Source organism: Pocillopora damicornis, chromosome 10, assembly GCF_964200805.1.
Source record: "Pocillopora damicornis chromosome 10, jaPocDami1.2, whole genome shotgun sequence".
NCBI classification, from domain to species: Eukaryota; Metazoa; Cnidaria; class Anthozoa; order Scleractinia; family Pocilloporidae; genus Pocillopora; species Pocillopora damicornis.
Window position 1 is genome coordinate 1,191,825 of NC_142679.1, and position 140,511 is coordinate 1,332,335.

Sequence of the window (140,511 nt, forward strand, 5' to 3'; positions counted from 1 at the left end):
TATTTTGAAGTTTATCGACAAATTAAAGGGAAAATAGTTACCAACATTAATATCTCCATCACAAAACAACTATTACCAAGTTTCCTTGGTGATACCTAAATACAATTGGGATTAATTTTAAAAAAACGTGGGGTGTTGTAAATATCGATCGGTTGACCCCATAATTTTTACCTGCGGCTTTTGTATTTTTTTTTTGTTAGTTTCTCTTTGCCTTTGATATCATTTCGTTTGCGATATTTTTGATAATTATTTGACCAGTTTGGCTTGTATCTACCACTTTTTTATTAAAAAATTAAGACTTTTCAGGAAAATGAGGGAACTAGTCAACAGACACTGAATGAAGGCGCGCGAACAAAAATATTTCGATGCCCTCTTTACTGTTCTACGGTTGTCACGTTGTCACCTTTTCAAGCGATTTACTTTCGTCAATCAACATGGATGATAATGCAGGTTACACACTTGGTATTGTGTGAGTAGAGCAGTAGACTTTGTTTCCAGATGTTCCTAATGCCGTTCATAGGTCAGTCTCTCTAAGCTAGGCACCAGGTATGATAGGTCTGAGTAAGAAAAACGTGTTTCGCTTTACGAAAAAGTCGCTGCTGTGTTTGCACCAATCTGACTGCGATTTGAGCCAAGAAGCAAACCCTGTTTCCGAGTAATAAGCTTTTCACAAGCACGTCGCAACGACTTGCACCTTGTCAAATAAGCTGAACATCAAAGTTTTGTCAGGGTACTCTCAATTAACGATTGTTAATTACATAATCCTGCAATGCTTGAAATTTTCAGCTCTATTAATTGAGGCAATTTTTCCTCAATGGTTATCTTAGACCGCTTTGCGAGAGAGTCAGCGCTGTCTTTCCGTTCCACTTCTCTGCAAGGTTAGAGCAGTAGGAAAATATTTTCACTTAACAAAGGAGGCTGGGGCGAACTTGTAATGAAGCGACACCTCCAGATACCGGCCACTAGATGACGAAAACACATTAAGTTTATGGCTTCAGATCTCGACTGATGTCTACCAATGATGAGAGTCATTTCATGCTGATTTGTGTACTGTTTGTTCGTCAGACATCTCTCTCGTACATTTATCGTCTAAATTTAAATTTTATTGCTCCAGATAAATCCCGTGCAGTAATACAAGACGGCAACCTTTCATCTATTTAACATTTCTTGGATGGGCTGTGACGACCTTTTTATTCAGTGGGTCCTCGACGGTCGTAAATTCTACAGTGCTCTCCCCCAACCCTAGGCCTTTAACTTTGCAGACACAGTCTATTGTTCCCCCTCCTGCCGCACGTCCACTCAATACACAAGTAGTAAACATGGCCAAATCAAATGCTGGGCTGGTTCCGACGAACATGCTGCTGGTGCTGCCCTGTGGTGCTTTGTTCGCCCCTCTCCATGTAAATGTTAGTCCACGAAGAAAATATGGCTGTAAATAAGAATGTCAGAGAGAAACTTAGTATTTACCGCTTTGTATTTGAAATTCAGCGATGGGCTGTCAAGGGCACACAAATGTTCATGGTGTCAATTAATTCGAAGCACTTTTCTCTTAGGGCCTTTTTCTTGTCGTTTAGCACACACACTTGTAAAAACATTTTTTTATCGAGAAGTATCAGAGTAGCGTGACATGAACATTCAAGCAGAATAGTGTGGTCGACACTGTACGCTTGTCCCCACACCGCCTTCCTTTAACGCCGGTATAAATGAATGAATCAATCAATCAATATTGCAGTTACAAACACAGTTAGAGTACCAATCGGAATGAAATTTAAGGTTCGCAGGAAGGTTATAGCTTTACAACCTTTTTGGTTACTTCTACTAACCAGTCTCTTGTCCACGAAAGGTCGCAGATGGTTGAAAGCGATATTCGTCGTCTGAGTTGGGTTTCTCTCTTGTTCAAGCAAGAACTGGTACCAGTTGTGAAATCCAGTGAAAGTGTTGGCGTTGGCGTTTAAATCGCCTGTTAAACAGAAACGTGAACACAGAATCTGGTATGGATGACTGCAGGAATATTTTTTTGCATTTATCGAAGAATGCTGGGTAGCTTAGTTCTATCGGGGACTGTTTGAAAAGACCCTATTACCAAGGCCTTTCATGGCGGATAATCTGCACATAACCCTTGAGAGACTTTCCATTTATTTATTTATTTTATTTTCCGTACTTACCAACAAACACATGTTTAAATCCATTGCTGTTTTGGAACCATAAATCGTTCAAAACACCTTTAAACTGTTGTAGGGTTGTCTAAAAGTAAAGTTCATAGCGATAGAGGGGTTCAACGAACAGCAATGGAATAGAGGATACGTGATACGAAAATAGATGGAATGTAATCTATGAAGTTAGAGGAGCGAACAGGGGACTAACCCTCAGCAAAAAAATTTATTCGATCAATTGCTCCTTACACTTTTGAATGCAGGGGACGGTGACCATGCAAAATGATGTCAAGTCATCGTCATCAACTTCTCATGAGCCCTCACGTTTAGTTACCTTAATTAGGGAACGGTCATTATTTAGCCCCCGGGTGGTGGTGTGGGGCAATCTGGTTGTTTTACCATAAAATTTATTTGATACCCCCCCCCCCCCAGGCTCTCCATGATTCCCCCCCCCCTTCCCCTCGGAAGCTAATTGGCAGGCAATTTTCTAAAGTCCCTCTTCATGGCGATAACTGATCTCCTCACCGTTCCCTTGCATACCATGTGATCTCCACCTACCCCACCCTTCGTTGTCCCTTACCTTATTGGTTCATAAACGAATTCTCTGTTGTTCATTGGAAGGGCGTCGTAAGGTAAAATCAGAAGTTTTAAAGTTCGACTCTTCTTGAAGGACTCACATGTTTAGGGCACATGGATAAAATATTTCTTCATAACAAGAACTGGTCTACACATACCACGCTTGGAGGCAATGACCCCTGCTGCTTTAAATAATCGAATGCCGCCTCCATAGGTCCGCTTGGTTGGGTTATCGCAGTTATGAAGTCATCTATATGTTGCTGAGTGGGAGCAGGATATGCAGCTTGGTAATCAACCATCAAGTCTGTTTGGAATTATAGAAAACATTTACAATTTTCCACCTGACCCAATCGCGTTTTTTCAAAACATCAAAATCTAAGGGATTTTCCATTTTTTTTAGATTGAGACTTCTTTTTCTCTGAAAGCGTACGTGATCTCGATTTTAAGCTAAGAAGCAGGAAACGTAATAATTGCTGTAAATCTTTCTCATAATACTACAGAAACCTGAGTTACCTTGATAAATTATAACATTCCCGGCCCAACTTTGCACTGCCAATTAATTTCTCGGCTATTTTGGCCTATAGATAAGATTTTTCTGTAAAATGTTTTTTTTTAAGTCGTAATTTCATAAAAATGGAAAAACGTTTACAATTGATTCCTTTTTTTGGCCCACACAGTCCATCCTTGAGTTTCATTTCTGCTGTAGAAATAAATTACTTACAATAGGTTGGTTATTGAGCAGAGCGATATTGTAGACCAACTATGTCTTCAGTAGATGCATAGATTTTGCGATCATTCTTTCACTTCCTCACAGGAAGTAGATTACCACGACTAATTAAAGGCCCTGATGTGTACTGTATCTTAGATTTTTATGGGGAGCCATTTGTGCCAAAAATATCGATCGCTAGCAATAAAACTCAATCGTTAGTGCTAAAATATCAATCGCTAGTGATAAAACTAAATCGTTATTGCTAATATCGATTTCTTATTGATTCTAACTTGAACCAGTCTCCCGCTTGTCAAGCAGAGATGTATCGATCAAATCTTACTTACTTTCTTGATTAGGAACATTGAAATGACAATAAAGACAAAGACCGACCGGCACGGACTTCCCATGTGGCGTTTGTGGTCGTGTCGCATTATCGCCTTTAAATTATATTTTTGCTCTCACAAGCGTGTCTTTATGAGATTTTCCCTTTTTATAAGAGACAAACAGCGATCGATATTTTTGGCACAAATGGCTCCCCATAGATTTTCACCTGTCACTGGAAAGTCGCTTTGAAACAAAAGATACCAAAGACACCTTAAATACCTCGGAATCGCTGAAATACAGCAGATCTGACTTTTACAGCTCCTTTTCCTGGAAGCACCTTAAACAACTGCTTTGTGTTGGCCACCGCATCAACCTTTAATTCTGTAGGAACGATCAAGTTATTTCCGGCGTTTTTCCACATATTTTGGCAAGCGGGTCCGAGATCTACTGATCTGAAGTTTAAAAGACAAACTCTTTGACTGAAGTGCCGAAAAGAATATTTTTCACCAACTTTCTAGAAATTGTTCCTATCAGTTATATTGAATATTGAACGCTTAGGCAACACATTTGACGAGTTCTTCTAAAAAGACGGTAGACTAAGTTACCTCGCGAAAAATGGGAAGGTGAGTAAGAAATAGACGAAGACTTCGATATCGGCTCTCATTTCCTTGGCACTCCAGATATACGCGAGTGAGAACTGTCCTTGCCTTTCCTGACTCCTATGAAAATTAAATTCCTACTCAGCTGCTTGCAATGTTATAGTCTCGTCATTTTATTAATATTTAAATGGTTTGGTGCGTTGTAAAACGAAAAGTCACTGAGAAATGACATAAAATAACAAGCCTTTACTTGTACCTTTTAGTCTACAATTCCAATACAGGTAGCTTTCATCCTTGGTAAAATAACCATATATATCGATTGACTTTTACCAACTATCCATTTCTCCCATAAACCGTAATGACCCTTTTTTTCCCTCGTTTGTCTTGAAGTAACTACCAAAGCAGCTATGATATCGAGAGGGAATACGCAGCCTTTCGTTGATCATGAACTAAAACGAGCGCTATTACGTATTGATTAACTGGATGGATATGACAACTTCGATAAATTCAGTCACATTTCTCCCCATAAAGACACGGTTTAAACGGAAAACAAAGTACGGATAATATGATCTACTTACCATCCAGGGATTTTATTTCAGTTACACTATCTAGCTTGTGCAGGTATTCCATATTTTTTTAACAGTGTTACATGGTGGTTTAGTAGTCACCCACTGACTGTGATCAAAAAAGTGAAGTTTCGATGTCAAAAAAATGTCACATTGTTACACCCATACAACAGTGTTAGGACTGGTTAATATTTAAATGGTTTGGCGCGTTGTAAAATGAAAAGTCACTGAGAAATGAAATGAATTCGAAATAATAAGCCTTTCATAAGTTACCCTACGATTCAAATATGGGTAACTTTCACCCTTGGTAAAATAACCAACCATAGATATCGATTGACTATAAACCTAGGACCTTTCATCAAAACTAGTATTTTAAATCGGACTTTAGAGTCTTAAATAAGATACCAGCGTTTAAAATCAGACGCTATAACTAAAATCAGATATAACCGTCTAAAAACGGACATTAGCGTTTGATTCCGGACAATACCGTCCGATTTTTTACTCTATTGTCAGATTTTTTACACCAATTACTGATTTTTCACGCTGACGGTGTCCTAGCCATGATTTTGAACCTGGGGTCTTTTTGTATACACAGGGTGGATGTTAAACTTTAGAGTTTAATGTTGGACACTAGGTACCCTTATAGTGACAGAGTGACACTAAACTTTTTATTTAAGAAAGAATGGCACATAACATTGTAGTTTTCAGTCAACTTTACTTATTTTTACAACGGACAGGTAGTTCATTGGGAAATTGGTGGTGAAAATATCGTACTTGGTATGGTTCATTTTTTACGAATATCACAAATCAATATCCAGAAAGATGGGTCATGTTTTCGTCGCTGCTCACTCAAAGGATTGTTGAATTTCTCTTTATAAAATAGAGGAACTCACACATTTTATCGGACTGGCCTATTCCATGATTTCATTCTCCAGAAATTGGTTGCACATTTCCCTGGTGCTAGATCTAAAATCTTACCTGTTAAATTTTGTATTTACATGTAAGAAAATAGGACACTTCGTGATAACTATCGTAGCTAAAAGTATTGTAATATAAATATTAGATAATAACTAAAAGTATTGTCAAATGATCATGAATATGAGTAAATATTTTTGCTAAATCTTTTAAATTTCTTTGAAGTATTTCAAATACCAGCTCAAATTTAATTTATTCATACATATAATTCTATAAAATTTTATAGTTGGCATTTATTCGGGTGATGTAAACCAATCTTTAACAACAGCTATCCCAAGCTTGATGTATAAAGAAAATCACATTTCACATGTGTTCAGCTCAGGGCCAATCGTTGCGTCCACAAACCATTATTTGCTTTGGTAATGCTCAATGAGAGAGCTCCAAAAATCACAGACCTCTAGTAAGTTTCTGTTATCTGAGAAATAAGAAAAAAATGAGAGAAGTGTAAAAAATCTCTGTGACCAGAGAAATGCTTAGGCCCCTATGTTATAGATAACTGTCACTGGGGGGCAACTCCTCGAGTTGAAATGATACTCACTTTTTACTAGAGCCTTAAGATCAGTTCAATTACGATGTTTAGATTCTTTCAAACGACTCGCGAAAAAAAACAAGAACAGGGAAGGGAGGATAAAAGACAGGAAGTTCTAGCAATCACATTATTTTTCAAAGGTCTATGGTACGACAATTTAATCGTAATTAATAATCAGCTGAACGAGGAAGCCTTCTGTGGTCATCCTTCTTCCTTTGAGCTTCCCTTTTGTCTGTTTGTCGTTCCTGATGGCCAAGTGTCCCTATAAACTTTTTCGGCGGACATTCTAGTCCGGAAATGAAAACTATTCTGAGAAAGAAACTGAAAAAGAAACTGTATACCACAGTCATCTCTTTACAATTTTATATTTAAGTGTTTTACAATCAATTAAGGTTAATCAACGTGTCAGAGAGTATTCTGTTCGTAGAAGGTGCGACAGTTTTCTCTAAATAATCGATTCGTGTGCACTACTTTGTTTTTAAGTTGATACAACTAATTTTCTCGTTGTTTTCATCGCATCAGTTTAGATAGTCTACAGGCGGTTTTAGAAAATGAGCTTAATATCTTACTTTTTCACCAGGCCCCGGTTGTTCGAAGGTTGGATAAAGCTATCCGCTGAATAAAACTCTATCCGGTGGAAAACGCCATACGTTTTGTTATTACTTATCCGCTGGATAGCGATTTATCCGTTGCATAGCGTGATCTGCCCTTTATACAACTTGGCCCAGGTGATTAGATGAAGACCAAAATTTGTCAGTTAACAATTGGTTCATGCTTTAGCGTGCACTATTGAGTTATGGAGCACGTGGGAAGTTTGGAGAGCACGAAAGAAGCGTAAGAGTTGCCCGAGGCAATAGCCGAGGGCAACTCTAGCTTCTTGATTTGTTTCTTGTTTTATAACATAGCCGGTGGAATTGTGCATCAAATCCGACGCGAAAAGCGGACAACAATATCTGAAGTGATTGTTCGCGGTAAGCGAGATACCAAGTGAAGTGAAGCGAATCGTGACGGCGCTGATGCCGAGTCTCCTTTTCCGTTGTTTTTTTCTCTTTTTCTGCCTCATTTAAGAACTCTAGCCCAAGGGAAAAGGTTGGAAAATTGTCTTCGTCTTGGGACTGGTGGGCCAAGTCTCTGTTTGCACCATAATTGTCGCGAAATATATTATTTTTTCCCGCGCTAACAATGGCCGCTCGCGCGAAAAAAACAATTTCTGGCGAAGTGATTTGCTCACGCTATCAGCGTGTACTATCGGGATTTTGAGCACGGTTACGTATACTGAATTTGATTGCGCGGCTCTGCTAGCTATGTTTTAATAATACTTTACAGCTACAAGTATTTTTTAATTTAATAGATGGATTTACCATGTAATCACTTTTCATGCAGGGAAAATTGGAAATCGAGGTTTTTTTCTTACCCAGGGGATTAAATAGACACACAAAAAGACTTCTTAACTGGTCAGGAGCCAAATATTTAATTATTTTATCACTGGTTTGAGGTCATAAATTATTTATTAGTTTTGTTAGCAGCCCATATGTAGTGGGTTCTTGGTTTTGTGCAGCTGATGCCAGGCTCACGGTCAGCAGCAGCAAGAGAAGCAGGCGGGTAAGGAATGGCGGTGTGCAACCACCAAGGGATATTTTCCTATTATTTCGCTCGTATCTGCTGAACGAGATTCCGGAACAGACTACCAGTTTTCTGATATTTAGTGTTCATAATAAATCGGAAATCTTTGCCAAGGGTTTCGGCTGTCATCTTTGTGTGCCGTTTATCTTAAAAATAAGAAGTCGTAAGTTATTTTAACTAAAATACACGAAATGACAAGTTGTTACTGGTATTGGTTTCCGAGAATTACATTGTTCTCAATTTGCACTTGTCCAGCTTGATACAGCTAGAGGGCTTGTGCGGAACAGAATGCAGGAACATGACTTCCAACTCATCTTCATTATCGGACATTATACGCTTTGGAATATTACATTGCGTGATAAGAGAGGCGATGCACACCGTAATCGATTGACAACGAAAACGATATCCTTCATCCCAAGGGATACTGCAAGGGGAAACTTCAACCCTCACAAATTGCTCCTGATTATATTAAGAGTTCTTACTAAACCACTAGTTATAGCACTGAACGGTAATCTTACTTCTAATGGACATTTGTAGGGGCAGCTGCAACGACCTCGCCATTCTGGTTCTCGACGGTCCTAACTTCTACTCTACTGACCCCATTATCGTTAATGGTGCAATCACAGTTGGTTATCCTGTTCGGTCCCGGAGGTGGATTTGCTCCTCCAGCATTTCCGCGTCCTTTAAGGAAGCAAGTGGTGAATAAGGCCAATTCGAACGATGGGCTGGTTCCAACGAACATGCTGCTGCTACTGCCCGCTGGTGCTTTGGTCGCCCCTCTCCACGTGAATGAGAGGTCACGTAAAAATTGCGGCTGTAGATGAAAAGGTAAAAGAGAAACTAAGTGTTCTTCCCTTTACAATGTGGAAATTAAGGCTATTGGCAGCAATGAGGATCACGTCAGTGTAATGCAAAACCATGTCAGGTAAACAGCCGTACGCTTTTGAATTCCACTCCTCCGTGAAATAGTTTGAACAACTGACTTCAAATTGTACTTCCTGAACAATTACTTTACCCTTCTTTCTTTTTTAAATTGTAAAGGCAACGAACCATAAACTAAGCTAGGAAGCTATTAAATCTAAATTTAGGAGGAGGCACTTTTGTGTCTTGTTTAGCCAGCCCAGAAATGAACTTGCTTGTAGAGTAACTGAGCACATTATCAGCTTAACCTATGGGTTTCACAGGTAGAGTTTTTTTGCTCTAAATGAAATAACTGACGCGTTTGTTTCCAACGAAAGCCGGCAGTTCCGGAGGCTGTTTGAAACAGATGTTCGTCGTCTGAGTTGGGTTTCTCCCTTGTTCTAGGAAAAACTGGTACCAGTTGTGAAATCCATTGTAATCGTTGGCGTTTACTTTATGACCTGATAAACAAAATTGTGAACACAGAAGTTGGTGAATATGGATGCACGTAACTCTGTATCATGTTAATTAAATCCGTCGAGGAATAAACGAGATTGTCAGGTAGCTAAGTGCTTTCGGAGACTGCTTAGGACCCACTGCCCTTCTTTGGCGGGTAATGTGCCGATAAACCACTTAAGACTATTTATTTATCTGTATTATTTTCCGCACTTACCAACAAAGACATCTCTAAAGCCATTGGTGTTTCTAAACCATAAATCTTCCAAGACGCATCTGAACTGAGGTAAGGTTGTCTGAAAGGGTATGAACTATTAGGGGTATCATTCAGTGAACGATCAAGGCAACTGAGTTAACTACAAGTGATACGAAAAGAGGTAGAAATGATCCTGAAATGTGTCTTCCAATTTCTCATGGGCCCTCAGTTTTTAATTTTTTCCTTTTTGTCGTGACAAGACTAATGACATCTTCCTTTATGCTGAGTCAATTCGAAATTTTAATACACCGTCAAGAAGAGAGGTACACTTAGTAAGGAGTTAGATCATCCTTTCGGTTTGGGGTTGTTTGTGCTTTGGTATATTTAAGGGCCACTGAAACAGTTGAGGAAGTATTTCAGATCATTGAAGGAACATTTGTTTTTGATAGATATTAGACGAGTGAACAACTTGGGTTTTATTATCGACTCCGCTCTCCTCAGAATAGTTTCGTGATTTTCTTTGCGAAATTCAGTGGCGAGGGAGTAATTTAACCTTTGAAATAAGTATTCGAGAAAAATCTGAGATCTCGTGTGGAATGGAACACCAATTATCTCGTTAGCTCACAATTGAGTTCTTTGTTGCTCAGTGGAAGAGCATCATACAGTAAGATCCATAGGGCTGAAGTAGGAATCGTCTTAAAGGACTCACATTACTCCTTACTCCTTTAAAAAAGAATAGTTCTACAATGCAAAGACATACCACGCCTGCAGGCAATGATCCCGCCGGCTGAGTTAATAAATAATTGAGTGCAGCCTCCATAGGTCCTCCTGGTTGGGTTACTTCAGTTATAAAGTTATTTATATGTTGCTGATTGAGAACAAACTGCACAGCTTGGTAATCAACCAATATCTCTGTTTGCAATCATAATATACGTGATCAGTTAGGAATTGACCACCATTCAAACGTTTACTAACAGCAACCAAAAGAAATACTGGTATGAACTGAACCCGTTTTAAACGTTCACAAAGATGAGAGAATACTTTCATCAAATAATGCACTGCAATGCTGCTTGCACTGCATTGCTGCTTGCACTTTAAAGACTGATTTACAATCTTACGGTGTTTAATACCTCGAGATGCATCCTGATCTAAAAATGGAGTTTTTTTAAAGATAAGGAAAGGAAAGAAGACTTACAATACAAAACTACTCCACTTAGATTAAGTCACATTGTATATGAAGGAGAGGAGAGGGGCAGGTCCAGATAAACTAATATCGTTCCCCATAAGTTACGTCAATATAACAAAAGACTTGTAATTTTTTGGTAAAAGAAGTTAAGGAAAACATATAAAAATAGCTCAGTAAATTGCCAAAGAGTTGATATTTCATTAGTATTGAGCGAGGTACTAGCGTAAAAGTGCTTTTCTAAACATCTTTTTAGATGGTTTGTCTCTGGTTAATTGCGGAATACTGTTCCAAAATAATCTTTTAATAACGCTCGGGCAGAATCTTTTGAGATTAGTTTGAAATGAGAGTATGACTATTTGATTAAAAACAAACTAAAAACTACAACAAATCCACAAACTAACATTCTTGTTGTGGTAACTTGTATCGAAAGAGAAAAGTAACAATAAACATGATAAAAGCAAGTCGATCAGTTTCTCTTCCCCTTCCGAAACCGAGTACTTATGTCAGGTTACTACTCGTGATCATCTGGTTAAACATATTGTAGATTAATCATGTTGACGGTGAATGAATAGATATCCATCGCTATTTCCTCTCACGTAGATTTCAAAGGCTTGTTAAGAGGCAGTCTCCTTTAAAGCGGTCCTGTGTTTAACAACACCGATTATCAAAAGTAGCACAAATTGCCGAGCTCGTCTTTTCACAAAATTCAGTTTGAGGGTTTTGTTTCGTTTCGCATATTTAGATCAACTCTTCATAAGAACAAAGCACATAAGATTTGTTTTTTTAACGGTTTTTTTCACTGAAATTTTTTTTGTTTGACACTTACTTTGAAGCCACCGCCATGACCAGAAATATGCAACTTTTTATCTCGGCTCAGCGCAAAATTCCGACTTCTCCCCCACGATATTTTTATTCAGACTGGCGAAAAAAATGGGTAGAGTAGCATGGAAACATAAAAACTTGTTGTAATTTCTGCAAACTTTTAGAATAGCCGGTCAACAAATTGCGCGCAGTTTTCGAAAATTTGAACTAACAATGCACATGGAGCGGTCTCAAAGGTAAACGAAATTTATACGGCCAACTTATGATTGACACGCAATTCGAGTCCATAAAAGCTTTTTTATGACTTGCAATAAGATAAAACATCATTTAGTAAAGAAAAATCTTCACCTTGATCTAGAAAAAGAGAGCCGCCGAAAGTTCTAGGTGACCTATTGTTTTGTTTATCAGCCTGAATTAATGAGAAAGGGGAAAAAACTTCAGAGGCCAGGATAGCTATGACAAGATTTAGGTTTATTCAGAATATTTCATGTCGTTCATTTAGAAACTGTTCATCTTCACAGCACTTAAAGTGCAGTCCTTTCAATTCAACCCTAAGAACCCCACGAGAACTGCTTTATTGAAAGGTCCCTTCTATTGTGTTTATAAACTATAAGTTAGCCTAAAATCGTCGGAAAAAGATATTCTTTAGAAAAAAACAAATAAACCAGATGGATTATTGATTTGCTCAAAAAAACTAGTAGCTAACTAGACAAAAAAAACACAAGTAGCTAACGATATGTGCAAAGCTCGCAACACCGATGGCACATGAATGTTTAATAGAATGGAATGACTTTCAAACCTTCAAATCCAGGGATTTTTTTTTCGCCTCTCGCAGCGAAGAGAAAGCAAACAGATGGCAAGAAACCCTCCAGCGATGACGCTTAGCCTGACGATAGTGAAGAGCTAGCTGTAGAGTATGCCACGCTAACAGATGAACAACTGCTCAAGAAAGCCAGTGTAACCGTACACATTACTAGCAACAATCAAAGATAAAATGGCGGATATCCTCATTATTCAAGCTTTTCGGGCCCTTTAAAAATGGTTGCCGCCTAGTAAGGCTTGTGTGCGATCATAACATTTAAGTTAGGTAGCAGCGTTCATGATAACTTTGTGAAAAAGGCGGTGTTCTAATTATGATAATCGAACCTCAATACACTTACCATTACCAAAATGTAAGACACCTTTCGAGGTTTCATGCGGGGAAATACAACCCCTGATAACTACAATAATCTCCCATATATTGTCTGGAAATTGCCATTCAGTGCCACTACAAATCCTTCGATCTCTGCTTGAGTAACAAACGAGTCCAAAAAGTGGTCCTCGCATTCTCTCCTTCAGAGGTTGTCCTTTCGTAATAGCCTGTTTTTGGATCAATTTCTCTTGGTTTGAAGCGGGGAATTTTTCTCCAAAAGCTGACTAGTTTTCCTCTTTTAAGTATGAGCAGGGGAGCCAAATATTAAGTTCTAAAGACGGCGAAAACCTCGCGCAAATCCAAGCAAAAGAACTCCCAAAAAAAGGAAATCTGTTCGCCATTTTGAAGAAAGCAATCAGGTGTGCCATCAGTGTAAGATGGGTAGGGAAAAAGCAGAAAAGTAATTTGTAACTTTTATATAATTTTTTGGAAAGTAAAAACGTATTTGTAACGACATTTCGTTCCAAACATGAAAAGTAAGTAAGCTGAATGCCGCATATGGAAAAAAGAAAAACGAAGAAATGTCTATATTCAATGTCAGCAGAAGAAAATGTATTTAATTGGACATTATCGATTACGTCCGGTGAACGTTTGATACTACGGCCCGTCATTTTGGATACATCTGAACATGCGCCTGCGAGTTTATTGGCCGGCTATTCTGAAAGTCCGCCGAAACCACAACATGTTTTTATATTTCCATGCTCTCCTACTCTACTGTAGCCAGTCGAAATAAAAATATCGTGAGGAAGAAGTTGAAATTTTGGGCTGAGCCGAGATAAAAAAAAAAACTACATATTTAGTGAAAAAAAGTTAAAGAAACAAAACTTATGTGCTTTGTTCTTACAAAGGGTTGATCTAAATATGCGAAACGAAACAAAACCCTCAAACTAGAATTTTGATAATTGGTGTTGTTTAAAGTGGGCGTTCAAGCGCTGAAGCGATTTTCGCTCAGGGAAAAAAATAATTTTGCTATATTTGAAATCGATTACTTGTAGACTAAGATAGATTCCTTAGCAAAGTTTGAAAGAAATCGATTTTTCGACCCGAAACACACCAGACAGCTTTTGGAGAGACCACGTCTTAAAGCTCTGACTTGAATCGTAGTGCTTTTTTCTGTCAATGGTAAGTATCTTTGAAGCAAAACACAGAGAGACACCTTATTCTATAATTACCTCGGAATCGGGTAAACTCATTAGAAGCGAGTTTTGCAGCTCCTCCTCCTCCGTGTACCACGGTGAACAACTGGTTTCCGTTGGCGACCTGGTTAACAGTTAATTCTCCAGGAACAATCAAGTTATTTACAGCATTGTTCCACATATTTTGGCAAGCGGCTCCAAGATTTACTGATCTAGAATGTAAAGGCAAATTCCTTGATAGAGGTGTCTTATAAGAAAGTCTTTACGTAAAGTTAAGTTAAACCCGGTAAATAGTCAATTCAAGAGAACCTCATGAACCTCTCTCTCTTCTTACACATTTGTAGAATGTTACCTTCCGACAAATGGGAAAGTGAGTAAGAAAAAGATGAAGATTTTGATATTGGCGCTCATTTCTTGGTACACCAGATATAAGTTTGTGACTGGCCTTGCCTTTACTGACTTCGTTTAACTAATATCCTTTCTCTCCTGGTTGCATCATCTTATCAATATTTTAATGTTTTAGATTTTGATTTTTGAGAGAGCCACCTGAACACTCTACGAGCGGTCCTCTTGACTTCTCGTCGGAAAAAAAAAGTTTTCTTTTTTTTTTTTGCCCACGAAAAGGGTTTAGAGCACATGTTTGACAAATTGTTTATTTTTTCCATTTCGAAGCCAAAACGACTGGACCAAAACAAGTTTAACCGCACTCAAGGATTTTGCTGGATAGCTGGTAGTACTTCAAAGGACCCGATACGTCGACCCGGCATTCCATGACAGAAATCAGGGCTGAAATACCCGCAGCCACAACAATCTTTGCTTTCCATAAAACAAATAACCAATTTCAAAGAGGAAAATTCTCATTAAAGTGTAAAATTCTTCACTCCATTCTAATAATTTTCGATTCTAATATGTCACAATAACTTGTGGTTATACCCGCGAAACAAAGTCGTATGACGTGGGAACAATTTAGCAAAATCTCGTCACACAATACATCAAGCTAGGTTTGTCCAGCTGATGGTGCCAGAGAAATGTTGAGTTTGTCGCTCAAAACCGTTGTGGTCCATAACAGCGTAAAATAATTAATGATGGAAACAAATTTGCCGAAAGAATGGCTAGTTCATCGCGTTCTGTGTGCTAAATCTCGGAGAAACTGCAAGAATTCTTTTTGAGCGTAGGCTCGTTGTTTTGTAAATAACATTGTAACGTATTTCAACTTATTTGTGTGTCCTTTTAAGTTACGCAATGTCTGCAATGATCAGAGTGTCAAATTTTATTCTTTAATTTTGATCTTCTCCACACTCTGCGTAGTTCATGACCTAATATTTCCACGAAAATTATTTAGAAGGCACCTTCCGATCACCTTTGTTTACTCTGTAAATCACGCAAGCGCACAAGCGTTGCGACCGATCACGTTTACGCAACATTTTAAGACAACTCGGCATCTATTTTCCATTCAGTTGTTATGAAAACCGAAAATCCTCAACGTAGAAGATAAACAGTTTTCAGAGTTATGCAAATGATTTTTGACACAGCGCAATTGAGTAAGTACATGGATTTGCGTTGTTTTTAAGATGTTGGTGGATGAAATTTAAAGATATATTCGCGGGTTGGAGGCAATTGGTGACTTCATTGATGTATAAACTATGCACTTACATGCATGCTTTTTTAACCCGATGAACGCCTGCATTTTGATAATTCTGTCGTACAAGTTGGTGAATTTTCTATATGCAAATTTAAGTTGAGGGAGAAGGGTCTCCTCTGATCACGATGGTATGAAAAATATTTCAAGTGAAGTTTCCATATTTTGTCTATGAACTAACTGATGAATACGTCTTATAACTTGTAACAAGATATAATTCCGTGAGCTACATTATTGGAGTTTCGCCGCACTGGACAAAATCTGTGAAATTTGCACTTTTGATCGCTGTCCACACGGGTGGTCTGGCCAAAAATCATTTTTGACTTGTGGCGACGCAAAGAAAGAAAAGTGGAGAACAACTAAACTATTTTTGAGACATATGTCTTAAACCTTTTCGTGGGCAAAAAATGAAAGAAAACCTGTTTTCGAGAGGACTGCTCATAATGAGAGTGGCACTTAAAATCAATTTTTTTTTCAACTCAACTGAGTTCAGAATGTGGCTTAATTTGCATTGCACAAAAGAAAAAAGTCAGTTGTAAAGGGACGGTGGTATCACCGTAAACAACATTATTCACTGACATGCATGTGTTTGTGTAAAAGTTCCCAAATGGGGCGTAATGAATTCCATTCTAACCATTTTGTAGCTAACCCGCCCAAATACAAAATGAAAGAAAAAAAATCTACCTCGCGACGTAAGGTAAAGTCAGCAAAATGAAAACGAAGATTTTCAAGTCCATGAAAACTCTCTTCGTACACCAGATACAGAGCTCTATGAATTGCTCGTTGATCCACCGACTATTTGGAGGTTAAATTCCTTCGCTCGGCTTAGTACCATTTTTTATGTCATCATTTCATGAATATTTAATTGCTTTGGTCCATAGCGGGAAGGCTTTAGGGACTGACAAGAAACAATATTAATGCAATCCATGCAGTCGCAAGAAGTAAGGTGGTCTCCGTCCTTTTTTAGTTTTTTTTTTTCCTTTTTTTTTTTTCTGATACCAACACAAGTACGAGAGTATTACATAGTTAAGATTTTCTTTCTTTATGTAATCCAAGCGTGAAAAGACTTGTCCTTTTTGCTTTAAAATATCAACCATGAAGCCATTAAGATATCGATTACTCTTACAGTTATAGGGTTTCGCAGGTCGGTATCGCATGTCACATTTTGGTATTTTAAAATTCCTCGACAAGGGGCAAATGCATGGTTGTCAACTGAACTATCTGCATAAAAAGGAATTATTATGGCTTTAAAAAAATTACTTGAAAACAAATTGGATCAACCTGAAAAAAATTGGCCTGCGTAAATTTTGATCATTTGATCTCGTCCTGCTTAGGAGGGGCTCAAGTTTTTATATGTTCCGTTAGTTTCTCTTCGGGTTTTAAGTCTTTTTTTTTTTTAGCGATATAATTAATAATGATTTCACTAGTTCGCCAGTCTAATCTATAATTTTCTGGCCGGTGCCCAATTCACACTCGTTCATTTCTTCAAAATGTAGCATGTTCATGCATGGCAGCTTTTGTGGAATTTAGCTTAATTAATTTAAAATATTGCAATTATTCTTTAGCTCTGTCTGCCTTCCGCCTTCCTTTTGCTTAACTACAATTTTTATTTCTCGCATCGAAAAGATGTCAGAACAAAATGGAGAAATTTTTACCTTTCCTTAATGAGATTTTTGAAGTCAACGTATTTTAATTTATCGTGTAGTTTTGTTCATAGACGGGTACCAATACCTGACTGGAAGAAGAATTTGTCATTCGAGGTTTGATCGAGAGCTAAGCGTGGTCGTCAGAAGGGGTAGGTGGTGGTATCCTTTAAGAAAATGTCAAGTCTCAAGCCCACGGGAAATGCGACTTTTGACGCCCGTAAGCCAAGTAAACTGGTGAAATGCCCCCACTCCATTACTGGTTTATCATTTTGAATGAAAATATTTCCCAGATACATTGAAACAATTGCTAGTTACAGTTTCGTGCTCAATGCTTGAGGTTTTCAGTTCTACTGATTACTTGAAGCAATTCCTAGTTTATAATTATCCTAATGAACAAAAGGGGGTAAGTTTCTGAAGAAACTATGGTGCTGCGTCGGTGGGAGAGTATAACAGGGTAATTAATTATTACCAACTGTGTTGATTACGTAAATTGGCCCCCTTTAAGATCTAGAGTTTCAAAGCTGAAGTTTCGAGCGTTAGCCTTTCGTCAGGAAAGAGTTCGTAATCGATCTATATCGACGTTTATTATCTACCCACAACATGGAGAATCATGCTTCGCGGTAGGGAAAAAGAAAAAGAGTTGCATGTTGATCGAATTGTGTCATGATTTCCACTGAAACAAGGAAAACGTTCTAACTTAAATTAAGGAAACGAGTTAAATGATTTTGGTGCGAACTGGTAGAGGTTTGAGAGGTGGGACTTATTCTACTTCAAGGAGTGAACTCGCAAAGGAAGTTGGTTAACTTGCAAGGGAGCAAGACCTTCAGATACGGGCCAATAGATGAAGAAAACACATCGCAGTTCTGTGGCCGTTAATGACTTCAGGTTACGACTAGTTTATACCAGGATGAGTATCATTTAATACTTGATTGTGTACCATTTATAACTAAGGCATCTCTCTAACACAGATATCGTGTAGATTAAAATTTTTCAAGTGGAACAAAACGCTAATTTCATCTATTGGACATTCAGTGGATAGGCGGTGACAACCCACTCATTATGCGGGTCTTCAACGGTCTTAAATTATACCAGGCTCTGCGGTAACCATCCGTCGGAGTGAAAGTTTCATTCACAGTCTATGTCTTTATTGCCATTTCCTCCTATTGCTCCTCCTCCGGGTGCACGTCCCCTCACTGAACAAGCAGTAAACATGGCCAGATCAAATGCTGGGCTGGTTCATCTATTGGACGTTTCTTGGATAGGCGGTGACAACCCATTCATTCTGTGGGTCCTCGACGGTCCTAAATCGTACCAGGCTCTGCGGTAGCCCTCCGGCTGGTACGTGGATATTGCATTCACAGTCTGTTACTCTATTGCCGTTTCCTCCTCCTCCTGCCGCACGTCCCTTCAATACACAAGTCGTAAACATGGCCAAATCAAATGCTGGGCTGGTTCCAACGAACATGCTGCTGCTGCTGCCCGGTGGTACTTTGGTCGCCCCTCTCCATCTGAATGATAGCCGACGCAAAAATTTTGGCTGAAATAAAAAGGTCAAAGAGACTCTAAGTGTTTCTCTCTTTATAATTTAAAAATAAGTTACTAAGGCCAACGACAATGACAACAGTGTCATGGAGAACCATCTGAAGAAAAAAGCCATATGCTTGTGAATTCCACTCGTCCGTGAATTAAAAGAAAACTAACTTCATGTATACTTCCTTAAGTTTCTTGTAAAGAAAACGAACTGTAGATTAAGGTAGGATGCTGATACGTCTGATTGCTCTCTAAATTTCACAGGTGCAACCGTGGTGTCTTGTTTAAACAATCCTGAGCACAGGATTGGTAGGCTCGTGCTCGTATTATCTCAGGGAGATTTTCCGCTATTGCCTCTTTTCGCTACCTTTCGTTAGCTCCGCTTAAGGAGACACATACAGAAGCATTTTTGCAGGAACATTTTCCTCTGAAATATTCGAGAGGAATTTGTTCGAAACTGATTTGAAGATTTGCTCGTAAAGTCACCGAGCACATTGTATAGCTGAGCCAATGGGCTTCGCTTGAAATTACTGACCAGTCTGTTTCCCACGAAAGCCGGCTGATTGAAAAGCGGCTGATTGAAAGCGATGTGCGTCGTCTGGGCAGGGTTTCTTCGTTGCTCAAGGAAGAACTGGTACCAGTTGTGAAATCCATTGTAATTGTTGCCGGGCATTTGATTTCCTGATAAATAAAAACGGACGCACAGAATTTGATGCGTATGGATACGCGTGTCCAACTTTGTACCATATTAATAAAAACGGAAGCACAGAATTTGATGAGTATGGATACGCGTGTCCAACTTTGTACTATATTAATTGTAGCGAGGAATGCAAGAGAGTGTAAAGTAGCTTAGTTCTTTCGTGGATTATCTAAGACCTCCAATCAGCTTCTCTGGCTTATGTATACGATCCATTTATCTATTTTATTTGCCGCACTTACCAACAAAAACATGTTTAAAGCCATTGCTGTTTCGAAACCATAATTTCTCTATGACGCATCTGAACTGTTCTAGGGTTGTCTGAAAGTGAAGTTAATAAACATAAAAGATATGAACGATCCAGGCAACTGATTTTAGAACAAGTGATGAAAAAGAGGTGGAGGTGATCCAACAAATTTGTCAAGTCTTCAACTTTATGGGCCTTCTCGGATTTTCTTTTTTCGTCGACTCACGCTCGTGAAAAGGTGAATAACATCTTCCTTTGCGCAAATTCAACTTGACATTTTTAGTACAGAGTCAAGAAGAGAGGTAGTAAGAAGTAAGATTAGGCGTTGTTTATTGCTTCGATATATTTAAAGGCCAAAAAAGGTCATCAGGTGCCTGCTCTTGCTACTGAAACGGTACCGTTGAGAAAATACACACGAATAATTTTGGATCATTGCAAGATCATTTGTATTTGGTAGATCTGAGCAATGAAAGATGTGGTCCCTTTTTTGCAGGGACAAAGAGGAAAATCTGAGATCTCGTGTGGAATGGAACACCAATTATCTTGCTAGATCACAATTGAGTTCTCTGTTACTCAGTGGAAGAGCATCATACGGTAAGATCCATAGGGCTGAAGTTTGAATCGTCTTGAATGACTCACATGTTCAGGACATCTGGATAGCTTACTCCTTCAAAAAAGGAATAGTTCTATAAGTTATAGACATACCACGCCTTGAGGCAATGATCCTGGCTGACCTAATAAATAATTGAGTGCAGCCTCCATAGGTCCTCCTGGTTGGGTTACCGCAGTTATGAAGTCATTTACATGTTGCTGATTGAGAACAAACTGCACTGCTTGGTAATCGACCAATATGTCTGTTTGGAATCATAATATACATGATCAGTTATGAATCAAAAATTGGCAATTTAAAAGTCTTTTTGCTAATATCAATCTTATTTCTCGGCTGTTTTTGCCTGGTTCTTCCTACTCTACAAACTAGTCACTACTCATGAACATCTTTTTAAAGAGCAGGGCGATATCGTAGATGAACTATGTCGACAGTGGATGAATATATATCCATCGTTTTTTCCCCTCTGGACGTAGATTTCCAAGGCTTACTAAAGCTCTGAATTGAATCAAATCACAGCTGACAGACACCTTATTCTTTAATTACCTTCAAATCGGGTAAACACGTCAGAAGCGAGTTTTGCAGCTCCTCCTCCTCCTTGAACCACGGTGAACAACGGGTTTGCATTGTTGACCGCATTAACCGTTAATTCTGCAGGAATATCCAAGTTATTTCCAGCATTGTTCCACATATTTTGGCAAGCGTCTCCAAGATTTACTGATCTGCAATGTGAAAAGGCAAATTCTTACATAGACGTGTCCCAGAGGAAATTCTTCACGAACATTTAAAGTAACACTTATAAATAGTAAATTTACGGTATACTAAATGCCAAGAGAGAATGTTTTATAAACCTCTCTCTTCTACAAAATTTGTAGAATAAGCGATCTTGCGATGAATGGGAAAGTGAGTAGGAAAAAGAAGAAGACTTGGATATTGGCACTTATTCCTTGGTACAATACGCCCTTAAGAACTGGCCGTGACTTTACTGACTTTCCTAAAACTGAAATTCTTACTCTCTTTGTCGCAATGAATTTTTACTGAGGCCACTTATTAGCTGAAAACGTGTTTTACTTTATACTGCATTAAGAAGAAAGATATCACCTTAAACAACATGAGGAAGTATAAGAAAACCACGACAGCAGTGGCAACGGGAACGCCACTAAGCAAAAGGTTTAATGAGTAGAAAGATGGCTGTGCACGTGCGTTAGAAATATTTGTAAATTTCTTTGCGTATTCTGCAAAACAACAAGGTGAAAGGATCAATTTTGCGTTTTCCAGAGAACGTGAACGACAATGGCAACTAATTGAAATATCTATTTCTAATTAAACGCTGTATTCCACATTCAGTTTCGAGATAGTTTTGACAGTGAAAAACAAACGAATTGACTTTAAAGTATCGCGAGATTCGAAGGCAAAAAACGAGTCTATCTTTTAACCGACGTTGTTCACGGCATCGCTGTCGTCGTTTATTAAACTCCCTATCATTATTTACCTTGAGACATGAGGAAAAGTCAGCAAAAAGATGACAAAGATTTTCATGTTCATGAAAACTCTCTTCATACACCAAGTATACATCTTTGGGATATGTTCGTCGACCCAGTGTTTTTTAATTGGAGGTTAAATTCCTACGCTCTTAACACTTTTTATGTGGTCATTTCATGACTATTTAAACGCTTCGGTCCATAGCAGGAGGTCTTCAGGGAATGACCTGAAAGCATTTAAAATTAATCCAATGTCAGCCACTAAAGTATCATTTACTTAGAAATATATAGACACACCCGTTTTCAAAATCGTTTCAATTTGAAAATATATTTTAAACAATATTTATTTATAGTAATTTTTTGTTTTCTTGTTAAGAAGTGTATCTTTTTGATGAAAAAATGAAAAGTTATTGTATATGGAAGTGATACATACATTTTCGAGTTTGCAACGGAATAACTTTGCATAAACATTTATTGAAATAAACTCTCGTCCAAAAACATCAACCCAGAGGCAATAAAGATATCGATTGACTTGAAGCGCTTAAATTTGGATCCTCTCAACAATCCAAGGGTGAAAAGACTTGTCTTTTAGTTTTAAATATCAACGATAATTATAGCCATTAGATATCGATTACTTTCACAGTCATTGGGTTTCACATGTCCTTATCGCGTGTCATTTTATCGATCCAATGGTATTTTGAGGTTCATCGACAAAGGAAAAATAGTTACTTACATGAACATGTCCAAAAAAAAAAAAATCATTCCCAGGCGTCTTAGGTGATACCTAAATACACTTGGGATCAACTTTAAAAAAAACGTGGAATGCTGTAAATATCGATCTTTTGACCCCATGACGTTTACCTGCGGCTTTTGTATTTTTCTCGTTAGTTTCTATTCGGCCTTGAAGTCATTTCGTTTTGCGACATTCTTGATAGTTATTTGACCAGTTTGGCCAGTAACTACCACCATTTTACTGAAAAATTAAGACTCTTCAAGAAAATAAAGTGAATAAATGAAGGAACAAGTCAACAGACACTGAATGAAGGCACGAGAACAAAAATAATTCAATGCCCTCTTTACTGTTCTACAGTTGTCGCGTTGTCACCTTTCTGGTGCGATTTACTTTCGTCAAGCAACATGGATGAAAATGCAGGTTACACGCTTGGTACTGTGTGAGTAAAGCAGTAGACCCTACTTTGAGATGTTCCTTATGCCGTCCTTAAGGTCACTCTCTCTACGCTAAGCAACAGGTATGGCAGGTCTTAGCGAAAAATCAGTTTTGTGTGTTGCTTCACGAAAAAAAAAAGCTTCTGTATTTGCACTAATTTTACTACGATTGGTGCTGAGAACCAAACCCTGTTTTCGGGCAATAAGCTTTTCACAAGCACGTCGCAACGACTTACACCCTGTGACTCGAAGGATAGTTTCATACAGTTATAAGTTGTGATAGTTTCAACATTTTTTTAATGAAATGTCAGAGCCACTAGAATATCATATAGTGAGGAATGTACGTACAGTGTAACCTCTGCATAGCCATTTATTGAAATAAACTTTAAACAGAATTTACTCAGGAACAAAATATAAACCCTGGTGATGCATTGAGGTTGACTAAGAACAAGCACTTAAAGTTTCTTTCTTTTAGCAATCCAAGCGTGAAAAGACTTGTCCTTTTAGTTTCAAATATCAACGATAATTATAGCCATTAAGATATCGATTACTTTCACAGTCATTGGGTTTCACGTGTCCTTATCGCGTGTCATTTTATCGATCCAATGGTATTTTGAAGTTTATCGACAAAGGGAAAACAGTTTCCAACATTAATATCTCCATCACAAAACAACTATTTCCAAGTTTCCTTGGTGATACCCAAATGCAATTGGGATCGATTAAAAAAAAAAGGTGGGTGTTGCAAATATCGATCGTCTGACCCCATAATGTTTACCTGCGGCTTTTGTATTTTTTGCGTTAGTTTCTCTTCGCCTTTGAAATTATTTCGTTTTGCAATATTCTTGATAGTTTTCAAGAAAATAAAGGAACTAGTCAATGGACGATGAATGAAGGCGCGAGAACATAAATATTTCAATGTCCTCTTTACTGTTCTACAGTTGTCACTTTGTCACTCTCGATGATTTACTTTTGTCAATCAGCATGGATGATAATGCAGGTTACACACTTGGTACTGTGTGAGTAGAGCAGTACACTGTATTTTCAGATGTTCCTTATGCCGTCTTTAAGGTCAGTCTCTCTACGCTAAGCAACAGGTATGACAGGTCTTGGCGAAAAAACCGTTTGGTGTGTTGCTTCACGTAAAAAAAAAATCGCTGCTGTATTTGCACCAATCTGACTACGATTTGTGCCGAGAACCAAACCCTGTTTCCGGGTAATAACTTTTCACAACACGTCGCAACGACTTACGCCCCGTGACTCGAGGGAAAGTGAAATACAGTTATAAGTTGTAATAGTTTCAATGTTCTTTTTTTATGAAATGTCAGCCACTAGAATATCATACAGCGAGGAATGTGTGTACAATGTAGCCTTTGTATAGCCATTTATTGAAATAAACTTTAAACAGAATTTACTCAAGAACAAAATATAAACCCTTGTGATGCACTGAGACATCGATTGACTAAGAACATGCACTTACATTTTCTTTCTCTTAACAATCCAAGCGTGAAAAGACTTGTCCTTTTAGTTTTAAATATCAACGATAATTATAGCCATTAAGATATCGATTACTTTCACAGTCATTGGGTTTCACGTGTCCTTATCGCGTGTCATTTTATCGATCCAATGGTATTTTGAAGTTTATCGACAAAGGGAAAATAGTTACCAACATAAATATCTTCACCACAAAACAATTATTCCCAGGCTTTCTTGGTGAGACCTAAACACAATTTAGGATCAACTTAAAAAAAACGTGGTATGTTGTAAATATCGACCGTTTGACCCCATTATGTTTACCTGCAGCTTTTGTATTTTTTTGCGATATTCTTGATAATTATTTGACTAGTTTGGCTGGTATCTACACACTTGGTACTGGGTGAGTATAGCAGTATACCGTATTTTGAGATGTTCCTTATGCCGTCCCGAAGGTCGCTCTCTACACTAAGCAACAGGTATGAACAAGAAACACGTGTTTTGCTTTAAGAAAAAGTCGCTGCTGTATTTGCACCAATCTGACTACGATTTGAGCCGCGAAGCAAACCCTTTTTCCAAATACGACCTGCAACGACTTGCACCCAGTCAAATGAGCTGAACACTGATAAAAATTTTGCCAGGATAGTATTACTCTGTAACGATTATGAATGACATATTCTGCAATGCTTGGAGTTTTTAGCTCTATTTCTTAGGGCAGCTTTTCCTTAATGATTATCTTAGACCACTTTGCGAGAGAGTCAGCGCTGTCTTTCCGTTCCACTCCTCTGCAAGGTTAGAGCAGTAGGAAAATATTTTCACTTAACTAATGCATGGCATAACATATAGATAGGAGACTAATGAGTAAATGTATCACGCACTCGTGTATACACACGCAGCCATCTTGTTAATTCAAGAAATCTGATTGGTCGGCAGACTGGATAGTAAGTGGGAGGATATCTTCTCCGCTGTAAAATATGATTTACACGTTTTCTGCAAATTTGGAATCACATCCCTCATAACGAAAGATACAAACTTATACATATTTACTCTCTCAGTGGATTTCGGTGGAGCATCGGTTTTTTCACAGGAAAAATGGCTCTTAAGCTTAAAGAGAACAGTTTATAGGACAAGGGGTTAGAGTAAGGTTTCTCCCAGTTGTAAGTTTGCCCTCAACTTCTTTTGCAGGTTCGTAATCGATCTGTTTTGAGATTTATTATCTTAAATTATTATCTATCAACGGCATGGAAAAATCATGCCTCGCGGTGCGGCGTTAGACTTAGATTTGCGTTTTGATTTTGACCGAAAAAGGAAAGCTGTTTTCTTTAAATTCAGGAAACGAGTAGAAAAATTTGGGTGCGAAATGGTAGAGGTTTGGGGGTGAGACTTGGTTTACTTCAAGGAGTGAACTTGCAAAGGAGGCTGGGGCGACACCTCCAGATAGCGGCCATTAGATGACGAAAACACATTAAGTTTATGGCTTCAGATCTCGACCGATGTATACAAATGATTAGAGTCATTTCATGCTGATTTGTGTAACGTTTGTTCATAAGACATCTCTTTCACACATTTATCGTCTGAATTAAAATTTTAATGTTGCAGATAAATCCTGTGCAGTAATACAAGACGGTAGCCTTTCATGATTTGACATTTCTTGGATAGGCTGTGACGACCTTCCTCTGTGAGTTCTCGATGGTCCTAAATTCTGCAGTGCTCTTCCCTAACCTTGGGTCTTGAATTTCACACACACAATCTGTTGTTCCTCCTCCTGCCGCACGTCCCTTCAATACACAAGTAGTAAACATGGTCAAATCAAATGCTGGGCTGGTTCCGACGAACATGCTGCTGGTGCTGCCCTGTGGTACTTTGTTCGCCCCTCTCCATCTAAATGTTAGTCCACGCAGAAAATATGGCTGTAAATAAGAACGTTAGAGAGAAACTCAGTATTTCCCTTTTTGTATTTGAAATTCAGCAATGGGCTGTCAAGGGCACACAAATGTTTATGGTGTCAATTAGGATTACAGCAGTGCACACCCAACAGAGGTATGCAGCCGAACGCCACTCCTCGGTGAAATAATAATGATTAACAGACTTTTAATTGCAGAACGCGAACAGTATCTCGGGCTGTGGGCTAAGATTACGTTACGGCATCTTGTTTAGCCAGCGCTGAGCTTAGGATTTATAGGGCTTGGCTGAAAGCCTGCTCAGCCCTGACTATTTCGAAGCACTTCTCTCTTAGGGCCTTGTCGTTTAGCACGCACACTTGTAAAAACTTCTTTTTTATCGAGAAGTATCAGAGTAACGTGACATGAACATTCAAGCAGAATAGTGTGGTTGACACTGCAAGCTTGTACCCCACACCACCTTCCTTTAAAGCCGGTAGAAATGAATGAATCAATCAATCAATATTGCAGTTACGAACACAGATAGGGTACCAATCGAAACTAAATATAAGATTTGCAGGACGCTATGGCTTTAGAACATTCTTGGTAGATATTTCCGCTCTGAATGAAATGACTAACCAGTTTATTGCCCACGAAAGGTTGCGGTGTTTGAAGAGGATATTGGTCATCTGAGTACGAATCGAAATTAAATTTAAGGTTTGCAGGAGGTTATGGCTTCACAGCTTTTTCAGTAGATATTTCCACTCTGAATGAAATAACTAACCAGTCTATTCCCCACGAAGGGCGGCAGATGTGCGGGTGGTCTGAAAAAGATATTTGTCGTCTGAGTTGGGTTTCTCTCTTGTTCAAGCAAGAACTGGTACCAGTTGTGAAATCCAGTGAAAGTGTTGGCGTTGGCGTTTAAATCGCCTGTTAAACAGAAAGGTGAACACAGAATTTAGTAAGGATGACTGCAGGAATATTTTTTTGCATTCCCGAAGAATGCCAGGTAGCTTAGTTCTCTCAGGGTCTGTTTGAAAAGATCCTATTACCAAGGCCTTTCATGGCGGATAATCTAGACATAAACCTTGAGAGACTTTCCGTTTGTTTATTTATTTTATTTTCCTTACTTACCAACAAATACATGTTTGAATCCATTGCTGTTTCGGAACCATAAATCGTTCAAAACACCTTTAAACTGTTGTAAGGTTGTCTAAAAGTGAAGTTCATAACGATAGAGGGGGTCAAAGAACAGCAATTTTACAGGGGATATGTGACACGAAAATAGATGGAATGTAATCTATGAAGTTAGAGGAGCGAACAGAGGACTAACCCTCAGCAAAAAAACTTATTTGATCAATTGCTCCTTACGCTTTTGAATGCAAGGGACGGTGACCATGCAAAATGATATCAAGTTATCTTCATCAACTTCTCATGAGCCCTCACGTTTAGTTACCTTAAATAGGGAACGGTCATTATTTAGCCCCCGGGTGGCGGTGGGGGAAATTTGGTTGTTTCACGATAAAATTTACCTGTCCCCCCCCCCCCGTCTATGACTCACTTTCCCCTTGGTGGCTAATCGGTAGTCAATTTTCTAAAGTCCCTCTTTATGGCGACAACTGACTCCCCATAGTTCCCTTGGATACCATGTGATCTCCACGCACCCCACCCCACCCCTTGTGGTCTTTTACCTCATTGGTTCATAAACGAATTCTCTGTTGTCCATTGGAAGGGCGTCAAGATCAAAAGTTCTAAAGTTCGACTCTTCTTGAAGGACTAACATGTTCAGGACACATGAATAACATATTTCTCTATTACAAGAAGTGGTCTACACATACCACGCCTGGGGGCAATAATCCCTTCTGCTTTAAATAATCGAATGCCGCCTGCATAGGTCCACCTGGTTGGGTTACCGCAGTTATGAAGGCATCTATATGTTGCTGAGTGGGAGCAGGCCGCACAGCTCGGTAATCGCCCATCAACACTGTTTAGAATTATAGAAAACATTTACAATTTTCCACCTGACTCAACGGCGTTTTTTCAAAACATCAAAATCTAGGGGATTTTTCATTTTTTTTAGATTGAGACTTCTTTTTCTCTGAAAGCGTACGTGATCTCGATTTTAAGCTATGAAGCAGGAAACGTAATAATTGCTGTAAATCTTTGTCATAATACTACACAAACCTGAGTTACCTTGATGAATTATAACAATCCCGGCGCAACTTTGCACTGCCAATCAATTTCCCGGTTATTTTAGCCTGTAGACAAGATTTCTCTGTAAAGTGTTTTTTTTTTAAGTCGTAATTTTATAAAATAAAAAAAAAAGGGAAAAACGTTTACAATTGATGCATTTTGGCCCACACAGTCCATCCTTGAGTTTTATTTCCGCTGTAGAAATAAATTACTTACAATAGGTTGGTTATTAAGCAGAGCGATATTGTAGACCAACAATGTCTTCAGTAGATGCATAGATTTTGCGATCATTCTTTTACTTCCTCACAGGAAGTAGATTACCACGACTGATTAAAGGCCCTGATGTGTACTGTATCGTGGATTTTTATGGAGAGCCATTTGTGCCAAAATATCAATCGCTAGTGATAAAACTCAATCGTTAGTGCCAAAGTATCAATCGCTAGTGATAAAACTTAATCGTTAGTGCTAGTGTCGATTTTTTATCGATTGTAACTTGAACCAGTCTCCGCTTGTTTAGCAGAGATAAACCGATCGAATCTTACTTACTTTCTTGAAATCTGATAAGGAACATCGAAATGACAATAAAGGCAAAGACAGACCGGCACGGACTACCCATGTGGCTTTTGTGGTCGCGTCGCATAATCGCCTTTAAATTATATCTGTGCCCTCCCTTTTTATAAGAGACAAATAGCGATTGATATTTTTGGCACAAATAGCTCCCCATAGATTTTCACCTGTCAGTGGTAAGTGGCTTTGAAACAAAAGATACCAAAGACACCTTAAATACCTTTGAATCGTTGAAATTCAGGAGATCCGACTTTTCCAGCTCCCGCTGAAAGCACCTTAAACAACGGATTTGCGTTGTTCACCGCATCAACTCTTAATTCGTGAGGAACCACCAAGTTATTTCCTGCGTTGTCCCACATATTTTGGCAGGCGGGATGAATATTTTCTGATCTGAAGTATAAAAGACAAATTCTTTGGATGAAGTGCCGAAAAAAATATTTTTAACCAACTTTCAGGAATAGAACGTCTAGAAATTGTTAAATCCGTTAAATTGAATATTGAACTCTAAGGCAACGCATATGATGAGTTCTTCTTGAGAGATGTTAGATTAAGTTACCCGTTGGCAAATGAGAAGGTGAGCAAGATACAGATGAAGACTTCGATGTCGGCTTTCATTTCCTTGGCACTCCAGATACACGCGAGAAAGAACTGTCCTTGCCTTCACTGACTCTTATGAAAATGAAATTCCTACTCTGCTGTTTGCAATGTTATAGTCTCGTCATTTTATTAATATTTAAATGATTTAGTGCCCTGTAAAATGGAAGGTCACTGTCAAATGACATAAAATAAACAGCCTTTAATAAGTTACCCTGCAATTCAAATACATGTAGCTTTCACCCCTGGTAAAATAACCAACCATAGATATCGATTGTCTATAGACATAGGACCCTTCATCAACTATGCATTTCTCCCACAGACCGCAATGACCCCTTTGTTCGTTTGTTTGTCTTGAAGTAACTGCCAAAGCAGCTATAATATCGAGATGGAATACGCAGCCTTTCGTTAGCCATGAACTAAAACGAGCACCACTGCATATTGATTAAATGGAAGGATATAACAACTTTTGCATGTTCAAAGTCACATTTTTCTCATATAAACACGTTTAAAGGAAAACAAAGTACGGATAATACGATCTACTTACCATCTAGGTATTTTATTTTAGTGTCATACTCTAGCTTGGGCAGGTATTCCTTATTTTTTTTGACAGCGTTACAGGGTAGTTGGTAGTCACCCACTAACTGTGATCGAAAAGTGAAGTTTCCATGTTAAAAAAATGTCACATTTCTATGACCCATACAACAGTGCTAGGACTGGTTACACGATGTAAATTCAAGTTCGTTGTTCATTACTTTTCGTTTATCTTACTCTTGTTAAGTCGAATGAAAACGAAAGACGGCGATCAGTGCGGCACAAATGTACATCCTTATGATTACTGAAGGGCTCAGCAGTCTCTGAATATTTTTGAACAGATTATTTATCCCCCTTCATAACCTTTCAACTTTATTCATTAATATTCAAGTAAGTAGCTTTTGGCAAATTTTGATCTGATTTTCAAGATTTCGCTAGTGGGCAAAATTACGAAATTGATTCAAACTCTTTGGTTTAAGTCACATAATCCATGTAAAAGTTGACCGTGAAGTCATGCTACAGGCTCGCTCTTTCTAGTGTGAAAATGTACACACTAGTGTCCGAATTATAGACAATAGTGTCTTAGTTTAAACATAGGAAGCCTATTTTACGACAATGATTTCCGAATTTAGAACCCTAGTCTCTAAAATCCAATACAGGTGTCTAATTCACATACTAGTGTTTCAAATCGGTCGCTAAGGTCTAAAATCGTACACTCTGTGAAAATTCGGGTATTAGTTTCTAACATCGGACTCAAGTGAAAACGGACACACTTCGTAACAAATGGAAAGGTGATTAAGAAACAGAAGTAGACTTCGATATCGGCTCTTATTTCCTTGGCACACGAGATATACGCGAGTGAGAACTGTCCTTGCCTTCACTGACTCTTATGAAAATAAAATTCCTACTCTGCTGTTTGAGATGTTAGTCTCGTCATTTTATTAATATTTAAATGGTTTGGTGCGCTGTAAAATGAAAAGTCACCGAGAAATGACATAAAATAATAAGCCTTTAATAAGTTACCCTACAATTCAAATACATGTAGCTTTTACCCTTAGTAAAATAACCAACCATAGATATCGATTGACTATAAACATAGGTCCTTTCATCAACTATGCATTTCTACCATAGACTGTAATGACCCCTTGTTCGTTCGTTTGTCTTGAAGTAACTGCTAAAGCAGCTATGATATCGAGAGGGAATAAGGAGCCTTTCGTTAACCATAAACTAAAACGAGCACTACTACATATTGATTAAATGGAAGGATATGACAACTTTGGTATATTCAGTCACATTTTCCCACATAGACACGCTTTTAACGGAAAACGAAGTACGGATAATACGATTTACTTATCATCTGGGGGTTTTATTTTAGTTTCACACTCTAGCACTCTAGCTTGTGCAGGTATTCTACATTTTTTTTTAACAGTGTCACAAGACAGTTGGTAGTCACCCACTGACTGTGACCGAAAAGCAAAGTTTCCATGTCAAAAAAATGTCACATTACAGGACTGGTTGCATGGTGTAAATTCAAGTTCCTCGTTAATTACTTTTCGTTTATCTTACTCCTTTTAATTCGAATGAAAACGAAAGAGGCGATCAGTGCGGCACAAATGTACATCCTTATGATTATTACAGGGCTCAGCAGTCTCTGAATATTTTTCAATAGATTGTTTATCCCCTTTCATAACCTTTCAACTTTATTCACTAATATTCGAGGAAGTAGCTTTTGGCTGAATTTTGATCAGATTTTATCATTTCCGTTTCTTAATCACCTTTCCATTTGTTACGAAGTGTGTCCGTTTTCACTTGAGTCCAATTTTAGAAATTAATACCCGAATTTTCACAGAGTGTACGATTTTAGACCTTAGCGACCGATTTGAAACACTAGTATGTGAATTAGACACCTGTATTGGATTTTAGAGACTAGGGTTCTAAATTCGGAAATTATTGTCGTAAAAATAGGCTTCCTATGTTTAAACTAAGACACTAGTGTCTAAAATCCGGACACTAGTGTATATACATTTACACATTAGAAAGAGCGGGCCTGTAGCGTGACTTCACGGTCAACTTTTACATGGATTATGTGACTTAAACCAAAGAGTTTGAATCAATTTCGTAATTTTGCCAACCAGCGAAATCTTTGAAATCTGATCAAAATTCAGATGATATGATTATTGCAGGGCTCAGCAGTCTCTGAATATTTTTTAAAAGATGTTTATCCTCCTTCGTAACCTTTCAATTTTGTTCCTCAATATATGAGTAAGTTGCTTTTGGCTGAAGTTTGGTCAGATTTTCACGATTTCGTTCGTTGGAAAAATTGCGAAATTGATTCAAACTCTTCGGTTTAGGTCCTATCCGTGTTAAAGTTGACTGTGAAGTCACGCGACAGGATCACTCTTTCTAGTGTCAGAATTTTAGACACTAGTGTATAAGTTAAAACATAGGTAGCCTTTTTTTGAGACAATAAATACCGAATTTGCACCCTAGTCTCTGAAATCAGACACTTGGGTCTGAAATCGAACACTCTGTGTAAATTCGAGTACTAGTTTCTAAAATCGGACTCAAGTGAAACGGACAATAGGGTATAAAATCAGACACTGGCGTCTTAAATCGGACTTTAGAGTCTAAAATCAGACACTAGCGTTTAAAATCAGACGCTATGACTAAAATCGGATCCAACTGTCTAAAATCGGACGTCTTTATTTAATTTCGGACTGTACTGCCCGATTTTTAACACTATTGTCAGATTTTTTACACCAGTTACTGATTTTTCACGCTCCCGGTGTCCCAGTTTTGAATCTAGAGTCTTTTTGTAACCAAAAGGGGGATATTAAATACTAGAGTTTGATGTTGAACAATATGTATCCCTTATAGTGGCAGAGTTTAGCCAACCACACAAAACTGAAAGACCCGACAATTTATTCAACTATTACACCAGACTTTTTATTTAAGAAAGGATGACACGTAACATTTTAGTTTTCATTGAATTTCACTTGGTGAAAATATCGTACTTGTTATGGTTCATTTTTTTCCGAATATCACATATCAATAAACAGAGAGATCGGCAATGACATGTTTTCATCGCAGCCAACTCAAAGGATTGTTGAATTTTTCTCTATAAAATAAAGGAACTCACAAAAGTTTTTTGAACTGAGCTATTCCATGATGTCATTCTCAAAAATTTGTTACACATTTCCCTGGCGCTAAATCTAAAATCTTACGTGTTAAATTTTGTATCTACAAATAAGAAAACATGACAATTTGTGATAACTATCTTAGCTAAAAGTATTGTAATATGAATACGAGATAAAAACTAAAATTAATGTTAAATGATTATGAATATGAGATAAATACTTTTGTTAAATCTTTTGAATTTCTTTGAGGTATTTCAAATACTAGCTCAAAGTGAATTTATTCATACACTACATAACATTAATTTACCTAAGACATTTTTAAAGCTACCTAACTATATAAGATTTTGTAGTTGACATTTATTCGGGTGATGTAAACCAATCTTTGAAAACAACCATCTCAAGCTTGATGTATAAAGGAAATTACACTTCACATACGTTCAGCTCAGGGCCAGTCACTGCCATTCACAAAGCATGATTTGCTTTGGTAATGCTCAATGAGAGAGCTCCACAAATCACAGACCTCTAGTAAGTTTTTGTTACCTGAGAAATACGAAAAAATGAGAGAAATGTAAAAAATCTTTGTGATCAGTGAAATACTTAGGTCCATGTGTGACAGACAACTGTCACTGGGTTACAACTCGTCAAGTTGAAATGATACACAATCGCAAAATTTGTGGTATTATATTTTTATTTTTTCGTGTCCAGATATTTTTATTTTTTCGTGTACAGATATTCATTTTTTTTACTAGAACCCAGTAAGGTCGGTTCAATCACGATGTTTAGATGCTTTTACACGACTCGCGAAAGGAACAAGAACAGGGAAAGGAGGATAAAAGAAAGGAAGTTCTAACAATCACACTACTACTCCAAGGTCTATGGTTCGAAAATTTCACAAAGACTACAATCAGCTGAACGTGTTCGTTAGTTTTAATCAGCAAAGCAAATCCGTTCCTTGCCACATCATATTGTCCACACATATTACGTAACCCAAGCTCCTTAAAAAGAAGATGTTTTTCTTATCCCACTCACCAATAATACACAGTCCTTGTTTCGCTCTAGTCAACGCAACATTCATCTGATGTTCGTCAGTGACAAAGCCCAAGTTCTCCCGTAGCCATCTCCCGGTGGGTTCGTAATCAATCTGGGAGTCTGGTAATGACCGGACAAGTGATATGATCACGAACTCATTTTCACTACCTGAAAATAGAGCAAAGTAGATCGCTAGAAAACTTTCACTTATAATCATTATCCTCTTCGTTGTTGTAGCTTTCATCGTCATCATCATTATTATTGCTATTATCACCATCACTATCATCAATAATCCACACTAGCGATATATTAGGAAAGCCTTTCTGATTGGTTGACCAGCTACTTAGTGGCTTGCGTGGATTCCACGATAAACGTCCTGACTGATGGTTTCCTAATTTTCATGCGCACTGTTTTTCCTGGGCTCTGTTTGATTGTTTTCAATGCGCCTTGCACTCTGTTAATTGTGTGCTCTATTTGATTGCTTTGTCACTCTTTACGGTGAACTGATGGCAGATTTCTCGTTGTAGTTAATTTAATTCCCTCAGCAGCCATTCATGCACTCTTCCCCATTACTTCTTACCCAGGTTTACCTTGGCTTTTAACAATTGAAGTTACGTTCACGTTGGTTAAACCCTCGTGTATGAGGTCTTGTCGAATAACATGGCACTGCGCGCGGTATGGGCTGAGAACAAGAACTTGATCTCCTCTGTCTCTCGACTCATCATTTTCTTTTCCTTTCACGGCAAGTTTAAGCAATTTTTTGACCACGGAGACCTAAAATGAAAACGTACACTCGTGTTCTCTACGTAAAATTCGACTCTTTTGCGATTTCCTTTTTAAAAATTTCTCATTCTTTTGGATTATTATTCAAAAGCTTTAGGTTACAATGGTAAAAGAACGGCTATATACAGTTAATTGGTTGGAGTGAAAGCGTGACAGAAGCAGCTGCATTCCATTTGAGGTATTCTGCGTCTCGAAAACGTCTGTGCTTACGTAAGAAACCATGAAATAATAGTTGGCTAATGTAATACAAATTTATAGAGATAAGAATAAACTGAAAAAGGAAAGAATATGGTTGAGAAGATAAATACGGATTATAACTATACGACTGTAACTTTACGACGCCAGGCCATGAAGATCATAGTCATCATCGTTATTAACATACCACTTTGTCTTTCTCCATCATGTTACTCTTTGATCGTTCATTGCCTTCTTCAGTTGTCACTACAAGCTCCTCCTCCTCGCCGACCACATGACAAAACACAAGGGGTGTGTAATTGTCACCTTTATGCGACGGCCAGAAATTTAAAAAACTCCTGCCGTATGTGGTCTGACTTAGTTTGTCTGTGACGCACTTTGACGTGACTAATTGTCCATCATAAAACTGCCTGGAAGGGAATTCACAAATATCTGGATGCTGAAAGACAAAAGTTGTTTGCAAGCAGCTTTATTAAAATTGTGTATTATGATGAGTTTAAGGCAAAATATTGATCGATGTTAAGGTTAGACCTCGATTGTGGTAAGGCTAATTTTCAACCAAAGAAGTGCATACCGGCTGGCCAAAAGTTAAGATGCATGATGATGACTCGCATCTAAGATCTCAAGAAGTTTTCAGCAAAGCTCTCCGTCTAAAAAACCCCCCACACCCCCCTCCCTATTGTGGGGTTTCTTTACGAGGATATACGGGTCTCTATGAAGCCCCTTCCAACAAAGTTTCGTCAAATATTAGTGACACTTACGCTTTCAACGTCTTACCATTCTGTACTGTTCCTTAAGCATGAGAGCCCGACTGGCATATCGCTCAAACATGGATGTACTCAGCCCAAGTGACTTCGCCAATCTGTTCTTTACAATTGGCTGAAGTTGCATATGGTCTCCGATTAGAACTACTTGTCTTGCCGATTCTGAACTCACAATTGGAATGAGAGTTTCTGGCTCCAGACACATTCCGCATTCGTCCACAATGCACTGAATGACGTTTTCGCAGACTTGCTCCATTCTTTTGCTTCCAGCCGCAGAACAGGTACAAAGGACAATGCGTCCAAATTTTTTAATTGCCCATTGCTCAGCTTTCTTTATCAGCTATGATTGAAGTAATCAAGAAGTATATTTATCGAGTACGCTCAACTTATTCCTCCCTTGCATGTTTCATAAGTGCAGAAATTTTTCTTGCTTATCAAAAACACTAATTTGTCGAATTCAGACGTCAGTTTCCGTACTGACTAGTCTAATTGCTTCAATTAACGTAATGTTCAACCCGAAAAAGATCTCTCTACTTGTCTGTATATAAAATCATAAAATGCAAGGAAACTTTTTCAAAACCAACGATAACTCAATAAAATCAATGACATCTCTTGCACTTGCTAGATCATAAAAACCCCGGAGTTATGGGAGTTAAATAAAATTGTACCCTTTGGTACCGTTATTGATTTTTTAAAATTGATTTCCTCAAACCTCGCGATATTCCGAGATTGTTGCTTCATCCACAACTTGCTTCTTTTTCTTCTTTTGGGCAAACATCTTTTCAAACTTTCTTAGGTCTTCGGCAAACGGCGATTTTTCCTTTTTCCTTCGTCTGATAACGTGATGCAATGCGATGCATCTCAATTTCTTGGGTACTCTCATTTCTTCTTTGCTGCCAATCGTTCGAGATGATTTCACTTCATTCGGTACTGGAAATCTTTTTTGCTCGATGACTTTACCGTATACCCGAAGGATCTTTGATTTAAGGCCTTTGATCTTTATCAGGTACTCTTCAAGAGAAAGCAGTATTTAAGTATATAAAGCGCTCAACAAAAAAAGCATGCATGTTTCAGTGAAAATTACTCATTAAAATTACATCCCTTAATTCACACATTCACACTGGACCTCTCGAAGAAGCTCAAATCCCATACGAATCGAAAACGACTCTGGTTCCCCTACTCTTTTTTTTACTTGGCATTAACACATCTTCAATCCTATGAACATAAAGGTATTCAGATAGAAGGAGTAGCCATTTCCATTATAGAATTCTCAAATCATTTATAACTTCCCTCCAGATTTAAGACTTAATTGATTTGGCGTATGCAGTACCCAAGTAGTGCGGTTTGAATTATTTCCATGCCTCTCCTCTTAAAGTGGAAAATATTTGCCAAAAAATTCTTAATGTCTAGCATCACATAACTTCACAATGGTGGTCTACAGGAGTCGGTAGATGACACTGTCACATAAGTGGGAAACTGTTCAATGTCTGTTACCTTCCGTCGTTCGATCTTCATCGGTCAAAAGATTATAAGACGGGGCTGCCCCATTTTTTGTGGGCGGTCAGGGAAGGGGGCATTGCTCCCTCCCTTACTTTGCCGTGCGTGCGCTACTTTCACATACTTTGTTCCTCTCACCTGCCACAACATCTACGGATCTGTTTGAGGGCCCACAGTAGAGGACAGTAGCATTCTCCTTTTCATATTTTTCATTTCCATCATTGAACCAATAGGCGATATGAACTCCCGTTATGGTCTTTCCAGTTCCTAGCGAATATTATAATTGTAGCACACCGCAGTTAAGTTAAAACCGTTTATTAACGTCCGTTACACTCTTACTCTTAACCGAAAAGAACACTCAGAATAAATTAAATACACACTTTATATATACATGCAAATCCGTAGGTCCCGAGCGTATTACATCACTTGCATTCATTTCCACAAGTGGGCATCACTATACACTACAACAATGTAGAAGGAAGGGAAAATAAGAAAATAAGAATGCTTTAGGACAAGAAACTACATAAAAGGCATAGGCTGTGTTATCATTCCTCGACATAGACCTCGATTTGTTGTCTTTCACGATGTAGATTTTATCCCAAGTTTTAGTCTCCAAATTTTTCTTCTTTTGGACATTTGATGGTTCCCCTGCTGTAATTAGTACTTTTAACAAACTATAGCTAAACTTTTGCCAAACATTGAATAGGTACCATGGGGCATATTTACCGGGAGGTCCTTGAATTAAAGTAAAGCGGCTTCGTAGAGCTCTTTTAACTGCCTGAAGTTGGTCCCTGTTTAGATCTGAAGCTTTTTCAGGTTGTTCTTTACTCATGCCAACGATAGATAGGTTTTCGCTTGGTGGTTGTTTTCTGGAAGTTTCTGCGTACAAACGATGTGAAAAAATGATCAGGTAATGATCTCTTAATAATTTACAGTTGTAAGTTAGAGACTTCTCTAGTTTAAATGGCTATTAACACACTTCGGCTGAGGTTTACATTGCAGTAAAATCTAATGTGTAATCATTCAATTATTCCCCTGAAATATGTTTCTGTATAAGGCTAATCCAATTAACGCAGGGAATCTGGATGTTTTTTACGCAAGGCGAAAGGCTCAGACAAATATTCTCGTCGAAGAATCTTAATAGGCACGCAGTAGGTATGTTTGCTTTGCCGCACGGACCTCCTATGGTCATGTTAGGATCGCACCCATGTCAGGGGCGAGAGGTAAGGGTAAAGCAAAGCGCAATCCACTGGTCCTCCAGGCTGGATGTTTTTCAAAGGTATGACGAGCTTTGCTCACCAAAAGAATTTATGCAAATGAGGCTGAGGCGGATCGGAGATCCGCCTGGCAATTATTAACTGTAAGAGAAGAACTGACTTCGCGCCCACAGAACGACCGAGGTGTTGCGGATGAATTTTCAGTAATTACTTTTTTGGCACTTTTCGGCGTCCAAATTGCATGGCGAGAGTAACCCAAAACCTTAAAGCAGACCCTTCTTGTCACAATACGAATGTTTTCCAGATAGGGACACGCGTTAATGCAGCTCCACTCGCGTGATTGCATTTTTCAAGGTTAAACCCTCGCGTGGATCTAACAACTCAAGTTTACTTTAAAGCGTACAATGTAAGCCAAAGTAATTTTATAATTTAACTCCATGATCGAAATTTTGTTTACAAAGGATAGTAACGGATCGACATCGACCTAGAGCGTCAGCTTCACTCGCGGGGAGTCAACCATTTTCTCTTGCCCCTTGCGCAACATAGAATGCAAATTTGCTGACCCACTCTATTGATACACACAACTCGACAGTCGTTAAGAGTTGAAAAAGATTAAGGTTTTTTACCAAAACCATGTATTTCCGATTTTTAAACGCTAACAAAAATGTAGTAATGGTATGTCCACTCCGGAAAATAATACCGCAAACAACAGCAAGCCCTAACCGCGATGAGAACAATCATGGATCACACAGCGCAACAGAACTCATTTTGTTTGTTTGTTTGGGTTTTTTCCGTTGTATCTCCAGAACATACTGCAGTCGAAATCTCTCTTGAAAACAAGGTCCTTACCGAGCGGCTCACCGGCTTCCATGTTGACTTAGGGTCAAAGGTCTGATCAGAGTGAAATATAAGTTGGCTAACACAATTTAATTTTGGTATTGTCGTGACAGAACAGATAATCGCTCTTTGCGTCACAAACCAATAAATCTGTAGATCACGAACAAAACATGCTGGGTACAATAACTGTTACTTGATAGTCATGCACGCACTACAACCAGGCTATCCTCAAATGCCATGACACACTACGGCTTAGCTAAGCCGTTCTTGTCGCTGAATCATTCTACAATTATGAAAATTGCCATTCACGCCATGAATGCGTAGTTATCTCCAAAGAGAAAATTGTGCAAAAGAGTCCTAAATTTACGTAGCTCTCCTAACGCGCAAGCCGCGCGGATCCTCGCGCCTGTTTACATTTTAATTGTTAACGTCAATTAATTTCACGCTCGAAGCCAAACACCTCGCTTTCACTTGCTAATTGAGCCCTCTCGCTTTACTTTGATAAGCCTATGGATCATTTTACGCATCCCTGGTGAGAATTCTTTTCTTGAGCAAAGCTCGTCATGTAACTCCCTTATTACTGAAACGACGACGTGCAACTTGGCAACTAAGCAAGGTGAACTTTCTTACACTCCCGACCGGAGGATTTGCATGAATGACAGTAATCAGGTTAAAGCTAAATGAAAGCAACCGTTATGATTGATGGAGAGAAAAACGGAGCCATCGTGGATCACTTATCGCAGTGACCGGGGAGAAGGAAACGAAGCAGGTGGCCAAGACCTGAAGAAGAATTCGAGTCATCGCGAGGAACCAGCGAATGTTTAGTTATTACGTTCAAATCCCCCACCCCCTAGTAAAGTAACTAATTGTGTAAGCTGTAGGTCCCTTTTGGATTTAGGACACTAAATTGGTAAATAAAACGTACCACCCAGCTGTTCTTTTTTTCCAAGGCAGAGGTCGTGAACTAGGTCTTCCTTTCCCTTTTTTTCAAGTTTTTTCAAAGCCTTCATCATTCGCCTGAAATAGAGCATAAGTGTTTTGATTAGTGACTAGTAGTTGTGATTTTCTAACCGTAAAGAAACCTAGGGTACCGTAGCATTCAAACTAAGAGATCTTCGACACTTTAACTCATTAGGAGAAAAATTCTACACTGGGAAACAAGGGCATCAGGGCACTTATCCAAAAACTTGTACTGGAGTAAAGTTTCCCTTAAGCTCGTGATAAATCTCATCCCAATAGTAAAAAAAAATTCGCTTTCGACAAGTTTTTCAATACATTCTCCTTCTCAAAAGCTGTCCAATTTTTGACAGGAGGACTAGTCAAGACAATAAATGTGATGTATTTTAATCTACCTTTCAAACATTCACCTGTGATTGATGGCCAGCTTTATTATTTCCAAGGTACAGATACACCCATCTCCATCTAGAAGCCCTGAGGGAATGTGTATGGACTGTTGTTTCAGGTGAAGCGTCACATGATTCTTCTTTTTCGTGATCGAACAGTGGCCAACCCAAACAAAGTTTTCCCCTTTTCCACCTTTAAACCTGGAACTTTCCAGTTCATCTTCTCCTTCACTTGCTGTATAGAAGCTTGAGTCATCATCACTATCAGAGAATTCTTCTTCTTCGACTTCTTTGTCAGTTTTCCAAAGGCTATTAGCTGCAATAGATTTTGAGGTGTCAGATCCCTCAGCTTGCAATGATACTGGGCACCAAACTTTTGCACAGGCGTAATCACCATCTGAAATGTTGATGCATCTTGTTGTACAAAACGACTTCTCAAGCAAAAACTCGCCGATAATTTCTTTGTCATCTTCTCTCCATTTCACCGTGAGATTTTGCAGAATGATAACATCGTCATTCGTTATTGCCTGAGTGGCGGCCTCCATTGCTAGTACGGGTTCCCAGGCTTTGATATACCTTCTAATATCCTTGTACTTTGGCTGTGATGAGTGATCTGAGGCAAGTTCTACAAAGCATCTATCTGGACGTTTTCTATGCTCGAGACAAATGTCCATTCCTGGGGCCAACTTGAAAAGCTGAATCTCTGGTGACACCAGATCTCTAACTTCGTTTACAGCCAGTTGTATGTTGACTGTGTCAGAAACCTTTAAAATCATGGACACCTTTTGAAAATGCATATCGTCATCATCATCGTCGTCGTCGTCATTATCTTTGTCATCGTCATTATCTTCGTCTTCGTCATTATCTTCGTCATCGTCATTATCTTCGTCATCGTCGTCGTCGTCATTATCTTCGTCATTGTCGTCGCCGTCATTATCTTCGTTATCGTCATTATCATCGTCGTCATCGTCATCGTCATCATTTTTTACCTCGTCAAAGTTTTCGTAATTAAAGTTTAGAGCTCTGTTCTGAGTTTCCATCTCTCTGATTGTTGCATCAACCTTTGCTAAGCACTTCTTTAACTTTCCTTTTTTGTTGTTTTTGACGGCGTGCGAGACGTCCCGCCAAAGTTGGCTCGGAATGCTGTAATTTAGAAGACTTGAACCATCTGAGCTTACGTCTAACGTAACCTTGGCTCTGTCTTTGCAAAAATGTTCCTCACGTTGCTCCTGAGTCTTACACTCCAGCGCTTGCTGGATAGTCTCAGATGAAGCATCATAAATTCTGAGTTTCCACTTGAGCTCAAGGCATTGCAATGACTCACCCATCTCTGGTTGTTTAATTGGTCCCAGGTGACTGATCTGAATTCTCCTCTGTCCTGAAGGCAGATAGCAATTAGCTCTAGATAGAAGCTGTAGCTGAAAAAAATCTCTCGAGACGACTTCTATGACAGCAGGCGTCTCGCAGCTCTCTTTCCTGAGACTCGCAGCAAATTGAACACGACTACATTCTTTCTCAAACTTACTTGCTCTCTCAGATAGAAACGAGCAACGGCGAAAAAGCAAAGAGATGCCTTCAGCCTCAGCGTTTTGGTCTGCTTTTCCTAGTAACAACCGATGAACCTCGATATCAAGGTAACGACGAATTGGGGAGGTGAATCGAGTGTATTCCTTTAGTTTTAAAGACCAGTGAACTCTGTTATTTGATGGAACCTCAGCTGCTTTTAAATCCTCTGCTCTTCGTTGAAGGCCTCTTAAAAATGAACGTGCGATTGCGAGTTGCGGATAGATGTGATCATTGCAAATTAGATGGATGAGTTTTCTGTCATCATGTTTTTGGCGTGCAGAACTAATTTCATTCCAAGTACACTTTGGTAGAATGAAGTTTTCCACACAAAGCGGATTTCGACTTGAGTATTCACTCAGAGAGGGTGACAGCTCGGCACAACCTCCAAACCGCTCTTTCCACTCATTCAGTTTGTGAGTCTTGGGGGGGAGTTGAATCCTCAAAGGTAATGACTCTCCACCTTTTTGATCGATAATGAGATATTTAGCTACAGACTCATTAGCCAGGATCATCATTTCCTCAACCAGCTCATGAGCCTCGAAGTCTTCAGCTCGGTTTGCATCGTCAAAACGATAGAAAGATCCGCCACGAAGACGCAGTTTTCTTCTCTTTTGGGCTAAGATGCTGAGCATGCGTATGCTTTCTTTGATCTTTGTTGTTACTTTCCCATCACTGTCAGGGTTGTTTGGAACTTTGTCTGGGCTCATAATGATTGCTTGTGCCTCGGTGTATGTCAAACGACATTGCGATTTTACAATTGTACGCGCAAAATTGAGCTCTCTCCTCTGCATGCGACCATCATGATCGAGGTCCTCCATCCCATGAACATTACCATCCTGGTTCAAATCTAGGTAAACTGACACAGCAAGTCGTTCTTCGTTTGGTAGCAGACTACAAAGATGGTGGCTTAGCTCTTTCGGGAGCATTAAAACATCTCCATGGCTACGACCAGGGAAGTAGGAGGTACCCCTCTTCTTTGCTTCAAGGTCGATGTTACTTCCTCTTCTCACAAAGTAGGACACATCAGCAATGTGTACTCCTACTCTGCACAAACCATTTTCAAGCTCTTCAATAGTCAAGGCATCATCAAGAGCTTCACTTCCGGGAGGGTCAATTGTGAATGCGTTTAACACCAGTTGGCGTTGCTGTTTTTCACGCTCAAGGACTGCCTGCCACTCATCTTGAAATCTTGCCGCCTCCCTGGAGATCTCCTCTTTAAATGATTTCTTTAACTGGTATTCGGCATCAAGTATATCGTAAGCACTTCGAAGATCACTTCCTTTTCTAATAGTCTTAGTGGCAATGCCGAGTGGGTATGGGAAATCTTTTCTCCACTGCAAATATTGAACCACAAAAAGAAATTTTCCACTGAGGGCGTCTTTTTTTGAAATCTCTTTTATCTGGACTGCTCTTTCTCCTTCTCCTGGCTGCCCTTTCTTGTAAATAGGAATTACTTCGCAAGAGCTTCCTTTTAAGTTTGCAATGGGTGTCATCGATTTATTGATGGGGAACATTAACCAAGGGTTTGTCCTGGAGATCGTGCACACAAATTGACGTTCACGAGGGTTCATCGGGCAATATAGTCTACCTTTTATTTTTCCCTTGATTCTCTCCAGCTGGAAAGGCGATTCGTCCGAGGACTCCTTCTTAAGTTCCACCACCACGATATCTCCATCAAATCTCTGACGAGTGCTTCTTCCCTCAATTAAGATATCCTCACTCTCGATATCATGAATCTCTCCATAGGATACTCTGGATTTCTCGAAGCTTATGCGTAGTCTGCATCGGCAGTACTTCTTGGGCTCCTTTTCCAGCAAACGTTCAAGACACTCAGCCTGGAGACTCTCATGATCGTTAAATTTGGCCGGACTGATAAGCCTTTTTGTTCGTTCACTATATTCAACCGTCGGATATCTCGAAACAATTTGCGTTTTGCCTTTTCTTTTTATGACTGTAAAGTATTCATGACGTATATCGGTTCTTGCGTTGTTAGATACAAAAGCCTGGTGAACACTTTCATCGTCAATATCTTCGGCAACTTTTTGGTTGGTTGAAGCGAAGAGCCTCATCTGTTCCCTTTCCAACTGTTGCATCTTTTCTTCTTTCAATTTTCGTTTCTTCTCATTTTCCACACATTTAACCTTTATGGCAAGAGTGATGTCATCCATGTACTTCGGGGGAACAGTTTCATCCGGCACAATTCCACATTCTACAACATCACCATTTTCATTATCGTCACTCCCTGTCAGTCTGTCGCACACATCTCCAGAGTCTGAAGTACTTTCAACTTCGCTGTCATCTTCTTCGTTTGGAGATGACGTTTTCAGTAGGTCATACTTAGAATCCTCGGCGCAATAGTCTAGAATCCTATCAGTACTAGTGGTGTGTACATTCTCATGCATCATTTCCTTGGGAGAAGAAGTTTCATTGTCAATTGTATGCTCTGATGCGTTTAGCTGTGGAGGTGAATGAGATGCATTGAATTTCACATCGTCTAAGGCTGCCATCTGGTGGTTTGGAGATTCATTATCAGGTTGGGGGATTGTGTGGCTGGCGAGTCGTGGGACAAATTCACTGGCGTTGACATTGAGTCCCGTTTGTGAAATACTTTCTTCAAGTTCACTGCGCTCTATTCCAAAGAGGTTTCCACTGACACTGCATCTCTTAATAAACTCTTCCCAAAGTCCCTGGCAATCTCCAATAGTCCTCAGTGAAAAAGGATCGCCAACCACCGCGATGAGAGATTGGGCACGGGTAAGTGCAGTGTTTAAAAGCTTAGGATCCGTGAGAAATGAAAGGTAAGGCCTGTCACTTTCATTATCCACCCACGCGTTGGACTCGTCACAAGAGTGATTGGTTCGCACTGTACTGACAAAGAGGGCACGGAACTGTTTTCCTGGAGGAACAATTCACGATATTTTTAAGGCTGAAGAATGATTGTCGACAATAGGAATTTAAAACGTTTGAAATTTTTATCTCTTTTAAATCACCTCTAAGAATTTGATGTTTTTCCAGGGCAGATTTTCTGTTTGACAATCTCCCCTTACCTGTCTGCCAGACAATTTAGAATTATTGCAAGAAAAAGCTTCGTACCAGTATTTTCCTGGAGTAAAATCTTAAGATAAAAAATAGTTTCAATTTCAAGACCTAAATCAATGGAATTTCTTCAAGTAATTTACGAACCTTGCACATTTTCAATGGTTTCTACGTCAACCTCACCAAGACCAATTTTTCTAAGGCCATCGCGAATCGTTTTTACCTACAGAAGAAAAATTATGTATTACTACATAACATTGGAGAAATAAATATTCATAGAACTTAACAAGTTACTGTTGATCGGGGAAAGCGAGAGGTGAATGTTTGTAAGAAATCAAAGATCTTGCGTGTTTGTGTGTCAAGGACTATTACCAACAAGAGAACTCCGAGTCTGATAGAGGAGGTTTGACAGTACAGTGTAGTTCCACGAATAGGTCTTGTTTTTTTTTTGTACCTGATAACGCTCTGATGAAACTACAGCTACTTGTTTAGGATCCGGTGTTGAACCCCATTGTTGAGGCCAGCTGTCCATGAGCTCTTTGACTCGCTTCACCACCTCGTTCACCTCAGCCAAATTGCGGTGGGACGAGTGGTTCTCCGCCATCTCCTCTTTTCCAAAAGCGGAATAAAACACCAATGGACCTAACCAAGGGTGAAGGGGCTGACTACTACCACAGGAAAGCTGGCCGTAAAACATGTCGGAGGAGAATTGAAGAATTTGCTCGTTTGAGCGGTAGTTCGTTGTCAAATAGATGACATTGGGATCTTGCTTTGCCTCCTTTTTTCGTCTGTCGTAGTCGTAGAAAAGCCTCTCTTGTAAGGACATCTGGAATCCCCATTTCTTTGCTTGAGGAGAGAGTACGTCAGGGCTCATCTAACGAGGAAGGTAATAGAGAACAGTTTTACGTCTCTAGATTTCAACTCAAATGGCTTACAACATTTCCTTTGATAAATGGGTACCCTCTCTCTACATAAATTGTGAAATACTATATCACAGTCGACATGTTTCTTCCCCCTTGGTACTCGGTGCTACACCATACCAGCTCTTTCATTACCTATTACATCCATAGAGAGTCCAGAAATGAGGACAGCTTCACGAACCTGCATGTGATCCCCAGTGAAAACCACTTTCGTATTGTAACCCGCTAGTGTAATTGGGGCTAACGTTTCCGTCTCCAGCGCCTGCGCCGCTTCATCGATTAAGATGTGAGAAAAAATTCCCCGATGTAGGTCCATATCAAACAGAGCTCGTGACATTCCCAAAGTTGTTATTATGACTCGGTGACGTAACACGTCATCACGAGTTGGGAGTCGAAAGACTCTGTCTGTTATGAGGCAGTACTCCTTCACCATGGCAGAGACAGTTGATAACTTCCGCAACGGTGTGTAAATCCTCAGGGGTCTGCAAGCCAGTATTCCATTATTACGGAGGTATTCGTCCAATAACTCTACGTGTATGTCTGCCGCACTGTTTGAATGGGTGCAGATGAGTACGCGGTTGTTGCAGTCTAAGGCAATTTGTCGAACAGCTTGATTCAGAGTGAAAGTTTTCCCTGTTCCAAATGGACCAAACACCACCAACGGAGGTGAATTGCTTGATGACGAAGCTATTTTCTTGATAACCTCTTTTTGATCATCGTTTAAGCTGGGATCGAGAATCCATGGCAAGATAGTAACCTGGAAAAAATCACACGAAACAAAAGTTTGGTCAGTGCACTTTTAAGTTTCCTAAACTTGGTAACTTTCAAAATATCAGTCGACCCCGAGTCACAATTTCACGAGCACTCAAATGACAAAGAGGCCTTCGCCGCGGGACATTTTTTTTTTTTTTTTCAAAGCACGATATAATTAGAAAAGGTTTGCTTCGGAGTGTTAATGCGTTGATAAAAATATTAACTTTCTGTTGACCCAGCGTGAGGGCCGCACAGGGGGAGAATGGCCTAGGTCGTGGCAGGACGGACCGAGCGCAGCAAGATAAGTACAGAAACGACCCGGGCCAATACTCCCCACGTCGAGCAAGTGAGATTAGTCAGTAGTTTATTATGTGGCAGTCGAACCAATCATGGTTATTTTAAATTTGGCGGCTTTCGCAAACGAAAATGCACAGCTTATGACAGTTTCCGTGGAAACGGTCAGTACAGCGCAAGTAAGAACTAATCAGAACGTTCTTATTTTCATAAAGACTACCTTGCCGTTTAATAAGGATAAAGGTTTTCTCACTGGTATTGAAAAGTGAAGCTACATTTGTATGGTGAATCAAACAGCGAATTAACCTTACGTTATTTTCCAAGGCGACCTCGCCAAAGGCGGGAAACACTATTCTGATGTGCTCTAGTCCCAGTCTGTCGATGTTGTCGTGCATCTCACAAAGTCGAAGTCGATTGATCCGGAACTGAACGTCCACAATGGTTTCACTGTTGTTTGTCAGCCCTAGATCTTCGCAACACCGTACAGATAGCTTTACTATGACACGACTTTCCTCCACCGAGTCCACTAAAGCTTCATAAACCATCGATTGAGAGCACTGGCTTTTTGCTATTAACACTGACCCGGCGCTCCCGAACAGATTCCTGAGTAGGAGTCGCCCATCCGCGTCATCGGGTGTTATAGGGCGCAACACGTGGAACGAACCGTACAGCCAACCTTCGTTGGCGCACAGGACTTCATCTTTCTTAACAATCAGTGATGCAGCGTGTAAATGGGCGCCTTCCATATTGAATCTGAAACAGTTTAATTGAAACAGCTCATTCTCATCGGTTGTGTCAGTGATCATTGAGCCCGTGGAGAAAAATTGAAAACATAAGAGAATGAAAATATCCAATATTGATGTAAAAGGGTAACATAGCATTCCCAGAACACTGCATTATTTCTAACAAATAACAGGGAAATTTGATCGGGACTTCATTTAAATTCATTCAGCCCGCATTTACGTAGGAATTCTAAAGTACAGCAATTGATAGTAATTGATTTATATCCAATTACAGATAGAGCAGATGATAATTTCACGTCACGAAAAAACTGTTAAAGCAGAATTTTTGACATCTAACCTGGCAACTTGTTTGCGAATATAAAACTCCTCTACAAATAACAACTGATGCATGATGTCTTTGTAATTTTTCTCGCTCAGACCTTGTGATTCGTCAAGAAGAGGACAGGGCACAACATCATCCACTCTATCTACTGGCAACTTGTACAAGTCTGTCAAATTATCATTCTTGAACACTGAAGAGGTTTTGCACTCAAAAGGGACAATTTTCCGGTAACTTTCATCCCACAGAGGCCCACCCAAAGCAAGCTTTGTCTTCTCCTCGCTCAGTTCTCTCAGGAATTCTTGACTGCCGATTTCGACACAAAATTCTAAGGCAAGGGGACGCTCTTGGCCAAAATCGAACACCAAATATTGTCTGAAGTTTCCGAAGACAAATGTAGAGAATGAGAGCGCTACTTCCACTTCACAGTTGCTGTCCAACGCACGTAGGTATGGTGGTACTTGATAATGACAGTCGTCAACCCTCTCTACAGCGTCCTCCACTGTAAGTGGGCCTTTCGAGTATTTAATTTTAACACTGGTGAAACTGTAACAACTGGGGAATTTCCATAATAGTGCAATATCCTGCAGATGCCCGGTCTCAGTGGACTAAATAAGAATTGAGAAAACATATGTGCTAAGAGACTAATTAAAAGCTGAGGAAAGCCCATGAGTAATCCTTTAAATCCAAAAAAAGCTAATTTTTCCAAATGTTGATTATGCATTTCTCAGCTCGCTATTCGTGAAAGTTTGGTGACTTATTACGACGATGTCATTTAGATTCTAAACTGATTTTATTGCCATAACCAATTTGGATAGACATGAATCAAACTGTAAGAATAATTGAGCAAAGGGTTTCGGAGGCAATCATACTCCTCCATCATTTCCAACAGCGACTACAATTTTTAGTCTCATTTATAGTTTTGGTTTTATTTTTTATTTTTGTCCTTGTTGTTCACCATGATTGTAATGAGGGCGATGATGTCACCACCTTTAGTCCTATGTCATAACTCATAAAGCTGCTCTTTTTTGTGTTATTTTTGCACCTGTGATACATTCCTGTCGCGTCTTGTTGGCCCTACTTGTGTTACGTTCCTTTGGTTCTCGAAATTTTATCTCAAATTCTAATACTTTCTCCAGGTTATTCAAAACAAATAAGTGATGAGTCCCTTAGAATATACCTCACGACCAAACTTCCCTCTCTCTTACCTCATAAGATAGTCGGACAGTCCAGCTAAAAGTTTTTTCTCCTTCACTGTCCAATGGAACTTGTAATGACACATTTTGAACACTTGGATCACACGCAACTGACACTCCTGAAAGACTGGTGACGAGATCCTTCAACTGAGAGATGAAGATGGATTATTTAGCTAAATCTGAACTGTCGTGAGGCTAACACGAAATATGACACAATACAGAGCTAACCTTGTAAGTGGGAACTGGTCGATCATCTTTTATCGGTGAACGGGTGATGGTTTTTATTGCATTTTCATTTTCGTCTTTTTTCTGTTCAGTTTCCTTTTCCTCCTCGTTCTTAGTTTCCATCTCCTTTTCCATCATTTTTACGTGTTTATTCCAAGCTTCGAGTTCCTGTGGGCCGTGTGCAAAAGTACATCCTTTTTTCAATTTGCAAACTCCTTTCGTCCACCTAAGAATTAAAAGTAAACCTAGTTTAAGAGCTTCTTTCTTTTTTTTGATTTATTAATATACGATCTGAAACGCATACACTATGACGACCGATAGCCTGTACCTTGAACAAACTGCATGACTCACCCAGCACATATTCTAAACCGTCCCCCTTTTGGTGGCATTCGTAGTGGTGCTCGAACCTGTCCCTTGAAAGCTTGGCGCCACTCATCGAGTGACATGTAAGGTTTTTTGGTCATCAATTCTTTGTGTTTCGTCGGGACTGCACAAATATCTGAAATACGATAAACTTAGTGGAAATAAGTTTATTTCACCTACAAATTTACCAAGAATGGCCAATTGTACATCCTACTCTCCTTAAAAGATCCTGATGAAAAATAATGCATCGTACACAATGACGTGATGATCCAGTATTCGCACCATCATAATATTTTCTTACCAGCGGTTCCCAATCTTCTTGAATCGTTGCAAGTGAATATTCAATTTTCGTCCTTACCGTTACATTACTAGCACTCCATAAATGATTGGCAAGGGCTCTGCGCCGATTATCATAAGATCACATTCATAGTATCCCGTAAGTAAGCAAAAAATGGGACGTGGCTGATTGGAATCCTTTAAATCGAGGAAGCAAAAGCCCTTTGTTTGCCATAATTAGTAGCCTACCTCTCTTCCTTTCTACTTCCCATGCTTTTCGTTCTTCTTCACTGTGTGCATAGGAACAGCGTTCCCCTTGAAAACAAGGCTGCTGAAGGCGGTAGTACTTGCAGAGGCGGTAGGCGCCAAAGACAAGACGTGGTCTTTTACGAATTCCGTAGCCTCTTACACTTGCACTTGCTCCAGCTTTCTCTCTAACGCCCTCAGTAAAGGGTTTAACTTTAGCAACTGGTTTTTTCGTTTGTGGAGACGTTGAACCAACAGGGGGCTGCTGTGCCCCAGGTGGTGGTTTCTGTTTCTGGTGTTTGCCTTTGGAAGTTGACTGGCCGATACTTGGCACCTTTGATGTAGATTTTACGGTACTCATCGTGTAGTCCAGTTTGTCAGGGCAAGTGCGGGTGCTACAGACACTGTCTGTGTCGGATTCATCATCACCATCAGCTAGTCGCGACATGGACGCAAAAGTTAAATGAATGCATATCTGCGTATACGTATGCGCTCATGATTTTCCATGAAAATTTCATTTAAAGCATGAAGAATATAATAACACTTCGTACTTGCGTATGCAGTCTTAAAGCTAAGACGGTGATTTATAACTTAACACAAACACACCCGCATTTTACAGCTTTTAAGGGACCAGAACTTATCGCCCGGGGGGGAATCGGAGTATAAAAGAGAAAACATAAAAAGTGACTGCTAATTGACTGCCAGTTTGGGGATCACCAGAATATTACAGAGCCTTATGGGGGAATCATGTAAATTCTTTTCGTGATACAACCAAAAACTTCTCTCCCCTCCCCCTCCCCCCCCCCCCTCGGCAATATATCTTTAAGCCTCCTTCTTAGCGTCTGCGTAATAACAAATTAATCAATTAGTTGCATGGGCATAAGAGGGGAATTCCTTATTTGATTGATCTTAGTTTCTAATTGTGATTATGAGATCTCTGCATGTGAATACTGAATAATTACTAAAGCGTAGATTAGTCGTAACCCGAGAGACGAGGAACTCCTTTATAATCCAAGTCCCTCAAGACTTTACTGATAAGGAAGCCATCAATAACTTGGATTTTTTTTTATCTATCACACAAGTAAGGGGAAAATCATGTTGCCGCACCCAATTACCTTCCCGTTTGGCTCTCAAGGTCTTGGTCTTTCTTCTTCCCTGCTTTTTCTTCGGTCTTACTGTAGGAGAAAAATCTGTATATATAGTCAGTTTCATGATTGGTCCTCATCAAAAGAACTGTAGGTGTTATTTTAGATACAAATTCAATGGTATTGATTGTGTTCAAAGTTTACCATGCCCCGTGATAGACATCTTACTTTTAAAACACAACGTTCCTATCCGTTACTATGATGAAAAATTTTTGTGGCTCGGAGGAGCTTCTTGAGCTTCACGAGCTCCACCAGAATGAAGTGCACGTCTAATGCAAGTTTAAAAGGTGCCTCACTTTAAAAGCTCACCATAAACCGTTCATGCTCCTCGAGGAAACCGAGTCAACTCTGTGAGAACAACATGTCTCACACAGAAATAATGAAATCTCAAGCTTTGTAATAACAATAATCGTGCCTAAACGCGCGAGGGATGATGGATAACAAAAAAACACATTTTTACGTACCGAGAAATTCCTCTTTAGTTGCACCTCGCTTTACTTGTGGATTAAAATCAGCTCTTGTCTGATTAAAAACAGGAAAACCAAATTGTTTAGTTTTTTTCCACAGACTGCTATAATGCTGAAAGATTTAGTGCTTCTGATTTTCGTCTTCACGTGACATACCGCTCTGTGTCTATTTTCATTTCCTTTCTTGGGCATTTCCTTCGTACAGGGCTGAGCTATTTCTTGCCGCTCCTGGAATTAAAAAAGACAATTATTGACAAATTTTCACCTAATAATCTATTTATTTCAATAACTTATTGATTTGAGTGCCCATGGAATATAGTATAGAAATTATTAAAGGCTGCAGTCGTTTTGTATCAATGAATAACAGAATTTACCTTCTCTCGGATCCATTCTTCTCGTTGCAGCTCTTTTTTGCCCTTTGTTGTCTGAGCGCGGAAAAACAATAGATAATGTAAATAACGAATATTACCATGCCATGTCAACAGCTTAATTTTCCGGATCTCGCTTGTTTGTCAAAGGGTTGATGTTACTTTCGTCAAGTGCTTACATCCTTATAAAAACCACAGATCTGGTCCATATTGGCACACACAGCATTCAAGAGTGTTTGGGATCTCTTTGGTCATTAATTCAGCCATTAAATGAAGTATTAATTCAACAAAGCACACACTTCACTGAAGCAGAACTTTTAGCTTACCTTGGCATGCTTGGAAGCTCGGAATTGGGGGCGTTTGTTTTCTTTGTAAGGCAGTAATCCTTGACTAGACGATATATCAAAGGACTTAGAGAAAAAAATCAGAAGAGTACTCTCAGCATCAATTTACGTGTTTTGCAGAAATGCCAGAGAATGTAACACGAGGCAATCTCTTAGAGCCCAAAATTTTCATTAGGCAGTCGAGAAAAACTATTGAACTTACCGATTGTGTTCGGCTTATCCCCGTAGTGTTTTCAGGCTCAGCCATCCGGTCCCGTATCTTTCTTTCTATCTCGTCAAGATAAGTATTCTGAAACTAAAAGATTAATCGATTTATGTAAAATATAGCGTAAATTGAGACACAGGTTTTTAAAAAATTCCAACGTAACCTTAGGAAGCGAATCCGAGTTTCAAGGTCAAAACCAGCGAATTTCTTGAGAAACGGGCAACCACTTGATTAAACAACAGAATACCAACAATTTTATAAACTTTGTGTTCGACAAGCCAGTTTCGCTTTCACGATTTTTTTTTCTCACTGATTTCACTGAAAGTTTCAATTTCTTCCCTGTAAAATTTTGCGTGACGCCAGTAGTTTCGTATGTTTTCATATATGGTTTTGCGCGGGAAAATAGCGTACGGCTGCCCAAATTGATTCATTTGCGCTTGCTCTACTTTGACCGGCTTGTTCTGCATGTCACAGCGCTGATCGTTTTCTTTAGCTAGTTATTGGAGAGGATTAACTTCAGTCTCACCTCAGGATCAATAAGCATCCGCCATTCATTGAGTATTTCAAGAGCTTCGGAAAACTCTCCAAGCTGCATTTGGATTTTGATCTTTGTATCAAGAGCTGAGATACTTTCACGGTCAGACAGATTAAGGGCTGATCGAAAAAAAGATTTGCAACAAGGTTATTCATTTGTAAGAACAATTAGTTAGAACTTTCCCTCACCCTTCCGGGAAAGCTTCCCATATTTCTCGCATATTCAAGAATGGCTCACCTCGATTGCAGTCTTGATCAGCTTGTAAAAATTTCCCCTATAGATAGAAAAGGGTTTCAGAATCGGCGGTTATGTAAACCTCTGGTTAAAACTCTTGTTTCTAGTATCAGCAGTTACCTAGACTAATGGTGTAAACAGCTATAAAAATTTTAAATAATTTCACAAGTTACAAATTTATATTACCGGGTAGGAGTGTGGGACGTTTGTCATCTCGTTTAAGGTGCACTTGGAATAGAATTCCTATATTTTTAACTGTTGGTGTATCATTTGTGGTTTCAACCAAAAAAATTGAAAAAACGCCATCTTTCTTTCTAATTCACTTGCCATCTGACATAAATCAACAGTACATTTAAACTAGCTTGATAATAATAACTTTCGTCTGTACCAAATCTACTCTTACCTGAATGAAATAACATTGCGCTCGGTATTCATGGGCCATCTGTATTCCTTCTGCTCTAGGCGCAAGATTAACCATCTCTGTGAAGATACTCAAAGCTAAATCAGGTTTGTTTTTTTCAAACAATATCGTCCCTTGCTTCATCAGGATGTCGATGGTTCTGTAGATTTGGTGTTCACCCTTAAAGGCAAGGTACGCAATATACTGTTCGTCATGGCAAATCCAAACTAAACTTTATAATCTGAAAAAATACTTTCACACTTATGCGATAGGTTTAAAGGCGTTACCTTCACTTTATTTTCCCTGGTAAGCAATGGCGAATATCAGATGATATTCAACAAGTGATACTCCCGACTTTCCAAATCTTGCGAGAAATGCAACGAAAATATTCCTAATTGTTTATCAAAGATTGGAGGATGTTTCTCTGTTGTTAGCAAAAGAAACGGAAACCGTGTTTGTTCATAAATTCGCTCTGAAAAGTTAAGCGTAAAGTTTAACGGCGTTGAGTTTTTTGTTCTGTGTTGCAAAAACATTGGAACGACGATAAATACAATAGCCTCCATTCTACTCCCTCAAAGCTCAATCATTTCCTCGAGCTTCGCTCTTGGAAACATATTATGTCCGCAGACTAATATTCTAGAATATTTTCACGCCACATGGAGGCTACTGTTGACATATCAAACTGATTTTGTTCAAAATTTGACGTTGAGCATACGAAAATAACAAAACGATACCTGTCTGAAGAGCGATTTGACCTTTGTTCTTAGTCTGCGCACAGCATCTTTGTCTCTTGACTTCTGCAAAGTAAAAACGGTTCGATTGACATAAGAAAACGTAAATTGCTGCTTCTTCTTCTTCACCTGTGCCACACTTTCATTCCAGGTGGGAGCTGGTTATGATGACTTTAGTCTAGAGAGATCTGAGAGATTTCTTTTGATGGTCAGGTTTGTGTAGGAACAGTTCCGGGGGCCACACGAATTCATGAATGTCAAAGTAGACGACACACGAATTGTCCCTAATTTTGGCATATTTTGAAGTATGCCACGACTCAACTGATAGCTGATTCACCCATCATTGGCAGTTAATTGGCCGTCTATGGTCCCCTCTTTATGCTCTATAGTCTCCTCTGTTCCCTCCTGAAAACCATATGATCCCCAAAATCCCCCCCCCCCGCCCCGTCGGCGATCTATAATGACCAGTCTCTAAAGGGTTCGCTATATCACCGCACTACGAGCGTTTTTAGAATTCTATTCGAAAAAAAAAAGAGAATTTAAATATCACTAGAATAAACCCACACATTCTGGATAGCACTTGAACACCAGTGTCACCTGAGCATCAATATCACTTGAAGGAGCCTGATTTGATACCACGTGAAATTAATGAACAAAAAATTTACCTCGGGATTGAGAGCTTCAAAGACAATAGCATGAATGAAGGCTTCTTGCACCTCTCCCTGCAATTCTAGAGCTCGTAATCTCAGGAAGGCTACATGTTCGTTTCCGCAACCAGTCAAGGTTTCGCCTTGAAAAGAAAACGATAAACGAATATGATATGAAAACATTTGTTATCTTACTTTTCCATTTCTCGCTCAAATTAAAATAGTCAGTGGAGAGGCGACACAGCAATGGACGATTCAGTCTTTGAGTCAATTGAGCTTGTTAGTGTCATCTTCAGAAGAGCGATTGGGAACATCTCTCCCACCCTACTACGCAACTTGATGTACTTACAAACATCGCAGTCATGTAAAACATGTTGCACATAATTCTGAAAGAAGAACAAAAGTATAGTCATTATTATATAATGAGATTAAATGATCCTTGACCAATCAGAAAGCGTGTGTGTCTTTAAACATACCTTAGTATTATTGCTCAGGTGATTATAGAAATGTGCGCACTCTAATTGGTAGAGAACTTCTTTCTGATCACATCGTACGAGTTGTTTATGTTACTAAAGCAATTTTGTATGACTAGTTATTTGAATGACTTAGCGGTCTTTAAAACTACTAATAGCTGATAGCCAGTCACGTAAAGCAACTGAGGAATCATTCAAAATTACCAAACGAAGTAAACATTCAGCTCGCTTGCACAGAATATTGGCTACTCGTTCAGCAGATGTGGGAACTTGAAGATATTCAACAGCCGCAGTGTAAAGCGCAGCTGCAGTACGATAGTCTTTGGTCTCCAAAAACCGATCAGCATTTTTCAGAGTTTCCTCATGGTTGGTTGATACAAGGGCTGAAAGGAGCAAATCCTACCATAAAAAAATTGAAGATTGTTCATATACTGCGCAGTTAAGACAGATGTAAAACGAAGAAGGGTTTTTCCTAAAGCTAACTTTGGGTTGACTAGTTTTCCGTGAACTATAAACTTGTGTCGGTAAAAATTGTCAGGTTTTGAAAAAAAACTTGTCAATGATATTTTATCAGGAAAAATTTATCGAGCTATACCTTGCAACGTTAGTCAAAGGCGTGGGGTGCATTCCTCAAATTTCCGAAGACCTACCCAACATATGCAACCTCCTCATAGGCTTTTTCGCTGGGTTTGAGATACCTGTCAGCCTACTAAACAAGGGTTTGTGTGCGAAGTTTTGATCCGGTGACGTGAGAATCGCAAGTAGGCAGGTATTTCTAAACAATTTCGGCAAAAAATCTTCCTGATTTTCATTGCGGTGACACTTTCGACCCCTACAAGTTTTTCTTTGACATGTTCCGCTTTCAAAATCTACTGAGCAATAATATACCTGATAATAATATACCTTGCAACGTTAGTCAAAGGCGTGGGGTGCACTAGCTACTCAAATTTCCGAAGACCCACCCAATATATACAACCTCCTCATAGACTTTTTCGCCGGGTTTGAGAAACCTATCAGCCTACTAAACAAAGGTTTGAGTGCAAAGTTTTGATCCGATGACGTGAAAATCGCAAGTAGGCAGGCATGTCATATCAGCAACAAATCTCTCTGTCAAATCATTTGCGGTAAAACTTTCGACCCCCTACAAGTTTTTCTTTGATATGTTCCAATTTCAAAATCTACTCAGCAATTAATATTCAAAATGTCAAGGAAAAATTTTCATTTACGTACACTCCCCAGGAAAACTTTTCTAAGAAATGTTGCTATGGGAAACTTGCTAATCCAAATCGATCTTAACCAGATAACCGGAATTATTTTCGGAAGTTCTACGAGACTTGAATTGCTTACATACCCTTTAGTTATCCTAGTTAACTCCATTTTTGATGATATAATCCATCATAAGAAGCTGGGTTAAAGATCAAAGTATGATAAGCAATAAAATTACAACAATTTCACTGACCTGTGGTACTGGAAATGGCAAGGCGTTAAAAGACACGGAACTGAAAATGATATCAAAATGGTTCATGTCAATGATACAAATTCACTACATAATGGACGAAAATATAAAACTTTGGGAATCGATCCTCGTTCCCAAGGCTCCTCCTCCTTCTTTCCTTCGCTTTGCAGGCGGGAATTTGTCGGAATCTAATTTTCTTTTCCACCCAAAAATGTCAAAACTAAATTGTAAGCTGATAATCAAAGTAATTCCACACGCCCATTTACAGTCAGAACAATGAACCAATGAGAACTTAAAGTAAAAGACATGCAAACTGTCTTGGTTTTTACACCTTAACTGTTGACAGGATGACGAATATTTTGTAAACCAATCTCAAAGCAAAGTTAAACAAACCAATGAAATCCCAGATTTCGCTCCAGGGCTCAAACATCATTTGTGGATAATATTCTATACCTTTGGTAGGCCATGTAGGATTCCAAGTGACCTAAAAAGCTGGAATCTTGTCAATACCTAAAAAGGAGGAAAAACGAAAAAGGCCAACTCAGAGAAAGACTAATAGAACAGTTATGAAGAGAGACTCTGTCCAAAACCTCTCGCGGCTTCGCGTGCTTCTTTTTATTAACGGCTCTGTCGCTGGACGCTTGAACGCATGAAAGAACCGCCAGCTACTCAAACTATACAGTCCTCGATTCACGGAAATTATACCCCACTGAAAACAATGCCACGAAACGGAAACCAAAACATTTACTGACTTCGGCTGAACAAGAAGTGAATTCTTTTGATCGTGCAATCTGATTGTGCGGTGAGAGTATTCCTGAGAACGACTGTTGTCGGCAATAGTAAACTGCAGCACTGGGAACCTTAAGTGAAACCAAGATGGCGACAACAACGAAGAACGGTCAGCATTAGATTCCATCCACCAAAACCACCTCGGTCGAGAGGGACTGAGATGGAATATTTAATGACTTGCAAAACATAACCGAAGATTCTCGGAAATCCGCAAGTGATGTAGCCGAACATCCGAAGCTGTAAATCCCATGATTCTTGAGGAACAAACAGAAACAGCATAGCGAGAATTTTAAGTCGCGAACCATTGATGGTAGACATGCAGATAATTTAGGATACGAAAATTCTGTTGATGAGGCGCTTAAACTTATTGCGGAATTTGAAACAGGATTGACGACGAAGTTTTCTTTCTTTAAAGCTGTCAAAGGTTTCGGGAACATATATTTATATATATTTGATATAGCTCTTTAGCATTACAAAGCTTTGCTATCGTTATTGTGCATTCTCACTAGTTTGTCTAGTTCAAGTCCTCTGGCATGGCTTGGATGATACCACAATCGTGGAATCATTCGGGTTAATTTAATGCTTACACCTCCTTCCTCGGACAGAAGTCACAAAATACTGGGGGAAGATGCATGAGATATTTAAGGAGCAAAAATTCGTTTTTTACTGGTGTGCCTTTCCCAATTTTGGGAAGGAAAGTGTTCAATTGCCAGCACGGCATAGATTGAACAGCTGGAGAGAAAAGGAAACGAAAAGATACAGAAGAAGTACTGTATATAATAATTTCTTTTTATCCTCAACCTCTGTGTTTCTGTCAACTATGGCTTGCTAATTTGAAAGGTCAAATACATGAATGGGTCATATGACATTGATCTCAGAATACTTTTATGACAAACGTGATAACAATTCAATCTTGGCTAAATTGAAGATGGTTTAGAAGTTAACAATTGTAAGAACTTTTCACTAACATATGCTGCTGACAAAGGAGAAAATATATGCAACTCTGCATTTTTTGCATTCTATCAAGCAATCATATGTTTGCTCCTTATCACACTATGACACTTCCGTTTTGTCACATTCCAAAAAATAACTTGAGAAATACACTGTCACTCATCTTACACTGTTATATTTACCTATTACAGAAGGCTGGAAACAAAGATTTTGTTTTCAAGAAAATAAGATTTCTTGTCCAAGACACAAGGAAGTTTGACTGCGAAGCACAGATAAAAATGCAAGAAATTTTATTTTTTTCAGAGAACAAGGTAGTTCTACTCATGTATAAACAGAACAAATGCGATTTAATAAATCAGATATGCGGCATGACTCCTTTTCTTCCATCCCCACTCAAAACAAGCAAACACACCTATAGAGGTTCCAGTCTGGTCTGCAAATGAAAAGGAGGAAGGTGATCACTGCAAAATTAAGCATTAGGGTTCTTATTTATAACATATTGATTATTGTATACTTATATCTAGAAATTAAGGTTGCAAGTAGCAGCCAGCTGAGTTTTAGTTTGAGTTTTATCAAGTCCATTACTTTGTTAAATTTAGAGTAACCTTGACTTGAGAGAGGAAAATTGAGGAGCTGTAATATACTAATCATCAATTAGGGACCACAAAGAAAAATTTATTTATAGAGACTTTTGAAGGAGAGGGGTAAGACTTGTGACAAGCTGGCAGACATATAGATAAACTTTACTGCTAAATGGGTTACAATACAAAGTGCTCAGTATTTGGATCAGCTATGGCTCAACTTAAACTTTGCTTTAGCTTCAAGTTTAATCCTTTGTGGTTTTCTTTCTCTGTGTTTATTTTTCAAGTTATGTACACAGAAGAACACAAAAATGACAAGGAATGCTTTTGAATATCAAGAGGCTGGAATAAGCAAGAAACCAAAACTGAATTTTAAACAGTACAAAGTTAATTTGATCTTCCAATGTTATTTAATTTTAACCATAGAATTTGCTATTTAAATTTATCCCCTCCATTTTTCTGGGTATTGTGAGCAAAAACAAACAATTATCACAAAATGCATGGTACACAATGGTTTGATTCCCCAATGTGGCAAAGGCCTTTCACTGTCTATCCATGAAAAGGGAAATAGTTTGTAAACTGTAAGACATTCTGCATGTTGAGTGTATACTTATTTATCCATGTGAAATTAAAGGTTACTTGAAATAAATGTGAAAGATTTATGGGATTTTCAGACCCCTGATAACAATTACTAATGTGCTGATTTGTTGTACTTAAAGGTTATGATTTTGGTGGAAATAGTGGAAGAAATTTCTGGACCTGGAATTTTGTTGCAAATGTTTGTTTAAATCAGTTTAAGTCAGTTAAAAACTCTCCTGTTTCAAGATTACATGATTACCACACCAGAACCTTTTGTATTCTATATTATGCACCATGTTATGATTATGGTTTCAATTATAATAAAAGGTGCTGACTCAAGAACTTTCCAAAATATCTCTACATACAAAGAAATAGATTGTGGTTATGTACTCCAAATAGCAGGTCACATCAGTCTTCTGTAAGGAAGTAGCAGAAATTTCTGTGGTGGTTTTGGTGGATGGAGAGAAAAATCCACCAAAACCACTTTATTCTATGTGTTAAGAGTTATGATAATCATTATGAACGTTTGGTCGGTCAGCAATTGTGCACCATAAAAAATAATTAGCCAGAGCACTAACTGCTAATTAGTGGTATAAATCTTTTGTCTCCCTGAACATCTAACAATGGCTATAGATAAAATTTAAAAAATATATTGTTGATGGTTTTGGTCAAAGTTTTGGTGGATGTTCCCTAATGACATCCACCAAAACTACGTAACATCTAAGCACCTTTTAAATACGTGAAATATCTGCATAAAATTGCGTAAAATGTTTTATAATACTACAATCGAACAATAAATTAATACTAACCATTTCTTTAGTAAAAAGTTTTGACGCAATTTCCCAAACAAATAATACACTTGGGTCATCGGGATAAGTCGGCATGTTGTCGTAGCTTCGTAATTTTTTTCCATCATTCCATCTCAGTCCCTCTCGACCAAGGTGGTTTTGGTGGATGGAATCTAATGCTGACCAACGAGAACATGCCAAAAGAGGAGATCTTATGGACAAGAAAAATAGCTCGACTCGTGCGTTTTGAAACTTTGTACATTTCTAAGCCGTCCTCAGGAAATCGTCAAACTTTGCGTGGTCTTGTGACGGTAATTAAGACGATGAATTATTTACGTTTTTATTTGGAACTCTACGCTTCGCTAGCTCCCATGTAACGCTTAAGTTAAGGTAAGGCGCCGTAAGAAACGACAGATATCTCGATCTTTTCGCAAAATTCTAAATAAGTTAGTTAAGAATTTAATTTTTAATCGACGTTTTCCCATACCGTAGCCGTTCTGACGGTCCCTAGACGGAAGTTTCGAGAATCTAGGTTGAAGTCATCTTCAGAGGAGTAAAAAGTTGTTTTAAGTCCGATCCCGGTAACAGGTTCGTTCGTAACCACTATCGAAGCTTATCGCAATAAATCAATTCCGCGTGTGAGTCACCTACGAATCCTCTACAATGAAGCTCCCCTCAGAATCGATAACCTAAATATAGAATTCTGCCTCGCTTCTTCACAAAACTATAGTTTGGCATCGTGACAGTAATTCAAAGCCGCTTGGAGCAAGTCGCGACAGAACTCACGCGACAGCTCGAACCTGTTAGGTAGAATTTCTACCGACTGTGAAATTCCAAGTGAACATTTTCTCATTCTGTTCTAGCGTTCGAAAAACCTTTCTTGATCAGCAATGGATGACATGAGATAAAGAAATTTCCTTCCTGTACAAAACACTTACCTCGAGCTCTAAACCAATGTTTAATTTTATCCTTCTCCTGTATGAATGTAGTTTGACTCGGAATGTCTCGGCAAGCGAACAGCAACACTTGCTTTCTAAACTTCAAGCGATTTATCAAAATTTCTCGGCTACACCTATTAAAGAGACCGAGGGTTTAGTGAATATAATTACGAACATGGCATTACAGCGCGTATACTATACAAGAGGCAGCAGCTACAAACCTTGTTTTGTCTTCTGAAACTAAATATGCAAATGTTGAACATGTGCGACCTTATGGTCCTGGCGCGGTGCATTCGTCACGGTTGATGATTCCCAGAGGAAATTGAGGAAATCATGAAATTTCTAGAATAAACGTATCGGCGGACAAATTTTTGAAAAACGCAAAAATTTTCCTTTAATGACGTTAAATAGTACAGCATTGATAAATATCAGAGGGAAAATTATGATCAACTAATGCCTACTGATTCATTATGACGTTTATGCTGAATTCAAATCAAAGGAAATAGGTTCGCCTAAAAAAGTCGAGAGGATGTAACTCGCTTTTTAAGAGTCTGGTCAGTACTTGAACGAGCTCTTTTACACAAAATGGATCGCAGTATTCCCAAGATTGGAACTCATTTGCCATTAGAGAAACATCATCAACGATAAAGGAGTTAAGGACGAGCATAGTTTAGAGTGGGGACTGGGTCTGGGTACTGGCAATTGAAGAAGTGAACAGCTGTGGCCATATTTCCCAGTTACTGACGTACACGAATGGCAGCGAAATTGGTGCTGTTGGATCTTGGCCTGAACGTTATGAAGAAGTGTATCTCCAGAAGATGACAGCTGAAGCAAGCGTATTAGGGTATTCTGCTTCTTTCCTGACAGCTTAAAACTGAACTCCCAAGAAATTTAAAATATCAGTAGACCACGGGGCCCCAGCCGCGCGCGCGCGAAAAATTAAAAGCACTAAAATGTGAAAGTACACATAAAGTCAAACTACTGAATATCGAAATAAGCACCTTTCATATGATAATTTGCAGTAGTTTAATTTAACCACTATCTGTTTCAGTTTAGCACATGTAATTTGAAAGTTGATTGAAAAAAGCTGAGAAATTTGTGTCTGTTTGATTAGCGGTTGATAGCGTAACACCTAGTAGACTAAAGTTTGAAACTTTCTTTCCCCCTTTTTATTGGACATTTAAACTTTTTATTTCTGATAATGCTTTTCTTAACTTCGGTCACAAATTAACTAAACCAAACTAACCCCTAACCCCTAACCCTAAACCCTAAGCATTTTGTTTCCTATTATATCACAATGAAGGTAAACTTACGTCAACAAAGACAATAATGAGATCGACGATGCTGTTAACGCCAACGGCAAACCAGGCAAAAAGTAAAGGAACTGCTATAGATCTATCTATTTATCTAAGTTTCGTATGCATCGGAAATGAAATTGAAGAAAAATAGCCAAAAGTTACTTGCAAACGGCTGATGCAAACATTTTCGCTTTGACGCACAAACAGCTGTAAGCCGATGGCGAGAAGTTTAAAACATCATGTCGTACCCTCTTATAACAGGATAATTTTTACTAAATATGTAAATGATGATAATTTTCATTGCCCGCGGAAGCAGACAAATCAAGTGATCGACGAGTAATGAGATATATAAAAAGAACACAGCAAATCAAACAAAAGGAAATAAGCTGTGGAAAATTATCTCCGAGATATTTTTCTTTGTAAAATATTTTCATCTATTGAGACCGGTTTTGGATAGTGTTCATTTTTACCATATAAACTGCGGTGTTAAACAAAAACACTAAACGCCCTCTAACTTGAATCACTTTACATTTACAAGAAGACATCACAAGAAGCAACAATACATCATTGAATGATACATCACAAAAAGAGGCTATTTATTTAGTGAAAAAAAGACATTACAATTCGTATTATGGATAATAAATAATTATCAGTACTTCATTTTATTTTAAAAATAGCCCTATGTACAAAAATACAATTATGAAAGATGAATCTGATGTCTACATGCGCACATCCCGCGACTACGTTATTAGAATTGTCGATGTTTTTTCCTTCTATGAATAGTAAAACATTTCTCAACTGAACAACAGTTTTCGGAAAATTTACACTAAACTGCCTTAACAGTAGCGCATAGAACGCCAACTCTCGCCAGCAAAGTTGCACTCAATCTCGTTCGCAAAGCCACGATTTTTACCCACCAATAACATGCAAGTTAAATATTCGGTTTTGAACAGAGCTCTGCGGAAACAGCTCCGCTGAATGGAGAAAAGGCCCTGGAAACGAAATTGCATTTCCCGCACCACTTTTCACCAAACACATATGACGCTGCCACTCTAAACTGTCGGCAACAAACTACAATAAAAGTTCTCATTGCCACAATACCTAGGAAAAGCTTTGCAGTGTAACCCTAGACTCCCCCACTGTTATTTCCTTTACATTTTTCCAAGGTTTCATTTTAAATCTCAATACGTAGGTGTACCGTACAGGTAGTGTACATTCATTAAGGTCATTTTTCCAAGATCTTGACCTTTAACCCTTTCACTCCCATGATCTCATCAGTAATTCTCTTTACTGTCTGCTATATAATTATGATGATGTTACTTTAGAGAATTTGGTATTGGATCAGGATTATAGTCCTTAAATTGATATTTTTCCTCATTCCCATCACTTGCCTGATTGATATTGTATTGATATTGTAAGGAGAAATCCTGTCTTGGTCACTCATGGGAGTTAAAGGGTTAATGCCCAGCATCTCTTTGCCTTCTTCGAGTAAAATACCAAAAATAATTAACCCTTTCATTCCAGGGAACTGCTCAGCTATTCTCCATGTATTGTGGTAAGAAGGATTAAGTGTCACATCAAGATAAGTGGATAAGTTTTGCAACTCTTAGTAGCTCCTACTGGGTAATGTATCGATATTGTGAGGAGGAAATATATATTATCACTTCGGGACCGTTTAAGGATTGAAAAATAACAACAACAACAAAAACAATACCGAAAGAATTTTGTCAAATCCTCTACAATCGTCCTTCTATTTCCTGTTAAGGTAAAAAGCTGATAATCAATGAATAAAAATTTTCTTCTCCCAGCAACATAACGCGTGAAATGCAGGCAAACAGAATGATGATACTGGTTGCTACCTTAAGGCTAAGAGACATAAACACAATTTTTCTTAAAAACGAGTAAAACATGAACTCATTACTCGATTCCAACAATACTCAACTTGTAGAAATTGAGGAAATATATGTGGTTTCTCCAATTGATATGTTTTGTATAAAATATATGGCGAGAATAGGATTTTTTTTCAACTTCAAGTCATTTTGCATTTTGGTATATACTACCATATGTCCTGGAAATACCGTAAATTTCGTGAAATAATTTCATATTTATATCTTTCAATACCTAAAGAAATGTTTATATATTTTGAACACAAATTCAAATTTCATTAACCTGATGTTTTCAGCATCATTTTGATTCCTGTAAATTTAATTTACTTTCCACCGGGCTACCGCTTCGGTTTTGCTCTGTACAAGTTATTTCTTTTGGTTGCAACACTACAATTTTAAAACAAAACTAACCCTTCGGAGATTTCCACGTAAACCACACGATCAGACGGGGCGGACAAACGGGAGACTAGGGCGAACCACGTCTTTTGTTTCCCAGTTTGCCTTTCAACCTTTCTTGCAGCCGCGATAAAAATTTAAATTAGCTTTCATCCTGTCCTCTCCTTAGTTAATGATAATTCAGCACTCTATTAACAAATATCTGAGTCCTTTCTTAAGAGGTCATCACTCGTCTATCTACACCATTTTTTAAAACAATGTACAAATATTTAATTTTCTTCTACCGCTTCTTTTCAGTCTTCTCAGTTGAGTAGATCGAGATAAAAGAATCCGTGCTGCCAGCGGCCAGATGGACCTGAAATCATCAACAGAATCAATCGTAACCCTTTAACCTCTATGAGTGATTAGCATAAAACTTTTCCTTACAAAATCACCCCTATGTCAAACTCTGAGACCATGAGAAGAAAAGAAATGTTCACCAAAAATAAAGAGGCTTTTGATTGTTAAACAAATTCTCCTTGTCAGCACCAGAGGAAATATATAAGAAACACTATGGAGGATATGCATCTTTGTTGTTCAATAAAGGGTTACGCACAATCATCGCTAAGGTCTGTCACGCAACCTTCTAAACTAAACATTCAGTTTTCACTCACTCTGTGCGGATGGAATTCAAGACAGCTGATAGGACCAATCCGCTGACCCATAAAACCGTCGTGATATCTTATAGTACTCAGGTTCCCTCCGTCCAGGTTGTATACCTTGATCATTTGACTTGCAGAGCCACTGGAAAAAATAATAACATATCTTTTACCATTATAAAACAATGGGCCAGTGTTTTCATGGCGTGTTCTCACAAGAGTTTAATATTTAAGTCTGACATGTTGACTCAGAGATGCGCTTGTGTCGTTGAGGAACAAGAATAGTTTTTGTAGCAGGAGGCAAATTGAAACAGGGAAGCCAGTCTGTCATAGGCTACCCAGTCTGAGGCAATTACCCACTCTATCCCCCTCATCCTCCCTCACCCCCCCCCCCAAAAGTCGAGCTTTCCATACTGATTCTCTTAGCGCAATCCTGCCTTAGTTTTAATATGAAGCCATTAACGGATGTTAAAAGTCATTGCTAATCTCTCCAAAGTCAAGAAAAGGCAGTTAGTGCAATACTAAGGAATATTTTAGTTGCCTCCTTACATTTTCCCCTAGTTCATCTTGCTATAAAAAAACAAGATGCACTACCCTTTGTCGACACTTTCACACAAATGTTGGACCAATGTTGGACCAATGTTGGACCCATGCTACTAATACTCACGTGGCGAACACTTTAGCTTGCTGGTGAACCTCGAACGCCGCCGCATTACCGATAGTTCTCAGGGTTCGCACTGATTCTGTGAAACGCGGATCCCAAAATTTGACGTCTCCAGCGACACTGTAAACAAGAAAAGAAAAAGATATTCCTTCCTAAGTTTTGAATTAGAATCAAAGGTACGCTCCTGCAATACTCACTTCCCGTTCTCATAGCATGGCCTCCAGCCTCGCTCGCAATCTTTGTTGAGCTTCGTCCGAGGGGAGGGAAGGGGAGGGGAGGGGAAGGGAGGGGAGGGGAAGGGAGGGGAGGGGAAGGGAGGGGAGGGAGGGTGCTGAGAGAAGAAAAGAAATGACGACTGAGGAGGAACTACATTTTAAATCTACTGTTTACCTTGCACTTATGATGTTCCCATCGCCACCTTTCTGTAAGAAAACACCAGTAACCCAGCCTAAATGCTCACGAAGCGCCATTACTCGGCTGCAAGACAAAGAATGATACTGTTATGACTGAGCGACCAAAGCACTCAAAAATAACATTTTAAGATTGACAACAACCACAACAACAAAAACAAAATGTGGAACAAGGTGAAATAAAAAATCTGTTTGCTTCTTTACTTAGCTAACAGCTGAGACGGTTTCTTGACCTGCATTACCTGTCTGTCTGGTAACGTATTTATAATGAAAGAAGAAACTTCGTGTTGATAGGGAGAAATTTTCTACCTGTCGCTAGGCGGCAATCTTCTATCAAATAGTCTGACGGACCCATCACCACAACCAGCTACTAGCAGCGATCTACCCACAGAATCACAAGCTAAACTCGTCACACAGCTGTCTGCACCGGTGGGAATGTCCTGAAATAAAGAAAACTTTTCTTAATTTCCCATTCAAGCTCTGCTGTTGACGGTTGTCAAACTATACTAATTGGTTGTTTACCTGAAAGGAAACTCACGTCAGTTCTCTAGAAGCTTTTATAACTTTACCTCTTTTTCTCTATTCTTTGTACTCAAGAGGTAACTTTCTAAACGAGAACCACGGCAATTTTTAAATGAAGAAGTAACACAAGGCATACGCAGGCATGCACACACATGAAACTGCTTTCTCGTATTCGCGTCATTGAAACACTCACCTGCATCCTCATCTCTCGATGAGTGTCCCAAACTCGAATGAACCTAACATCACCTGATGCTAACAGGGTGCCGGTCTGCTGTTCCCAGCCAACGACAAGACCAGAACCACTTCCTGCAACAGGAGCAGCATTCAAATCAACCAAAGAATTCCTTCGATTTTCACTTTTATGAAAGATCTACAATTTGGGTAGACGAAATGTTGCCCTCCCTCGGCCCAGTGAAAGAATCACAGCGGTCAAACGCAGGGCATGCGCAACGGGATCAATTTTGGCCGGCCGCGCGCAAATTTCTCGCGCAACCGCTATCACGGAAAAACAACATAACGTTTATGTAAATCTGTTAAATGTTACAATAGCAAGGAAAACGAAAACGAAAACTTGAGACTTCTCGTACGCAAAGATTATTTAATTACAGATTACCCGCTAATTTACCATTTCGTTTTGTATTTTATCAACAATTTTATATGGTTTTCAAACTCCGCGACTTACTCGCTTGTGTGGTTGTTTCTAAGACAACTTGCTATTCCTCTAACTGTGGTTGGTCTACGGAAAAATCGCGAGTCAGAGCCAAAAAAGACTCTTCTCAGAGGCTCACTTTTTATATCTTAACCAACTTCAGCAGTCACAAGGCGAAAACAACCCGATTCAACTTATTAACAAGCATAATCTCAATACTTTCACCATGATATCACACCAACTTTTTTTACAAACCTCGAGTGGACGGAAGCATCCCGGACAAAGCTTGCCATGCTGTCACCATTTCCAGACTTTTGTCGCCGTAATTTTCTCCCTCGATATTTCCCCATACTCGTACGGAGCCATCGTCTACAAAGTTGTTAACACAAAGAAACAAACAGTTAATTCAACTCCGTTTCAGTTAAGGGCAAGTGACCTTGGATCATTTTTCAGCAAAGTGACAACTCAGAACTCAGTCGGAATCGGTTCTGAGGAGGGGAGGATAAATTTAATCCTTACCGGTTCCTGTTAACAACAGCGTCAAGTCGTGTGCGTTGAGGAATTGCATGCTCGTGATGCGCGACACTTTAGGGTTGTTGTTGGGAATGTAGTTTACTTTCACTCCCTCCGCCCAATTCCAGATACTGCAAAATAACAAGAAAGGGAAACATTTTCAATTTTGGTCCCATGCAAATTATGGTTTTTCTCCTACATCTTTCCCAAACCACACTGAGCCACAGATGACTCCTTGGAATGGCTAAAAATGGTTTCGTGTTTTTTGTAAACAACAATCCGTCAATGGATCGAAGCCCCCACACTTTTTTCGTTTGTCTCGCTACAAATAGAATGAAAACAAATTCCTAACAATTTCGAACAATGTTGAACGTTCCTGACGTAAGGTTTCCATGGCAATACAACGGCCTCTTAGAAACTCCCTAAATTATAATTTTATGTGCCTGCAACTCAAAAACGAGTTAGGCGACCCCCTCATTCTATTAGTGAATTCTACTCAATATTTTCATTCATCTTTCTGCAAAGTTACAAATACTCTATTGATACAGTTCAGAGTCACCTCAACTTCACGTAAATATTACTGAAAACATCTTGAGAAGAACTGACTTTTACTTCTACCTCTGAGGGGAATTTAGTTTCTTAGCCTGTACCTCTCCTGCCTAGGAGAAAACATCGTGCCGATAGTAAACTGACATACGTACCTCACCCCACCCCTATCAGCAACAGCTAGGTGTGGTTCATACGGGTGAAATCTCAACACCCCTGGCGCACTCACATTCTTATTAACAAATATCTGATCATCAATTTTTCCTGAAGCTGAAAGAACGAAGGACGGTTAACAACAAAATTCTCCAAATTATGTTAACACACAAAGTATGGCAAAACCAAAGAGGTCTCGAATCACTTTTGACGCTCAATTTGAAGTTGCGCTGGTATGCATATTACCTGTTTTAGCTTGTTGTTTAGCCGCCTCCCACCGTACTTTTGAGTTTCTTTCAAATCTCCACTCTCTTTCGAAGTGCAGGTGACTTTGAGGATCATGTTCCTCTGGTACCTACAACAAAAACATACTCATCAACTGCATTTTTAAGACGATTCGTTAATTTATTTGCGGCGTCAAATCCTTGCCCTCATGACAGCCTTACAGTACAACTCGGCAAGCCTTGAAATGGAATCCCCAAGGCAGAACGAAAAGAGGACGCCCAAAAAACACCTAGCGGCAACATGTTTAGGCTGAGATGAAGAATCGGGGCTGGCCACACCTGGACCACACTCGAAAGTTCAGGAAAGGTAGAAGTAGAGAAGGGAGACCCTTAATGGCCTTTGCTCTACAAGGCAGCTTCACATTTGTCTGAGCTGGATTACCTTGGTAACAGATTGAGCAAAGTAGCTGGCACACCAGTCAGCAAAGTTAGTGGTGACCATTGGAGGTTTGGAGGAACCTGCTTCTTCGTCGGATTCTTGGTCGTTATCTTCACCTGCGCTACTTGGCTGTTTCGAATGCTGTAAAAAAATCAAAAATGATAAAAATTAGATCAAAATATTGCCGGTTGAAAGGCTACCCGGAGGGGCAACATGGAAGGTTAAGCACCTTGAAAACATGAAGCCGACATTTTCAAGTTCATCATTTCCCATTCTGATTAATCTTCTCCACCTCTCCAATGACATTTACATAAAGCAAGAAGGAAGGACGACATTCATCAGCCCAAACCAAATCTACGCATGGGAAACAGAACTTTTAGATACCAAGGACCGTCTTTTTAAAATTCTTTGCCTTATGCCTCTAAGCAAGCTGAGTCCTTCCAGACTTTAAAGCATCGATTTAAAATCTATAAGTTTTAAAACTTCCATTTTAAATTTTATCACCTATAGGACTGCATGCGAATATTTTATTGTACCTTATATAATTTTAGGAATATATTAGTTACATGGATTTAGTAATTTTCATTGTAAGACAGTATTATTAGTTTCAACTTCAAGGCCCCTCTGGATACCAGCCTTGTCGCTGAACGAGCTTCCCTAAATAAATAAAGTTTATCACATCACATCACTTTAAGTACCTTGAGTAGAGTATTTATGACCTCTTGAGTTTTTTTTCAAGGATTCAGTTGCACATGAACAGAAGATCGAAATTAACTATCGTCGCATAAACTGATAATCTTCCTGAACATCAAATCGATGCCGGGACCAAGTCATACAAGCAACAAGGTAATCGTAATTAAATACTTAAGACACACATAACCCACCTCAGGACCTTTGTCGAACATTTTCCGTTTGGTATGGAACTCGTACGAGTGAGGAAATGCTGCCCCAAGGGGACTGGGGTTAGAGCCTTTGGACTGGTTAGGATCCATTTTCATTATACGAGGCGTTTCATTGGAGTTGCTATGAGGGGGAGGAGACATACACGGGCTAGATTAACAAAAAGGAACAAACAAGTTAAAAACTGAACGCTAAAAACTTTTAGATCTAAAGTAGCCGATCTCAATAAATATGAATGCTTCTAATTGATTGTTTCAGAGAATACGCTGGTTTAGAGCAATTTTCAACTGTGTCAAAAGTTATCTGGGATTGCTTTGCTTTTGCATCACTTCGCTCTGTGATTGGTCCAGTAAATTCGCGTCTCTCACTCTACCAATTAGATGCAAAACTAAAACAACTCATGACTTGGTAGTCGCATTTTCCCGCTCTTTTGGTAGTTTGACTTTGGTTGTTTTTACTTTGACTTTTCATTGGCACTGAAAGGTATCTCCCTTTTTTCTGATTACTTTGGTTTCAGTTTTACGACACAGTCGACATGCGCGACCTTTCTAACCAATCAAAAGTAAGACTACAGCCAATCGTCACGTGATCACTCTCAATTTCCCGCGCTACCACAGTCTACTTACTGCAAATGTTCATCGGCTCCTTGTGGTACTTTCCTTGTTATCTCATTGGCCGTTGTAAAAATACTGCTTTTGGGTTTATGCCATATAACCGAAAAACGTAAAAAGTTTAACGCCCAGTAAAGATTGTTTAATTTCACTCACTCTGACCCCGCGTGGTACGGAAATCTCCCGGGTGATGACGGGGCAGAAGTAGAAAGGCTGGATGACGGCGTCTGTGCGATCCTTTTGGGGCAAGCAGCAATGGTGGCCTACGTAACAGAAAAAGCTTTCATTTACCTCAAGAAGGTTGATAGGAAAATATGAATAACAAATATAAAGAATCAGCAGAGAGAGCAGTTCCAGCGAGCAGGAAGTTTAACACCCGGAAATACTTTTTCAATGCAATATTAACACTGACATCGACACAGATTTCGAAATTAATGCTTGTAATACAAACCAACCTTCAAAGTTATGCTATTTACGATCTTTTTGGCAAGATCTGCAACACCCACAAATGGATCAACTGACAGATTGAGCAGAGCCTGCAGAATCAAACAATTTCATCAGTTTTTCTCTGAACCCAAAGAGTCATCAGCGATTCTGGAAAAGAAACTAATAGAGTAACAAAACCGAATTCATGCAAAACGTCATGTTGAGCATTAAAAAACTGCCAAAATTTAATTGATCGCTTTACGTGAGAGCTTCCAGCCTGCATCAGAAACTTTAAAAATTTGGTCACATCTTGTTTTAACCCTTAAACTCCCAGAAGTGATTAACATTTAACTTCTCCCTACAATATTCATACATTACCCAGCAAACAGGTAATGAGAATACTCAAACTTATCAGGTAGAAGTTGTCATCATGATCTAACACCAAATTCTTGTCACCAGTTTACAAGGAAATGTGTCACAGCAGGAGGGGGGAATTTATCTTAGGAGTAAAAGGGTTAACTTAAGCAAGCATTCACCATCCACTGACACATCAAAGATCGAGTTACTTTTGAGCTTATTGAACCCTTCAAAAGTTACACTTGCTTTCAATTCGTTGGCCTGCCGTGAGACGGTTGAAGGAATATTAAACATAATTTGCTTTCGTTAGGCATAATTATCTAGTAACAGATAATTACAATTAACCAAATACTTACCTTCCATACGTTAGCATAAACATTAGACTGAAAGCTTGAAGACAGTGAATTTTGTGAGCCTGTCCGCCGCAGATCTTTCATGCCAGGAAGAAAATCATTGCTACCAGAACTGCCACTACTACTACTGTAAGTCATTAGTGACGATGACATATGCTGGCCTGTAAAACACAAAATTGTAACCACGTTTTAGAGTTAAGACATACTGGGCCGATAATTTAAACGAGGTCTAACCCAAACCTACGACTCGGTTTTGTTACACAACGGTTAAACTTTGTTCAAGTAACAGGTTACTCCAAACTTTGTTCAAGTAATCATACCATTATGTTTTCTATTCTATAGATGAAACAAATAAATGAGACACCTACCCTCTCCTTCCCTCATTAAATAAAGTTACACGTCAGCGATAATTAAGCAACATTAACGTTTTTCGTGGGGGTGGGGTGGGGGGGAGGTTACCAATTAGATAGCAGAAGATGAATATTGCAGCAATGATCTAAGCCGTCTTTACAATTTAGTGTGACATTTTTCTATTCCTCAACAGGTTACTCCTTCCTGAAACATTTTTCGTCACCTCTGACGTAACAAACCACTTTCTAGAATGCGAAATGGCAGTCATTATTAGCGTTACACCAACGTTTCTTTGCCCGCGGAATTGGCGACCATACCGCTAACAAGGAGCCAAAATGATCCTGGACTCGTGATTGGCAGAAAGCAAGAGGCCTCGAGTAAAACGAGTCTGCGAGAGGTCCACAAGGTGTCCAGCGCCTTTTTATTAGTGCCACACCCCCGCCAAACCTCTCCCCGACTCGTCTCAAATCTTCCCGGGCAGAAAAAAAAGAGCGCCCTGCGGTGCTAATTATGAGGGCCTTCTCGCAAGCAAACCGCTATACTCCTTTAACAACACAGCCCTCTGTAAGAAATGAAAAGTCCTAGTGAGATACAAGTTTGAAAATTCCTCACCACTAACAACAGGAGGATTAGCAGCGAAAGTATTGAGATTCGACGTTGAAAAGCTGGAGCGTATTCCTTTGGTGTTCTTGACTCCACTGCTGGGGCTCATGTGCGTAATGGGCTCCAATCCTGAAGAAGGGCCAGAGCCGACCACAATCCAGCCACTGGGTGTAATTGCCGCTGCTGGGGGTGCATTCTCCCTTTGACGGTCTTCTTCTAAGAATTGCAGAGCCACCACGCCAAAGTTGGTTTCAAACTGCAGCACCAGTCCGTGAAGAGCGACGACTAGTTCCTGAAATAACCAAAGCAACCCTTAGTTTAGAACAATTTTCGATTGACTGTCGCAAGTAATGAGATTGCATTGGTTTTGCTGTATTTCACTCTGTGATTGGATAAGAACATTCATTCAACCAATCAGAAGCAAAACTAACACCAATCACAACTTGGTCACCCGCGTTTTCCCGCGCTTTAGGCAGTTTGGTCGTTTTCACTTTGAGTTCTCATTGACTCTAAAAGGTATTTTCCTTTCTTCCGATCGGTTGTCGTGATTAATTTGGTTTTGGTTTTACTACATTAAATCGAAAAGCACTCTAAAACCAATTACCTAATGATTCCCTTCAAGAGAGATCCACAGGGTTTTCGTAAAGAAGTTTAGTAGCGAGAAAATAGACGAGATACCTTTCTAACGAGCGGACTTCCATCCAAGGACTGTTGGGTCAGAGTCATGGCCACTCCAAAGTCAATCTGATTAGCTTGGTCAGATCTGTCCCCACTGTTGGCTACAAATCGTCCCAAGGCAAACACCGCTGCAGCGCGTACCTTGATGAAAATAATCCTCTAATTAAGTAAAGGAGCGCTTACAAGATGTTTTGAGTCTGTTTTTACTACATGCAAGATAAGTTTCAATTTGAAAAGGCAGAGATATCGGTTCAGTAACAAATAAATGAAAGTAAAAAAATGAAGTATAAGGAACTCAGAAGGCTCTGGAAGGAGAAGATGATAATAGTTTGCAAAAGTTGTGCTTGAAGACTTTACGTTTTAATTTGGAGGGTTAAAAATCGTGACCTTCATGTAGCGTCTCGAAGATCGTATCATGTCAAGTACTCGTGGGATTTTGACACCTTTACCAATGTTGTGAAAAATTTTTTTCAGATCTGGTTGAAAAGAAATAGCATGAAAAACTGCATCATAAACAAACAAAAAAACCGTTGAACTTGTTCTTTTGGTTTGAGTGGTTTGAGATGCCCTAAAGGCTTACGTTTAATTTGTAGGTTATCGAAATGTATGTTGATTCTTTTCAACCAATTGATAAAAGTATCTAGTGGCTACGTTGGTCAAAATGAGTATCTTCTAGACTTCACCAGGCCTCTTACCTCTGGAAGAGGATCAGAAAGAAGGCAGTACAGTTTGTCTGGGGCACTGTCCCTTACTGCACACCACCTGGCAGCTTCATAATGGTACCACACCCGACCAAGACAGATAGCAAGCCACTGTCGCAATAGAGGGTGGGGATCAGTCAGCTGCTCCAGACAGATGGCAATTAAATTGCCTTGAACACAGGCTTCCTAAGGACAGGAAAACAAACACAACCTTTAACAATGATGCTGATATGGGACTAACGCTTGAAACCTGAGCTTTGGTAACTCTATACTGTGGCCAGTTTACATTATCAACTCAGTTGATGAAACCAAATTATCTTGTAATAATAATAATTAATAATAATGATGATGATAATCTTTATTGTCTGCAACACGCATTTTACATGCGCATATGATCAAATGCACAATAAAATAAATAGAATAAAATAAATAAAATATAAACGTAAGATAAAAATGTAAATCCTCGGCCTTATATCAAAATATACAAAACAATAAACCAACATAAATAATACAGACCAAAATTTAAAAACTTGAATAAAAACTAAAACTATATATATAACTAAATATAAAACTATATAACTAAATACTAAATATCACTTATGACATGCCACATTGAAATAGTATGTCTTCAATAGAGAATTAAATTTAATTAATGATTAAATAAGTAATAATTCCTATGATGCAGCACTGCAGTTTATTTAGAAACTTACCCACCCCCTCCTCCCTTTTTACATAAACAAAACTCTGTCCTTAAAAACAGTCCCAATGAATAACAGTGCTACAGTTTTTGTTCTAGGGGAGGGGGAGGAGGAGGAGGAGGGGGAGGAGGAGGACAGAGAGGAAGGGAGTTAAAAGAACTGGATCAATATCAGTATCTAGGCAACTGCCCACCTACCCCTCCCCTAACCCAACAACAGTCTATTGAAAACAAGTTAGGATTAATGTTGGGTTAGGGGAGGGGAGGGGAGGGGAGGGGAGGGGTAGGTGGGCAGTTGCCCAGATACTGATATTGATCCAAAGAGCTTTTATAATGAGCAACCTTTTAGAAGTAAAGTTCCCACATATGCCACCAAGGAACAAATATTTGACATGGTTTGATGCTTCTCTGGTTTACAGATTTAAACCAGAGTAGCATCAAACTATGTCTGATTGTCCACCTGGTTGCCATGTGAACTTTAGTATATTGAACAAATATTTATTTTCTTTTACACACCTGGCCAACTGGATATTCATTCACAATCACTGACAGAACAAATGCTGCCATTGTTCGATCCTCTGCCTGAAACAGGAAAAAAAAAAAAAACACAATTTTTACAATGTATGCTAACTAAGAGACTTTTAAATAACCTGATGTAACAAAAGAATTTGGCTTACCCGCATGTACCCATCAGCTAGCACAGATAAAAAGTATTTGTGTCCATTGTCTTTGACTAGATCAGCTTGACAAGACTGTAAAATAAGTTCCAAAAATTATGCAAAGCAGGCTATTCATTTACAATCTTCTTTTACATGGTGCATTATTGTACTTTCAATTTGTATGATATAAAAAGATTTCTCACAAGTCATGAACAATGCACTGCAATAGGGGATTTCTTAATTGTGACATTTGGTATGTAAACTCCTTTATCAGAGCAAAGTGCTCTCCATGTCTCTATTAAGTCCAGTCATTTCCTAAAGTGTTGACAAAAAGTAACACAAGCAAATTTGACAAATTTACTAGTTTTTCAGGGCATCTTCAGGACTATGCTTAATGTCTATTGTTTATGAGTGATGAAGTTTTAAAGAGTTGTTTGCTTTCAGAAGTATTTATACTCTTGTAAATAAAACAAGAAAGATGGTAAGTTTTGAGCTTGGTAAAGATGAAGAGAAATATGTTTTTTTGTCTTGTCACAAGCACAGGACAAAAAACTCCTCAGACCTTCAGATTTTGCACTCCACTGCTATACCACAGAGACTATGGTAGGCAAGGCCCATTAGGAAGATTATATACATGACATGCATCCTGCATACCGCTAGGATCAGAAATGTCATTAGTGTCATGTTTTGTAAGAAGATAGGTGTTATCACAAAATGTCAAAAATAAAACAGTGCAATCATGTCCATACACCCATACATCTAATCTAAAAATCTATTTTAAATTTTTGTTCAGCCAACCCACATTATATTTACATGTAGAAACAGATTCTTGTGGCCCTATGGCAGCTACTGTACAACTGTATAGCCTGTCCAATCAGAATTGAGAATCAAGTCCATTGAAGTCACATGGAAAAGGAAAAAATTTAATGATAATCTCAAGGTGGACATACACTATCAACTGCTAAAATCTTTGCCCAGATGAACACTAACAAAGGCCTCAACTCTCTTGCTGAACTCTGGAGAAGCTTAAGCACATAAGGAAAGATGCCAACTGAAAGTGCCTGAAAAAGAAAAACAAAAAGAAATATATTTGGGACCTTTAGGCTGACAAAAGTCAAACAAAATTGTGGGTAAAGCATATGTAGGAGGCAGGTGCTGAAATAGTTTGGCAATCACTCTGTTGGACTCTGCTGACTACTGCACTCTTAAGTACTTTAGCTAAGAAGCTAATCCACGTAATAAGAAGCTCGAGATTGACTGCACAGCCTTATAACAAATACTATCTACTTTTCAACAGCAGGTGTCCACTTATTCAATGAAAACCCTTAAAACTCACAAGATTTACAGCCCAAGGCCCCAAATCCAAGAATCTCCCCAGTAGATCAAGAGCTCGCAATCTATGCACTTGACTCAGTAGCACTTGTAGAACAATTGGCAGCTGTTCAGGGGGGTCCCTGTCTTCTGCACCCATAGCTAGCCACACCTGGAATGCAGTCAATTGCTCTGTGAAGAATGTACTATGCTGGAAGAGGAAATAGGGAAGATGTCCATTAGTAGATAGCAGGTGGGCTTAAAGACACCACACTTGACTACAGATCAAAGGGGTGTTGGTTCAACCCCTGGCCAGGGCACTGCATTGGGTCACCGTATTGTGTTGGGATCACTGTGCTACATTCTTCGAGCTCTGCCTTAGAACATAACATTCATCTGGTAAAAAGAAAAGCACATACCTTAAAATTCCCTAGGTTTTCAATCACATTTGGTAATTGGGACAAACAAATGTCAACTGCTAAATCCCAAGCTTGCCTAATAAATACAATCAATCGTTAAATTCACCAACAGATTTCCACCATAAATCAGACATAATGTTCACATTGCCAAAATCATCAAAAGAAATATGTTAAACTCAGTGATGCTACCCACCAAAACATCTCATAAAATATGTTTACTTACCACATTCGATGCATGTATGTTGGGGGAAGTCTGGGACTAGACACAGGTGTACAGTTGTATGACCTCATCACTCTCTCTGCTAAAAGGAAGTTCCTGAACAGGCTTGCTACCAACAGATCCTGCCTAAATAGCTTGTGAAAGAGCTCTAAAGGATTTAAGTGCCAGTACATTACTAACAGTTGTTTTTTTTTCAAGAGAAATCTTAGACAATAGGATATTCTAAGGTCAATAAGCAAAATCCGGAAAGGTATAAAGCTATATAATACCAACTCCCAAGGAGTCAACAGAACCCCACCCAAATTATGTTTATACCACGATCCATTTTAATTTCTTGGTAAATAAATGAAGGAAAACTGTTGGCTTTTGCAACAATATTGATGCCTCTGTTACTTACCTCTTGGTAAGGTATTCCATGCAATGGTATCAGTAACTGCGGTGAAAATCCAATTCAGTTCTCCTAGGGGTGTTCTTCTGTCATTTAGGCGACCTGGAATCCTATGCATAATGTACAAAAGCAACAATATAGTTGCACAAGTATATATTCAGTTTAAATCAAAGTTTTTGCTGCGAAGTAAAGTTGGTTTCTGTAAACTAGCCACAAAGACTTTTCTCTCTCTCTCTCTCTCTCTCTCTCTCTCTCTCTCTCTCCACAGGACCAAAGCCAGCATTTCTAAGGGTGAGGGGGCTAGGACAAATCGCGCCCACTCAGGCTGCTGATAGCATCCCACGATTTGCTCATCTTGCTCACCCTACAGAGGGAAACAGCCTACAACACTGAAATATAAATTGGGATAACCATCTTACTTTTCGATCAAGTCAAGGGTGATACCAGGAACCAGCTTGCTGCTTTTTTGACTACAAAACCTAAAAAAAAAAAACAATCCCATTAGAACTGCTTCATAATATGATGCAGCCAAAAAATAAGTAAGCATGGTGGGCATGGTTTGCCCGAGACTCAGAGTTATCAACTCACCATCGCAGTGCCACTTTAATGGGTGTACTCAGACAAGAAGTGAACAGATCAGCAGGAAGCTCTGGGTTCATTGGCAGTAGCTGGTTTGCATCACATGCTGCCAATTGGATGCAGTTTCTAACCACATGTTGGACAGGGATGGGGGTACCCTGACCCAAGCAGCGCTAAAAACATTTCATCAAATTCAACATTATTATAAGCACAAAATTAAATTTACAAGTCAAAAATCATTTGGTTACAAATCCCTCAAAATTCACATGGTGGGAAAACTGTCAATACCCTCAATTTGCTACATGGCTGATTTCATGAGATAAAACATGGCTTTGATCCACTTAATTCCTGTACATATAGCAGTGTGCACAATTCAAATCTCAAGAACTCTTTACTGTCATTCAAAAATTCTTTCTTTTTCCATGAATTTCACCAAATCAACCGCAACGATTTCTCTGGAGCAATGTTAACAGGACTACACATGTCACAAAATCCCAAAATAAAATTTGGCAACTTTATTAATGAATTACAACACAAGAGACTTCACTTTCCCACAACACACAATTGTCAATAACCTCCTGTTCCTGCTCACGCTGGGCAGCAAACTGAATAAATGACTGCACTATAAGTCCAGCATTGTTACAATCATAGACAAAGATTGAAGGACTTCCCATCCATGTCTGTAGGTCATACACTGACAATGGAATATATTGAGTGTAGCTCTGAAGGGAAAAAAAAAAAAAAAAAAAGATTATCACAAAAAGGATTACAAGGGCATGAGTACATAATGAAATTTACCAGCCACCAATAATTAAAAGCATTTTTAAGCTCAAAAATAGACCAACTTACTTTGTTAAAGACCCAAATCTCCCCATTTGCTGTTGCTCTTGGAACACCATGTCCATTGTAATGGAAAAGCACTCTCTCCTCCTGTTATTTCAAAAGAAATTTGAATCATTCTCAGACAATGCAGAAACTATCGAAACCCATCCCAAAGAGTTCTTCTGACCCTTTTAGATCACAACAACAACCTCTACCTGATTAGTTTGAGTATTCTCATTACCTGTTTGCTGGATAATGTACAGATATTATATGGAGAATTAACATGTTTGTAGCTGCTGGGAGTTAGAGAGTTAATGTAAGATGTGACCAAATTTTTAATGTTTCGATACAGGCTGGAAGCTCTCAACTTCTTCTTGACTTTCACATTAAGCAATAAATAAAAGATTGAAGTTACATGATTACAATTTTTGAGAGTTAAAAGGTGATCCTATCTTGTTGCCTTATTAGAAAGAGATTGGAAAAAAACTAACTGATGATTAGCTGATGACAAAATAAGGGAGCAGATCAAAATAGATTTAGGCTGAGGTATTAACAAGGGAATCACTTAACTGGCCACAAAAAGAGAGTAGCAGGTACTTCCAGTAAGTGAGCTACATCATTAATTATTACTAACTAATATCATGTTCACTTGTTCAAAACAAAACTGCATTAAAACTATCAGATTACTCTGAATTTCAAAAGGATGGCAACACCAGGTAATTAATAACAATATCTTACTACTTAAAAAAGAGTACCTTTGCATTTCGTCGTAATGAGGAACACAATTTCTTTACTTCTTCAACAGTGGGATCAAGACTCTGCTTGTAACGAGCCTGAAAGGAAAATGTTATTTCTTAGTCAGTCTCTTCTGTTTCAAACTGACTTGATATCACTAATAGTCCATTTTAAACCAAATTTTTAATGGACCAGTCAAAAAGGGCTCTAAGCATATATCAGACATTAGCCCTTACACTCTCAAGATCTCATAAATAACTCTCCTTATTGTCTGCCATATAATACCCCTGATGAATAGTTTGGAGAATTTAGTATTGGATCACTAATAATCTCCTTATTGATATTTTTCATCATTCTAATTACTGTCTTCTTGATTTTCTACTGATAATGTAAGGAGAAATTCTCTCTTGGTCACTCTTCAGAGTTAAATAGTTATGTCAAAAACTTCATCTTACTCTTGGCTGCCAACGTTCATATTGTTCCTGCAATTTGTTTCCAACAATTTCCAAAGCCTTCTGCGGACTCATAGATGAAGGATCTGTAAAATACAGAGATATCTCTCCATGACAATTACATACCATTAAAACATTCTCTATCTACCAGATTGGTAATTCTCTATTTTAATGTCATAAATTAGGTACATTATGTTTATTATTTTTTGCAATTGACTTACCAATGTTGCATGCCACAACAAGTAGTAGCCTGCTAAAAATCTGAGCTATTCTATTACTAGCAGAAGGAAAAAGTGTCTAAATCCACTAGGAACAATACCCAATACTATAAGAACATTACAATAAAATCAGCACTGAGTTCTTACAGTTAAGGACATTAGTTCATTAAGATTTAGAAGCAGTTTTGTGCCAGTACTTAGAGGAAAGAGACTGATGATACAGCCATCATAAACAGTTTGCACGTTCAAACAAATTTACCAGGCACTGCATCTGATACAATTAAAACATGTGTGGGCATGTTTCATGACATCCTAAGCTTGCATAGGATTTCATCAGAATTGTAGTTTATTGGATACTGTGCACATTCAGCTTCCTGTCACTTATAAATAACAAGGGGACAATAATCTTCTTTTAAAAATAACCTGGAGGTATATTTTGTATCCAACAACATCAATAGTGTGCTGAGAAAGTCGGGTTGTATATAAATATTTGGGGTGTAGGCGATTGCAGAGCTACCTGACTCTTGATAATTGCTTCTACTACAAGAACGAAGATCATACATTCAGAATACTTATTGTAAAAACATAAAAATCGGCTGATTGGGGGCACTATACTTCACTCGAACTGTATCAAGTATGATTCGCGAACCCGCCATATTTACAGATGCTCAAAGACGAATTGATGGGGACGGTTGCCAACAAGGCAATCATCACCGAGTTATTTAATTGGATGAATCTTGCGCAATTACTCAATGTGCGCAAAGTTCAATTTTTTTTTTTTAGTAACGCAGTTGTTTTTCTGATTTCCTTAGTATTAATTTGTGCAAAATTTCATTTACTAGGCAACCAATTGTGATGAATGAGCATGGAAATGTATTAAGTTATGTACACATACTGAACAAGTTTGACCGGTAAAGGTGGGTTTTGATAATAACAAGCCGGAAATTAATGGCGCCCTCATAACAAGTAAAACAAAAATGAGAGGAATGTTTTAAAGAATTAAAAATTTTCCCAACCGATCCAGCACTCCATTCTTGCACAAGGTGAGGTTTTTACGACATCTGGTGGATCGACCCCAATGTTTAGGCATAACACTAGTGCTACACTGACGGTCTTCATCTGAAACAAAGCGAAATCGATAACTCAGCGTTAGGAAAAGGCATCACGAAACACGACAAACAAGAGAAGGAGTACTCCGTGACTGGATCACTTACTCGCTCCTTCATACGCCACGTTTGAGCTAAAGATCTGGAACCTTCGATCTGTTCTCTGTGGCGCTTCTTCATAAAACATAGTGGTAGTTGCCAATCTACTATTTCGTCTTCGTCCTCCTCACTAAAGGAATCGTAGTTCACAAAGTCATCAGCTGACATCCTGGAAGCCTTCAGTCACTCATAGACACAATTCAAGGCTCCAAAAACACAATCACATCCATCTTGAACGGCTTCTCCTCTTGCCAATTCCCAGAAATTACTAAAAGGAACCACAACGTGTTCACCGGTGCTATCACAAACTGCGCATGCTTGTGTTTATGTTTACATCGCGATATAAAAACTGCGGGCCCCCTTGTACTTTGATCCAGCGTGACTTTCACACGTCACGAGGTAACACGTAGAAATTGCTCATTTTAGGCGACGCCTCCACATCATAAAACATTTTGCTTCGTCAATTTGACACGCCATGAAAGATCACGAGATCCTCCACTTTTAAGAGACAAAAACAGGTGTTTTGTCACGGGAAAAGTACTTTCATGCCTCAGGTAACGCGTGCGGTCAAATGTTTAATAAACAGCTTTCACAACCTGCCTAGGTTGCACGAGATGAAACTGCTTGGTTTGGAAAAACGACAATGCAATATTACCGCACCTTGCATAAGATGGAAGATTATTTTTTTGTACCTAAATCGCAGCAACAAGATTACAATAACTGCTTCCGGACATCATGTACCTGGTTTCTGTGCGCTTCTATGCTAATTTTTCAAGTTCACTGTGTTCAATCAAGAATTAGTGGCCTTGAAATCTAGTCGAGATAATAGAATCTGTGAAAAGTCCATTAACACTCGTTGGTAAATATGGACGTCATGAACGAATGATTGTGATCTTACAACAGGCAATTTCCAAAATAATTATTGCAAGAGCTTCAGGAGATGACCAGACACACGGGTTATACTACGGGGACACAAGAAACTTTTTTCATTATCACTTGTAACATGAATGATAATAGAGTTGTGTACAGTTTCGTACCAGGTTGGCCGACGGCTATCAAAACAATGTTTCGCAACCTTCAAAGTTTCGCAACTTTCGCGTGACTAACGTGAACCAAGAGTTTCTTCATCCTGTCAATCACAACTCAATCGGCCAATCAAGAACTGGAAGCAAAAGCATGGCTTTTAGTTGCCTTTCCTGCAGTAGACCGTGCGTGGTTCTAGTTTCTTTTACCATTTTGTCCAAAATTTGGGGTGCCAGCCCGAAAAATTCCCCTTGCCGACTTCGCCATTTGACAGCATTACGTAATCAGTTTTTGACAAGGATACCCACATGGCTCATATTTTAGACCGGCTTTAATTTCAACAAACTATCGAATTAAATTGGCAAGAAACAAACTATATTATGAACTCTGACTAAAAGAGCGGCCCTCGAATCTGGTTTAACTCCTTACACCCTAACATCAATATCCATAATCTTTGTCCTACATTCTCTCTTCCACTAACAAGAAGAGTACGTTTCAAGATCAAAGCTTCTTAGGGTCGATTTATATTTAAAGACCACATATTCACAACAACAAACTGACCTTTTCTTTCAAGTTACTACTATGGGTGGTAACCGTATAAAATTACAGTATCAGGTAGTTCATATTTTCATCGTTTTGGCACTTGCAACGAACAAGTTCGATGGCGAAATAAATATTTCCCTTCATAAGAACTGCTCTTTGTAAAGGTATCTTGTTCTGTACAAAAATATCGAAGAAATAATTAATCAGCTTTCTTTTCTTCTTCGTCTCCATCCTCCACTGGATGCTTCTTCCAGAAGTCTTCCACTTTTAAGAAAATGTCGACAGCTTCCTAGAGCGAAAGTTAACAAAAAAACCAAATTCAGAGTCGAAAGAGAAATTGAAACAAGAGGGAGGCCATACATTGCTGTTCTAAGCGCTTTACAATAATTTTCAAAAGTTAGAGCTCCATAACCGCTCCTACTTAATCTGGCACTCAGCATGCGGTCGAAGGGAAGGATGTGTTTCCACGCACGGGCAGAACTTTCTGAAAGCGTTGGCAGCACCAAGCAAGCGGAAATCGGATAAACAGGAATTATAACTCAAGAGGGGGAGTGGACGTAGTAGCAGATGGGAGATTAATAAAGCCTAGAAGCTCGATGGGGAGGAGAAATTACGACCACAAAAATAAGGAGGGGGAGAAATTGGCAATAAAAATGAGGTTTGCTGCTCTTTTCAAAACTCAGTAACGAGCACATGTTTAGACCACTGGGATATTCAAGAATGACGTTTATTTCCTTTGTGCGCTGTAACACAGCACAGCACGCGATATTAAACCATTATGGATCATGTAATAACCCCGATTAACTCTAACTGTATTTTAGTTTGATAATCCGTTGACAACTTTTGACTGGTGAATCGTCCCATTTTTTAAATCCCTACTCACCAGATTTTTCTTCATCCCAAAATAACGAAAATGTGTGACCCCATTCTAGTAACTTCACTGAAAATGCAACCCCATTATATTTGATTCAGTAGTACGACCCCATCCAGCGCGATAACAAACGACGCAGTAGTAGCGGAGTGAAAAAACGAAGAATGTTTTGGTGCGACCCGACCCAAGCCCCGTCGTTTTTTTCCCCTACTATCGCATCGTTTGGTATCGCGCTTCGTTTTACTAACTGAACGCCTGGAACAGGCTAAATATGTTTTAGTTAAGAGTGCTCTCTCTCAAAATCTCTTACATTTCTCATTTCTTTCTGGTACTCTCTTAACTCTTGAACCTCTGGATGTTTGCGCACCTGTGGATTAAAAAGAGACTGTATTAAGACCTTTACTGCAACTTTTGCTACAAGGGCACGTTATAACTTCTCCGCACTAGGTTATAGCGTTAACAGATCAGTGGGTGTAGAAGCCATCGGTACTGAGAAAATTCAACAAAACCAGCTGGCAAGAAAAATAGTTTCCTAGGCTAATTAACCCTTTACACTCTAAGATCAACGTGCCTATTCTCCATGTTGTTGTCTAAACATTCCTAAGGTGCCAACGAAGAGAATTTGTTGAACGATCCAAACCTTCGTTAGTTGGTGATCATTTGCCTTACTCTTGTGACCTTAATAAGTGATTCAGGGGTGATATTGTGAGGAGAAATTAGATGCTGGTCACTTTGAAGGGTCAAACGGTTAAGGATAAAAGAAAAGCATCAGTACATGTTTGTTTTCCAAACCGTAGTACGAGTTCTTATCATATTCTTAGGTTGAAAAAAGGTCAGCCTCTATCGAGACATTTCAGTTTTTGGCATTCAAAACGAGATGATTTATTGCATTTCTGATATTTCTAAGTAAAGGAAAATTATAGAAATTGCAAAGTTTTACCAGATATCCTCTGAAGAATGACTGAATGATGATCGCGGCCTCCTCATCGCTGAGAAGCAAAGACAATGGTAAAGGAGGGCGAGGACTACAAGAATAAAACAAAGAGAGAAAAAAATAGTTTACTTCTTAAAAAAGACAAGGGCTGTCCATAGTCACAAGCTAAAATTAGATTAAGTTTTACAATCATCATAGCTTATTACTGCAGGAGCTTATCCTGGTTTCCACGCCATGAAACAGCGAGAGCCATTTCTACTTCTCTTGGACTAGACACCAGTCTGATGCAGGTGAAATCCACCCCCTGTTTCCTAGTATCTAGTCACTTCTAGGCACTGCAACTATTGCAATTAGCTCTGAGTTAATCATTGATTACATTAAGTCATTTGAGATACTAAGATAACTTACTTCTCTGCCAGTATTGTTTGCACAAAAGGAATGTCTTCCAGTACTACATTAGATCTATCCTTGTATCTGGGATTGTTCCTGCGCACAAGAGAGAAGGTACATTATCCTTCTCTTCAGTGATCTGTGTTGCAGCTCAGAAGATAGAATGACCTGAAACTTCCCTAGCTATAGGATGTACTTATTGTGTCTCACATATACTACAGCTTGTATGAGACATGTATGGGTTAAAAGGTACCACTTATATGGCTGAATCACTTCCTATCTCAGCTGCAACTTGTTTTCGCATTAGTTGGCTTGGCTGAGTGAATAGCACTTATGTTGATCAGAGATCTAACAGCTGCATCCTAATGGAATAATTAAGGAAAATTCAGTCTAGAAAGGACAGAAATAAAGGGATTTGACCACAACATTTTGTGCAACTTTAAACTCCCTTTCACTTCAATTGTTTCTTGCTGTCCAACTTACACCACCTGGGTTTTTGAAGATGTCAAAAACAATTGCTCTGTCAATTCTCTGCATAGTAAAACTTCATATTTGCTTTCCTGTTGACATGATGCTTGAGAGAAATGGTTTCTCTGTAATTTATTTCTCTGCAAAGCCAGGTAACCTATCATGAATCTTCAGTCCTCATCTCTGAGTCTAAATTCCCTTTATTCCAAAATCAGAACCGTAATTAATATATAATATTATATTATAATTATGCAATCTGCTAACCTGAACAAGAACTCCGTCAAAAAATCACATGCATTAAACTTTGTTCTTCTCCTCTATGGAAAAAGTATAGAATAAAGAATAAATCAGACCAGAGAGACAGCTTAACATTTCCTAAACATTCCTCATGCTCTGTCCTTCTAGAGTAAAATATACAGAGGACACGCACATCAACATACATAACCCTAAAAGTAATTTAAATGAAAAACAAACCTCAAACACTTTGTTCTCTTTGGCAGCTATCAGCATTTGCTCAATTGCTGGTAAAAGAACTGGAAACATATAAGCATCTAGGTATTCTCTGGGACTGCCTGTAATGGTGAAAATCACAAATGAGAAACATAATTATCTTTTTTCTAAGATGGGTTGTAGTATGAGGAAAGGCAACCTCTGCAAACTGGTATGAAAATTTTCTTACAAAATACTCATGCACTGTCATTTTCAACTGTAAAAATTTGCCTCATTCTCCTCAGTTGATTTGACCTTGAGAAATGACAATGACACGCAAATCTCTAATACAAACTCCAGCCTAACTGTTCACTCCAGTGACAAGCACTGCAGTTGGCAGTTTAATTTATCATGAAATATCACCCAAGGTGTCTCTTTTTTTGGCAGCCTCAAATTTGATTTCTGATGACCATTTTATAACTTTAGCTCCCCAGATGGTGACTTGCAGAAAAGTCAAGAATGGAACCGGGCACTAGCCTTCATGCAGCTGCTCCTTACCTTCCAGAAGAAAATTGGAAAAGGCACTTCTCAATTTTATTTTGGAGGGTAGGAGGCAGCTGTACACAGGCTACCCTGCAATGTAAGTATTTCCATTCCAAAATCCTTACATTGTAATGCATTTTCATTTATGCTCCTCAATAAGAGATACACCTTCATTGCAAATGAGTATAAACACACATGCTAGAGAGAGCCCCCTCCTCTAGGAAAAAAAGTTCTATTTTGAAAATCTCATTTTCTTCTCCTTTTCTCTCTTTTTCTTTGATATTCCTCCTTTCCCTTCTCATTGATCTTTTTACATGTGTACCAGGTGAGCTGTCTCTATTCTGTTCTGCTGTGTACCCAGTAATGCCAATGAAAACACAAAGTTCTGTGAACAGTTTGAAAAGTGGAGTCTTGAAAGTGCTTACCTTAAAAAACACCTAATTTATAATGAGGAAATGTGATAAAAGAGGCTTTTGAAACTATAACTTAAAATGCATCACCTACTGTAACTTTCATTGGCTTTCCAGGTGTTGAAGTTTAAAAGATATGAGGAAACACATTGAACAGTAGTTGTGTGGGGCAGTGGAAACAAACCAAAAACACTGGTGTGGAGGAAATTATAGCATGATTTCTGCACAATTGAGGACTTCATTAAACATAGAGTTCTTGGATAATGAAAACAATGGTGAAAGCAATAGATTACCTTTGGGACTACAGTGTTGATTTAGAATAGTTTGGGGCTTCATAGAAATCTTTAAGAAATTATTCAAAATCCATTAGTGTGGCTTCCAGCATCTGCGGCATCCTTTGATAGAAAGTTCATCTCCTGATTTCTAAACAACCCCATACTTCATTGAAAGACAGTACACCGTGGCCTAATGTTTGCTTCACTGGACTTAGCCAAGAAGTGAAGGTTTGAGACCTGGCCAGGTCAAAGTGTTATGTTCTTGGGCAAAATAGGTACCGGCCAATAGTGTCAGGAAGCCTGATAAAATGCTTTCCTGCAGTAGACTGGCATCCTATCCAGTGGGGAGTAGTAATTAGTTGCTTCATGCTACTTAGAAACTGGTATAAGCTCTGGCTGGGTGGGCCAGAGGGCTCGAGAACAGACATAACTTTTAGAATACATCATTAACACATGCAGTTCAATGACAAAAGAAAATAATGAAAAAAAAGGAAGTTTAGCTTTGAGACATGAGCATTGCTTTAGAATAGCATGGGGTTACACAGATATCTTTCCCTTTTTCTTCAAAATTAATTGGGATGAACCTCTAGTACCGTACTTATTCTAATGAATGTCCCCTGCCTTATCTACTACTCACATTCTTTGGGATGAGGTAAAGGTACAGATTCTTGTTTTGGAGGCGCAACTGGTTTTCTATCCAACAAAACATAACCAAAAGTAGCGGGATGATTGATGGAGGCATCAAATTCGGGAAACATTGAGGATCTTGTCGACGTGCCATCTTCTCCTTCGCGAATTTCAGCAACAGAATCGGAAAGTTTTTGTCCGTAGCGACCAAAAAATACTGGTGAACTTTTAGCAGCATCGTAACTACTTCCAACAGATAATTGTTCCTCCTCTGAATAGTCCCGTTTGCTGCTATTTCTTGCTGCATTGAGTTCCAGCATTTCACTGAATATAGAAGAAGACGGGCTACATGGTGCCGCGTACATTTTGAGGAAGAACAATCGACGATTTTTCAAACAAATTTTAGTTTATGCTTCGTCCGCCATTTTTCTTCAAGGTTGTCAATGGTAACTGCCGCTGCTCATGGTTCTTCCCCTGCTCACGGGCACAGTTCTGCTTTACACGCGCTGAGTAAGGTCTTCCATTATTCCATTTCTCCACCACAACAAAAATACATAAGAAAGTCAAATAGTTGGATAAATAAATGAATAAATAGATAAATAAATCATTAATCAGGTGGGGAATAAAAATAGCGCCGAAGCACTAGTCTACCTAGGTACACCACCCAGTAAATTAACATCTGAGGGAGTGTTGATGGTGACACTAAATTCTTGAGGTTTCAAAAGGGAAACTATCTAAACTTATTGGCTGCCGACTCGTTATTAGTGAACTTAGCTCCGCAAGCTGTCGCTGATACTTAAGTTCACTGGAGTATGAAATAAGAAAAAGAATATAACATTGATTTCATGATTGTTGACAGAGGTCCTTTAAAGTTAGGGCTGCAGAGGAGCACATGCATCTGGCACTTCCCCCTTCTCCCCCCCCCCCCCCCCCTCGCTCTCAGCTACGCCCTTGTCTTAACGTGAAATATCTCCCTTTTCCTGACTAAATTTGATGAACTTTCAATAAAACTTACCCTCAAAGCAGAACCTATGCATCACTGGATGCCACTCTTCCCCTTATAATGATTAGTTCGGTGTATAATTCATACACCAAGACAATATCGGGCTTATATGTGGTTATGAGCAAGAAGAAGCTTGACGAAAGAAACGTAGAATATCACAGTACCTTAAATTTTAGTGTGAGAGATTACGAGGCAACAAGCAGGGTGACAAGCCAGGGTGATGGTAGGCTAAATTGGTAAGTAACTTTCGAAAGATCAAATTAAACCACGTGTATGCTGCTAATTGATTACTGTAAGGTGTTCTTTTATTTCTTCTGCACTGATTACCGTAGTAATACAACTATCTGGATATCTAGTACGACAGGTATACTGTAAAAACAATTTTTTTTTACGACTGTACAACCAAGGAATATTATCTCATCACTATTTTTATCCTCGCATGAGCAAAGTTCGGAAAAAGGAAGACGGCGTATTAATTATTAAGACAAGGTGTTGCTGACATTCTGTAATTTATATTTTTATCAAGCCTGTCCTCTCTTTCAAGAGCTCCCTGGAAGACAAACCGAGGCAAACCGCTTTGGATCGAAGAAAAAGGTTGTTTCAGTTCAGCAGAAGAAATATTTGAGAATAGCGTGGTTCCATGACTCGGAAGCGATTGAGCATTTTCGGCTGTCACTGATTATACATGCTTTTGCTATGAAAATTTCTTAGCTACGCTCTTGCTCGGCACATAAGTTGTTACCAGAGCACAGGGTTCATTTCCACTTTCTATGCTACTAGCAGCTTCTTCTTTGCCGAAAAACTCCACGAGCTTCTTTCGCGCAAAATACCCATGCTACATTGCAGTCGTCGCTCGCGTGCATTTCGCGCGGTTCTCAAACGCCAGGAAGTGAAAGGGCGAAAGAATTCTGCCGTTTCTTGTCCACAACACGGCAAAAAAACCTCGCTAAAATGACCAGCGAGAAGGCTGATGTGATCTATCCGAATCCCAAGAAGACAAAATTTGAACAACTTCGAGCAGATCACGAGTTATTTCTTCAAGCTTTCGAAAGTAAGTGAGTTTGTTTTGAGTCGAAGAAAGATACACAATACTTCGATCAATTTCGCTTCATCCCGTTGAATGGAATTGTCCTTCACTTTCTAATTGATTAACTCTTCCGCATTTAGAACCCACACAAATTTATCGCTTTCTTCGAACGAGAAATGCAGTCGCGGTAGGTACACATTTATTTAACTAATTTTATGCAAACGGACCTCTGTTATGCTTTTGCTATCCGTTTTGTACCAAAATTTGTCTTTATTTGCAGTATTTGAAATCCTTAGGAAAGAAAATAAAGTGCACTCACATATTTAGGGCCTATGTCGATACGAGATCATAAAACAAGCTGGTTTCCTGATCACATTTAAATATCTGTTGCAGCCCGTATTTCTTCATCGTACTTTGTCTTATATGAAGCATCGTCGAACCAGACCGGCATCCACGAAAAAGCGGTGAGTATATTTCAAAGCCTTATTGAAGGGATTTTGGTTGACCACTAGGGAAAAATTAGTTCATTTTAGGACAGGGATGCAGTAATTTTTTCATGTAAATCTATTAGTTATTGTACCGAATATCAGGAAATTTTTATGACTTTAAAACAAAAGGACCCGACACGTGTGGCGATCAAACACGTGTCTTTGTTAATTCTGGTTAATATATATGTATATATAGTTTTTTTTTAAAGATAACCCTTCTTCCTTAAACGAGCTACTCATCTAGATATTTTTGTTTAGTGAATGATTTTGGCCCCATGCAATCCGCCATCTAGCTTTCGAACAAAGCTGCCAGGTCCCTAAATTGTACAAAAGAGGTCCTGTGTTTAGAGAGTTCTGTACAGATAGAGAAATTGGATATCACTCGTATAACTAGCTGATTGTCCAAGAAAAGATCATTTTGTTAATAAAATGCAGTGAATGCTAGACACATTAAATGAATGGATGAAACATAGACAAACAGATGCCCCAATTAGAACAACGACGTTATTAAGGCTGATAGATACTTAAAAACTTTTACCTATTTTTCGAGAAATTCCAATTTTTTGTAATGCTGGAGTATTTTTCCACAATTACAAATCATGTGCTTAAAGATAGTTGTGTCTAATCTGAAATACTGATCACCTCGCATTTCAATTAATTACACTAATTTTTCATTGCCGTGTAGCCAAGGTCACTACACGGTAGATTCCCCTCTAACTCAAACTCCCTAGGGGAACGAGTGAGTTCGTGAATATATACCAATGTTTTAACTTTATGTGTAAGTTACCAGGTTAAATGTAAGCTTAGGAAAAGTCAAATTAGTATGAATTAACCAAGTTCAAGATAGCTGGTTAGAAATGAACTAAAAAATAGGGTGAAATCTTTGGGAAATCACATTTTATTTGAGTTAGCACGGAGTTTGAGTTGGTGAGGTTCTACTGTACATTTGTGATAAAGAGCAATTATGAACTGTTGATTTGTACTTGTAAACATAGCTTATGATTTTTTTTTTAAATCTTTTAATTATCCTTCAATCCAGAAGGTATTAGAGGAAGAATAACCAGCCACTTAAATTATTACTTCATAGTATTTGTCTAATTGTATTCAAATATAAATCAAACTTCTCCTGCAAAAGCATTCATTGGTATCTTAGGGAATTTTATAAAAAACAGAAAAATGACATTGTCTATTGAAAAATTGTTTGGAATTCCAATCATTACACAAAAAAAATTCGGAAAATGTTTCTCAAAAGCACCACTTAGACTGCATCTCTATTCTTCATTTTAGCCTTCCTATCTAGAAGTTTAATGTAAGTCAAATACAAAGCACTTAAAAGATTACTGTTTTAAATAAAATTGAAACAAAAAAGTGATCCCTCTAAAACCCTTGGCTGTTGTCTTCTTTGTCATTTTAAGTAAATAGTTATCAACTTAGTATACTTATGTTATCCCTTAACTACGCATAATCTTGATGAAATATATATAAGCTTGACTATTGTGTTGTCATAACAACACATTTTAATTTTTTCTTCTTAATTTTTTTGCCCAACTTTTCCATTCTGTGGATGACAAACAGAACAATCCAAGACTCACTGAAACATCTGTTGCAAATGTAGCTTGTTTGAAATTATAATAGCAAAAAGAAGGAAAGTATTTGAGAGTTTTAAGTACCAAGACATGCGCAAAAACCATTTCCATGTTGTTTAGTCCAAATGATCTCTAAGCTCCATTCCCTCATCTCTCCCAAGTTTAAGATCTATTCCTTTGTCTCAATAACTTAAAGGCAGTCTTAATTTTCTTCTTCTTGGCAGGAAAAGTTTCAAGATTGATGACATGCTTGAGAAAGTTGAAAATGAAAACAACAGATCAGATACAGGAGATCCTCTGTGAGTTCCATGTTTGAACTGAGGGAAGATTTATTAATCAGCGAACTTTTGCTTCACAAAAATGTTAAACTTTGTTTTCATACTTTATTGTTTGGATAAACTTCAAACAACATCCATCACTCTTTGGTAATGCACAAAGCATTGCTAAATAGCATCCCTACTGTGGTTTCATCCTAAGGTCTTTTTAGAAATCATATACCACATATGCTTTTCAACAATAAAAATATTCTGATAATTTGTAGAGCTAAGAACCCATTTGGAAGAGTTGAAATTTTGTATAAATTTGCAATTTCTGTTCAAATTGATACCTGTAAATTTATGCTCTCATTGTGGCCTCTAACTTTGCCACAAAAAAGTATCTTAATGGTATACTGGCTCCTGCAAAGAAAGAGATTTTTATTTTACAGACTCTAATTTAGTGTAAAACTAGTTTTTGATAAGAATCTTAGATGTCTTTTATACTCTTTTAAGGTTTTGCTTTTTCCTTTAAAACTGAAGTTGCATATTTGTTCCTTTTCTGCATTTCTTTTCCACCAACACTGTTTCATTACAACGTCAATCATGAAACCTCTATGAAATCCTTTTACCTCGTATACTGTCCGATTTAGCTTTGACATGTCTGCAATTTTAGAAATGACTCCTAGAAAAGAGACAACATTTTCGTTAGCAATTGCGTGAGATATTAACTAAGGGCAAATATTATCAGAAATAAGTTTAGAAATTACATTTGGAGAGTGTATTGTTGAAGAATATTGGTCGTTGAAAAATCACTTGAATTATTTAACGTTAATCAAAGATATTGCAATGTCATGATTAGTGTGGTGTGTGATATGTTGAGCAGGGTTTTACTCCATTCAATACGTTCATTGTGAAGGAGACAATTGAAATTATTGTCGATGAATACAGAAGAAATTTATAAACTGAAGTTGTTTTGAGATAACAAATAACAAAACAAAATTCTAACATCTTAGATATACATGTCTCTTTACTTCATTTGCAGTGAAAATAGTGGCTACATGAATCTCACATTTACAGGATTTTTCCACGGATCAGGCCCAGGTATTTCATAATGTAATTTGAAATAAAGAAAACTCCAAGTGAAGGGGAAGATGAAAAAACTAATTTGTGGCTTTCTCGGAAATCATGATTTTTGTGCTTTTAAATTATAGTGGAATACGTTCTATAATTGGATGGAGGGTATACATTTGAGGAATATACCACATCTCCCTCAGAAATTGTGCGTTTCCTTCTTTCTTAAAATTCCATTTTCTATGGAGTTTTTTTTTTAAACAACTCCCAAGCAAATATTTCTGAATTAGTCTCATATTCATCTGTTTTTAAACTTCTCCATCATTAATTTCCCCCGTTTCTTTAAAGTATCTTTATCAGCATGAACTCTGTCATAAACACACACTTTTATAGCGAAGGTTTCCTGTTTTAAATCAACGCCATCTTTTCCTCGCTTAAATGACCTGAAAAATGTGCATTGCACCAAACGAACCCGTAGGAAAGATTTTCAAAGTTCCACAACAATGTTCACGATATATTAATTACTCTGATTATTTCTTTTTTAATTCTTGATTTTCTAAATGCTTTTTTGTTTTCATTTTTTGTGTGTTTTATTTTCGCCTCTTGCAGTGAATGGTGATTTGTCAAATAATAAAAAGAGCTCGTTACTCGTGGAAGATTTTATTAAAGTGGATGTACTTCTCGTCAAAATCTGTCACAAGCGAAGAAAGGTTTGTTCGTGGTTAGCTCAAGTTTTGGTAATTGTGAAAAACTACTCCTCTCTACCGACTGTCGGCCGACAGATAACCGACAAGTCACCGATAGCCATCATTTCTGCTGCATGCGATATCTCGAACGATGAAGCATGAAGCATGTCGGATCGCCCTGCAATGCTTTGCGAACCTCTTTGGTACGAGAACTTATCGACAGATTACCGACTGCCAACCGTCGGACAATCGGCCGGTAGTCGGCCAACAGGTTTTTTCAGGAATTTTTTCTCCACGGTTCCTCAAGTTTCCGTGACAAGTGAAAATCTAACTAATTTTGGGTTTAGAGTTAAATTAAGTGTAAAGGAACGCGCTGTACACGTGCGGCTCAGTCCTGCCAAGAGCGATTTACAAAACCTCCTCTCTGCTCGTCTGTTCTTTCTTTTTCTATAGGAAAGTGATCCACAAGTAGTCACAGTTCCTCTCGGCCAAGGCTCTGCGCCATTCAACCCTCGCTCTCAGTTGTTACCAGTTTCCCCGTCATCAAGTGTGTCCGTCCCTAACGGTACTTTTAAGAGTGGTAAGACAAGTCGAACATGCATTCTCAGTTTGCAAGTCAGTGTCCCGTACCGCGTCAATAACAAAGGCACCAAGAAGAGAGGAAAAAAGAAGAAGAATGCCGGGGAATCCCTCTCTGATACGGCAGAGGACGAAAACGGTATGTTTTTTCGTAAACGCCTTCGAAGGTCTGAGTTGCTGGTAACCTATTTGCAGCAGGTTACTTAGACGTAAGACTCGATACGCATGTACGCAGTCTCATTCTAGTAATGTTATGTCAATCTTTATACCTTAGGCCTCGATGACACTCTCACCCCAGACGAGCCCGCCACAAAACGACGTCGTATGGGGCGGAGCTTTCCCGAGGGGGAGTGGGATGATGGTGATGCATCTGATAATTCAAGTTCTTGCGAGACTGCGCACACTGTGTACACCGCTGAACTTATCGTGTTTGACAATAATAAACACTGTTTACTAACGGATGGCGATTATGAGCTGGCGCTGCACGAGAAGCACAAAAGACCAGGAAGGAAGAAGGGGATACTGTCCAATAGGACCTCCTGGGAGAACGTGTTTGAGGGACAGGTGAGTTCTAGAGAGGGAAACTTCACGTACAATGCTTGAGGCCAAAAAGGATGCAAGGGCATAGCTTGGGGGACAGAAAACTTGGTGTATCACTGGCTATTCTCCTCCTCGCGAGCAGAGGTCAGATTGTAAAAGATGTTTTAGACGTAAGATATGTGTCCCACTGTCCCTAACCAGTTTGACTGGAAATCTCTGTACATCAAAGCCATGTTCCTGTTTTCGCAGATGGGTCCATTTGAGGTGTTCGCCTACGGTCCCACTTTAAAGTTCAAACTCTCTTGGTCGGGTGCTCCAGTGGCGCGGCCACCAAAGCGTCCTACGTCACTTCCGTTGCGAGCGCCACTGACCAGTCAGAACTCGGCTTCGACGAACGATGTGCGTACGCCAAGCGAAGAGGCCAATGGAAACACTGAGAGCAGAAAGAAACAGCGAGTGTTTTACCAGTTCATTTACAACAACAACACACGCCAACAAACAGAGGCAAGAGATGACTTTTTCTGTCCGTGGTGTTCTATTGACTGTCGAGGACTGTACAGTTTGTTGAAACATCTGAAACTCTGTCACAGACGCTTCATCTTTACCTATGCTGTGAGTATTTTAATTAAGGGCTGTTTTTTGGTTTAAGATGTATATTTTCATAGGGCATGAATTCAAGACCGCGGTAGGCTTGACTTAGGAAAAAGGTAATCAAATGCACTGAATTTAACCAACCATACTTTTTTTGTTTGTTTTTTTTTTCTTCTGAAGTTTGTAGTAATGCATTGCGTCTACATAACTGGTTTTGAAAGATCCGTCAAATCACAAGGAAAAACTTGTTTCAAAACAGTTACAAAATCACATTTATCGCAATTTTCCTTTCAAACTTAGCCTGCGAGCAGAACCTCGTTATTATTTCTTCGGCAGTCGGCAGCGTTTCTTCGTCATGCGGGAAAGTAAAAGGCATTTAAGAGTGCGACTCAGCGAGCGGTGTGCGAGGGACCTGGTACAGACCCCTGGCAAACCTCTCCTTGCTGCGTCTCAAATCTTCCCGCGGGCAAGAAACGCATTTTCCGTAGTGCTATTAACCCTCTAACTCCCATGAATGACCAATACAGAATTTCTCCTCGCAATGTTAATTCAATATCAAGCAGACAAGTGATAAGAATAGAGAAAAATAAAGTTGCATCGTTTGCCAAAGGCTGTAAAATGGATGCTAAACGTAGTTAGACATATCGCAGGAGAACGCAAGAAACACTTATCCATGTAATCTTCCATGGCCACATGTTCGTTTTCAGCCACACAGTAAAGGAGAGAGAATCGATGTCAGTGTCAACGAAAACTACGATGGATCCTACGACGGTAAACCCGAAGACATGAATGATATTCTTGGTTATGCACTCAGTCGAGAGGGACCTTCCAGGAGAGTGCCTTCTACCCATGTCGTGGTCTGGAGGTAACGCAACTGTCACGCATTTTTTTCACTTAAGCTTCTTTCTCACCACTCCCCACACACACTCACCTTTTGATAATGTGACTGAGAATATTATTTTAATAATAATAATAATAATAATAAATAGCTCGATGGCATGTCTTAACTTGCGATTCTCAACACTATCCATCGCATGTTCTGTGGTGTGCCTGTTGGGATAATTTTGTTTTATATTAAAGTATTTTATCTGATTCCGTGGTGATTTTTGTAATTTTCATGTTCTGAATGCTTATAAAATATAATGATTCCGGCTAAAAGGAATGCTTACATCTTATCTGATTTGAGGGCCAATCCCCCTCTAGAGGTTTATGTGTGCCCCACCCTCCTCAAACGGAGAAGGGGGTGCACTTATTACGGGGTTGTTTGTGCCTTAAGTTAAAATTTGGCCAGTGGGCTCTTAAGTTTCGAAAACCTAGGAGAGAAGGTTCCAAAATGTTATCTCTTTCGTATCCATTGTTTGAGCTTGTACCATGGCGCGCTCAGGCTAAGAGTAGGGCGTGATTAAACTAAACGAGCTACGCAAGCTAGGATTGTCGCGCAGGATCGTTAACCGCTTTGTCAAGGCGGTAAACTGAAGAATAGTTCGTCCGATGTATGATTTAATAATCAAGACGTATTTGAGCAAGAACTACGGTGTTGTACCTTGTAACTCATTACTGGATTCTACTCCAGACCTCAACGTCGAAGAGAAAGTCTGTCGGAATTCTTGGAGCCTGATGACGGAGAGCTTGACGGCAATAGACCATTTTACAATGGACATCACAGGTACATACTAATGGCTGTATTCATAAATCTATCAACCACAATCTATATTTTAATCGCCTCTCTCTCGCGCACCTGACTTGAAGTAGGTTCACCACGTGCCATCGTTCATATTTTCACGTGGCAAGTGCGTGATTGACAGGCTGTCGTTCCTTTCAGGATGTACTTCCATTCGGAGACAACGCTTCCAATCGTAACCACTGAGAAGGACCAAGACAGTGAAGATGAGACTATTCCTGAATGGATGAGAGTCAAAACCATTCAGGTGAATTTTTTTTAATGATCTGAAATGAGATGTGCAGCAATTTTCGCGATGTTTAAGGTAGGTGGTAAAAACTAAGGCTTGGGTGGAGCTCTATGCTAAACCTGCATGGTTCCTGCTCGGAAGGACTAGCCTCAAGGCATACATCATTGTGCTGTGTTCTTGTTCAAGACACTCCACTTTCACAGTACCCCTCAACACCCATGAGCATGACTGGGCACTCGCCAGTTTTTAGGGAACCTCGTCAAAATGTTTGGGTGTAACCTGCGATGGACTGTGGTTTCCATCCCATCCACGAGGTTCAACAATACGTCTAGTCGCTCTTTGTTACATACACTGGTGTAAGCTGGTTTAAGTCATTCTCGTTTGCTGACTTCATTCCTGCATTAATCTTTTGCTTGATATGAGAACGTCACAGCAGGAAAATTGTCGTTGTACCTTGCATATTCGATCATCTGAGTGTCATTCTCTTTATCCACAATTGCCGGGAAGTCACACGGGATATACTTGTTGCGAGAGGTTTTTTTTCTTTTTTTTTTTCTCATATATTTACATTTTTATTTTCAGTTAATCGATGAGTTTACTGATGTGAATGACGGAGAAAAAGAATTGATGAAACTTTGGAATCTTCATTTGATGAAAAACAGGTTGGTTTTCGTGTTGAGTGTTTGGTGACTCACAATGACAATAAGAAATCAGTAGAAAATGGAATCAAAAGTGTTTTTAACAAATTGGTATCAGTGTTAGTCAAATCTTATCTGTACTGCATAGTCAACAGTGGAAAATGTTAAACTGCGGTTGACCGTTCATAACAATTTTCAATCGAATGTCGAAAGTAGTCGTGGACTGAAGTATTACCAACCCGTGCTATCTTTTAAATCAGTTTGATGCTAAACTAAAGGCAACCACGGCTTGGCGATTTGCATTTTCTCGCGTTTGTAGCTCTTTACATATTTTACGTAGTTGCCATTTGAGTGCCGAAAGTAATCCTTTGATAAATTTCACTTACCTCACCTCGCCTTCCGATTGGTTCAGAAAACTTGTGCTACCCTCTCAACCAATCAGTTACAAAACTAGAACCAATCGCGACTTGGTCATCCGCGTTTTCCCGCGCTTGACTAAGGTCGTATACAGGTATCAACTTTGAGCTGTCATTAGCTTCTTTTTCCGGTTTTTATCTATGTTCTTATTGGCTGTTGCGATTGCTTTGGTTTTTGGCTTTTACGTAATTTAAGCGATGCTTAGGGATTTCAAGGAATGACTTAATGAAACAACGAGAATATTATCAATATTTTTTCATTTTCGTTGTACTTTTTCAGCTACATTGCCGACTTCCAAGTAATCGACGCTTGCCGTTCATTTATCGATAAGAACAGCCAACAGCTAAGAGAGAGAAACTTGGAAAGGAATTTTCTGCTTCACTTGGTGAATCTGCACGACTTTAATTTGATCACGTCCAGTCAGATTGAGGAAATTAGTGGAAAACTAAGGGACTACTGGAAAGAACCGGCCACAAGCACAAGTTAAGAACAGTTTGCTTGTCTCTTTAAGACCTCCCTTTAGACTTGGAAATGGAGCCATATTTGCCACAAGGGGACCCTCGCCCTGCAGTAACTTCAGATTTTATACATGTTGACATTTTTTTTCTGCGTAATGAGCCACCGAAAATTAAGATAACCCCCAAAATGTAGGTCAAATTTTCCCTTACAATAAGCTTCACAACGTCGAGGAACTTCCGTTATTCCAGACGAAGACGTTTCAAGTTGATCCTTGCTCAGGGACTTGTCATTATTTATCGCCGGGGGGGGAGGGGGAGGGGGAGGAAAGATGGGTGGTCGGAGGATTCTGGGTGTGTCACAATGGAGTTTAGCTGATTCCCCCATCCCCCATGAGGCTCTGTAATATTCTTATGACCGCCCCCCCCCCCTCCCGGCTTCATTGGCAGTTCCCCCCTGCGTTCCCCTGAAAACTGTGTGATCCCCAAAATCCTCCAAACCTCGGCCCCTTTCAGGCGATAAATAATGACTGGACCCTTACCATTTCCCCCTTTTTTTTTCCTCCTTTCGTTTTATTTTCTTTTTTCTTTTTTTAAAATTGCATAACGTCCTTGATTTGAATCCTTAAATTCGCGGGAAATGTTTTTTTTTGTTAACTGAACTTTCTTTTTTAAGGGTGGATCCGATGGATGATTTTCCTCTTTTTGGTAGCTGTGAGTGACATGTTTTTTTTTTTTTTTTTTCGCGGTGGGGAGGGGGGAAAGGAACGAGGTCCCTTCTGGCGACGTATTTCATTGCGTAGGAGAAGAGACTGGGCTAGAAGTACTAGTTTTGTCGTATGTAGATACCTCTTTATGTATGAAATTTTTGAGACAGTGAAACTAGTAGAGATTTGCTCGTTGGAGACATATACTTTCCAATTTAACTTACGATTAAATAGTCATTGGCAATCAACTTGTACAGATACTAACAAATTCACTACTTATTTTTCTATTTATTGAATATCAAATGATATACGTACTTTTGGCTGAGGGAAATTACCGCATAACAGTCAAATCTCGAATGCTAAAAAGAAAATCAGAGAAAAATCGCTGGTTGCCTATTTGGATAGCTTTTTCCTATGAAGTTACGCCTTTTACTTTTCGCGAGTAAAATGTTAATGAAGTCTGTTATTGTAAAGAAACTTTTTTGAGATGTTCTTAGCCCTGTGATCACTTGAAATTTCAAGATCCTATTGAAAAAGTGTTGTCGAGAGTAGTAGAGAAACCTTTTACGTTTACACCAAATCAGCGTTAGAAGCATTCCTTCAATACCTGACTAAGAGGTTCTGTTTTTTTGTTTTTGTTTTTGTTTTTTGTTTTGTTTTTTTTTCGGAATCGATTTTCTGTTTATGCGTTTTCTTTAGTACGCCATTCTTGGTTTACTCGCGAAATTTAGAGGCGTCTTTTCAATGTTTGAACGAGTCTGCTACATAGAAAAATCTTGTGCGTTCGTCTGCCTCGATTTTAGAAGAACCTTTGCACGAACATAGAAGGAACTGATTCTGTTTTTTAAGTTGACATCCCAACTTGTGTGACTTGGCGACAATTATAATTTTGAATTCCTTCATGTACTAGATACAATTTTGTTTCTCATAAAGAGCTTGTAAATAAAGATCGCTGTCATTCTCTCTTATGCATTGTTTCTAGAGTAGTCTTCTCAAAGTGTATGACAATTTTTATTCCAATAACTCGAGCCTTATAATAAATGAGTCGGGTTCATAACCGCGGAGCCCACTGAAAAATTTTAGATCAGTGTCAGAAGCTGAGCAACTGTACACCTACCCCTTCCTCAACTGAACAAAAGTTACCTGACCTACCCCTCCCTCAACCGAACAACAGTTACCTGCTAACAAGTTAGGGTTAATGTTGGGTTAGAGGAGGGGTATGAAGGCATTAGTTCAGATTCTGACATTGATTCAAGAATTTCACGAGTAAAGCAACTTCTTGATTTCCACGAATTTGCTTTTAAAAAAAGCGACAACCACTACTATCGATATCAAAAGTATTTAAGTCTCCTAAATGAAAGAAAATGTATTAACACACGAGTGCAGGTTGATGTAAGGTTGATCTCCACAAACATGAAATGCTGAGAAAAACGAAAAACATATCGCGATAACTGGCAGTTTGTATAAGATGATAGCAAGTGATTCCAAAAATGTTCTGCGAGGCGGATATTTTTGTTTGAAAATTTTTAACTAGATCTTATTTTAATTAAGTCTTCTTCCAATTACAGCGATTTGTATGCATCTCCCTACTGAACTATGCCAAACTGATCGGAAATTGCCGAAGAGCTTTTCGCTGTCTTTTCGGATCCGCTTACATTGTCGGAAAAAAAACTAATTCGAATTTCAATTAGTCCTGCACGTGGAAGAGTTTGCGAACTACAAGAAATTTCAGCATTTTATCAGCCATTTAGGAGCAAGGAAACATGTCACATCCACGTCCCCGCTACTTTGGTTAACCTGTGTTCTGTCAAGGCAGCTGGCGTGTGTTTCTGTGAGGTTATTGACGGCGAGTGGTTTGAGTTCCACGTCAAGGGTTGATCGATGTCATTTCATCATGAACTTTAGAAGGTAAATTGCTACCGTGTAAACAACTTTTTCATCGAAACACAGTGTTTTGATTCGTTACCCTTGAAAATCAAATTAAATGGTTAAACGTACGTTTCAAGGAAAGCATGTTACTAACTATCACTTCATTGTAAGACACATCCTTTTCGACAGCCGCCATGTACCTCGTTGAACCACGCGACAATCACAGCAGCAGCGGGAAATACGTAGTTTACTATCTGTCCATTTACCGCTTATTTGCTCATTTACACTTTAAATTTGTAGACTTACTTGATAACATATACTGTTATTCATGCTAGCCGTATAATGTTGTACCATTGCTAAAGCTTGTTTTGAATGGTCCTCTTATAATCCCAACAACCTACCCTGGTAAAAAAAAAGGTTGTAGTATCGTTACTTAAAACTTTTTAATTAGATTCCTTTTAATGATACCCATGGTTTTGCTCCAATCTTTCACACTGAGGCTGCAGCAAGGATAATTTCTTGTTATATCGGGTTTTGAGTGATATTGGTCAACCCTTTATACCCTAACATCAATCTGTATATTCTCCATACTGTTCTCCGTACACTTCTTAAGGCGCTGACAAGGAGAATTTGTAAAACAATCAAGAGCTCCTTAAGTTGGTGATCATTTCCTTCATTCTCGTGACCTTAGTGTGTGATTCAGGGGAGACTTTGCAAAGAGAATTTAGATGCTAGTCACTCTTAGGGGAGTCAGGGTTAACACATGTTGGATTTCGCTTGACAAGAGATTTGGGTCCAATTCCAGGCCGTCATGTTGTGTTCGTAGGAATGGCATTTAACTCCCACAATCCACTTTACATAGGAGTGTAAGTCGGTAGACGAGATACTTTGTGGTAACCTGCCATGAAGTAACATCCTACTCAAGAAGTAGTGACATCCTTAGTCACGCCGGAATTATCTCCAGCACCTAAGGACTGGAGCTGATAAGGGAAGATTCCAACAATTTTTTAAATTAAAAAGCAAAAATGTAGATCACATTTTTTGAAAGTCATTTTTCGAAAATATAGACAACTGGCGCAAGTTCTTAGATTAAAAAGAAAATTCTAAAGAATTTGTTTAAAACATTACGATTTAATACATTTTTTTTTTGGATTAATTTCACGTGTCTTGGCCTCCATACCCTACGTGAATCAATCTACATCTTCTCCCCTTGATCCATCGAAACCTTTTCTAGTTTTCTTTAACATGTTAAGTGTTACAGTAACTCACTGTATAGATCAGCTGGCTTTTATGTGAAACATTTGTCAGAAAAGTCTCCTTCTGCCTTCAAACGTCAGACAATATCGTTGTCAAAAATGTGGACTACAATAACTTTTTCTTCCTATTGGGGGAGCATCAAAAGCGCAAAAAAGTCTTGACATCAAGAAAAGACAGAGTTGAAGGAAATATGTTTTAAGGTTGACGATTCAGCTTTGTTGTAAATCAACTCATTTAAGCTGGAGTATTTAATAGAAAAACTCAGGCCTTTTATGGCTAAAACCGATCTCGGTAGGCTTCCAAAAATCGCGGTCTTTGTTCTAATATTTTTTAGCAACCTTTTTCATCCGTTTACATCCCAAGAGCATTCAGTTTTTCTTTGTTGAAAAATGGAGCTAAAAGATTTTTATTTCTTTTCTTTTTTTTTAAATATTCACAACTTTTCCACGTACTAGTATACATATATTATGTAGTTATTCAGTGTTACCAGAAGCTTGCAAAAATAATGTTATTCTTTAACTTTTTCAGTATTTCAATCGAGAAAATGAACAAGAACGCAATATCTATCGCCTAGAAGATTAATATGGACTTTAAAAAAACTAAAAACGGTTGAAAACGATAATTTTAAGAAAAACTTTATTTATGTAAAATTAAATTTTGCTTCATGATTTGAGGTATTGTTGACTGGCACAAGGAGTGATCGCTCGTTGAGGCCTGAATTAGTAGTTTTGACCTGTGAGCTCTGCATGCATCAAATACCTCAGTCCCTGAATACAAGAAGAAAAAGCTAAAATTTAACTGTCTTTTTCGACGATAAAAGCATTAAAATTTCACGAATATTTATCTGCGATCGTGCAGAGTTTATCGGTATATCCCGGTTAGTACGTGTACGTTACACTAATTGGGGGAAGTTAGATGAATATTGAATATAATACTAATTATATGCCTGTAAAATAATCAGATTAGAGTGACGTCCGTATTCTTGGAGCAACCCACACGTAATCATTATGGATCGATGTAAGCAAGGCGTATGGTCAATTTTATTTCTTTATTCATCGTTTTTTTTTTTGTCTGTTTCTTACAGACTGCAGGTCTTTGATGCTTCACGCACGACTTAAAAAAGAAAAACAGTGATCAAAGGGAAAGACAATATTTATTGAGAGGTACTAAAGATGCAGTCCGCTTTTCTCAAGAATACACATGAGTCAGAGCTAAGATTAATTTGCTAAAAACAAAGATGGGAAACCGAACATAAGCGAATCTTATTTCCCGACCTGTTATTTCAACTTAAAAGAAAACATTTTCTTTTCTTTTTTCATTTTAAGGGCTGTTCAAAAGTTTTAAATTTCCTGCCAATATACGTGAATTCTTTAAGTAACATCTGTTCAACTGTGGCGAATTTTCCCGCCAAAAGATTTGGAAAAAATTTGGTGCTCAATACGTATGCGCCGATTTTCTTTCTTTTTTTTCCTTTTTTTTTTTAATGTTGTAGATGAATTTACGAATAAACTTAACATTTAACAACTTACTGTATTATTGTCAATGAATCAGTGGTCCGTGTAATATTTAATTGTCGTTCAATATATACTCAGTGAACCACACTTGTTTCATGACGCAAATTCATTTATTTGGTTCAAAATCTTGACGGTTATAAGTATTTAACTGAATAAATTAAAAAGGTGTTTTGAAAAATGTTTCGTATGTATATATCTGAAAGTTGACAAATCAATAAGACATAACTTTTCTGTGACTCTGAGTTTCACGCCTAAGCGATCATCAAACAGATTTTAATCTGTTTAAAATGTGAAATTAATTTTAAGATATTACCGCAAGGATAGACTATAATCAAGATTTATTTATATATATTTATAAAATAATTCAAATAGTACGGGCGCTCTGATTGGCCATAAAACCATTTTACATGAGCGTATGTAAACACGGTTTTCGTTCCTCTTTCATTAGTTATTTTATAGAAGAAATGTAAAATGGTTTCCGTGTTTACATAGCCTGATGAAAACACTTGGGAGGTTGGGAGAACACTCGATAAGCTGGAAACTACTCCGCTTCGCGTCGTGGTTTCCTACGCTTATCTCATGTTCTCCCAGCCTCCCGTGTGTTTACATTAGGCTATGTAAACACGGAAACCATTTTACATTTCTTCAATATACGAAAATTTCTTTAAAAAAGACTGGGAACAATTTGCACAGCGTTTCCCCTGGCAACTATATCGGCAAAAATTTAAACAGGTCAACTTTTAAAGTTTTCCTCCAAAACTTATTTAAACAGTGTCTTGGGCGAGAAAGTTAAAAAAAGGAATAATGATTAAAGAAAAAACTAAGACCCATTTTCCCCGAGTGTGCCTATCTTTTTTCTAAATAATTTAAACATTTTTCGCACGAGACGCTGTCTAACAACAGTCTTGAACGAATAAGCCGTGACCTTGGCAATGATATAGATGATCCAGTAATTTCTCATTAAAATTTTATTTTTTTATTTTTTTGCCATGATAATGCTTTAAGACCGACCCAAACAGTTTTTCTTTTTATAATCCTATGATTTGCCATGATGTCTTTTTTTCAGGATGAAAGATCTTTAAAGCAGTTATCAAATGCAACACAGAACAGAAGATGAAGAGCGTCAAAAAAGTTATCTCATATTTGGAAATGAATTTAGAGGCAATTTTTTTGGAACATTTGGAACTGTATATTGGAGGCAATTTTTTCTATCAAAAAAATTTTTCACAATTTTTTCAATTATAATAATAAATAGTTTTTGTGCTGTTTTAGCTACAAGAGCTTTGTTTCGTATACTAAAACAAAGAAATAATATTTTTAAATTCAAAGCTTATTGGTAATCTGAAAACTTTGGTTATGGCTACAAAGGCTAAGAAATTCAATTTAATCTCGCGCTCTTGATTGAAAATTATCTTATTTTGTATCAAGTGCTGTGTCGCTTTTTAAACCTACAAATTCGTTAGACGTCAAAACCACCAAGTTTGGACGAATTTTTTTAACTGTTTTCCTGTGTTACACCGAATAACAGCGAGCATAATAGGACTTCCTTCCACCTCAAGAGCAAATTAACTACGTTACATTATAAAACCAAATGCCTGGGACGTAAATTAACTTTAACGATTGTTTTGTCGAATCGAAGTTCACTAAAAAGTTTTGCCAACATTAACGTTCATGTTCTAACTAAGGAAACACCGTTACACAAACCATTGAAAAGAACACGCGAAAAAGAGGTAACGTATTTCTAAAAAATGGCCCATTTTGGAAGAATAACCTTTTCGATACACTCATTAAAATCACGACGCTTACATATGCTGCTTTCGCTTTCACTGGAGAAAAAAGTTTGATGATTCTGTTTCAACAAACTATCAGAAACCCCACCCATACTCTTTGATGACGAGTTAATAACCAACTCAGGGTAATGATAATTGCTCAACAATTATTTCCACACAAGCATTCATCGTTGATTAATTTCTTTTCAGGAATAAAATCTAGATTTCTTCGAAGTAAAACAAAAGCAATAAACGGTTTGTACGTTATGATTTGACAAATGAGCATATTTAAAAACCTATTCGTCCAATCTGATGTCTATTTTTCTACGTGTTTGGGAAAAATTGGGAAATGTAGCCATCTCGAATGATCAAAAATCTGTATTTTCTCGTTACTACCACAAAGATCCATTCAATTTGGTTTGTGTAACGGTACATTTTTAGTAGAGAGGGACTGTATTTTTTTATATGTTATCGTGACCAGCCATTAAGGGTTTAAAACAGATGGTTTCCAAGACTACAGGAGGACATTGGTTTAACAAGGTCTCAATTAAAAAGGAAAAAGAAGTTAAACAACAAAGCTTAAGGATCTTGACACAGTGTATAATTTCTTGAAGAAACCTTAGAGTCGGTCACGACTTTAAAGGCAATGTCCTCCTGCAGTCTGCAATCTGCAATCTTAACCCTTTCTCAGTTGATGTGACAAAATAGTAATTACAATTTTTAAAATGGCACCGTGTTGGTTTCTGTTTCGGTTTTGATGAAGAAATTATTTTTTGTTTAGCAAAGTTAACTCATTCATTCGACTTGTTTGGGTCTGCTGAACAGTTTGTACCATCACAAATTAATCCAAAAATGGTGGCCATATGAACCGAACAATTCTAACCATTTCAAGGCACAAGTCAAATTGGGAAGATTTAGGTCTTCTTACGGAAATAAGAAATCTTGATAGTCACCATTTTTGCTACTCTTACTCAATAATTTAAGGTTCCTATCTTTGTAGTATCCTCTTGAAATTTGTGATTCCTCTTGATTCCTTGCCCCAATTCTTTATTTTTCCATCAGCTAACAACCTTCCCCCTCCTGAAATATGAATTGTAAAATTGGATGAGGGACTGATAACTGTTTGAAAGATGAGTTTATGTGAGATAGCAGTGCTTACGAGGATTATTGATGTAGAGAACAGTTCTATTTATTTGTTCTGAGAAATACTAAAGGGATTTGAAAAAGCGGTTTAAAAAATCCCCGTGGCGTATTCAATCTAGCTTCAATAACATTTTATTGCAGTGATATTTGATAAAAAGACGGCGTTGAATCCTATCAAAATTTGTCTCGTGCTCCGTCAGGAACGCAAGACAGTATTATTTAACTGCTGTACCGACGCAAGAGTCACTAAGACGAACCAACGAACACGTGTTATTCATTCGTTAAACGAATAATTTGCAACTCGTTCGTATTTCTAAGAGTTCACGGCGATACTTTTCAAAGGAAAACCCACCTTCTGTTGAGGAACGCTTTCACTGCTTTTCAGTACAGTTCAAGGTGTCTTATTCCATCCAAAGTTCTACTTCATCTTCATCACAAGAGATGCCATGTCCTCACTCTTTGGCAAAAAGCGTAGTTTGCTGAAAATTTTAAATTTTTGATGAATATGGATTAACCAAATCAGCCAATGATCAGCTGATACATCATAAATTTGGCACAGAGGTAAGTTTGCATGCTCAACCATCTCATAAAGACTAAAGGGGGTAAGTTTTCTAAAGAAACTGTGGCGCTGTGTCAGTGAGAGTATAACAGGGTAATTTAGTATTATCAACTGAGTTTATAACGTAAATTGGCCACCGTCAAGAGTTTCAAAGCCGACGCTGTGAGCTTTTGCCCTTAGTCAGAGCGATAAAGAATCGAGAAGAAAGAAAATTGTTTCTAACAGATCCGCATGTAAAAACAAGAAACAGTTAATATGAAATACTGCTTTTCTTTTGGTAAGGGTAAGAAACGAAAAGAAGACAACATTGTTATTTTCTTCTAAAGAGAAAGTATAATGGAATGAATGAGTTCTCATTCTCCCCCGAGAGAGAGAGACTTTGCAATCTAAGGGATAATATTCCCTAAGGAGAAACGAAAATGGATAAAAGGCCCCGTGCCATTTTAGTCAGGATCATCAAATAACAAGTGTTCTCAAAGTTGTTTTTTATTTGATAATCGGAGAGTACCGGAAAAAAAAACATTGTTTCACAGCGAAAGCACCTCAAATAAATACATTCCTACATATTTATACCAAATAATTTTTATAAATCTATTATTCATTAACAACTTTGTATTATGTACGAAATTAAGTTATCAAACTAATTAAAGAAAATAAGAAAATGATAGAGTTGGGGGCTTGAAAGAAATTACATGGAATAAAAGGTTTGCTTATTCTCCCACAACTGAAGAGATTTTATGTGACAAGTAAGGGAAATGACACTTAGTGTCACTAGTTCTTGTGTAAAATCATATTTTCACTTTCAAAAAGGGTGATAATTTCTTCAACAAAAAGCATGGGATTTTCCAATTATATTATCATTTGAAACGCTGTAAAGCTTGCATAGTAAGTGTATTCAAAATTTATAAAACGAGTTTTGCACAATGTCTCCTTCCGATGACGAAAATTATTGGTCAAATTGAAAAGTCCTTTCGATAACAAGATCCAAGTTTTATTGTCCCTTGAAGATTAGAGACCGAACGTTTTAAGAGACTTTTGACAGCTGAGCAAAAAAGAGTAGAGGCTTGTTTCACTTGAAGCATTGACATGAAAACATGTCATGGTGATAATCTTATTTGATCTGACTCTTTGATCTGACTTTTTTTAGACTTCTACGCAGTCATTCGTATTCAAGGACTTTCTTGTGGTAGAAAAGTAGATAACTGAAATAAAAAACAACAAAAAACAACAAAATGGTTTAAACGTATATCACATTTTATCATTATTTTAAAAGTAACGAAAAATGTTGACACCAAATCGAAAATTTTCCATTTGATATGCGTGGCGGTGTCTGAATGTTGCACCATTCACCGTTCCGAAAACCAAAACCAAAGTAATTACAACTACCCATCAGAAAATAAAGTTGATGTCATCTTAAGAGAACTCAAAGTGGACACAGGCAACCTGCTTGAAGCGCGGGAAAACACGAGTGAACAAGTTGGGGCTGGCTTAAGTCTTGCATTCAATTGGCTGAGATAGTGGCGCGAGTTTGGTAGACCAATTACAGAGCGAAGTAAAACGAAAGCAATCCAGATCACTTTCGCTAAACTGAAAACTTCGCATGCTCTAGAGAGAGCGAAGAGCCTCATATCTTACCCTTCGCTCTGAAGTACGTCATCCAACGTAGCTTTCGTGATCCATGCATCGTCGCATTTAAACCACTAAGAAAAAAATGTTAGCAAAAAAAGATAATTGTCAAACCAAGAAAGTGGATTACACAGACTGAAATTGAAAAGGTTTTAAGTTTAAGTTGCAGCAGAATTGGGCACAAAAACTTTGGAAGCCGGTCGGTTAAAGAGTAAGTACCAAACGATATTCCACTTCTGCCTCTCCCTTATTATGCGAAAAATTAACAGAAAATAAAGGAACGACCAGGCCCTGGTTGTTCAAAGGTTGGATAACGCTATCCATTGGATAAATCGCTATCTGGTGGACAACGCTATACGTTTTGCTATCACTTATCCGCCGGATAGCGTTATCCAACCTTTATACAACTGGGCCAAGTGGTTTGAGTCTCCTTAAGGCCGAAGGTGACTTTTTGAGATTTTAGTCCTTCGGATGAAAAACTGCTGAGACTACTCATGGATTCTTTGAAAACCATGACCTTTGTTATGCCCCATCAAATAACGAACACTTTTTTCAAAAAGATCTTTTGTAAAAAAAAAAATCGATCTACCCGACATGATCTGAATAACAAGGAGGTGAGAGTCTAGATGAATTTAACCTTTTACATGTACAAATAAGAAAGAGATTTTGAGAGGATTCAAACGTTTACAGTCGTAAATACACGGTGGGGACTATGCTTCTTTCTAACCCAGCATTCATGAAACGCATTTAGAGCAATTTTCGATTGACGGTCGTAAATCCAAAACCAAGATAATCTCAACAGCCAATTAGAAAAAGGAAAATTCGTTTAGGGCCAATGAGAACTCAGAGTAAGAACAAGCAAACTGTCCAAAGCGCGGAAAACGCGGGCGACCAACTCGTGATTGGTTTCATTTCACCATCCGATTGGTTGAGAGTGGAGCGAGTTTTCTGAACCAATCACAGAGCGAAGCAAAAGCAAACCAATGCAATCTCGGATTACTAAGTTACGATTGAAAATTATTGTAAAACACCTAGAGGCAATTAAGCTACAGACCTGCTGCTGTTGACGAATGAAACACGTATAGTGACCAACTTCTAATGTACCACTGTGGTTCACGACAGCAAATAAAGTATACCTGAGGAAAACCGACAAGTAGAAATACCACAGCATTACCAGGGGGAAACTTACAAAGACCTTATCCAAGGAATACAACAGTAACATTATAAAGCATATCACACTGATTTATTTAATTGTTCGTTATCTCTTTAATATTTACATGTAGTTGAGGCTAAGTTTTTTTGGATCTTTTAGAAATGTCATCTATATGAACTTGGTTAGTCGCGTCAGATACATCCACATGACTCCAAAAATGTGAACGAGAACTTACTTCGCATCACATGGGAAGGTGGGCTGACTGTGATCAACATTACCATTCAATCTTCAAAAAAAATAAATCAATTAGTCAGCCAATCAGTCAATCAAACAAGTAACGAAACAATCGGTCATCAAGTCAGATAGTCAGTCAGTCAGTAATTGGATCAGTCGGTCTGTCAGTCTACCTGTCTGTCAGTATGTCCATCTGTCTGTCTGTATCAGTTGGTATTTGAAATATTTTAATCACATCAGTATGTATTGTTGCAGGGTCACCCACCTTGATGCCATAAATGGAGCCATGTCTAGTTGTTGCGGGAAAGGGATGTACGTTGAAATTTTCTTGGATTTCTTTGAATGTTCAAAACGCTGCAAGCAAACAAACAACATATGACAAATAAGACAGTAAATAAAATTGATTTATGAGAGGTTTGACGACTTTAAGAAGGATGAGAGGTTTGACGACTTTAAGAAGGGAAAAAGCTGATCAGCATTAGGCTTCACCAGGGCTACTTAGAAGAACAGTATACTAGTATTGTATATGTAAGCTTAGAATGCCTAACAGCAGCTAATTTAAAAGCAAAGCCTGGTTTCCGATGCATCAGGTGACTAACTAAATATTATCACTGCTCTTCTTTTATGGATTGCTTGTCCATCAAAGGCAATCCACCAGGATTTTTGCATTCAGTTTCAGTAGAATTTCTTATTAGTTCACCAGTATTAGTCACAGTTCATAGGTTGAAAGATGCACTGTCAGGATAGAGTCTGGCATAAATGCACAAAACAATGGCCCTGTGAGCTGGTGCAATTATTATTGGGTAGCCAATTCTCTCATGCGGGGTCTTTGAGATGGACTTGAAGCATAACCAGTCATGGATGAATTCTACTCTGAAGTTTAAGTCTCAATAGTTGCTATGACAATAATAATCAGTGGCTGATGTTACCTTAAAATGAAAACAAACTACTATAGGCAATTTCTTCATTGTTAACTGCTTGGTAGATTCCTGTATAAAAATAAAAATAATAAAACTATATAAGCATGGCCAGCACAAAAACAAGGTCTGGTATCTGTTGGTTGGGAGTAAAAATGTCCTCTGTATTGGAAAAAGATTCAAGACTAATATCAAAGACTAATATGTCCTCTGTTGTAAGGATAGTGACCTCTGTATTGGAAAGAGATTCAAGACTAATATCAAAGACTAATACACCCTCTATTGTAGGGATAGTCACCTCTGTGTTGCAGTAATTTAAGGTGACTCGCCACCTACCACACATACACACATTGGTGGTTGGGTTGCCATTTTGAGCAATCGCTGTTGGTATTTCTATGCCATGTAGCTTTCCATACACTTACCTGGTATGTCTGGCATTGACTACATTTTATTTTTGCTTCACTACCAAGCCTTTCGGGTCTTGTAAATCTTAAAATGAAAGAACTCATTATGTCACAGGCATGTTACCATTAAATAATGACCATATTGTCAACTGCAGAGAGATCATGACAAACCTTAAGTACTAAAGGTGAGATAAGTGACTTTGCAAGATTAATCCATAAAAAAAGAGTATTTTATATCCATTTACCTTCTCAAGCATTCAATAAGTGATTTGGGAACAAAGCTTTCATCATGATGATTGTTCTCTGGGGCTGGTTGACCATTTTCATCTGCAGAACAATAGTAAATTGACCAAATCAAGCCAGTTTAAACATTTCCCAATGTAACCTGAATACCATGCACCATACTGCTATCAAGATGTTAGTCTAAAGAACTTGGATCAACTAATTATCCCCTTGCTGATATTTTTCTTTGTTCTCATCACTTGTCTGCTTGATATTGTAAAGAGAGATTCTGTCTTGGTCACTTATGGGAGTTAGAGGCATACAAGGTTTTTTTTCGTTTTTAGCAGTTGTCAAATTTTCCTGACAAAGAAGGGGTTGCTGGCACTAAAGAACACCTCTGCTTAGCTCCATCCTTGCCTGAATTTAAAATTTACTCTTAGTTTATGCACTCTCATCTTATGTATGTACAATTTTGTGCTTGACCAACAAATAAGGAAAAAAAAGGATAAAAATTAAACTATAAAATTCTTGATTGTTTAAGCAAGTGATTAAAAGAAATCTATAAAGTTTGAATTTCAAAAGTACAGATATGTCACTTTTACACTACTATTTATCTGATGTTATTGTAATGTACCTGGAGGGGTGGGGTCTGGAGTTGATGCAGCTGATGCACCAGAACTGCTTCTTCCATTACTATGATCAACATTTCCAAGGTCTAGAGAAATATCCCAGAAAGGATCAATGGTGGTTGAAACACACCTATGGGAGAAAAAACTGAATTAATAAAGTCTAAATGAATTCATAACAATTTCACAAGTCTATCACCTGGAAAGCCAAAAAAAATCATATGACCCTTTACCCATGCGATAGAAAGAAAGAGAGCTCTTCAATTTCTTGATCCCTGGATTTGGTAATGACTTACTTGCAAGCTTGACATGTCACATCTGACTGCAGGCCACCAGTAAATATTCTATCAATGATACAGTTACATCTGTTGGGATTATTAGGAACCAAGATGTCCTTGTCTGGTGCATCATCTAAAACAAACAATTTGCATGATTAAAAATTGTTCTTCACTCTATCCACAATAAAGATGATATCTATTGGGGGTATGATGAAAAGCAGTCCTTTTTGTCAACTGACAGAGTAGGTCTTGTAGTTTCCATTTCCTTGAAAATTGGCTCTTTGACTTCTCCTGTTGTAACTTTTTAACTCCCATGAGTGACCGAAACAGAATTTCTCCTTACAATATCAATACAATGTCAACCGGATAAGTGATAACAATAAAGAAAAATATCAATTTGGGGATAATAAGTTAATCCAATACTAACTTCTCTGAACTAACATTATTGTATAGTTGACATTTAGGAGAATTACTAATTTGATCTGGGAGTTAAAGGGTTAAGACTAAGGAAGCCACAAGGCTTGGACAAAATCAAATCTAACAAATTCTGTCTTTTCTTTTAACAGGCCTCACACCTTCTCTTCTTTGGAAGTGGCATAAAATCAGAAAATTGTTTTGTCTAGCTTTTTTAATGGGTGCCTGGAACATCTTCTGTGATACAGGAAGCCACAATCTTGGACAAAATAAAATGGAAAAATTAACTCCCTACTCTTCACTACCAAGAAGACCACACCTTTTTCACCTGATAGGGTTGGGGTGATTGTGGTGTTTCTTTTATTTTGTCTAAGGTTCCACCCCCCCAATGGAAACCCCTCAGCACTGCCAACTGGAAAATCTTGGTGATATAGCAAAGATCTCTATTGATATATCACTCTGATTAGTTAATAGAAAGAGGGGAAAAGAGAGACAAAGAGAGAAAGAAGGCCCTTAAGGATTGACTGTGGGAACAAGACATTTTCTGATATTAAAATGTGTTAGGTTCAATTTTAACACACCTTTACAGTACTGATGAAGGACGTCAAGAGCAGCAATGAAAAACTCATGTGCATCCTGCTGTTCATAACCAGCCAAATGCCGCGCATGAGTCCACACAAGATGCAACAGTTTGAAAGGAGTATGTGGAACTTTTTGCCCTGAATAAAACTGAAAATCAACCAACACAAATTTAGGTAATGAACTGAATCAAGTGCAATCTCTGTAGCCTTCCACCATAATCAAACCAAACCAAACCGAGCCAGTTGCTAACCACTTTGATCTCCCAAATAATTCTAAGCAACATAAGGCATTCTGCAGCCTTCCCCTAAATCTCAGCAGTTCAGAAAACTGCAAAACTTGGGACAAAAATTTATCTTGGAAATCAGCACTCTTTAACCTGTGGTATCAATAAACAGTGTTCTCAAGGGAGAATGGGTCAAATTGAGCAGATTTGGTAGTGCACTGGTGCAACAGGAAAAACCTGGTATCTCTTCTATTGCACAGAATAGTTATCACTTTTATTGATACTGCTATATCTATCACAATCTTTAATGAACTAAATTTTAAAATGTGATCAGGTTACTCTGAGGGAAAGATTAACCCTCGATTTTGCCTTGCCTCTATTGAGTGACCTTGTAGCTCAGTTGGCAGTAGCACCAAACTAGTACAGGTAGCTGTGAGGTACAAGTTCAAATATCGTCAAAGCCTGAATTTTTCTTTTCTGCAATTGCTTAAATAGCAGCACACCTGCCTGTCACACTGTATTATTAAATAATATTCATCACAAGATTTTTTAAAAACACAAATACCTCTTGAAAGACTGAGCCAACTTCGCATACAATACACTGGTCTTTGTCTCCTGCACAGACGTGTTGATCAGACAAGAAATAGTCTCTTAGCAATGGAGTATGAGTCAATGCTTGGACAATGCAGTTCATGAAGCAAGTATTTCCAAGGTTTATAAGTCCTCTAAGACCTACAACAAAAGAAAATTTTACCATCTGAAAGTTAATTCACCCAAGTGATCAATATACAATTCTATGTTAAATGGTTCTGAGAATTTGGTGTTATATCAAGACCATTTTAGATATCTTAATTTTCATAACTATCTACTTGACGATGAACTCAGTAAGTAAGGAGAAATGGTAAACTGATCACTCCAGGAAAATGTATGCCTGTATTCCAGTACATTTACTTGGTAAATGATTGAAATTGATCTCTGCAGTATCACTATGATACATCAAAAGATGTTTACCAGTTACCTATGAATGAATTTGTTTCAAGCTTTATTCTTTTCTTGTTTTCTCTGAGCAGTTGTAGTTCAGCTTTAGTTGGTTCCCATGGAACATACTTACTGAGACTATGTCCAGCTGAAATAAAAGAATCAGAAGGAAAGAAATACAGGTCAAAAACAGATAACGCTGTTCACACAAAACAATAGAATAGCTCATTTTACAGTTGTGTACTTAGTTGCCAAGCCTTTGATTTGGAGTGAGGCTGAAGGTGACCAGTATCTAGTTAGCATAATAACAAAGTAATTTACATTTGAAAAGCAGCAAGGTTTGTATCATAACAAGGTCACCCTTGACCTCACTTACTATGTTCAAAGGCTTGGCAACCAAGCATGTAACTTTAAAATGTACTATTTCATGATATTAGGTCTTTCAAGCCATGTAGCCCATAATACAGAGCATATCACATGTTCCAATCAAGCCCTCACTGGAAAGCCAACTCATTTCAAGTAACCTCCTACAGTTTCCAAGTTTTCTGATATAATTTTTCAATTTGGTTTTTTTCTCATGTGTAGAGATAGACACTGTGACAGTCTAGTGTGAACTGCATGGCACCATTAAATAACAAGGAATCAATGTTTTTAGTATTGAGCAATGCTAGAAACAAGATTTTATACATGTAATTAACACACCAGGCTTTGGCCAGTTTAAGGAATTCAACTGTACCAATTTTTGCACTGAGGTCAAGATTTTATTTACCCAAATGAATGCTCATACTTTGAATTTGCATTTATATTGTGTAATTCACATGAAATGTCACCTTCACTATGTAAAACCAAAATAAAAAAGAAAGCTTGCATGTGAAGTGTATTTGAAAGTCAGCCAGTGCTGTGTACTTTGATGAAGTGTTTAAATAGCAAGATCAAGGAAAGCTTGGACTGACTTTTGAGAAAATGTGAGGAAGTAATGAGAGAAATAAACTAGCAAAAAGGAGAAGGGGAAAATGGTAAACTTAATCCATTGTTCAACATTAATAGTTGTAATTTAGGACAAAAGAAGGGCATACACATGAAAATCGTGAGGACTTGAATTGTTTATTTTTGTCTGTAACTCAATCACCTGAATATAAAGAAACCATGACAAGCGCGAGAAACCTGTCAAACAATAATAGAGAATTCAGCTGGTGTAACAACTGGATTCTCATTTAGCAAGCGACAAGTCCGCCATGCAATATTGGAACAGCTTATCATTTGTCAGTGAAAAGGAAACAGTAGATATTGTGTGAGAGATGCTTTGTGATGAATATATCACAACACCTAAAATATGGCTACCCAAATTGAAGTGAACTATGATCCTTTATGAACAACCAAATTGCAATCAACAGAAAGCCTCTTCCCCTCAGAAACTTCACAAGGTCAAGGTCACCTCAATATCGACAATGAGTTCTAAGTATAATTTTAGTTCAGAATTTTTTCATCCATGATAAGGCAGATCCTGATGTGTAACGATCATATGACATCTTAGCTTTGATAAAATCTATAATTAGCTTACTCGTATTTTCCTTCTATCCTAATCTAGTGAGTTGAAAGAACTTCATGTCCTCTATACAGTCTAAATGTTAGCCTCGTGTTATTGGATGAGAAGTCGGGAAAAACTTCCTTAGTTTGTATATTTTTGCAACTCTGTTTTTAAAACCGCTTTAAAATCCACAACTTTTGGTTGTAATTACAAAATCAATAGAAACAGTATAAAATTTGGATGGTTCTGTCAAAGTTGTACAAGTAAACAAAGCGACATGGAGCTGAAGTACGACGTCTTGACAATAATTGCATACGGATTCGTGTTTATTCGCGATCGCGAGCATGATAGTTCAATTTTGAGCAACCACTGTTATTGCCACAGCACTGCCTAACATGACAGGTCTTGACCAAGTAACGGCATGCAAAATTAACAAAATATGGAAATTTGTAAAGATGTAGAGTCTTTTAACTGCATGTTAAAGTACATTGATGAATCTCTCTTCCCATGAACTCCGACGAGCGTTCACCACTAAACACATCTTCGATCCCTTCGCCAAGCTGGGATATAAAATCCACAGAATCTAGCACGCAATAAAAACAGATTTCTCCTGAGCTATGGTTAGCTCTTACCTAAGGTTTTCCAAGCTCTGCTGGTTTGCTCGACACGAATCTTCTCCAAATCCAGATCGTATACATTGTCTCTGCACACGAAGCAGTAGATTACGCCATGAGTCAGATCCAGAGCTGGAAACAGCAAAACAAATGTAATAAATGAGAATGCTGCAAATGATTGAACAGAGTACCAAAGTATTATTTTTTTCGTTCCGCGTTCCCTACCTAAAGAATGACCGGTGGATTTTGCGTGATGGTGAATGTGCCGGTTTCCGGTATAGCAACCAAAATATACGCACAAAAGACAGGAATGGAGACGACTTGAATATGTTCCACATTCGTGACAGTGACACAAGCTTGCCTGAGAGAAGGAAAATTGAAAATATGAAAATAAAGACGACAGATGCACTTTAGGACCAGCCTACTTCTATTACGGAAATTTACCAGCATGTGTACCTTTCGTTTCCTTGCCTCGCGAGAACCGCAGCAGACGAAATGCGCGTGGACTTTACGAAAGACTTTGAAGCCATCAGCCTTTTTAAAGTCTTTCAGGTGTGGGCAGGAGCACATCCTGCGTTTCTGAGTGGAACGAATCCGGAGATCAATCATAGACACTAGGGTAAAATGCTACATCTAACCTCAAAAACATTCCCTACTGAAGAAAGGAACATGTGCGATATGCGCAGAAAACAAACCAGCGGCGCATATCTAAGAGCCTCGAAGGGTAATCCGCAAATGTGATTGGACAAAAGGTACAAAAGATCGCCATATTTGGATGATATATTGACCGCGAATTTTGAAATGACAGGCGGGAACTTGTGTTTTGAAAATGGTCCATCATTTCCAGTTTCTTTCCGCGCAAGTTTTTAAGTGAGAATTTGCCTGCAATTCTAGACTGGTTTACCATTCGATTTTCGTGCCTGCTGTTGATACATCAATTAGAAACACATCTCTTTTCCACGTCTTGTTAAATCACCGGAATTTTTTTTCCGTGGGAACACATTTACGGATAAAAGATTTAGTCAAACCCCGCAAAATTTGAACTTCGCAAGAAATTCAGGATACAATGCACTTAGTCGAGGACAATGGGCCTGACGACTTGCAGACAAAATCACCATCTTACTGGTCTCTTTGATGTTTTATACACACAAGGAACTTATTTTGTGTTCTCTTCTCATACTAAAACTTTAATACTTTGGCCAAGTATCTGACATGACACGACAAAACCGGAAGCTGTTCTAGTGGCATATCATTGGGCAAATTTTTAGGGCGCAGTGAGTTTTAGGCAAGTATTGACCAATGGCGCAGCGTCTTCGAAAGCATTTGACTTAGAGCTTGTATTGACGTCTAAACTTGTACCCTGCACCTTGCCTGTTAACTCTCGCCCCTCCACAAAAAGACAACTTATCGGTTGGAGTCAGAAGTTATTTTATTTTCACTAAAAAACAAACAAAATATAATAAAAAAAAAAGGTAAACAAAGACCTTTTTGAAGTCTTGTTGCTCCGAATTTTTAAGAAGTTTCGCAATGAAGAAGATAAACAGTTGTGTTCGCGAACTAACTTTGAAGTAAAAGTAATTATCTTGTATGACGAATAGAAGAAAGAAGAAAAGAATAATAAAAAAACAAACTGAAGTGAATATAATTTCAAAAAGACAGCGCCTCTTCGAAAAAAAACAAAAACAAAAAACAGAAAACAAAGAAACGTCAGGAATAAATGAACCTCGAGACCTGGAACCCCAACATCATGCGCGGAAGATGAAGATTGGGGACTGAACTGTTATGAAGGTAATAAGACTCAAAGTGATACAAAATCTAGCTTCTGAACACATCCTTTCGTGAACACACCCTCAAAGCTCCAGCAGCTTTCCACGTAAGAGTTACAATTATGAGGATCTACTAATTTAAGATATTAAAATATAATTCTCCACGTCATTTGACATATGTTGTCCTTATCTGCACAACTGACGAAATTTGCATATTTATTTTTATAAATGGTCACGCTCCTCCTTTCGAATGTGACTCGCCCTTAACGCCCGCTTTGCGCGCGCCTCGCGATTTATTCTGCTCGCCTTACAAGCGCAAAAAAAAAGGAAAAAAAGAGAAAGAAAAAGAAAAAAACCGACGACTTTGCAAGCTTATCTAGCTCCGAAGCTTGGGCACCAGACAGTGTGCAGTGCATGACTTATCATAGGCTTTCCAGCGATGAGCTGCGTCCCAAGAGTGACATGTTCTTCAGTTCCGTTTTCTCAGTTGTTTTCTCGTGAACTATGATAATCTCTACATTCCAACCAACACAAATTAATCATACGCACCCATTTTTGTTTCACAGGATCATGTCTGAAACGTGCACATTTTTACTACAATTCCTCAAGCGTTTCACCAATTCTTTCTTATTTGATAACACGTTCTAAGATAAAAATTAAAGTTCGATCGTAAAGAATCCTGGTGTTTGTCTATAATCATATCATACATTGCTCAAATTTTTCAAAGAGACTTAAACAGAACACTGAACGTTCAATACTACATTATAACAAACGATCGCAGAGGTTTCTTTCACAAGCGTCGTTTAGTCACGCAATATGACACGCTATATCCACGCGAGTCGCGTTGGGTGACGGGATTGCGAGACGAGACCGATCAATAATTGTGAAGGAAAAGGATCACACCTCACGATTTCTGCTGTCAATATGTTATAATGAATATGACTTGAAAACTATTCTAATTATGGTTGCATCAATTATCTTAATTTTTTTTCAACAAAAGGCAAGGCCACGTTTTCACTTTAAATCTGATATTTCATGAATTTGACGATCAGTGCATCTCTTGAATTCCCAAAACTGCCTATCATCTTCTTTCTTCTTACAGTATCAATATGCTTAAAAAAAAAACATATCAAATATATTTTCTAGCGGGAAATTGGTCTAAATGCGTCACGTGGCCAAATCTGCTCACCTGAAACTAGAGAATGTCTTAAGTCATATTCACCAATTTACCAAAATTCTCATTTCTTATGTCCTTCTTTCCTCGTGCTTCCTACTGACGTCCATTTCATTACGACTTTGTCTCTTTTAAGTCGTATTTCGAAGTCATTTGTGGTGTTCTGACGCAATCTTTCATCGACTGAAACGTTGCGTGCCATTACAGTAATTCTTTGACAAAAATGTCAATAACTAAAATCCTCGTCACAAAACAGACGTCCATAATCCGTTTGTAGAGCTCTTTTACAGCAGAAGAATGTTTCAAAACCAAGGTTATAGTCTGAAAAAAGAAAGTATTTTCACAGTTGAATCATAAGCCGAACATTTCATCATCCGCCTGGTTTTCCATTTGCATTTGTCTCTGTCTGGGACGGTTACTGCCTCCCTTTACGCTACCACTCCGCATACCGCCAGCAGCGGCTCGGTCCGCAAGAAACTGGTCGAACTCTGAAAGAAAAAGCGAAAATGATGTTCGTAAACGACTTGCTGCAAAAAAAAGAAAGTTTTCCATTATAATCGAAGCAATTTCAACGGCCGATCACAACTAAAGAAAATATCACATAGTATCAATGAAAATCTTCATTTGAGAGTCGTAAGTTAGCCGAGATTTCATTGCATTGCATTGTACCCATAAACCATTCAGATGCAGCCGAATTTTAACCAATCATGACTTGATCACGTGAAATTTCCCGCGCTTGAGGCAGTTCTAGCTCTGAGTCCTTGTTGGCTGATACTTTCCTCTGTTACTTCTGACAATTGTAATTTCAAATCGAAACGCACTTTAGGCTCCACAAACCTGAACTACTCAAGGTGTCACCAGCTGGTTGGCCAGCAGCGGCTTCAGCCTGTTGAGTGAGCAAATGTGTTACTGACTTATTGATAAAATCCCCTTTGGCACAGCCAAAGCACTAGTACCCCATGGTTGTTTATTCGTTTCCGTAGCGAAGGAAAGCTATTCTCTATCTTCTTAGTCATTCTTCGCGCGCTCTGCTCGCACAAAGCTGCTCTAGCTTTGAAAATTCTTCCCAGTAGAGCTTAGTACTGGGCACGAGTATGGATGGGGAACACGGATCAATGTCAGTATCTGAGCAACTGCGCACCTATCCCTCCCGTAACCCGAAAACAGTCAACTTATCACAACTTGGGGTTGATGTTGGGTTAGGGGAGGGGTAGGTGCATAGTTGCTCCGATACTGACATTGATCCGAGAACATGAGGACCTTGCTTGGAGCGGTCAGAATCCAAACACAACACCAAGGTAATTTAAAATAAGAATAACGGGGATAACTTTCTAAACTGTGGTACTAGGTCGGTGGGAGAGTGAAACAGAGTAATTTAGTAATATCAACTGAGTTGATAACGTAAATTGGCCACCGTAAAGAGTTTCAAAGCTGACGTTTGGAGCGTTAGCCTTTTCAAAAGAACGAATGGCGAAGGGCTAACATTCGATATGTCAGCTTTGAAACTCTTTACGGTGGCCAATTTACGTTATCAACTCAGTTGATAATACTTAATTACCCTAATTTGATATATGGACAACTGTTTTGAGTCTATACACTTATGAAATTCAAATTTGTAATATCAATCTGAATAAAAATACATAACTATTGCTATCCTTACCACATCTTTCTCCGTTATATCGAGCCACGACTCAATGTCATCCATTGCACTGAAATAAAAAAAGTACAGAGACAATTTTAGAAGCTGAACATTGGTGGACTTCCCTATAACATTGTTACTAGGGGGGGGGGGGGGGAGAGGAGATATATGGCTCTGATCCGAGGTGCTCCCCGTCAGTGATACGTACAATGTTCTAGAGCTAAAAACATGACTAGGCGCCTTCAAAATAAATCATAGCTTAGAAAAACGCTTGGAGGCGAGTGGATCAGCCATTTCAAAGGATCAAAACTTCAATCTTACGAGCAAAGTGACCCATTACTGATCAACTTTATGCCGATTTCTGTAACTTGAAGTTACTTGGAGTATTGTAACTTGTCCTTGGCGAAAAGTTAGCAGGTCGCAGATAACCCCTCCTGGAAGTATCTCCAAGGGGTATCTTCCAGGGGTATCTCCAGGGGGTATCTTACGGAAATATATCCCGAGGGTTTATTCCGGGGGTATCTCCCTGGAATATCTCCCAGGGTATCCTCCAGGGCCCACAAAACCAAGGCTTGTCCCAGTTTCCGTGGCTGGAATCAACTTGGAGAGTCGCGAATCCTCCTCATTGGGATGCTGCTGCATTTCCCCCAACTGCAACCTATTTATAGCCCTGGGGTGGGGGGGGGAGGACAATGCACATCCTCAATTTAAATTAAAGGGACACTCTGTCAGTCGGAGGGTAGCGTCTACTTGAAAGGCTTTTGCACGAATAAGTCATCATTGGTGTAGCTTTTCCACCAATAATTCTCTAACCTTCGTTCCTCGGTCTGCAGGAAAAAGGAAAAACAAACACAAGTACGTTAAAAAAAGTCTCGACACACTATCAAGTCTATGATAACTCATAGACTGACTGCAAGTTATTCAAATCTTGTACGAAAGTGGACTAATTTCTAACTAGTCACATATAATCTCTCTTAGCAGTCTGAAATAATATTAGTTTGTTATATAATTTGGGCTGGCCAATTTAAGACAGTTATCTTCAATCATTAGCCTTGCTCTTTCGATCTGTGAAAGAGGACTCTATACTCTATACTCTTTACTCAAACCCTTCCAACGAATTTGATATAAATCTTACCACCGAGCAGCATCAAAGTATCACAGCGCTTTATGACAATGTCGTTGCACCAGAACCAAAGCCGTCACAAGGACCAATCACAATACAACTAAATATCAATTTTTTATTAATCAGGTGCAAAACTTAGACCAATCACGACTTAGCCTTCCGTGTTTTCGCGCGCCTTAGGCAGTTTGGTTGTTCTTCTTTTGAGTTCCCATTGGTTCTTAAAGGTTTTTCCTGTCTTCTTATTGGCTGTTATGATAACTTTTGTTTGGGTTTAAACAACAATCAATTAAAAAGCGCTCTATCAATAAAAATACTACATACCTTGGCTGCTTGTGTGTCTGCGGAGTCTGTCTTTTGAAGAGACATGGAATTACCAATCGAGCGATCGAAAGGCTGCAGGTTGTCCGTGTACGAGGATCCTCTGGAAAACAAGGAAAATCATTCGACATAAAAATAAAAAACTCGCGACAACGATTTGTCATCGTTAATGCAATATGTTATTACTGAAAAGACTAGGTCAGCTTAGGAGAGAGTTAATCTAAGAGACAGGATCACAAAATTACTCTGAGAGTAATTTTACACTCAAGGAATCTGATCTCCCAGGAATGAAGTTTCAAGGAATAGCTCGGAATTGTAAAAAAAGAGAAAAAAACCGATGAGAATATGATGAACTCCTTGGCTTCCTTCCGGAGGGTTTCATTTCCTTCACAAAATATGGGAAAAACTGAGAAACTCACCCTTTCCTGCTCTCGTCAAAAGTAGTTTTCCTTGATTGAGCAAACATGTCAAATTCTTCATCCTCCTGGTCAGCAGAAGTGGTTCCTATATCTACATACAAACAGAACAAAGTAAGATGAAAGGACCTACTTTACGGCTCGTCCATTGAAACAAGTTAGCAGCTTTTAATTGCGCATCGAAAGTGATCCGGGAGTTCTTTGGTTTTGCTCTACCTCGTTCTCGCGCCATCATCTCAGCCAATCAAATGCAAGACTAAAACCAACCCCATCCTGGTCACTTGCGTTTTCCCGCGCTTCAAGCAGGTTGCTTGTTTTTTCTTTGAGTTCCCATTGGTTAATCATGATTTTAAGCTTTGCCCTGATAGGCCGTTGTGATTACTTTGGGTTTAGTTTTTTTGCCACTCGATTGAAAACTGCTATATTTGAAGTCCGTGTTTATCTTCTCTATTCTTAACAAACAACCATCATTCCTTTGTAGCTTCTTTACGGTCCTTTGATCTTTTCCCACCCATTTATGGTTTCCCTTTATTGAAAGGTAATGTTTCTATAAAAAATAAAAAAAAAAACCCTCACTGATTAACTGGGAACAGACTTGATCACATGTCATCAAATATAGCAGTAACGCCTTAAAACAATTAAAGCAAAAGCTTAAAGCAATTTAAGCAAAAGCTTAAAGCAAAGCCAGAGTCAAGACTTACTCATGGCTTGCACCTGAGAGGTCATGCCATTGACCGAAGCAGCCTGGGAAGGAGTGGATACGTCATCATCAAAACTAATCAGCGAGTCACCCCTGAGAGACAAGAAATAAAGAAAAATAATTAAGTAAATATCAGCATGTACTTCAGAGCCCAGGGTCTTACCAAAGAACAAAACAAAGTGATCCGATCTGAGCTTCCAATTCTACATTACATGTCTCTCGGAGAAAATGTATATATGACGCCTTACCCAGCTGGTGCCGGCGCTGCTGCTGAAGCTGGTGCCAGTGCTGCTGAAGCTGGTGCCAGCGCTGCTGAAGCTGGCACCGCTACTGGAGGTTGCGGTTGAGATGGTTCAATTGTACCTGGCAACTATATATAAAAATAAAAAATTTTACCTTGAGTCAACAATCAAAACTGCAATGTTTCCCTGAAAGATAAACGTCCTCTAAGGCTCATTTGAAAGAACGTGAAATTTTACGTGAGGGAAGGGGAGAGAAAGATAGTCAAACTTTCAATGTTTGTTGGACTGGGAGGAATCTTCTTCCCACCCCTACCATTCGTTGTGTTCATTAGATCCATGATGCTCAGTCATTTCACTAGCACTGCCTGGATGATAATCCAGAGAGGTTTTATAGGTTTTACAGAAGATCTGCAAATAAATCAGTCCTTACTCTGTGTGAATTTTCTGGCCAGGCTGTTGTTGTTCTACCAGTCTGAACTGGTAAAGGTTCCACTGGAGCAGGTCTTGGGGGTGTAGGGGGAGCTTCTGACGGCTGACTCTGCTGATGTACTGCTTGTCGAAACCTCTCATACCGGTCGTATCGAATAAACACATTGTTGAGATCATCATTAACACTCAAAAGCATACCTAATGGAGAAAGATGCATGTCATTGAAAATTTTTTGCAATAAACAGACCCTTTGATTATGTTCTTTCAAATGCTGCTTTTATACTTTTAAACAATATTGTTTCGTAGCTTTAAAAGTCTTTCAGGCACAATGCAAAAGGAGTATTAAAACATTCCTCATATCTTTCCTGTTGCATAAAATTTTTTTGCATGGCTGCCTAGGTGAAAGCTAGAAGAGAGCAAAATTGTTCCTTAAAAATTTGATCAAATACAATGACACTGCTGTTAATAACAGCTGGGAGGTGAGGACTGAAATGACAAGGCTGTGAAGGTTATCTTCCTGAGCAGCAAAAAAAATGATGATCTGGTTTGGCTCTAAGCACTTACCTTTGAACCAAGAAGTTAGGCCAATATAAATGTTCATTTTATCCCTGAATTGCATTTTTTAATTTGACCCTTTACCCCCTAATATCAGCATGCATTCTCTATCTAGTATCAGTTCTCTATACATTTCCTAAGGTTCTGACAAGGAGAATTTGTTTAAGAATCATGAACTTCTTTAGTTGGTTATTATTTTCATTGTTTCCTTGACCTGAATGTGTGACTCAGGGGTGACATTGTAAGAAGTTAGATATTAGTTACTCTCAGGGGTCAGAGGGATAAAACTCAGATATTCTTACCAACTACTTCTTCATTTGCTACTCTCTCAATCAGCTCCAGAACTCGCTGCTGCATGGCACGACAAGTTCTGTTCAATTCCTGTCAAAACAACAGATACCAAAACATGAAACTGAATGGCTTCCAGGAAGATTTGCGTTTTTTACCTTTCTTTTTCCAACAGATTAATCTGCATCAAGCTTGAGGAATTTCTGTCCATTACACAAGAGATTGCTGATCAATTTTTTTGATCAAAAAGCACACCTAGTACACCTAGGTTATTTTTAAATACACATTTTAAAGATTTACTTGTAAGAGCTGCAAATCTCCTGCTTCTTCCTGTCCAGGTGTCATTTCTGTTAACATTTCTGACATAACATTTATATTTCCATTCACAATGTCAATTTCTGAGCGTATTTTTCCAAGCTGCTCAGGTGTGGGAACCACAGGACCGCTGGGTGCTTGCATTGGACGCATAGATTGGACTGGCTGTGGCACAGGAGGCTGAAAGGCAGAGTGACTAATTGATGTAAAGTTTATGAAAAAAATATGGTGCACCATATTGACTTGAAATGAAAAGCACAACTCCCTTTATCATGAATATCATATTAATTATAGATTTGCACTAAGGGTGGAACAGAAGAGAGGGGTTGAACAATCCTGCCCTGTATGTTAAGTTTAAGAGAGATACTTAGCCCAGTTTCATTAACACAAAAAGACTTGGAGTATCCCTGTTCCTCCTTAATGAGATGCTTAACTGTCCGTAGTGGATACATGTGACCCCTGTGCAGTTTATCAACTTACACTAGAGGGTTTGCTTCAGCCTAGTTGTAATCCTGAGTGAAGAGAGGCATTGTGAGACTAAAGTGTTATGTCTAAGAACAGGCTCTTGCATTAACATTTCCCTAGCAGCCCCATTTCTGGACACGGCTGCCTATTTCATCATCAGCAGCTGCTTAGGGAAAAAGTTATTGAAACTCCTACCAAATGACCTAGCAAAAACTTGAATTATCATCTTGAGACAGATTTTGCATCCTAAACACTGGGCCAAAGTGTCTCTAGACTACATTGATCCCCCCTTAAAAATGCAAAGAAAAGTGAAACAAAAAAAATTACCTGACTGGGAGGTGGCCTTGATGGCGCTGGGGCTGGTCGTTCTGGTTGAGTCTGAAATGGTGTGAATAAATGTTGTTTCATTCTGTATTATATAAATGAGGGAGTACCTGGAAAATCTTGTGCCCTATAAATGAACTAGAATCTAGAAATTGAAAAATTGGTATTGCATGTGCTCATAATCCATCTTTTGAGTCTGGGTTTCCATTGGGTTTTGTTGGTCTTAACCCTTTACCTCCCATAAGTGATGGTGACAGAATTTCTCCTTACAATATCGATACAATTTCAAGCAGACAAGTGATGAGAATATAGAAAATATCAGTTAGGGAATTATAGGTTGATCCAATACTAAATTCTCCAAACTAATATCACAAGAACTGTATGGCAGACAGTAAGGAGAATCACTAATGAGATCTTGGGATTTCAAGGGTTAACAAATATCACAGCAGAGGTTTTTTCAGTAGAAAAAAAATTATGGCTTGCCCATTGCATTCTTATTTTGAAAGCAGCTTAACCCTACAGTTCAGAATTTCAACATTGTACACAATTTGTAACTTGCCACCAGTTTTACTAACACTGGGATAGCAGGCAATGAAATTGCCTATGCCCTTTACCATAAACACTTTCATCCAATTCAAGGAACTGCACTTTCACTAAAACTTTCTCAGTAATACATAAATTCCATGAACTCATGATAATAATGTTGTGTCTTACCCTTTGTGGTGTGTAGATAGGAGACAAGGTGTCTAGATTTTTGGCTGGAAACTCCAAACCTACAGTTGCAAAGAAAAGTACTGACAACAAAATCTGACTACACAGGTAAATGTTTCTGTGTTTCTGATTTCTGGGGGGTGAACTTAATTCTTCAGCCTTAACTTCAACTAACTATACTACACAGAGTAGGGCATCAAAGAACCTATGGCACAGTTAACTTTCAAAGAACATACTAGGAGCAGTAGACCCCATTGCTGAATTCTGGCCTATTAAACATTTACTCTTAAGCAAGAAGATGGGGGACAGTCATCATTTGTAGATCTAGGTTGCTTAAATGTCACTACAGTAATTCCCTTGGAATTCATTTCTCATTTTTCCTGCTCACAAATTTAAAAACAAACTTGAGCATTGCACCCATAAAAAATGGCAGCTTTTATTAAGGCCAGAAGCTTGCTAGCAATTTTCTTTGGTGTTGTTTAATTTAAAAGGTAAAATTGAACAATGTTATCAAACCTTGAGCTCTGAGAGATTCATAAGTCTCCATCACATTAGTCAGTTCAGGAGATCCTCGGAAGGCATCCGCCCAGTCTTGGATAAGAGAGAGTATCTTATCCTGGACAATCTGAGGTGGATTAGTCTAAATATTTATGAAGGAAAGAGATGTTAATAATCCTTTACACCTTTACATCAATGTACAAATTCTCCCTAATGCTCTCTGTACATTTCCTGAGGTGCTGGCAAGGAGAAATTGCTCAACAAACAGAGCTTCTTAGGTTGGAGATCATTTCCTTTATTCTCATGAACTTGATTAATAACACAGCAGTATTTACTGTGAGGAGAAATTAGATGCTGGTCACTTTTAGGTTTTAAAAGGCTAAGGGACTGGGAATTTAGACTACTTTGAATTTAATTGATACAGGTATACTTCAAACTGATTGATCCAACCCAAGGACTTACCTTAGGACTTAAAATTTTTACAAGTTCATCAAGGAAATCCTTTTTTGCAATAAGCAGATGGAATCTATGACCACAATTTTTAACACAAGTCTCAAGTACCTGGAAAAGATTTATAACGGAGAAAAACTTAGGGTTTTGGCTGAAAGGAACAAAATTGAATAGATAAGTACAAGAGCTTGAGTACTTTAATTATCAAACATGTTAAATAAATTAGTTACATAAAATACAGAAACCGAAATGAATATCAAAGTCACACTAACCCTTTCACTCTTGAGAACTTATTAATCATTCTCCTTACTATCTGCTATGCAATTCTTTTGATGTCAGTTTGGAGAATTTTATATTGAATCAACTTATTTATATTTTTCTTTATTCTCATGACTTGTCTGGTTGATATTGTATTGATATTGTAAGGAGAAATTATTTCTTGGTAACTCATTTCTCAGAATTGGGTTAAAGCACCTACTTTGAATGTAGAAGGAAATCACAATAAACCAAACAGCCAAGACACTTTTTTTTTAAGTGTTCATGAAATTCCTTTAACATAAACATATCTCAATGAGAAAAAACATTCGATTTATAAATGTTAGTTTTACAGAGGTAACTGCATACGTATCTTCCAAGATTTCAGTCCCTTAGAGATCACTCACCGTCAAAGTCAGGAGAACACTTTTAAAGTTTTTATTTCCAGCCAGTCTCTTCCGGATGGCTTTAGCAGCATCTTTAGGGCTAGTTGAATGAAAAACATTCACAAATTAAGATCTAAAGTTGAAATAATCATCACAGAAATACAGAATACCAAGCTTGTATGCACAAATGCGATTCGAAGGGATGACGGTCACAAGAATTTTAAAGTTAGAAAATTATAAATTTAAGACTCTGAGGATGCAACTTAACAGCTGAGAACAGAAGCATTTCTTGATAAGACTAAACGTACCCGTCCTCGGTCTCATTGATTATGTCACAAATTTCAATATTCGCAGCCCAGTCTTCGGATGGCAAGTTCCCATCGGTAGCTTTTTCTGAAAATTTATACGTCACATGAAGTTACAGGCTCGATCACTAAAGGTATGATCGAAGAATTTGATCCAGCTTAAGTGTCAATTAATGCACTAGGTGGACAATAAAGTTATCTCTGTCAAAGGAAAGGAGTGTAAGATTTCAAAAATTTCCAAAATTAGTAACTTCTAGCTTGAGAAATACCTATTCTTTGTCCTACTGGTGTTGAGAAAGGGTTCGGTCCAAACAGGGAAGCCATCTTGGAATCCCTTTGAAACAATGACGTCATTTACTTTAAATATCTGGCCTCGATATGGTTTCTCCTACCCAGGAACTCTCGTCAATACTTGGAACGTGTCCCAGGTTGTACACCAATTAACATGGCGGACGAGATGAGGTAATATATTTTGCCGTTGTCTGATAATTTTCTCTTTCGCAGGTGCTTTTAGATTCTCTGAGGGCTAGATCTCTTACAAATGCAAGCGAAGTTCCACGTTAGGCAGCTAGCAAAGTTAGAGTAAATCTTAAGATCGTTCATTTGCGATATTTAAACTGATCGTCTAACGAGGTAATTATATGTCATTTTGTAGTTTGTAACTGCCAACGTTACAAATTTAATTTCTGTATCGATTTTGGTGAACATCTGTTGGTAAAACAACATGTATCTTTCTTTATTCCTTGTAAAGTTTTCTACAAATTCCTCCGGCGTTCTCCTTGATAATTGCAAAAATTCTTGAAACTGTACATGTACGTTTTTCGTGTGTACTTTGACCTGTAATCAACAGAATTAAATATTAAGTTCGTTTGACAGAATTTAATATCAAGTAAGTAGAACGATATCTAGTATTATCAAAATAGCAGATATTTGACAGTAGTATCTAATATCTAAATATTCAAAGTTTTAAAAATATGTGATAAACTTCTTACCCAACAGATGTAACTGTATGTTTTGGATTATCTTTTAATGATAGCTTCAAACGGTGTTTTCCACCACGTACAATGCTTGTGGTCATTATGAGAGAAGGCACGTGTAAACAAAAAAAACTTTTTGCCCAAAGGAGATATTGATAAAAATGTAAACAATATAACAAACAGAAAATAGCCTAGATAAACAACAAATCTGTTTGAGTGGCATGCATAATTTAAGAGCATTTTAGATTTCCCAACTTGTTAATCTTGAATGTTATAGGAAAGCAAGTCAGTTAAGAAAATGCCTCTCCAAAACTTCATTTCTGAAATAATTAACAGATATTTTTTTAATATTAAATAAGACACCAGAGGTAAAAAATTGTTCTTCTCTTCTCACATGTAGTGATGATATGGTGGAAGGAGGGTGTGTCATCATTCATGAAATCTATGATTCTGAGGATGCTCGTGAACAGTTTGAGGCAGATTTGGAGAGAGCCTTGGAGTCACAGTGTGGCATGATTGTTATTGAACCAACAATGATTGGGGAAGAAACAGCACGCTGGATCCAAGTTGGGAACTGTTTACACAAAACAGCTGTTATTAGTGGACTTAGTTGTTTCATTAGTCCATGGGTGCTTCCCAGAATTGTCAAAGAGCCTTCCTGTTATGTATTTGGTGGAGTGAGCATTTTTTGTGCAGCATTGTATGGTGTATCATGGCAGTTTGATCCTTGCTGCCAGTATCAAGTTGAATATGACACTAGAAAGTTGGCAAAGCTACCACTTAGTAGTCTAACATCTTCATCTCCAATCGTGCTGGTAAGAAAGGATGACAAATACCGTAAAAGACTTCACAATGTGGTGGCAGGTTGTGCCTTGGTTTATTGCAGCTGGAAGATTTATAACTGGTATTGTGGTTAATGTGCTGGGGCATTTTGATAGTAACAATATTATTATGGCTTAAAGTCTTTTCACAAAGATCATGATGAGGTATACGAGATGTTCAGGGTTGCACTCAGTTTTCAAGAGGTCAAATATTTACCATGTGATCTTGTGGGGCAGTGGGTGATTGACATTTATTTATTATCATGGTGTTTAAATCATATATAAATTGTGACATTGCCATGCCAACTAAAACACAGCATTCAAAGAGTGGAGATCACACAGCATACATATGACAATGCTTTTTTTCAAGAAGGTCTCTAAGTAGAGGAAAATGTCTACATGGGAGTCATGCCACTAACTAAGACAAAAATGTTTGGGTGTATTACAGAGTGACTTCAATTTATTTGTGTTAAGCATTGTTTTGGAAATGTGAGATTGGAATAACATTGTTACTTCTCAGTCCTTTCAACTCCCAAGAGTGACCAAGACAGAATTTCTCCTTACAATATCACTAAAATATCAAACAGACATGTTATGAAAAAAAGGAAAAATAGCAATTGGGGAATTACAAGTTGATCCAAAACCACATTCTCAGAATTAATATGATTTATAAGACCTGTATGGAAGACAGTAAGGAGATTTTCCAATGAGATCTTGGGGGTGAAGTGTTGACTGTATCTTGATGCATCAAGCCTAACCATTCTCTGTGCTTGGGTTGTTGAAAACATATTGGGTGCCTGGTAAATTTAAAAAAACCGTTATGCATGTACTTGGTATGCATCACAACACTAAGTTGAACTCCCAAGCTTTGCTTTCAATACGCAGACTTTTAAATTTTGAATTTCAATCAGAAAGTATTTCAAAAACCATTATGCATGTACTTGGTATGCATCACAACACTAAGTTGAACTCCCAAGCTTTGCTTTCAACATGCAGACTTTTAAATTTTGAATTTCAATCAGAAAGTATTTCAAAAACACTCAAATCAAATGAAAAATCCAATGAAAACTACAAGAAAGGTTCAAAGATTCATGAAAATTGTGTGCAATAAAAGGTGGGGGGGGGGGGATTTTTCAGTAATGGATATCATCGTGCACAAGTGCCAATAAAATCATTCAGACCTTCAGTGATAGAGGTTGTACATTGGGCTAAAGGATATGTGAAGCTCAATGAGCAATTTATTTAAAAAAAAAAAAGAAAGAAAGAAAGAAAGAAAAGATGTAATGAGATGGGTTACTCTCAAGAATATCTATCTTTTAGTCCCCCTTGAAATCTGTTTGCATTGTGGCTTATCTATTTTTACCAATGTAAATAAAGTTGAATTTCCATTTTAAGTGCTATTCATTTCATATCTACAACAGTGAGATAACTACCCTTCCAGAATTTAGTTCAGTTTCTCTAAAAGCTTGCAGCTACCTGTTTATCCTCCAGGGTGAGGCAGACACTGTGGGCCTGGTATTTACTCAAGGTCCAACCCAAACCACAGTTTTATGCAATCAGTGGGCCTCAGGCTTTTTCTCTAAGAGGGTTGGTTTAATAAAATAAATGTCCTTCCACCATTAGCTATGGCCCTTTCAATGCTATTCACAAAAATTAATGTTCAGATAAAAAGGTTAAGCTAAATCGAGGGGTGTACAGGACACAATTTTGTCAAACAATGGCTAAACTTTGTTTGAATAGTCAGACTGGTAAGAGCAGAGTCTTGTCAAGAGACAGAAAACTGGCCTCAACACAGTCACCCTCCTATGTCTTCAATCCATTATTGATTATCAAGAATTTGGTGTTCTAACAATTTAGCCTGAGTCTTGTCTCCCTCCATACATTAGTCACCCATGTATGTCTCTTCCCAAAATTGTTTCTATCAATTTGTGATTTTTCGATAGTTTGGAAGACGAAGGAGAGAATTCTCTGCCCGATGTTCAATAGCCTGAGCTAGTTTATATTCCGACATGGCTCTTGCTACTTTACACTGCACCTCTGGAACTTCATCTCTTAATGAATACCCTCTATGGGGTAGGTATTCCATACATGGCCTGCCAGAAGTGGTATGCCATGTGATCCTTTTAGTGGAGCAAAACTCAGTTCAGAGAGGCTTCTGAACTTGTAATGAAGGATCTGGTTACCTTTTTGTTGTAGTAATTGTTTAAAATGAACCTAGATCAAAATGATTGTAAACTTTTTATTCATTTTACTCCATATACAGTTTACTTAATAATCATAATCCTGAGACAGTGAAAAATACAGTTTAAACTTGTTTGAATTGACTTCAATCTGAATAACATAAAAGTATAGTTATTACATACTTCCTTCTGTTGTCATGAGCTAAATATTTCAAATTTTCTAATATCAAAATAATAGGAAACTCCAATGAACAAAACAATGTCCACTGTTATCATGAAAAAAATATAAATGAACACAATATCTTTATCATACCATAATTACTGAATGTATCTTGCAGTCTATTTTTAAAATTCATTTAGAGCAAAGCTCTTAAATTGGGGAGTAAATTATTTCCAAACTCTTGGAAAATTGAAAGAATCGATCCCTCTTTTAGTTTGATGCTGCCTGGTATCTTTTGAAACACCTTCAAGAAGTTCAAAGACAGCCTCCATTGGCATTTTTCTTATTTCTGTCACATGTAACAAGTGACCTTTAGAAACAAAGCTGACTGTATACACTAGATCCAAGCCTTCATCAGAATCTCTAATCAGAGGCTGTGAAACAATGTGAGGAACCAACCGAAAACAAGGATTGGCTTTCTTGTCACCTGCCCTGGTCTTAAACAAGCTTTTGTAGTCATCAGGACCTGAAAAAGAACATTTAGAACCCACAATTAATGTTATCAGACTAGTGTTCTTGGCAAATCAGTCATGCATAGGGCTCACACCTGCCAATTGTAAACATCAACCTCATGTATATAGGTCAATTATTGTCCCAGAGTCATCAATCAGTTTTATTAGTTCATACCCCTTTTTTAAGTAAATAACAAAATTACACAAATCTCGTTTGACTGTTTCATCATTAAGTAACATTCTTAGCATGTAGAGCAGGCATGACTTTGATGAACAAAGTTCAGTATTCTGGGTGAATATCTTAGCTGCCACCTTTGATTTTAATAAATGGTCCAAAGGAAGGAGAGGTTAAAAGTCTCAAGAAGTAAAATAACTCAAAGGCCATAACCAGTTTGCCAACCACCATCTTGGCATGTAAATTGGCTGTAAAGGTGATTGATCTAAAAAGTGACAGGGATAAAAACCACATTTGTAATGAAAATAACTCTTATTTTTAAATCATTATCTAGTTAAAAGTTTGTTGTCTTGTCAAAAAACAAGGTTCTATTGATATGTAGGGGGTGTAGATGTGTTAGAAATGTGGCCAAAGGGCAAACTAGATGAACCACAAGCTCCTTACTCCAGCAGCATCATCTCTATTTAGCTGTGAAATTCTTCCTTCAACAATTATCTTTAACAAGTGAAACAATGAAAGTATTAAAAAAATGTTTAACCTCCAGAAATTCCTTTAGGTGTGATTTTAATGAAAAGGAAGTAGTCTTCCACCCCATGCCCCCCCCCCTCCCTAACCTCTGACCCAGCTCTTACCCAAATATAGAGGATCTTCCTCTGTTATGCCAGCCAACAGCTGTCTTCCATCAACAGTCTTCACCAAGAGAACAGCCACATAAGCATCTGCAATGTCACCAAAATGTTTGGCACACTTGGATCCTCTTGGTAAGGATGTCACTGATCGCTTATGATAGGATGGCTTTTCAACTGCTTCCAACTTTGAATCCTCTTTTCTTTGATATTCTGCATGTAATTTCTGAGTGACAGTGGATTTCCCTGGCAAAATTTTTACCTCAATGTCTTGGTTTTCCATCCTGGACTGCTTTCCAGGGAAGTCCTTGAGAATTTCTTGCCTGGATTGCAGGGATGAGGAATCTTTTGATGCTGATGCAAGGAGTGCCCTCTCCTTTTTATTGTCAAATACAGCCTCCTCTTTCCTATGATTGGTCAAATCACTCAGTTGCTCTTCCAGATCATTGCGCACATGTGGATCTGCCTTGACTTCAATATTCTCTTCTCTACTGACACCTTTATGCCTTGTGTCCTTTGTAAATGGAATTGCATGCTTCTGGACACCCCCCTGATGTAAAACAGAAGGCTTTTCTTTCCTTGCTCCTAGCCATTTTCTGTCAGCTCTTTCTTCTTCTTTTATTGACCTTAGAGGCTTTTTTGCAGCAAAACTGGGATTATCAATTTTCTTTAAAATGTCCTCTAAAAGATAAAGTTCAAATTCCTTTAGGGCCATGTCATCACTGTTAACTTTGTTGAAGTCCTCCTGGTTATGAAAACTAGAATCATCACCAAAGTCATTACCTATCTCTTCTGGAGATATAGGAGCTGCTTTTGTAAATAACCTATCAAATTTGTGTTTCTCAATTAAATCTGAACTAACTGAAAACAACTTTCTTGGTTGTGGTCTTGCATATTTATCATTCATCGTTTCACTGACATCACCAGAATTCCAATCATTCACTTGATGTGAAATGTCTCTGGATTTTCTGGATTTAGAAATCAGTGTCACAGCCTCAGGCTTTGGCAGCCAGATCACAAAAGCCTGTTGGGTACCACTAAGTCCTGGTACAGGGACTGGTGCCACAGCAAGACCAGTCCTGCTATGAAAAGACCAACTTATCTCCCCGGTGCGACCATCAATGACTAGCAGTGAGGAGGAACTATTTGTGTGAGCAACAAACAATCCAATATCTGTCACATTTTCTTTAACAGAGTGTGGAGTTGAAAACAACCTGGCATGAAAAAGAAAAAGAAACTTGTATTTCGCATTTCTGGTATGATAATCAAACAATAAGCATGCTGTACTTAAGTTTGAAATGTTCAGGTTCAAACCCTGGAAAGGGTCACTGAGTTGAAATCGTGGAAAGGATACTTTATTCTTGCAGTCCTGTGGACAATGGCTTTAAATAATTACAATCTAACTGCACTATAACCCTGTCAAACTCCTAAAGAGGGGGAAGGAGAGGGGGTAACCTAAAGAAGACCACAATAATGAACCAGCTCACTTGCAACACTTCATTGGTGGCAAAATTTAAAACAAGGATTTGCGATGACCAATTTATATACTGCAGCTGTGATCAGCTTGCAAGCACAAGGAGAGGTAATTTTGGAGCAGACTTTGAGTTTCTAGAAACAAATTTCAAAAAGGGTAATTCTGTTACTTTTAAGCCAATACAAAAAGACAAAACACAATGGTCACTTTCTAATCATATGGAAACAGGATTGTTTTTAACCATATTAATTAAACAATATGTCAGGCTATAATAATTCTACGCAATAGTTGAGTAACAAAATTGAAACACTTACTTGTGAATAACTGCATCAGAAGGTACTACCATTCTCCACACAACAGCCAAATCAGTGCCATTCATGGCCAGAAGAGAAGTACCGTTCTCCTTGATTACAAAAACAACATCTTTCACCCCATTACCATCCAAATCTGTCAACAACGGTTGGATTAGGAAAACAGCATCTTTAAGAATGCTGATGAAACCAGTGTGTGGGTCTGGTACATGTTTTCCCCATGCTTCTCCTGGAATTGATTTTGTTGGCTGGGTTACTTTCTCAAACAAATCGTGAACTGACATCGCCCAAAGTGATGTTGTATTTGTCTTGTGTGCTAATGTACCAACAATAACAAACTGTTGTTTACTCGGGAGAGTGTGAGCAGCAAGGATATTACTGATATTGTGACCTCCAGGCAATGGTACAGGGTTGCCAAGAAGTTTCCCTAGTTTTCCAGATACCAAATTGATATAACCTTTACTGTTACCCATGGGAAGGTCACTGACGAAAACAATGTCTTTTTCACCATCATCATCAACATCACTGACAAATTTAATTGAACCAACTTTACCACTAAATGATGATTTCCACTTGGTGGTTCCATTCTCTGGGTTGAAAAAAACAAGATTTACTTTTTCTTCAACGAACAAACAATGTTGGTTGTTTTTTTCATCAATGCCCTCTGTGGCCTTTTCACAAGCCAAAAGTCCAAGGGAGGAATTGCGACTGAAAACCCACAGACTATTACCACACGATCCATGCAGGGCCAAAAGACCACTGCCGTGACAATCTTTGTAATTACAAAGTTGGCTCAAGAATGAAGAATTTGTTGACTCCATCGCTTTTATGTCAAATTCAACTATAACGTCTGGCCTACCATCTCCTGTCACATCAACCAAGGAAGTCACAACAGGAATAATACCACCAAATTGGTGAGTCCAGTTCACTGCTGTCAGTTGCCCCTTGCCA

At 38.4% G+C, this 140,511-nt stretch overlaps 12 protein-coding genes and 1 long non-coding RNA gene across 28 annotated transcripts in view; 3 read left to right on the top strand and 10 right to left on the bottom strand.

The window, feature by feature from the left end:
- Positions 1-1,081: 1,081 nt before the first annotated feature.
- LOC149038381 (uridylate-specific endoribonuclease C-like) lies at positions 1,082-5,014 on the bottom strand. 2 transcript variants are annotated; one of them, XM_089185005.1, is made up of 7 exons: positions 4,940-5,014; positions 4,368-4,481; positions 4,042-4,214; positions 2,888-3,033; positions 2,166-2,244; positions 1,824-1,960; positions 1,082-1,429 (listed from the first exon to the last, which is right to left on the bottom strand). In XM_089185005.1, the coding sequence occupies exons 2-7, from the start codon at positions 4,424-4,426 to the stop codon at positions 1,154-1,156; spliced, it is 870 nt and encodes a 289-aa protein (XP_089041131.1). In that variant the 5' UTR covers positions 4,427-4,481; positions 4,940-5,014; the 3' UTR covers positions 1,082-1,153. The 2 variants fall into 2 exon arrangements, with proteins under 2 accessions (XP_089041131.1, XP_089041132.1); XM_089185006.1 differs by having other exon boundaries at positions 1,814-1,960; positions 4,940-4,958.
- Positions 5,015-7,878: 2,864 nt separating this feature from the next.
- Positions 7,879-16,540, bottom strand: LOC113667678 (poly(U)-specific endoribonuclease-A-like). Of its 5 annotated transcripts, none has more exons than XM_089185008.1 (7): positions 16,266-16,540; positions 13,979-14,154; positions 10,367-10,518; positions 9,628-9,721; positions 9,273-9,415; positions 8,573-8,868; positions 7,879-8,200 (listed from the first exon to the last, which is right to left on the bottom strand). In XM_089185008.1, exons 1-6 carry the CDS (start codon positions 16,316-16,318, stop codon positions 8,575-8,577), a joined length of 912 nt encoding a protein of 303 aa, XP_089041134.1. In that variant the 5' UTR covers positions 16,319-16,540; the 3' UTR covers positions 7,879-8,200; positions 8,573-8,574. The 5 variants fall into 5 exon arrangements, with proteins under 5 accessions (XP_089041134.1, XP_089041136.1, XP_089041135.1 ...); XM_089185010.1 differs by having other exon boundaries at positions 9,628-9,706; positions 16,266-16,536; XM_089185009.1 differs by lacking the exon at positions 16,266-16,540 and adding an exon at positions 14,295-14,428 and having other exon boundaries at positions 9,628-9,706.
- A 1,583-nt stretch (positions 16,541-18,123) lies between these two features.
- LOC113667680 (uridylate-specific endoribonuclease B-like) lies at positions 18,124-21,974 on the bottom strand. Its single transcript, XM_027183540.2, has 6 exons — positions 21,801-21,974; positions 20,855-21,030; positions 20,407-20,555; positions 19,697-19,775; positions 19,293-19,438; positions 18,124-18,764 (listed from the first exon to the last, which is right to left on the bottom strand). Exons 1-6 carry the CDS (start codon positions 21,881-21,883, stop codon positions 18,468-18,470), a joined length of 930 nt encoding a protein of 309 aa, XP_027039341.2. The 5' UTR covers positions 21,884-21,974; the 3' UTR covers positions 18,124-18,467.
- Positions 21,975-25,992: 4,018 nt separating this feature from the next.
- On the bottom strand, positions 25,993-29,762 carry LOC113667756 (uridylate-specific endoribonuclease B). The gene is made up of 6 exons (XM_089185012.1): positions 29,623-29,762; positions 29,287-29,456; positions 28,145-28,290; positions 27,441-27,519; positions 27,091-27,236; positions 25,993-26,336 (listed from the first exon to the last, which is right to left on the bottom strand). Exons 1-6 carry the CDS (start codon positions 29,679-29,681, stop codon positions 26,061-26,063), a joined length of 876 nt encoding a protein of 291 aa, XP_089041138.1. The 5' UTR covers positions 29,682-29,762; the 3' UTR covers positions 25,993-26,060.
- A 3,337-nt stretch (positions 29,763-33,099) lies between these two features.
- On the bottom strand, positions 33,100-63,241 carry LOC113667745 (3'-5' exoribonuclease HELZ2). 9 transcript variants are annotated; one of them, XM_089185020.1, is made up of 36 exons: positions 62,786-63,241; positions 62,565-62,698; positions 58,392-58,448; positions 57,942-57,981; positions 56,687-56,881; positions 56,359-56,395; positions 56,028-56,152; positions 55,366-55,428; positions 54,635-54,811; positions 54,235-54,271; positions 53,989-54,116; positions 53,460-53,552; positions 53,240-53,323; positions 52,920-52,970; positions 52,702-52,773; positions 52,543-52,600; positions 52,049-52,108; positions 50,937-51,368; positions 50,400-50,562; positions 50,052-50,274; positions 49,836-49,970; positions 48,646-49,235; positions 47,877-48,318; positions 46,700-47,275; positions 46,053-46,472; positions 45,746-45,821; positions 41,021-45,458; positions 40,579-40,670; positions 38,326-38,478; positions 37,738-37,866; positions 36,815-37,113; positions 36,116-36,442; positions 35,526-35,777; positions 34,951-35,134; positions 34,361-34,528; positions 33,100-33,871 (listed from the first exon to the last, which is right to left on the bottom strand). In XM_089185020.1, the coding sequence occupies exons 3-36, from the start codon at positions 58,403-58,405 to the stop codon at positions 33,774-33,776; spliced, it is 10,431 nt and encodes a 3,476-aa protein (XP_089041146.1). In that variant the 5' UTR covers positions 58,406-58,448; positions 62,565-62,698; positions 62,786-63,241; the 3' UTR covers positions 33,100-33,773. The 9 variants fall into 9 exon arrangements, with proteins under 9 accessions (XP_089041146.1, XP_089041143.1, XP_089041141.1 ...); XM_089185017.1 differs by having other exon boundaries at positions 50,400-50,547; positions 52,049-52,123; XM_089185015.1 differs by having other exon boundaries at positions 52,049-52,123.
- Positions 63,242-64,434: 1,193 nt separating this feature from the next.
- Positions 64,435-83,907, bottom strand: LOC113667746 (regulatory-associated protein of mTOR). 2 transcript variants are annotated; one of them, XM_089185022.1, is made up of 33 exons: positions 83,597-83,907; positions 83,399-83,501; positions 82,168-82,250; positions 81,733-81,810; positions 81,005-81,085; positions 80,731-80,877; positions 80,165-80,328; positions 79,996-80,055; positions 79,586-79,686; positions 79,192-79,336; positions 78,969-79,044; positions 78,575-78,760; positions 78,189-78,299; positions 77,257-77,331; positions 77,096-77,161; positions 75,877-76,068; positions 75,182-75,322; positions 74,513-74,795; positions 73,553-73,710; positions 72,869-72,949; positions 72,570-72,676; positions 71,787-71,925; positions 70,906-71,043; positions 70,486-70,594; positions 70,242-70,356; positions 69,547-69,671; positions 69,283-69,396; positions 68,572-68,684; positions 68,166-68,296; positions 67,837-67,923; positions 67,450-67,566; positions 66,798-66,927; positions 64,435-66,499 (listed from the first exon to the last, which is right to left on the bottom strand). In XM_089185022.1, exons 1-33 carry the CDS (start codon positions 83,753-83,755, stop codon positions 66,425-66,427), a joined length of 3,990 nt encoding a protein of 1,329 aa, XP_089041148.1. In that variant the 5' UTR covers positions 83,756-83,907; the 3' UTR covers positions 64,435-66,424. The 2 variants fall into 2 exon arrangements, with proteins under 2 accessions (XP_089041148.1, XP_027039404.2); XM_027183603.2 differs by having other exon boundaries at positions 71,787-71,952.
- A 1,016-nt stretch (positions 83,908-84,923) lies between these two features.
- Positions 84,924-90,549, bottom strand: LOC113667733 (IQ domain-containing protein K). The gene is made up of 7 exons (XM_027183590.2): positions 90,111-90,549; positions 88,291-88,388; positions 88,081-88,133; positions 87,367-87,444; positions 86,965-87,049; positions 86,335-86,391; positions 84,924-85,442 (listed from the first exon to the last, which is right to left on the bottom strand). Exons 1-7 carry the CDS (start codon positions 90,463-90,465, stop codon positions 85,353-85,355), a joined length of 816 nt encoding a protein of 271 aa, XP_027039391.2. The 5' UTR covers positions 90,466-90,549; the 3' UTR covers positions 84,924-85,352.
- Positions 90,550-91,939: 1,390 nt separating this feature from the next.
- Positions 91,940-103,023, top strand: LOC113667734 (polycomb protein suz12). The gene is made up of 14 exons (XM_027183591.2): positions 91,940-92,154; positions 92,271-92,317; positions 92,524-92,594; positions 94,429-94,503; positions 95,504-95,562; positions 96,142-96,242; positions 96,672-96,936; positions 97,072-97,361; positions 97,587-97,949; positions 98,636-98,793; positions 99,502-99,594; positions 99,751-99,856; positions 100,421-100,500; positions 101,173-103,023. Exons 1-14 carry the CDS (start codon positions 92,055-92,057, stop codon positions 101,378-101,380), a joined length of 2,016 nt encoding a protein of 671 aa, XP_027039392.2. The 5' UTR covers positions 91,940-92,054; the 3' UTR covers positions 101,381-103,023.
- An 808-nt stretch (positions 103,024-103,831) lies between these two features.
- LOC149038382 (uncharacterized) lies at positions 103,832-107,893 on the top strand. Its single transcript, XR_016180477.1, has 3 exons — positions 103,832-103,963; positions 106,266-106,344; positions 107,762-107,893. It is a non-coding gene; the product is annotated as an uncharacterized LOC149038382 (long non-coding RNA).
- Positions 107,894-110,634: 2,741 nt separating this feature from the next.
- On the bottom strand, positions 110,635-120,661 carry LOC113667757 (ubiquitin carboxyl-terminal hydrolase 22). Its single transcript, XM_089185025.1, has 16 exons — positions 120,422-120,661; positions 120,191-120,326; positions 119,984-120,097; positions 117,864-117,971; positions 117,411-117,577; positions 116,622-116,769; positions 115,645-115,759; positions 115,357-115,481; positions 114,746-114,827; positions 114,519-114,585; positions 114,109-114,168; positions 113,445-113,533; positions 113,181-113,231; positions 112,847-112,928; positions 111,802-111,866; positions 110,635-111,368 (listed from the first exon to the last, which is right to left on the bottom strand). The coding sequence occupies exons 1-16, from the start codon at positions 120,572-120,574 to the stop codon at positions 111,326-111,328; spliced, it is 1,605 nt and encodes a 534-aa protein (XP_089041151.1). The 5' UTR covers positions 120,575-120,661; the 3' UTR covers positions 110,635-111,325.
- Positions 120,662-122,283: 1,622 nt separating this feature from the next.
- Positions 122,284-132,743, bottom strand: LOC113667676 (TOM1-like protein 2). Its single transcript, XM_089185024.1, has 18 exons — positions 132,594-132,743; positions 132,328-132,412; positions 132,041-132,119; positions 131,391-131,489; positions 130,947-131,070; positions 130,434-130,492; positions 129,723-129,773; positions 128,916-129,110; positions 128,630-128,708; positions 127,774-127,970; positions 127,350-127,471; positions 127,103-127,194; positions 126,405-126,495; positions 125,989-126,088; positions 125,358-125,371; positions 124,566-124,614; positions 123,743-123,791; positions 122,284-123,393 (listed from the first exon to the last, which is right to left on the bottom strand). The coding sequence occupies exons 1-18, from the start codon at positions 132,676-132,678 to the stop codon at positions 123,257-123,259; spliced, it is 1,707 nt and encodes a 568-aa protein (XP_089041150.1). The 5' UTR covers positions 132,679-132,743; the 3' UTR covers positions 122,284-123,256.
- On the top strand, positions 132,735-135,516 carry LOC113667675 (transmembrane protein 11, mitochondrial). 2 transcript variants are annotated; one of them, XM_027183533.2, is made up of 2 exons: positions 132,735-132,786; positions 133,702-135,516. In XM_027183533.2, the coding sequence occupies exons 1-2, from the start codon at positions 132,770-132,772 to the stop codon at positions 134,216-134,218; spliced, it is 534 nt and encodes a 177-aa protein (XP_027039334.1). In that variant the 5' UTR covers positions 132,735-132,769; the 3' UTR covers positions 134,219-135,516. The 2 variants fall into 2 exon arrangements, with proteins under 2 accessions (XP_027039334.1, XP_089041158.1); XM_089185032.1 differs by lacking the exon at positions 132,735-132,786 and adding an exon at positions 132,937-132,957.
- An 831-nt stretch (positions 135,517-136,347) lies between these two features.
- LOC113667692 (uncharacterized) overlaps positions 136,348-140,511 on the bottom strand; it is a 5,930-nt gene continuing 1,766 nt past the window's right edge. The window contains exons 1-3 of the mRNA XM_027183553.2: positions 139,564-140,511; positions 137,782-138,989; positions 136,348-136,988 (exon numbers count right to left, since the gene is read on the bottom strand). The exon at positions 139,564-140,511 is cut by the window's right edge and continues 1,766 nt beyond it. Coding sequence (XP_027039354.2) covers positions 136,690-136,988; positions 137,782-138,989; positions 139,564-140,511 — 2,455 coding nt within the window. The 3' untranslated portion in view covers positions 136,348-136,689. The remainder of the gene's footprint in view (positions 136,989-137,781; positions 138,990-139,563) is intronic.

Excerpts from the sequence above, each read along its gene's own strand:
- LOC149038381 (XM_089185005.1), bottom strand. The coding sequence starts at position 4,426 with ATGAGAGCCGATATCGAAGTCTTCGTCTATTTCTTACTCACCTTCCCA. Across the intron at positions 4,215-4,367 it reads ACCTTCCCATTTTTCGCGAG|ATCAGTAGATCTCGGACCCG; the intron begins GTAACTTAGTCT and ends TTTAAACTTCAG. Across the intron at positions 1,430-1,823 it reads CTTTCGTGGACAAGAGACTG|CCATATTTTCTTCGTGGACT; the intron begins GTTAGTAGAAGT and ends TCTTATTTACAG.
- LOC113667678 (XM_089185007.1), bottom strand. The coding sequence starts at position 14,353 with ATGAGCGCCAATATCAAAATCTTCATCTTTTTCTTACTCACTTTCCCA. Across the intron at positions 10,519-13,978 it reads TGAGTTTACCCGATTCCGAG|AGATATTGGTTGATTACCAA; the intron begins GTAATTATAGAA and ends GATTGCAAACAG. Across the intron at positions 9,416-9,627 it reads CTTTAGAGATGTCTTTGTTG|GTCATAAAGTAAACGCCAAC; the intron begins GTAAGTGCGGAA and ends TTTGTTTATCAG.
- LOC113667680 (XM_027183540.2), bottom strand. The coding sequence starts at position 21,883 with ATGTATACTTGGTGTATGAAGAGAGTTTTCATGAACATGAAAATCTTT. Across the intron at positions 19,776-20,406 it reads GATCATTGCCTCAAGGCGTG|ACAACCCTAGAACAGTTCAG; the intron begins GTATGTCTATAA and ends CTTCACTTTCAG. Across the intron at positions 19,439-19,696 it reads CTTTAAACATGTTTTTGTTG|GAAATCAAATGCCCGGCAAC; the intron begins GTAAGTGCGGCA and ends TTTATTTATCAG.
- LOC113667756 (XM_089185012.1), bottom strand. The coding sequence starts at position 29,681 with ATGAAAGCCGACATCGAAGTCTTCATCTGTATCTTGCTCACCTTCTCA. Across the intron at positions 29,457-29,622 it reads ACCTTCTCATTTGCCAACGG|ATCAGAAAATATTCATCCCG; the intron begins GTAACTTAATCT and ends TTTATACTTCAG. Across the intron at positions 26,337-27,090 it reads CCTTCGTGGGGAATAGACTG|CCATATTTTCTGCGTGGACT; the intron begins GTTAGTTATTTC and ends TCTTATTTACAG.
- LOC113667745 (XM_089185015.1), bottom strand. Across the intron at positions 52,774-52,919 it reads AAGAATGGATCCGAGAGAAG|GAGCGGCAAGAAATAGCTCA; the intron begins GTAAATTCTGTT and ends TTTTAATTCCAG. Across the intron at positions 35,135-35,525 it reads TGATGGAGAAAGACAAAGTG|GTCTCCGTGGTCAAAAAATT; the intron begins GTATGTTAATAA and ends TTTTCATTTTAG.
- LOC113667746 (XM_027183603.2), bottom strand. The coding sequence starts at position 83,755 with ATGTCAGCTGATGACTTTGTGAACTACGATTCCTTTAGTGAGGAGGAC. Across the intron at positions 80,878-81,004 it reads AGATTTGGGTCTTTAACAAA|AGCTACACTCAATATATTCC; the intron begins GTAAGTTGGTCT and ends TTTTCCCTTCAG. Across the intron at positions 80,056-80,164 it reads ATTAAAGTGGCACTGCGATG|GTTTTGTAGTCAAAAAAGCA; the intron begins GTGAGTTGATAA and ends TTTTTTTTTTAG.
- LOC113667733 (XM_027183590.2), bottom strand. The coding sequence starts at position 90,465 with ATGTACGCGGCACCATGTAGCCCGTCTTCTTCTATATTCAGTGAAATG. Across the intron at positions 87,050-87,366 it reads CAAACAATACTGGCAGAGAA|TCCTCGCCCTCCTTTACCAT; the intron begins GTAAGTTATCTT and ends TTATTCTTGTAG. Across the intron at positions 86,392-86,964 it reads CATTCTTCAGAGGATATCTG|GTGCGCAAACATCCAGAGGT; the intron begins GTAAAACTTTGC and ends TTTAATCCACAG.
- LOC113667734 (XM_027183591.2), top strand. The coding sequence starts at position 92,055 with ATGACCAGCGAGAAGGCTGATGTGATCTATCCGAATCCCAAGAAGACA. Across the intron at positions 94,504-95,503 it reads TCAGATACAGGAGATCCTCT|TGAAAATAGTGGCTACATGA; the intron begins GTGAGTTCCATG and ends CTTCATTTGCAG. Across the intron at positions 100,501-101,172 it reads CTTCATTTGATGAAAAACAG|CTACATTGCCGACTTCCAAG; the intron begins GTTGGTTTTCGT and ends GTACTTTTTCAG.
- LOC113667757 (XM_089185025.1), bottom strand. The coding sequence starts at position 120,574 with ATGATTGATCTCCGGATTCGTTCCACTCAGAAACGCAGGATGTGCTCC. Across the intron at positions 112,929-113,180 it reads ACCTTCCCATGTGATGCGAA|GTATACTTTATTTGCTGTCG; the intron begins GTAAGTTCTCGT and ends GGTTTTCCTCAG. Across the intron at positions 111,867-112,846 it reads TCATTCGTCAACAGCAGCAG|TGGTTTAAATGCGACGATGC; the intron begins GTCTGTAGCTTA and ends TTTTTTTCTTAG.
- LOC113667676 (XM_089185024.1), bottom strand. The coding sequence starts at position 132,678 with ATGACGTCATTGTTTCAAAGGGATTCCAAGATGGCTTCCCTGTTTGGA. Across the intron at positions 132,413-132,593 it reads ACCAGTAGGACAAAGAATAG|AAAAAGCTACCGATGGGAAC; the intron begins GTATTTCTCAAG and ends ATAAATTTTCAG. Across the intron at positions 127,971-128,629 it reads AGCAAATGAAGAAGTAGTTG|GTATGCTTTTGAGTGTTAAT; the intron begins GTAAGAATATCT and ends TTTCTCCATTAG.